Consider the following 133,729-nt stretch of genomic DNA (forward strand, 5'->3'; position numbering starts at 1 on the left):
AAAGATTAACTATTTCTGGTTAAGGATTCTGATGACGTCTCATATTCTGTTTTGAACAATTTGTATGTACATATACGCACAAAGAGAGAATGTTAATTAAAGTTGTTATTTTTTCAACTTCTTTTTTTTAAATTTTTTTGGCTCCTTTGGGTCTTTGTTGCTGAGTACGTGCTTTCTCTAGTTGTAGCCAGCAGGGGCCACTTCTCGTTGCGGTGCACGGGCTTCTAATTGTGAGGGCTTCTCGTTGCAGAGCACAGGATCTAGGCACACAGGCTTCAGTAGTTGTGGCTCATGTGCTCTGGAGCACAGGCTCAGTAGTTGTGGCACACAGGCTTAGTTGCTCCGTGGCATGTGGGATCTTCCCGGACCAGGGCTCGAACCCATGTCCCCTGCATTGGCAGGCGGATTCTTAACCACTGCGCCACCAGGGAAGTCTCTATTTACTTAGCATTTAAAAAGTTACCTTCTTACCTTTTTTACTTAAATGTATTTTAAAAGAAACTACATAACCACCAAAAATGGAAGCCCACAACCACATGTCATAATTAGAAAATAACTGTAAAAAGAAACACCTAACTAAAACTTTGAGTCCACCTGTGCATTATCTATGACAACTTTGTCTATTAAGAGTCATAGGTGTTTAGGCTTCCCTGGTGGTCCAGTGGTTAAGACTCCGCGCTTCCACTGCATGGGGCGCGAGTTAGATCCCTGGTTGGGGAAGTTCTGCGTGCCTCAACATGCGGCCAAAAAAAAAAAACAGTCATAGGTGTTTACACTTGGGGAAAAAACAAAAAACAGTTGCTCACGAGCCAAACACTGTGCCAGGAGCTTTGCATACATGGGAGACGGCCTCATTGTAATTACCTGGGAGTTAAAGAAAATATTGCTTCCTGGCTCCCTCTCCCTGATTCTGATTTCACTGGTCTGGGGTATAGCTTGGGCACTGGGACTTTGAAACATGATTTGAGCTTGCAGTGAAGTTTGAGAATTGCATTTATGAAAGATGGTCACAGCAAGAGTTCCCACCCCACATGCTCTCCTTACAGTATGCCCTTGACCTCCCCTCCATCAAATGGGAGACACGGGACTATGTCTCTTCCTTCTGAACGTGGGAGGACTTCTACAACCATGTCTTCTTGACTGACAGAGGACAGCGGAAGTGGTGCTTTCATGAAACACCATGCGCTTCTATCTTGCTCCCGGTGGTTCTTGGACCCCAGCCACCCTGCTGTGAGGAAGTCCAAGATAAGCACACATGAAAGATGATATAGAAAGGTCACATATTGTTGTTGTTCTGGCCTTCGGTCCAACTGAAGTCCCAGCTGAAAGCCATCCCCAACCGCCAGACACGTGAGTGAAGGGAGCCTGCAGATGGGTCCAGCCCCAGCCGTCAAGTCACCTCCAGCAACTGAATCTTCCCAGATGAGGCCTGAGATATTGTGCAGCAGAGACAAGCCACCTCCAATTCCCAACCTGCAGAAACTGGGAGCATAACTAAATGGTTGTTTCACACCATTATGTTTGGGGATGGTTTGTTACACAGCCACAGTGACTGGACCAGCCTTAGAGTCCCCCAGACCCATGTCCAGATCCGGCCTGCAAACTTGGCTGTGACCTGGGACAAGTTATTGTTTACCCTGCATCTTAATTTCCTCATCTGTAAACACTCACCTCCCAGAATGGTGTTTTATTGTTGTTGCTGCTGTTGTCTGTTTTTTGGTTTTTCTGCGGCTTGCAGGATCTTAGTTCCCTGACCAGGGATTGAACCTGGGCCCGGGCCCTCGGCAGTGAAAGCAGCAAAAGCCTGGAGTCCTAACCACTGGACCGCCAGGGAATTCGCACCTCCCGGAATGGTTTTGAGAATGCAAGGAAACTGTGTTTTTCAAGCACTGAGCAGGGTACCCGAAAAAAACCTTAAAAGGGCGGCACAGTGGCAGCAGAAAGCGTGGGCTCCGGGCCCAGACTCCATGGGTTCAAGTCCCAGCTCTCTTACCGTCTCTGTCTGACCTTGGGCTAGTTACCTGACCTTTCTATGCAACCGTTTCCCCTGGTGTAAAATAGGAGTGCCAATAACATTCAATATAGGATTGTTGCTGTGATTGGGTTAATGCTGTGAAATGCATAGGAAGCATCATGTGAGTGCGCTATTAAAACAAGCAGACAGAAACATAGGCCAGGTGTGCAAGAAATGTGATCTGTCTGTTGTTTAATTGAATTGATATTTCCTGTTCCTTTTCTGCTGGTGGCAGGTGTTTGAAGGGGTCAGTTTGTGTTTTTCTCTCTCCTTTTCCCAGGGCTCCCAGTAGCAGAGTCGAGAAGGGGCATGGATCCTCTTGGCCTTGACCTCCTCTGTACACTGGCATCTGCCAAGACGTCCCCCCTTCTGCCTTCCTGTCCTTTCTGTCTGTTTTTTTTTTTTCTTGGCTACGTTGGGTTTTCATTGCTGCGCGCGGGCTTTCTCTAGTTGGGGTGAGCGGGGGCTGCTCTTCATTGCGGTGCGCGGGCTTCTCATTGTGGTGGCTTCTTTTGTTGCACGGGGCACGGGCTCTAGAGCTCAGGCTCAGTAGTTGTGGCACACGGGCTTAGTTGCTCCACAGCATGTGGGATCTTCCTGGACCAGGACTCGAACCCGTGTCCCCTGCATTGGCGGGCGGACTCTTTACCACTGCACCACCAGGGAAGCCCCCTTTCTGTCTGTTCTTTACTGTCAGCCCACACAGCCCCTCCTCTTGGTCTGTGTGCTCTGGGCCGCCTCACACAGCCTTTGTGTCACACTGGGGTGTAGAGGCACTGCTGGGGTCTGTTCACCTGGAAAACGGGGTACAGTTCCTTCCATCCTCAGATCTCACCAAACTCTTCAGGACAGGCAGGACACAGGCACCCTTTCTTAAAGACACATCTGTTCTAAGATCTCTCTGTGTCCTTTCCAAATTCCTCCTTCCTCCTTGACTTGGGGAGTATTTTAAAATTTGCCCACTCCCCACCCCATCCACCTTGCTCTTGTGTCCTCGTGATTCTCTGTGCCTTGAGTCCCCTAAGGCTGTTGAACTAAAAAGGAAACTTCAGTGACATCATTTTACTGTAGCCATGAATGTCCTCCCTCAGTAATGGGATGAGTGTAAAGGAAGAGGGGGAAAACTCCACCTTGATTTGTAGATTAAAATATTAGGGCTTCCCTGGTGGTGCAGTGGTTGAGAGTCTGCCTGCCGATGCAGGTGACATGGGTTCGTGTCCCGGTCCGGGAAGATCCCACGTGCTGCGGAGCGGCTGGGCCCGTGAGCCATGGCCGCTGAGCCTGCGCGTCCGGAGCCTGTGCTCCACAACGGGAGAGGCCACAACAGTGAGAGGCCCGCGTACCGCAAAGAAAAAATAAATAAATAAATAAATAAAAAATATATATATTATATAGCCACAATGACTTTTATTATCACACTGAATATTTACCAAAGCCCTGTGGAAGGGAAAAGACTTGGGTCATGGGTTCACCACCTGTCACAGGCTGAGCCAGGAGTAGACCAGGTGTGCTGACAACCACACCCAAGCTTTCTAGAGTTCTGTGGTCTTCAGGGAGTCTGGGGGGAGCAAGAAAAGAAGCATGAGCACCTCACCACCCGCCCCCACCGATCCCCTGAGCAAGCAGCCAGCCTTGGCAAAGGAGACCATTCCCCAGAGGCTGGACTCGGAACCCAGATCTCTGCACCTTCTTTTCTTTGTAAAACAAGTTCTCTTTGCTTTTCTGATTACAAAAGCAGCTGATGCTATGGAACAGAAGATAACCCCTAACCTCTTGTTCCGTCCTCTTGACCAAACATGTTCTCCTTCCAACTTTGGCAAAACACTTAAGTTATAAAATTAATCACTTTGTGGAATGTTTGCACCAGCTCTGTGCAACCTTATCCTGTTCTCTCTTTTCAGGACAATAGTTTGGAGAGTTGTCATTTTAACTGTTTAAGGAAAGAATCATTTATTCATTCGACAAATATTTCTTGAGCCAGAGAATATTCTAAAAGCTATGGATACCCTGGTAAGTGAGCTCTTTTCTCATGAAATTTACATTGTAGTGGGGACAGACAAACGATCACAAGTGAACAAACAAAAACAAGAATTTCGTCCGGCTTGTGCAATTTAAAACGCCTTGGTTGGGCTTCCCTGGTGGCGCAGTGGTTAAGAATCCGCCTGCCAATGCAGGGGACACGGGTTCGAGCCCTGGTCCAGGAAGATCCCAAATGCCGCGGAGCAACTAAGCCCGTGCGCCACAACTACTGAGCCTGCGCTCTAGAGCCCATGAGCCACAACTACTGAAGCCTGTGTGCCTAGAGCCCGTGCTCTGCAACAAGAGAAACCACCGCAATGAGAAGCCTGTGCACCGCAACAGAGAGTAGCCCCCGCTCGCTGCAACTAGAGGAAGCCTGCGCGCAGCAACAAAGACCCAACGCAGCCAAAAATAAATAAATAAAAATAACAAACAAACAAAACGCCTTGGTTAAGGAAAGCCTCACGGAGAAGGTGGCATTGAAGCAAAGACCAGAAAGAAGTTAGGGAGTGATTCATGCTAAAATTCCTGTTTATTTCCTTCAGAGCACGTAGTACCATCTGACATACTGTATATTTACTGATTAATTTATTGTTTAGAGTTAGGGGAGGGGAACACTGGCAGCTAAGAAACCTGAAGCCATAGAGAACAAACTTGTGGTTGCCAAGCGGGGGGAGGCGGGAAGGAGAGGGATGGACTGGTAGTCTGGGGTTGGTAGATGTGAACTATTACATTTAGAATGGATAAACAAGGTCCTACGTATAGCACAGGGAACTATATTCAATATCCTGTGATAAACCATAATGGAAAAGAATGTATGTCTGTGTATAACTGAGTCACTTTGCTGTACAGCAGGGATTGGCACAGCATTGTCAATCAACTATCCTTCAATAAAAATAAATAAGTAAGAAACCGGAGGCAATGAGAAGGGCTGGAGGCTGAGTGACCACAAGCAGAGGGTGAGGGTTGGCAGGGCCCTAGGGGCCAGGCAGGTAGGCCTAAGTGTCCTCTTTTCTGCTATGTCTCACCCACCCTCCCTGCAGTCAGGAGCTGCCGCCCCACTCCGTGGAGGAGACACGCCATCTCCACCAGGAGTCTCTGTGGTCATTGTCAGAAGCCCTGTCTGTCACCATCCTTCTTACCATGGCTCCCAGCTGCCCCTTTGACCCAGTCCATATTCTTGAGTGTGGCATTCCAGGACCTCCATCACCTACCTGCGTCTTAGTGTAAGTGCCCTCTGGTTCCCCTGCTTCAGAGCTGGTACCTGGCACTAAGTAGGTGCACAATAAATATTCGCGAATCAATGCGTCAGAAATAGTCTCGCTTAGCACAGGGAACTATATTCAATATCTCGTAATAAACTATAACGGAAAAGAATCTGAAAAGGTGGGACCTCAGGGCTGGGCCTCTTGCTGTGCCTCATCTCCGGGCCTGGTTTCTGTTTTCTGGTCCCTCTTCATTCCTTTGTTTATTCATTATAGGTCATATGCACTAGGGGTTAAGAGTATGGACTCTTGTGACTATAGTTGATTACACTGTATTGTATAATTGAAATTTGCTAAGAGAGTATAACTTACATGTTCCCCTCTACACACACACACACAAAGATAAGTATGTGAGGTGATGGATGTGTTAATTAACTCGATGGGGGTAATCCTTTCACAATGTAAATGTATGTCAGATCCTCACGTTGTATGCTTTGTTATCTTTTTTCTTCCAATTTTATTGAGATACAACTGCATACAACACTGTGTAAGTTTAAGGTGTACAGCGTCATGATTTGACTTACATACATCATGAAATGATCGCCACAATAAGTTTAGTGAACATCCATCATCTTATATAGATACAAAATTAAAGAAATAGAAAAAAATTTTTTGTTGTGATGATTGTTGTACACTTTAAATAACTTATAATTTTATTTGTCAATTATAACTCAATAAAGCTGGAAGAAAAAAAAAGAGTGTGTACTCTCAAGCCATACTGTTTTGTTTCAAATTTCAGTTCTGTTACTGTCATTTAACCTCAGTTTCATCCTCTGTGAAATGGATTGTTTTGAGGATTACATATTTTATGCATGTTAAGCCTTTAGAACAGTGTCTGACATACAGAGAAGTCTCAGTAAATGCTAACTGCTATACCAGGCAGTAGAGTATAGTGGTTAAGAAAGCCAGATGGGGGCCTCCCTGGTGGCACAGTGGTTAAGAATCCACCTGCCAATGCAGGGGACACAGGTTCAAGCCATGGTCCAGGAAGATCCCACATGTCATGGAGCAACTGAGCCTGTGCTCTAGAGCTGGCGAGCTGCAACTACTGAGCCCATGAGCCACAACTACTGAAGTCCGTGTGCCTAAAGCCCATGCTTTGCAACAAGAGAAGCCACCACAATGAGAAGCCCACACACAGCAATGAAGAGTAGCCCCCGCTCACCACAACTAGAGAAAGCCTACGTGCAGCAACGAAGACCCAACACAGCCAAAAATAAATTAATTAATTTAAAAAAAAGAAGAAGAAAAGAAAGCATGGGGAATTTCCTGGTGGTCCAGTGATTAAGACTCTGCACTTTCACTGCAGGGGGGGGGTGGGTTCAATCCCTGGTCGGGGAACTAAGATCCCCACATGCCCCACGGTGTGGCCAAAAAAAAAAAAAAAAAGCCAGACATCCTGGGTTTAAATCCCAGAGCTGCCATTTACTAGCTCTGTAACCTTGGGCACAAAATCTTAACTTCTCCGGGCCTCAGTTTCCTCTTCTGCATGAAATGAACACGAATAATAATACCTACAACACAGGGTTATTGTGAGAATTAAATGAGCCAATAGTTGAAAAGTGTCTGGCCTATATAAGCATTTGATTAAATTTTGATTACAATTTTATTCCATTTAGTGTAAGCTCCATGAAGCCAGAACTTTCAGTCGGCTTCATTCACTGCGTATCTCTAATGCCTAGAACAATGCCTGGGATATGCTGAGCTGCGCAGTAAATATTGACCAAAAGCAGCTACGCTGTTTTCACTCTGTTCTTCTCCCTGAAGTGCTCTCTCCACTGGATCTGACACAGTGCTCTTTCTACTACATAATACTATTTGACTCTGTCATGATTTTTAAAATCTAGTCTGTGATTTTTGACATTGGAAATCAACAGTGAAGGTAGATCCAGGCAGGAGAGGGGACATAGGCTACGAGTGGCAGAAACACAATTCAAAATAGCTGAAGCAAAAAAGAGGATTGGCTCGTGAAACTGAACATTTCAGAATTAATTGCTTCAGGAGTGTCTGGATCCAGGAGCTCAAAGTAAGTCATCATCAAGACTGTCAGCTCCTTCTGCAGCTCTCAGCTCTACTTTCCCATGCATTGACTCCAGTCTGAGGCAGCATCTTCCCTCATGGCAGACTCAGCTTCACAACCTTCCAGTTTAGTCATCTCCGCCAAGAGAAAGCCTCTTTCCTGACAGTAAGTCCAGCAAGTGCCTCTCAGTGTGTTGTGTACCCATCCTCGAATCCTTCATTGTAGTGAGAGGCGTGGGGTACCCTGACTGGCTGGGCCTGCGTCATGTGCCCACCACGAGGGTTAGGGCTGTCAGCCTCAGGGAGAGAGGATGGATAATTCCCCAAAGGAAAATCCAGATACTTTATTATATTTTTTAATTTAAAAAGAAAGAATAAAAAATAATTAATTTTTTTTTTAAATAAAAGAATGGTGGACAGGTGGAAACGACAGACGTCAACTGCATCCCGAGCGAGGCTTTTCTCTCCTTATCCTCGTACCCAGTCGCCAGTTGACAATCTTTGCTTTATGAGCTCTTAATATATATATATATATGGCCGTGCAGCCTGTGTGACTTTAGTTCCCAGACCAGGGATTGAACCCATGTCCCGGCTGTGGAAGCGTGGAGTCCTAACCACTGGACCGCCAGGGAATTCCCAATGAGCTCTCAATATTAATAGCACTTTCCAGTTTCATGAGCACCAGAGCACATGTTCATGTGTCCTCTTTCTCTGGGAGAAAGGTATTGCTATGCCCACTCTCCAGGTGAAGAAATGAAGGCCAAAGAGTGGTTGCCAGTGTCTCCCAGTAAGTTACAAAGTGCTCTGCTTTATCGTGCCCTCTCTGGTTTCACATCAGGTCAGTCTGCTGGGCTAGGCAGCTGCCTCTGTGGGCAAGGACCAGGGTTCCCACACCTTAACATTCAACCCTAATTCTGTCTTCCCCTCTCCAACCTCAGAGCAGAAGTATGGAAGGAGTGGACGTTGTTCAGACCAACACTGCCAACAGGACCCAGACGGCTGATAAGCTGGGTGGATGCTCAATGTCTGGAGAAGACTCTAGGAGTTCGGGAAGGGCCTGGAATATGTAGAAAAATTGAAAGGCTAAGAGACTAACATCTATATCTTCGGGTTGTAACAGGGTCTTAGTGTAGGTGGGAATGAGATTGGACAGTTCTCAGAGACATAGAATGAAGGCGGCATTTATGAGATGTTGAGACCTGAAGGAGGGACGAGGAGCCAGTTATTTGGAGAGCTGAGGGAAAAGTATTCTAGGCAGAGGGAACAGCAGGTACAAAGGCCCTGAGGTAGACATGTGCCTGGTGTGTTTGTGGGGCAGCCAGGAGAACAGAAGAGGTCAATGGGAGGGATCACGGTGACACTGTAAGCCACTGGAAGGGCTTTTGCTTTCACTCAGGGTGAAATGAGGAGCCATGGGAATCAGTGAATCAGTTGTGCAGTTAGCCTGTTGGGACCCAGGATCAAAACTGAGGTAGAAGGAAGAAAAGTGGGTGAGCAGAAACATATATGTTGTATACATTCTTTTGCTCAGATCAGATGGTACATAAAAATATAAGCTGTGAGTGTGTTCCATTCCTGGGGAGTGAACTGGGGGGCTCAAACGCAGGGTTCAGGATAAGCAAGGGACACAGCAGTCAGGGGTGGCTGAGACCCCAAGGAGGCTGCCAGGTGAGGGCCCCCGGATTGGGTGGGGCCCAGTGTCAGCCTCAGAGCTTAGGGCTGCTGGAGGACCTGGTGTCTGCCCGGGGCCTGCCTGCCTCTCTCAGACACCTGTCAGGGCCTGGCCTGGGGCTCAGCCCGGAGCCTGTCTCCATTCCAAGTCCTCTCCATAGGGAGGCTTGATGAAGCCCCACCCAACTTAGGAAATGAGTCCCAACCAATGGTCCTGAGAGCTGAGGCTGTCCACACTGTGGCCCAGGGCCTAATTGGCTTTTTCCCTGAGGCGTCTGCTTCTGGCCGGAACTCTGCTCTGATGCATGTCTCTGGGTTACCAGGTGCCTTCTGCCTGGGGTCCCCCACCTGCACCCTGTACCTATCCGAACTTCCTAAGCTCTAACTGTAGCCTCTTCTTTACCCTCTTCCTCCAACACTCCTTTGGCTTTTCTTTGCCCATTGATGACAACCATCCCAAGTATTTATTAATGACAACTAGCATTTCTTGAGAGCTTCCTTGTGGGTCAGGCCTTATACTAATACCAATAGCTAAAACCTACGGTCTTACCACGTGCCAGCCCCTGTTCCAAGCACTTTATAAACAATAGCTCATTGAATCCTCTGAACAGTCTTATGAGTTTGGATTATTTTTCTCATGTTATAGATGATGAACCTAGGCACAGAGAGGTTAATTAACTTGTGTAAGATCACACAGCCACTCAGTGGCAGTGCCAGTCATTTATACGCATAATCATCACAGCTGTGCTATCTGGCTGGTAAGAGTAGTGTCCCCCGCCGGGTAGAGGAGCCAAGCACAGGGAGGTTTCCTGCCTTGACCAAGGTCACCCTGGGAAGTGCTGGAGCTGTGAAAGGTCTGTCTGACTCCCCAGTGGGGCCCTGACCCTTCAAGCCCTGTACCTTCCCAATTTTGCCTTCACATCTGGGCTGAGAGGTGGGCAGGGCTGGGATCGCGGGCCTCATTTTCCAGATGGGGAAACTGAAGCCCAGTGTGCTCAGGCAGAGCAGAGCCGGGACTTGCACCGGGACTTTTCACCCCCAGGCTGGTGTTTTTTTTCTCTGCAGCCCTGCCTCAGGAACTCTCTTCCTGGCACTCAACAGACCTGGCTTCCCACCTTCTCCTCACACCCTGCAAAGCTCAGTCTTCCTGCCCCTGCATTCCTGTGTCATTTACATAGAACACCCAGCGATGAACATCTAGTCCCTGGCAAGGTGCCCCCTGCACTCCCTTTCTCTCAGCCCTCCGCGCACTGCACGTGCCTGCCTGGGTTTGAGAGTGCGGGGGGGGGGGGGGGGGGGCGTAGGAAAAAAGAGGTGGGACCGAGTGTGAGAAACCCTTTTCCCCTTCCAGGCTCCTCCCGCCCTGCCCCTGCAACCCCAGGGTCAGTAGTCCCATAAGAGACGCTGTATTTAGAGGCGGCCCCCAAGCTGGGTGGAAGGGGGTGGGGCACCCAAGCTGCCTTGCTGCCGCCTTGCGTGCGCGCTGCAGAATAAACCCTAGGTGTGGTGTGCAGCAGGGCGCATGCGTACAATGGGTCCAGTGATTAGGGCTGGGACACGGGGCTTTATTCACCTCTGCTCTCCTGGGAGCGGGTGGGAGCTGTGCCTAGCCTCAGGGACCTCATCACTCGTGTTTGGGAGACTCAGAGGTGTGGCCCCAGCTCCAGCCTGGCCTCACCTCCCCCCAGCCTTCCCACCTTCACTGAAGCCCATCTTAGTTTCACCGAGGGGTTAGATCTGGAAGCTGAGATCATGGGGCCCAGGGATTCCCCTTGCCAGCCCAAGCTGAAAATGAGGGACTGGAGTTCCAGTCTTCATTCTGTCACTGATCTGCTGTGTGACCTTGAACAAGACTTCCCCTCCCTGATTCCATCCTGATGTCACATCTGAGGCTCCTAACTTCTGCTTCCTGAACTCAGGATTCCCATGCAACCCCATGGAGTGCCCCACACGGCCAGAGCTGTAACAGGGCTTGGAAAATAATCAGAAAAATTGGTGGATGGTTCCTCTCTCTGTCTCTTTTTAATCATCTGGGTTTTAATTTCTCTATGTAATAATAGTGGCAGCATTTGAAAATTGTGATCACTTTCCGATGAGGAAACTGAGGTCCAGAGTAGGCTAGTGACTCACGTGAGGTCACCAGAAGGGTTAGCTGCACACCGGAGTCTACAGCCCTTTTCAGGCTGTTCTCACCCCTCACCACATCCCTTCCATTTCCTGCTGGCCCCAACCCAAGCCTCAGCCTACTAGCCAAGATCCACTTGTGGAAACAGGCCCGGGGGGGCAGAGATGGGCCAGGCCCATCCTCTAAGGATATGGACAGAGGCTGGCACTGCCCTCACTGACCCTCTGGCTTTTTGCCAAGGATCTAAGATCGTCAACCCACAGCCATGCAAAGCAGCCCAGGTGCCTCCTTACCCCCCTCAGCCCCTGACTGAAGCCTTGGACAGACTGGGAGAAAGCTGACTGTGAGACTTCAGGACTCTGGCTGCTCCCAGACCCGCTGCTCCATGCAGGCAATTTACAGCTCACCAGCCATGAGCAGAACCTGGATGAGACACTTGTGGCAGAAGATAGATTTGTTCAATGATTTATTGAGAACCTGCTGTTGTTAGCTACTGGGGATACATCAGCTCACAGAACAGGCAAAAATTCCCATCTTTGTGGAACGCATATTCTAGTGCATGGAGACAGACCAAAAAAAAAAAAAAGAGAGAGAGAGAGAGAGAAAGAAAATGTTCAATATCTAAAAATGTTTGATATCTAAAATGCTATGTAGAAAAAAATAATGCAGGGAAGGGGATAGAGAGTTCCAGGGGCAGGGCTGCCCTTTTTCAGGGTAGTCAGTGAAGACCCCATTTATAAAGGAGATATTTGAGCAGAGTAATAAGGAGAGAGTGAGCTTTGCAGATATGAAGAAGAGTGTCCTAGGCAGAAGAAACAGCAAGAGCAAAGGCCCTGAGGCAGGAGCATGAATGGAATGTTCTAGGAGCAAGGAGAAGGCCAATATGGCTGGAGAGGTATGAGTGAGGATAGAGTAGGCAAGATAAAGAAATGTGAAATGTCCATTGGAGACAAGATTTATGGCAGGAAGGGATGAGCCACTCAGGGGAGAAAGCCCATGCCAAGGGGTCTGGACACAGAGAAGGCTGGGGAAAGAGAACTCTGGAGAAAGCAGTGAGGGCATTCTAGGCAGGGAGACCAGCTTGTGCAAAGGCAAACAAGCAGTTGGTGGAGCAGGGAGAGGGCTGAGGCACGAGGCTGGAGGAGTCAGCTGCAGCCAGACTGAGAAGGGCTGAGAAGCAGCAAAGGCTGGGAGGTCTCTGAGAAGGTTGGGAAGGCCAGGAGGTTGTAGTCAGAGAGTGGGAGATGGGGTTCAAAGTTTGAAAGGTAAAGCAGTTCTGGATGATGGCAAAGAGTCAGGAGCGGCTATGGTCGGAGGGGTGAGTGGGTGGCCATGCCTCCTGGACAATGGCAGGACTTGGGGATGTGAGGAAGACCAGCCAGGGCCTCTGCCTGTCCTCACCATCAGTCTGAGGATGGATGGGACCCCCCCCATTGAGGAGCACCAGCTGCATGGCATGTGGGGGAATGGGATGCCGCCACTGGGGGGCACTGTAACGGAAACTGGTCTGGGCTAGGCAGGTGCCAGCCGCTCTTCCTTTTCCCTCTCCTCCTGCAGCCCTCTGGGATTGCTCCCCCGCTGGTGCTGGTACTTCCCTGGCAGTTGGTCCCAGGCGGCCCTGCCCAGGCACGGCTGAGGAGGTAGGGTATAGGAAGGGGAAGCCCCCTTGGTTTCTGTCTCACGGCAGGGACCCAGCAGGGAAACCCCATGGGTCCTAAAAGGAAAGTGGCAGCAGTGGGCTTGGGGGAAGACCAAGAAACCCCCATCTTCTCCCTGAAGATGGGAAATCTAGGGTGGGGCTGAGGGCGAGGCTGTGCTGGAAGGAAGATCTGTAACCGGCCCTGACGGCCCCTGACAGCCGTCTACAGAGCAGAAACACCAGAACTATTCTGGGACCTGGCTGAGCCCTGATCCTGACCTCACAGAAGCCCAACCTGGCCACAGACTGAGCCCTGACCCTGGTCATCAACTGAGCTCTCATCGCAGCCCAAGCCTGAGTCCTGACCTGAGTCACAGGCTCAGTCGGAACCTTGGCCGCAGACTGAGGTCTGGGCCCCATTTGGCTTGAGCTCTAAGCCCAATCCTAACTGGCCCCTTGCAGAGCCCCCAGGTCATTGATAGCTCTGACCCCAAACACAGGCAGAGGCAGGATGTTGGTCCCAGACAAAGCTCTGAGTCCAGCCCTAGACCAAGTCCTGATCATAGTTATAGACTGAACGCTAATCCTAGATCTGCCTCTGGCTGAAGTCTGAGCTTGGCCCTGAATGAACGTGTTCTCATCCAGCCCTGACCCTGACTATAGACTGAACTCTGACTCTGCCGAGACTGAGACCCCACGGCCTCACACAAAACCCCATCCCAGCTACCCACTGAGCCCTGACTTCCCTGGCACTCCCTCCCTCAGCCATCTGGTAAACCAGAAGAGAGTAAGGATGACTCAAAACCCCAAGTCCCCTCTAATGGGCAATCCCCTTACCTGGCCATCCGTCTTTTGAAGGACAGTGAGCTGGTGATGGCACTAGGATGATGATGACAAAGAAGAGAAACAGGAGGGGGTTAGAGTCTCTGGGATCTAGCAGCAAGCAGAGCAGGGTGGCTCACCCAAGAGTGGGGAAGTGAGGGCAGGGCTGGACCTGGTAGAGCAGCAGGGAGTCAGGAGCTGCGATTGACCGAAACCCCAGCTTCCCACCACCCTCACTGCACCTCCCACCCCCTCTGGGAAGGGAAATTACATTTCCCCATTTTAGCAAGGGGTGGTGAGAGGGAAGACTGAGTGAACACAAAGCCGAAAGTACAAGCAGGACGGAAAGTGAAACCGGGCGCAGCCCCCAGTATAAGACTCCCCCTGCCCGGGAGATGGCTGTCCAAAGAGGCTGGCCCCACCATGGGCCAGACGGCAGGCGACATTGGCTGGCGTGAGTTTGAGGCCAGGGCTGGGGCAGAGGGGTGGGGGGCCTGGCTGAGACTGGGCAGAGGATGGGTGAACTTGCCTGCTGTGGATGGGCGCCAAGGGCTGAGGTGCTACTATGTGGGCAAGACTAAGGATACAGGATACAGCTGACTGGAGGATGGGAGTGAGACAGGCATAAACTGGGGAGAGGGGATGGGGCAGAGGGGTAGTGATCAAGCCAGGGCTGGGCAGAGGATGGGGCAGGGCAGGTTGGCTGGCATGAACGGGGGGACAGCGTTCTGCAGAAGGGTGGAAGTTTGGTGAGGGCTGGGCTGAGGATGGGAAGAGTTGACTGGCATGAATGGGGAGAGTCGGGCAGGCGCTCTGACCAGGACCAGGAGCATAGATGAAGCGTTTATTTGGGGTGGATGAGCAGGGGCCAATCAGCTTGGCTGAGAACTGGGTCTGGCTAGAGGAAAAACAGTCGGAGCAGGGGGCTGGGGCCAAGGAGTCGGCAGCCTAACTGGGTCAAGGGTCTGCAGTTTGAAGCTTGGGAGGAGGTCCAAGCTACAGATGGTGGCTGAAGAGCTCAGAGGCTGGAAAGAGAGCTCTAGACAGAGGAGCCGATGGTAGGGTCGGGGTAGGGACCAAGGGCTGAAAGACGGGGACAGAACCTTCAAAGGCCGGGCGAAAGCCCCAGGATTGGCTGCAGAGGGGAAGGAGAAACCAAGGGAAGGGTCTGGGGGCTCCAGAGCTCAGGCAGAAAGCAGGGGGTCAGTAAGAGACGGCACAGCTCAGTTCTGGGTGGGCAATATCCACCAGGGCCTCGGGGTGCCCACCCATAGAGCTAGGAAGAACCCCAGTCTGCCTTAAGTCTCCAGGGTGCCACAGCGGACCCCAAGCCAGGGAGCCTGAATGCTAGATTGCAGGCATGACCCACCACCTGTGTTAAGTCCATGGGCGTAGTGGAAGCGCCCAGAATCTCCCCTTAGTCTTTACTGAGAGTACATTTCGAGGAGCAGAGCCCAGGGCTTAGAGATCAAGGATGGATAGGAAAGAGGCATGGAGAGAAGGGGGGGCAGGAACAGACTTCAACTTAGTGACCAGTTTTGGTTTGGGTTTCGAGAAGAATTGTGTAACTCCCTAGTGATTGCTAGATTTCCTCTCCCTGAAGAAGACACAGCCCTCTTCCCAGAGCTCCAGCCCCACTGCCCCTCTTCCCTCTTTCCAGGAAATGCAGGGCAGGAAGCACTTTCAGAAATCAGCCAGTCTGACTCCCCCATTTTACAGATGGGAGCCTGAGGCACAGAGATAAGACGTGACTTGTTCAAGGGAAGAACCCAAATGAGAAACAGGTTCAGCCTCCCATTCCAGACCCTCCTCCCTCTCCTGGCACCCCGTGTTCCTCCCAGCCTGCAGAGTGATCTACCTGCCTTGGGGGAGGCTGGACCAATCTGTCCTTCTGACTCCCCGGGATAGAGCCTCAGCATCATCAGCCCACCCCTGGGGCCCTGGTTCAGGTCATCAGAGCCGCCTGGCTGAGCCCGGGGAATCCTTGGCAGAACAGACCGTGCCCACGCCAGGGGAGGTGGCGGTCTCCTCTGAGTTCCCTGGGGGAAGCATGCAGGCTCTGCATTTGGGCAGATCTGGAATCCAGTCCTGGTCCCCTCACCCTCTGGCTATGTACCCTTGGGCAAGTCAACCTTACTGAGCCTCACTTTCCCCATCTGCAAAATAGGGAGAATAATAGCACCCAGGCTGCCACATACCCTCGTGCAGTTTGTTCACTGAGAAAGACACTTGGCCGAGGGAGATAGTGGGGTTCAAGATGCAGCCCGAGATCCGCTTGCAAAGGCGGGCACTCTGTGCAAGACTGTGTCTGCCTGGGGGAAGGGGCACTTTCCTTTCACTGTACAGAGATGCCATATGGTGTCTCAACAGCTTGTTAGTGGTTTTGAGGGGTCAGTGAGATGACACACAGAGCGTGCCTGTAGTCCCTTCCCTTTCCTGAGTTCTTTTCCAGCTCTTCCCCTCATCTTGCCCGCCCCCTCCTCATTGCTCCAGGGGTCAGCCTTTTGCTACTCTCCTTGCTCCTGGCTCGAGCTGGTGTCTGGGGATTCCCGAGGCCCCCAGGGAGGCCCCTCCGGAGCCTGCAGGAGTTGCAGAGGGAGTTCAAGGTCAGCCTGCATCTCTCCAGGAAGCTGCTCTCCGAGGTTCGGGTCCAGGCCCGTGACTTTGTGAGTCTCCCTAATGCAGCTGGCTCTGGGGATGGGAAGATCCCCAATCCCCTCGGGCCCCCACTAAAAGACCTTGCCCCATAGGCTGAATCTCACCTGCCAGGAGTGAACCTGGACCTTCTGCCCCTGGGAGAGCAGCTCCCCAACGTTTCCCTGACCTTCCAGGCCTGGCGTGGCCTCTCTGTGAGTGGCGGACTGGCGGGGTGGGACAGGCAAACTGGCAATAAGGCTGGGCTGGGGGGATGGAGATAAAGTTGGGGATTGAATTGAAGATGGATTTGGGGATAAATTGAGGGAGAGAATCTGGATGAGGCTGGGTAGGTCACTGAATATAAAGATGAGGCTGGAATAAAGAAATGGCGTTAGGAAGAAGGTAAGAATGAAGCTGAGCAAGGAAAGATGTGGGGATGGGAACAGAATGGGGTTGGGGTTAGAGGTTAGTATGGAGGAGGCGTGGAGCTGGTGTTACGAGTGAGAATGGTAAGAGGTTAGGGATGGGAAGAAGATTGGGGATGAGAGTGAAAATGAAGTGGGGGATAGAGAAAGAATGGGGATCGCTGGTGAGGATGGGAATGGAATGGGGTTGGGTAGAGTTGGAGATGGGATGGAGAGATGGTGACATTGAGGCTGGACACAAGAAAGAGGGATGGAATTGGGATAAGCATGGGAACAAGGATGGGAAAGAAGTTGAAGACAGAATGAAAACAAGTGAGGAGATGGAGATGGGGCGGGGCGGTAGAGAAGGGAATGGAATGGGGTTGTGGGTAGAGAGTGACAGAAGGATGGAGATGGGGTTGGGGGTTGGAGATGAGCTCGGGTGTGACTGAAAATGAGGTTGGAAAAGGAGATAGGATAGAGATCAGACACAGTGGAGATGGGAATGGTGATGAACATAGGAAGGGAGTAGAGATGGAGATGTGGTTAAGGATGAGAATAGATATGGGGACGGAATGGGGATTGGAGTTCATGCTGGGAATGGGACCCAAATACAGAAGAGGTTGGGTTTGAAGTGGGTCATCCTTGGCCTGCAGGCCTTTCCTGATGCCTTCCCTCCCCTTCCACAGGCCCCAGAAAGACTCCGCTTCCTCTCCATGACACTTCACCCCTTCCATACCCTGTTGGGAGGGCTGGGGAGCCAGGGGTTCTGGACCAGTTCAGAGAGGTTGCAGCTGTGGGCCATGAGGCTGGATCTCCGAGATCTGCAGCAGCATCTCCGCTTCCAGGTAGAGTGCCCACCCACCCTCCTCGACCCCCAGAGATGAACACTCAAAATTGAGGCTCATTGGTTCCCTTTGAAAACACCCCCTGCCCAGAGGTAGGATAAGTCTGGAAGGAGATGCTCCAGGTCCTCTGAGTGTGTGTGTGTGTGTGTGTGTGTGTGTGTGTGTGTAGGTGTACCAGGTCCTACCTCTGCCCCCTGAACCTCTGCCTTCTCTTGGGGTCTTGGTCTTAAATGAGAGAAGCCAGGACAGCATCTGGCATCAGCAGGCCCTACAGCAAACAAAGCACGTTCCCTTCTCCCTCATCCTCTGACATCACCAGATTCTCCTGAACATTTCAAAGGGAAACAGGAATTTTACCCTTAATAAAAGAATCGAAAATGAAAACAGCATAAAAACTAACCATATCACCTTTCTGCCCATTTCTGATCTTAAGACGACGTTTAAGAGAGGAACTTCCAGTTCCCTGGTGGCCTAGTGGTTAGGACTCCAGGCTTTCATTGCCAGGGACCAGGTTCTATCCCTGGTAGGGGAACATCCCGAAAGCCCCATGGCACAGCAAAAAAAAAAAAAAAAAAAAAAAAGAGAGAGAGAAAGAGAGGACCTTCCAGAGTCCCCAGCCCCCCGGGCAATCCTGGATGAGTGAGAGCCAGCTCCATGAGCACCATCTTGCTCTGTGACTTCCATTTATTTGAACCAAAAACAAAATCAGGCAGTTCACATGAAACGATGACATAATGGAGGATGCGAAGTAGGGGTTGTCCAGGGAAACCATGCCCTTGTGGTCTCTGATGTCATTCTGCACCACTGGGCACATAAAGGAACAAGGATTCATTCAGGGTCTCAGGCGGGCCATTCTCTGACCCATGGGTCTCTCCCCACAGGTGCTGGCTGCAGGATTCAACCTCCCTGAGGAGGAGGAGAATGAGGAGGGGGAGGGGCTGCTCCCAGGGGCTCTGGGCGGCCCCTTGCAGATGTCAGCCCAGGTGTCCTGGCCCCGGCTCCTCTACACCTACCAGTCGCTACACTCCTTGGAAATTGTCTTGTCTCGGGCGGTGAGGGACCTGCTGCTGCTCTCCCAGGCCGGGAACCCAGCCCAGGCCTTGGAGTTCCCCACACCCAGCTCCCAGCCCTGATGGAGGGTGACTTCTTAGCCCCTTCCCTCCACCCATCAGGACTTGAGGACTGGAGTCTGGGCCGGCAGACAGGCTCCGGCTCATCTGCCTTAGACAAGGCACGACTCCACTGTTCTCCTGCCCCAGACCCTATCCAATAACTTAAGGCCCCTCCAGTCCTTGCCAGATATTTATTTCTTAGATATTTATTTATTGTTTAGAAAAATGGTTTATTTATTGTTTCGGGGACCTGCTAGTCATCCTCAGACTAGGCTGCCACGCTGGGTGCCTAATAAAGCACTCTCACCCTCTCTCTGCCTCGGCTTCTTTTCAGAGAAGGGGTCCCGACACGCAAAGGGGCCCTGGAACAGAGTCTGAGGCTTCTGTTTACCCTGGACTCCTCTCTGATCTTACATTTTTGGGGTTCCTGGCCCACCTTCCCCCACTCTGGCTTGTTCAGCTGGTGGCTGCCGTAGTAACTAGCAGAGTTCTGAGACCGAGCTCCCACTTTGGAAGCTCAAGGCAGCTGGTCTGCTTCTCTTTGGTTGCAAATGGAGCACCACCGGCCCTCCTGACCTCTTCCTCCAGGCCGGCTTCAACCTCAGAGGTTTGCATTAGTCCTACACAGCTCTCCAGGGCCTGATGGGGGGTTGAGAACCCGGGGTGGGGGTCAAGGAGTGGGCGCAGTAGAGGGGGAAGGCTGTGGGGAGAACTGTCTCTGTCCTCGCTCAGTCCTCCAAGCAGCTGAGACAGGTTGGGGAGGTAGGCAAGGCAGGTCATCAGAGAGAGATGACCCCAGCGGGGCAGTGGTCCACCAGCCACATTGGACAGTCAGACTCCTTAAGTTCATGGTTCTCGCAGACATCTGGCTCTGTCTGCTCCGTGAATGACACACCAAGAAACTAAGGCCCAGAGGGTGGAAAGGATGCGTCCAAAGCGGCAGAGGGAGTCAGGCTGAGCAGGGTTCAACCCAGCCTTCTGAGCCTCACGTCCCAGTCACTGGGGCTTTGGCTGGCCCAGCCTGGCTCGCAGCTCCTGCATCATGCCAGGGTGTGCCAGGCCAAACCTGCAGACGGAAGACAGGCCGTGGGAGCTGGTGTCCAGATGCCGTCAGCCTCCTCCCCATCCCAGGCCGGTCACCTCCCCCTGGGCTTACCTCTGTCCCAGGGGCCTTCTGGCTGGCAATGGAGTCCCTTCAGGGCTGGAGGAGCTTGGCTCCGGGGCGTGCTCTGGCTCGAGAAGTCTCTGTTCGGGGGCTACCAGCTCTTCCTCCGGTGGGGGGCTGGGAGGCTCCTGCGGTTGCTCAGGGGCGGGGTTCCGTCGGAAAGAGGGCCGGGAGCGGCGCTGTGAGGAGCTGCGGGAGAGGAGGGCTCGGCTCCTCGGGACAGAGACGTCCAGGCGAGCCCCGGGGAGCAGGGCCTACGGGGAAGAGGGCACGGGGTACCACGGGGCCGGCTTCAGCTTCGAGATTCTGCTCTGCCCAGCCCAGGACCCTACCTGGAGCCCTCACCTCACTCCAGCTGCTGTGAGCCTCTCCGCATGGTCCAGGCTTAGCCTCTGCAGGGTCCTGGTTGGTTGACGGGTCCTCTTGGCCCTGGATGCCCTCCAGTCCTTCTGGGTCAATCTCCTCAGCCTCTGCCTTTTGGTCTCCAGTCACCTCGATATCCTCCACCGCAAGGGGCCTTTGTGCCTCTCCCTCGGGGTGCGTGTCCCCGTGCTGCCCCTCACCGCTTTGCCCCTGCTCTGTCCCTTGCCATCCTCCAGCCTCTTCTTCCCACAGTGTGTGCCCTCCTGGGAGGCCCTCTACCCTCACCACCTGGGAGCCCGAGGTAACGCCATCCATCCCCCAGCTTCCTTCTGCTACTGCGGATTCCTCCACCTCAGCCTGCTGTCCCCCGGGCTCACCCTCCCGAGGGGCCTCAGAAGCCTCTGCTTGGCCACCTCTGCCAGGCGCCTCCTCCTCTGCTGAGCCCTCCAGGCCAAACTCCTGCCCACCTGTTTTCTCCCCCTCTGCAGCCACTACCAGGTCCTCACCTCCGCCGGCTTCCTCTCTCCCTTCTGAATCCCAGTCTCTCCCGAATGCTTCCTCAGCCTCTCTGCCGGGCCTGTCCCCAGTCCCAGGAGCCCTTCCATCCAGAGCTGCCTTATCCTCCACCGTCTCGGTAGCCAAAGAATTTGTCTCCAGTTCGTTGCTGTCCTGGAGACTCAGAGCCTCCGCCTCCAGCCTCCAGCCTCTCCTGGATGTTCTGTCTGCCCCCCAGGGCACGGTGGCCTCCACCTCCTCCTCCTTGGTCTCTGTGGCGTCTGACTCTCCCAATGACTGGACGGTCCCTGCTTCTGCTCCCTGCCTTCCACCCAGCTCCTGGTTCTCTGCTCCAGGGGTCTCCCCCTCCTCTGCTCCACGCCAGGCTTCCTTTGCTTTCATCCATTCCCCACCTGCCTCTGGGACCTCTGGTCGTGCAGACTCTCGGCCTCCTTCAGCCTCCGCCACTGGTGCCTGGCCTCCTGTAGCCTCCTCCTTCCCCTCTTCAGCATCTGCTTTTTCCTCCTGGGTGTTCCCTCTCTCCACATCCCTTCTTCTGTCTTCCCAGGCTTCCGCCACAGAGCTGTTAGGTTCTACATACCCCACGTTCCTGGGATATTCCTCCAGGCTCCTCTCTGTCTCCTCCCTGCTCAGGGCTGGAATGCTGCAGAGCTCTTCCTTACATGCCTGCCCTTCCTCAAGTTGCTCTATGGGGGTCTGGGGGCCTCCCACCAGCTCAGGTTCTTGGCCTTCAGTGACCCTGTGCTCAAGGCCACCCCACCCCACCTCCAGTGCTTCTCCCCTGGCCTGAGCCTCTTCCTCACCCCTCTCCCTGCTGAACTCCTTCTTGGGCCTGGCCTCTGGCATTGCCTCCAAGTCAACATCACCTTCAGCCTCATTTGCTGCTTTGTCCTGGAGCAGCTCAGCCTCTGCAGCCCAGCAACTCCTCTGCTGTTGCTCGGCCTCCTCTGCCTGCACCACCTCCTTGAGACTGGTTTGAGCAGCCCTGATCTCTGAGTCTTGCCTCTCCACAGCCTCTCCCTCAGCCTGATCTGCCTGGCCCTCAAAGCCCTCCCCTCCCTCCGCCTCTGACTCCTGACCTTCCTCAGCTTCCCTCCCTGCTGCCTGGTCCTCGGCCGCTTCTTCCACTCTCTCGGTTCCCAGGGCCTGGGTCTGTTTGGGGAAGAGGCTCACTTCAACCTCTCTATTCTCATCTACCTCCTCCTCCTCCTGGCCTCCCTTGGAGGTCTCCTCTAGGGCCCAGACTCTCCCAGTACCCTCTGGGATCCTTTCTCCTGGGACTGCCCCATGTTCAGTCTCCCCAACCCCTGGGAGGTCAGCCTGCTCCCAGCCTGAGGTTTCCCTGTCCTCAGATTCTGCCCCTGGCTCCTGTGTCCCCTGTGCCCTTGTGCTTCGGCCACTCCTTACCACTACCACCTCTTCTTCCCTCCCAGCCCCTTTGGCCCCAGGCCCCTGGATCTCCTCTGCAGCTGTCTCATCAACCCCCTGCTCTGATTCCTTTCTGTCCTCTGCTACCTTTTGCCCATCAACACTCGCTGTCCGCTCAAGCTCCTTGTGCCAGGTCCCCTCTGACTCCGCCCCTCCAGCCACCCCTGGCTCTGTTGCCCTGACCTCCTCCTCCTCCTCCTCCCGTTCCCAGGTTCTCAGTGTCTCCTCTCTCTTCACTTCCTGCTCATCGGGCTGCTGACTCTCCTGGGCTTGGCTACTCCTGTCTCGACCAGCCTCAGACCCTGCCTCAGATTTCCTTCTGGGCTCCAGGGGGATACTTGAATGCTGGCATCTCATGGCCGTGGCTGCCTCCCAGGCCCCAGTGTCCTGCCTATCTGCTTGAGACCCATGGGAGCTGCCTTGTCTGCCACCCCAGGTCTGTTCTGTAGCTGAGCTTTCCTCCTGGCACCTTCCAGCCTCTCCAGGCCCTCTCAGCCCTCCATCCCCCTTGCTTTGGCTGCCTCCAAGGCCCTCCACGGCCTCCTGGGCTTCCTCCTCTACCTTCCCCCCGAGGCTTCTTGCAGCCACCTCCCCCAGTTCCTCAGCTGCACACGCCTCCCTCCTCTCTGCACTGGGGACATCATCTCCCATAAGGTAGGAGACAAAGGTGCTGAAAGACTCCTAGAAGAAAAGAGGGATAGGGACAAAGGTATTAAGAGGAAGCCCAGACCTCTCCCTCGGGGCCCTGGGCCAGAGGGACTCGGGAGAAGGAAGAGGGGTTCTAGGATCTAGGAGGAGGAGGGGGACAGAATCTGCAGAAGGAGCAGGAAACGGCCTAGATTAGAGGTGTGTGGATGTGTTTGTGGAGATGAGGGGATTGAAATCCAGAGAAGATCGGGCTAGCAGGCTGCCTGATTGTGGGGAAGGAATCTTGAGTCTGAGGAGAAGCTCAAAGGGAGAAGGGAAGGTGAGGCCCCAGGGAGCAGGGTGAAAATCTCTGGCCTCTCTTTGCCCCTCTCACCAGTGCCCCCCTCAAGGCCTGATGCAGCCCAGGGAGATGTAGCTGGAGGAAATCCATCCTGTCTGTCTCTGTCTGTGTGTCCAGAAAGCTGACAATGATTGTCCCCACCCACCAAGCCAGTCTTCCCCAGGACCCAAGACACTTCCTCTTCCCCTGTCTCTCCCTGACGCATCCCCACCCCGAGCCCTGCCCACCTTCTGCAATGCCCACAGCTGCTTCCAGCCCAGGCTGGGAAGTGGGTGTATATCACACAGGGGACTCAGGTGGTGTACATTCGGAGCTAAAGGGCAAGGGAGGAGGACCGAAAGGAAAGAGCGGGAGCAGGAGACCTCAGAATTGGGGAGGGGGGAGGGGCATGTGGCAACTGCAGCTCAAGTGACTCAGGTCTTGTATTTACACCTCAGCCGTTTCCGTCTCCCCCCAAAGCCACAGCCTCTCTGTGAGAGGAAGCTGGGGTTTGTGGTTCCTGTTTTGCCTGGGGACAAGGAGTAGGAATGAGGAGGGGGCTGGTAAGAGCTCTGGCTTCTCATTTCAGGGTCATTAATGCTTCCCCAAGAGGAAGAAGGGGCTGGATTGGTGGCTCCAATGCCCATTCCCTCACCTGTAGTCATTCTTGCGAAACGAAACTTGGCTAAACTTTGTACTGTGGTTATTCACGTCTACCTCCCAGCCTCCTTTGAGTTCCTTGAAGGTGGAGGCCATGTATGACACGTTGCTGAATTTCTAGAGCCCGGCATGGGTAGTAGGATCCCATTTTTCATTGGTTGAGTGATCTGGGAAGCAGACCAAAGGGGGTACATTTCAAACAGCAGTCTGAGGGCCTGGTGGTGAGAAAGAGCTGGGAGAGGTGGGCACTGACTGTTGGAAGCCCACAAGAGAGATTAGCAGGGGAAAGACGTGATGAAGAAAATTCAGGATGTTGCTTTACCACCTAGAGGAAGGTAAGAGAATAATCGCTCCTTATCTGGGACTTTGTGAAGTGACCTTAATCGACACCTTTTCCTTGGGTCCCCTCCCTGAGCCTCACTTTCCAAATTTCCAATTAGAGGAACTAGATGAGATCACAGAATCAGAATCTTGGGCCTTAGAATCATCTGGTCTAAGCACCCTTAATGCAGGCAGGAATCCTGCAGCAGCCAGCACCCCTGCCTCTGGTGCTCTATTTCTTTTTTTGTTTGTTTGTTTGTTTGTTTTTTGCGTTACGCAGGCCTCTCACTGCTGCGGCCTCTCCCGTTGCGGAGCAGAGGCTCCGGACGCGTAGGCCCAGCGGCCATGGCCCACGGTCCCAGCCGCTCCGCGGCATGCGGGATCCTCCCGGACCGCACAAACCCGCGTCCCCTGCATCGGCAGGCGGACTCCCAACCACTGTGCCACCAGGGAAGCCCTGGTGCTCTATTTCTTATTGCCGAGTGTCTAAGGTCACCTTTAGGTCTAACGTTGTATGTTCATCAGTAAATTTCCTTTTTTGTTTTCTCATCTGTAAAACCAGGGTTGAACTACTACTTTGGTTCTAAGATAATTTGAAAAAGGGGCTCTGTTAACCACCTTGGATACTGCCAACAGACAATTCATGAAATCTTTTTAGGTGGGTGTTATCTTTATGTGCAGTTTCTAAAGCAATCTAAAGGCAACAACAGATAGAAATAAGAATGACCTGAAGCTGGCTGCCTTTGTTGTCAGCCAGAAACAGTACCGGCTAGGCAGGTGGCCATATTTATTTCTGGCAGTTGCAGAGGAGCTGAAGCCATTTGCAGCCATGATTAGTGCTGGTACGGTAGATCACGGCCTTGGGCGTCCCCAACTAACGTCATGGTTCTTCTTGCTGATCCTACCTATCCCAGTTTTAAACCGGTGGTTCCAGGGTTCTTCCAGCCTCTCTCAGTCCCCCGCCCCGAAACTGGGTAGGTCTAAAGAGAAGATCAAGAAAAGACCCGGAAGTGGTGAGGACCTTCAAGCACGTGATGAGGGACAGACAGGTGCTGTCACGTGATCCGTCATTCCTGAGTGCGGAATGTTTAGGTGCTCTTAAAGGTACAGGCTGCAGGGCCCCCTGCTTTAGAGGGGGCGGGGGCAGAGTCCGACGGGTGGGGCGTGGTGGGGCGTACGAGGGCGCAAGATGGAGGCTGGGGTTAGGGCCGTGGCTCTTAGAGGCGCCAGTGCAGCGGAGAAGCCGGAGCTGGGACCGGCAATGGGACGTTGATCCCTCTCACCTGTCGTAGACCCTCATCCGCCTCATCGGAGCCAACTCTGAACTCTCGCTGACTCTGGACCCCTCGGGGGACCTGAACTTGATGCCATGGGAGGCTGTGCGGGGCGGCGCCTTTCGGATTCGGAGGGTGAGTATTTCTGCCCACCCTCACGGGATTGACTTCCTCGGTCCCGGGAGAACGCCCGTTGGCCCATCGTGCACCTGAGGGGGGGGGGGGTCAGGCCCTCTTCTTTTCCCCCTTCCAGGAGAGGAGGCCAATCCGGCACTTAGGCCCCCGCCGCAGGACCGTCAGGGGACCCATTGGAAGAACGCGGTGGGCTTCTGGTGAGTGGCCTGAATAGGGTGGGAAGAGGGGTGAGAAAAGAGAGTTGAGCTTCCAAAAAGGAGCTGAATCCACAAAATATTTACTGAACCGCTTGGTTTGCCCTGAGGCCGTGTGTAAATTTCCCAAATTTCGCTCATCCCCTTATCACCTTCCCCTTTGGGCCAGCTTCTCATATAACCTGCAGGGATCTTTTCTTCATGTTTTTACTCCAACCAACTCAGCCTTTATTTTATTTTTTCATGAAAATAATATCTATTCAAATTCAGAATTCGTGTCTCTGAAATTTTCAGTGTGACCGTTTCTGAGATGAATATCGGTAACAAATCATTTAATTTCTAGACAAATCTCAATGTCATCGGTTATCTCCTTGATTTTAGTTTCTCTGAATTTTCGTTTCCTCCGCTGTAAAATGGGCTGATAGCAGGCGCCTTGCCATGTTTGAGGATTTTATTTTATTTTATTAATTTTTATTGGAGTATGGTTGCTTTACTATGTGGTGTTAGCCTCCACTGCACAACAAAATGAATCAGACATACACATACAGATATCCCCTCCCTTTCGGACTTCCCTCCTATTTAGGTTACCACAGTGCATTAGGTAGAGTTCCCTGTGCTATACAGTATGTTCCCATCTGTTGTCCATTTGTACATAGTATCAATAATGTATATGTGTCAATCCCAGTCTCCCAGTTCCTGCCTCCCCACCCCTTTCCCCCTTGGTATCCATACATCTGTTCTCTACGTCTATGTCTCCATTTCTGCTTTGCAAATAAGATCACCTATACCATTTTTCTAGATCCCATATACATGCGTTATTATATGATACTTGCTTTTCTCTTTCTGACTTAACTTCACTCTGTATGACACTTTCTAGGTCTATCCACATCTCTACAGATGACCCAATTTCGTTCCTTTTTATGGCTGAGTAATATTCCATTGTAATTATGTACCACATTTTCTTTATCCATTCCTCCATTGATGAACATTTAGGTAGCTTCCATGTCCTGGCTATTGTAAATAGTGCTGCTATGAACATTGGGGTGCATGTGTTTTTTTGAATTATGGTCTTTTCTGGGTATATGCCCAGTAGAGGGATTGCTGGGTCATATGGTAGTTCCATTTTTAGTTTTTTAAGGAACCTCCATACTGTTTTACATAGTGGCTGTATCAATTTACACTCCCACCAACAGGGTATGAGGGTTCCCTTTTCTCCACACCCTCTCCAGCATTTACTGTTGGTAGATTTTTTGATGACGGCCATTCTGACCGGTGTGAGGTTATACCTCACTGTAGTTTTGATTTGCATTTCTCTAATAATTAGTGATGTTGAGCATTGTTTCATGTGTTTGGGCCATCTGTATGTCTTCTTTGGAGAAATGTCTATTTAGGTCTTCTGCCCATTTTTCGACTGGGTTGTTTGTTTATTTGATATTGAGCTGTATGAGCTGCTTGTATATTTTGGAGATCCAACTCAGCCTTTAAATTTGTAAATACATGTACTTTTTAAAAGAAAACTGTAAATCACTACTCTGGACGGAAAGCCAGTATTTTCCTAATGCACATTTAAATAAATGCATCACTACCTTTTAAAAGTCATCCATCTACCTCCTAAAATAATTCGAATACTGAGCTTTGGGAAATACTTCTAGCGCTAACCTAAACCTAAACACAGGACTTGGGTAACAGATTGGGTTGGAAGTGAGGCTCTCTCTCTGAGCCTCAGTTTCCCAGCAGTAATATGGGAAGAGCAGCAGTACCACTTCAGAGGCTTGTGAAAAGGACACATGATACCCTGGGGCTGGGTCCTGTTCCCTTCCCATCACTGATGGCAGCTCTGGGAGATGAGAATAAGTGAACCAGGTCCTTCATAGATCATGTAGGGTATTATCTTGTTTTGATCTCTACAGCACTCTGTGAGATAGTCAGGAGAGAAGTTTGAATCGTCATTGTACACATGAGTAGACTGAGGCCACTCAAGTAGGAAGTGGCGGGCTTGGGACCTGAACATAGTCCTTTGGATTTCAAGCCCCCAGCATCTTTCTACCATACCACAGTCAGAGACAGTGGATCAGTGGATGAGAAATGCCCCGGGAACTGAATCATGGTGGGAGCTTGGAGGAGAGAGTCATCAAGGATAACTTCCTTCTCTTCCTGGGAGAGGTCTCAGAGATTAGATATGAACCTAAGTTTGTTGTCCCAAAGCCTGTATTTCTAACCTTCTCACTAAATGGGGATGGGGTCTGGCGACAGAGAAAAAAGAAGGCACAGGAAAGGGGGAGGTTTGGTGCTAGGACTGTGGATAGATTGTATATAATTATATGTCTGTTCTTCTATGTCAATTATATCTCAATAAAACTGGGGGGTGGGGGATCTGTCCTGCTCACTCCAGGCTCCTGGGCCTCTGCAACAACTTCTCTTACGTGGTGATGCTCAGTGCTGCCCACGACATCCTCAGTCACCAGAGAGCACCTGGGAACCAGAGCCATGTAAGTGACCCTCTCTACCACCACCACCATGTTTAGTCCCTATGGGAAGATGAGGGACTCACCCTTGGGCAGAAACCCACTTGAAAAGTTCATGGAATGAGGTGGCTAAGGGGTGGGGCGAGATGGCTAAAGTTCCCAGACCTGAGAACAGGAAGCGTCTTTAAGAATCAATTTGTTCTTGTAAAGCAATTGCAAACTCAAACGTTGGCTGGGTGGGACTATAGTCTAAGGCATGGTTTTTTGTTTCTTTTTTTAATTAATTAATTAATTAATTTATGGCTGCGTTGGGTCCTCGTTGCTGTGCACGGGCTTCTCATTGCAGCGGCTTCTGTTGTTGCGGAGCACAGGCTCTAGGTGCGCGGGCTTCAGCAGCTGTGGCTTGAAGGCTCCAGGGCACAGACTCAGTAGTTGTGGCGCACGGGCTCAGCTGCTCCGTGGGATGTGGGATCCTCCCGGACCAGGGCTCGAACCCGTGTCCCCTGCACTGGCAGGAGGACTCTTAACCACTGCGCCACCAGGGAAGCCCTGAGGCATGGTTTTTTAACTCCAGCACTGTTGATGTTTTGGGCTGGATAATTCTTTGTTGTGTGACTTTCCTGTGCATTGTAGGATGTTTAGCAGCATCTCTGGCCTCTGCCCACTGGATGACAATAGCATATTCCTCAGCCTCCAGTTGTGACAACCAAGAATGTCTCCAGACATTGCCAAATGTTCCCTGAAGGGTATAATCATCTCTGATTGAGAACCTCTTGTCTATGATGAGCTGGAGGATGCAGGCCCAAGGGGAACAGCTACCACCTTGCAGGTCCAACAGGGAATTTGGTCCAAGAATAGATTTTTCTGGAAACCCAAATTTTTTAAATGAAAGTTCCCGAGTGTGTTACCCAAATAAAGTCACTTACAAGGCCATCTTTGGTGTGTGGACCATTAGTTTGAGACTTCTATGGAAACCTCCCCTTCCCCCTTGTGCACATAGAGGAACTGAGGTCTTAAGAAGCCAGTGCTAACCCAAGGCCATCCTTCAAGTTAGAGCAGAGCTGGGAATGGAGCCCGGCCCTGTTTGTCTGCCCTCCTGCCTCCCTGGGTGAAAGACTTTCTTGTCTCCCATCAGGTGGACCCAGACCCAACACCCACCTCCCATAATAGCTCATCTCGATTTGACTGCAATTCTGTCTCCACAGCTGTGAGTACCCATCTGGTCCTCCCTTTACCCTTACTCTGGGCCTGTAGACCCCACCCACACCCCCTCAGCACCCAGCTGGTACTATCATGACTCCACTAATTAAGACGGCCATTTACTGAGCCCTTTCTGTGTGCAGCGTATATTAGCTTATTGAATCCATACAACAGTACTGAGTTAGGCTCTGTAATCATCCCCGTTTTCCGAATAAGGAGACTGAAGCTCAGAGAATGTGAATACCTTGACCCACAGCTAAGGAGAGGCAGACCTGGGACTGGAACTCAGATCTGTGTGACTTCAGAACCTGTGTTTGTAGCAGTCTAATGGGCTGGTTTCTATCTTTCCTTGGCCACTTGGTTGGGAGGGTTGTCCCTGGGAAAGTCTGGGGTCTCACTCTGTTCTCCTGTCCCAGGCGGTGCTCCTGGCAGACATCCTTCCCACCCTCGTCATCAAATTGCTGGCTCCTCTTGGCCTTCATCTGCTGCCCTACAGGTCTGGGTGGAGGTGGCGGGAGGAAAGGCAGGTGGGATCTGACAGTGGGGAGGCTGGGAGGGCAGAGGAGGTGGCGAGAGGGCTGGGGAGCTGAGAATGGCAGCTGACCATCCCCCCCGGCCCATATCTCCCTTCAGCCCCCGGGTGCTCACCAGTGGGGTTTGTGCTGCTGGAAGCTTCATCCTGGTTGCCTTTTCTCATTCGGTGGGAATCAGCCTGTGTGGTGAGTGTGAGGTTTTGTGTCAGGTGGGGGGGTTCAAAGGAACTACAACAGAGCATTGGTGGGGGTAATCTCCTCAGCTTCCCAGAGGAGAAGGATTATTTTTGTAACCCCCGAGAAGCATGCTAAGACTGTCACAATAGGGAACGGGAGATGAGGTCGATTTGGAGGGGTAGGCGGTGGGGAAGATGGGAGGAAATGGACGGATTAGATGGAGATCAAGATGAGTAGTCACCAGGCGTCTGTGATGGAGGTGGAGGAGGCATCAAGGATGCCTCCCCGGCGGTCCAGTGGTTAGAACTCGCTGCTTTCACTGCCATGGCCTGGGGTCAACCTCTGGTCGAGGAACTAAGATCCCGCAAGCCTTGCAGTGCGGCCAAAAAAAAGAATGAATTCTTACTCCTGATTTGATAATTGGGCGGATGGAGGTACCATTCCCTATGAGAGGACATGCAGAGGAAGGGGTTGGTTCTACTTCACATCTGGAGCCCAGCCTATCCAAGGGATCTGTTTTTAGCCCCTCTGTGCAGATGCAGAGGAGGCTGTGGCCACACCCCTTAGGGAATTGAGGCTATTGGGGAAAGGCTAGGTAGGTATGGCCATGTTTGTCCTTCTCCAGGTGTGGTCTTGGCTAGCATCTCTTCAGGTCTGGGGGAGGTCACCTTCCTCTCACTCACCGCCTTCTACCCCAGGTAAGCAGGCAGAGCAGGGAGTGAGGGGAGGGGTTCCCACTGCTGGCTTTGGTCCTTCTTAGTGCTACTGTGTTCTCCTTCTCAGGGCTGTGATCTCCTGGTGGTCCTCAGGTACTGGCGGAGCAGGGCTGCTGGGGGCACTGTCCTACCTGGGCCTCACCCAGGCTGGCCTCTCTCCCCAGCACACCCTGCTGTCCATGCTGGGTATACCCGCACTGCTGCTGGCCAGGTAAGCGGCCTGGGCTGGGAGGAAGAGGGATTCGAGGAGAGAGAACTTGCACGATCCCAATCTTCAGATCCCTACAGCCATGTGGGGGGATGTGGGTTCTGGACTCCAATAGGCCCGAGTCTGAGTTCTGGGCTGCCACTTGTTAACTGTGTTGTATGGGACGAGTTACTTTACGTCTCTGACCCTCAGTTTTCCCATATTTCAAATGATGGTGGCTTTCCTTGCTTCCCCGTGCGGTGACATGCGTGAAGCATTCATTACAGTGTGGTTCCTACAATGAGGGGGCAAGGATAGACTCTGTTCATTTTGTGTGTATTTTCATGTGAATTAGGAAAAGTTTCAATTGGTCGACCAAACCTGTGATTTCACAGATTATCGCTTAGGATAAGGCCGTGTAGAAAAAGTGAATCAATTGAAAGGGAAATATTAAATAAAAAATATTATACACAGAGGGAATGTGGATATGGCAAATGTCATGAAGGCAAAACATAAGTGACCAAATTTTGGAAACTTCTGGCCTAGCACAAAATGAACACATGATAAATGGTAGCTAGAGCGATTATTAGAAAAACAACAACAAGAAAACAGGGCTGACACGCTTGGCGTGAGCCAGGAATCAAAACGAGGGCCCATGGATTAGAAACAACAAGGAGATACATTTCAGTTCCAGAGAAAGAAGCATTTTTGCGCAGTTGGAGTTCTCTGGCCAAGGATGGAGGGCCTTGGCGGAGAGGAGGAATGAGGGGGGCTGCCCTGGGAAGAAGTGGCCTTTCCAGCCTGACAGAGGCTCTTCAATCTTCTTTTCATTCTTCCCTCTTCCAGCTATTTCTTGTTGCTCACGTCTCCTGGGCCCCAGGACCCTGGAGGGGAAGGGGAGGCAGACACGGCAGCCCGGCAGCCCCTGATAAACAGCGAGGCCCCAGAGTGGAAGCCAGGTAGGAGACACAGTGACCGTCAGAGCGGTCACTTTCTCTGAGTTTCAGCCTTTTCCTCTCTACTGTGGGCAGTCAGAAGAGGGAGTGGATAGGTGTGCTGGTTATGGTGAGAGCCGATCACATTCATCTACTCAGGAAATACTCACTGAGTACTGACTATGTGTTATACCATTCATAAACAAATAACAGAATCTGAAGCACGTTGTTTTCACCCGTTGATAAGTACTAGAAGAACATAACAGAGTGATGTGCTTAGAAATGACAGATGGGGGGACTTGCCTGGTGGTCCAGTGGTTAGGACTCTGAGCTTCCACTGCAGGGGGCACGGGTTTGATCCCTGGTTGGGGAACTAAGATCCCACATGCCGTGCAGTGTGGCCAAAAAAAAAAAAAAAAAGCAAGAAATGACAGATGGGGGGAGGAAAGGGGTTCTATTTAGAGAAGGTGGTCAGTGAAGGCCTTTTTGAGGACATCTCATTGGGCTGAAATATGAATGACAAGGAGTCAGCCCTGTGCACATCCAGGTGAACAGGTTTCAGGTAGAGGGAAGAGCAAGTGCTAAGGCCCTGTGGTGGGAATGAGCTTGGGTGTTCAAAACCAGAAAGAAGGGCCCACTGTGGCTGGGTAGGGGTGTACCGCCATCAGGCTGTACAAGAACCATGAAGAAGTCTCATCTAGTTACCTTTTTTTTTTAATCATGGTAAAGTATCCATACCATGAAGTTTACCAATTTAACCATTTTTAATTGTACAGTCCAGTGGCGTATGTGCTTTCACACTCCTGTGTTGGCTGGCTGATTCTTGCACACCAGCACCCCTTTTCTGAGTCAGTGTGCCGACCTCACCTGCCCTTCTCTCCCTGCCCCCCTGCAGGCTCCAGCTCACACCTGTCCCTTCAGGAAAGGTGGACCGTGTTTAAGGTACGGACGGTGGCTCTGGCGTGTCCCCTGCGGCCAGTGTTCATCTCCCAGCCTCCCGCTTATGTCTCCTGACCCTTCCAGGGCCTGCTGCGCTACATCGTCCCCTTGGTGCTGGTTTACTTTGCTGAGTATTTCATCAACCAGGGACTTGTGAGTGAGGGCTGCCGGGAGGGGTGTGGAAATAGTGATGAGGGTGGGGACCCACACATCCCCGTCCATCTCCCCCATCTGGTCCTTGCTGCAGTTTGAACTCCTCTTCTTCCGGAACACGTTCCTGAGTCACGCTCAGCAATACCGCTGGTGAGAAGACTGAGGGTGGGTGGCAGCACGGCAGTGGGCTGGGGGGCGGGCCTTTGATGGTAAGGACTGGGGTTGGGAGGGGCTGCCCTGCCGAGTAGGCACCAGAGGGGCTTCCTCTTACTCGCCGCCCCCTTGAAGGTACCAGATGCTGTACCAGGCCGGCGTCTTTGCCTCCCGCTCTTCTCTCCGCTGCTGTCACATCCGCCACACATGGGCCCTGGCCTTGCTACAGGTACTGAGCCCCTGGCCCTCGCTCTTCACCTGCCTTGGCTCCCAGCTTCCCTAGGCCCTGATGCTTCCCTCCCTCAGCAGGGGTTATTGATTGCATACCGTCATGTTCTAAGCACGGGGAACAGAGGCCAGCAGGGATCTGTGTAAAATGAGTGGCCTCAGGAGCCAGGCAAACCTGGATGCAGATCCCAGCTTCTGTACTCGGTAGCTGTGTGATTTAGGGCAGGTCCCGGAACTCATCTGAGCCTCAGTTTCCTCATGTATAAATCAGGCATGGTTGTAAGAAATAGAAATGCGAAGAATGAAAGAACAAGAATCTGTATTGTGTCTTAATCAGCTAGAAGCACTTATTTAATGATTATTTGCCCAAGCCTCATGCAGAGAGGCAGGCTTTCAAATAATGTTTCCAACGATAAGAAAATGTTCAGTTCTTTTATTCTGGATGGTTAATTACAATAGAATCAGTGACATTGGAGTCAACAGGTTATTTATCTCAAGGCTGGTGAGCAAATTCATGGCAAAGGTCATGTAAGTGATTAAGCTTTAAATGAACGAAAATACCTACAACAGTCTAACAAAAGGAGTTTTACTTAACCAGCATTCATGTTTCATTGTCACATGTCTACGGCCACTGAAGGTAACTATTAAAAAAACTTCAACTCTTTTTTTTTTTTTTTTTTTGGAAAGAGAACATGATTTTAAACATTCACGTCTTCTTACTTGTTTCTAAATGTCAGAGTTCTCGGTGGTCAGACTTGAAAACACTTTAAAACAAGTCATTGGCAACCTCCAAATTATTCTCGGTGACTCTAATATCCCTCTGGGCCATAATCTTGGGACCAGACGGGCATATAAAAAATCGCCTTTAAAATAAAGCTTCAACTCTTACAGGAAAGTTTTTTGCCCTTTTCAATAATTCAATTCTGTGATAACAATATAGAGAATTATGGTAGATGACACTTTAATGTTATGTCAACAGCAGGCAGATATCCTCTAACTTCCTTCCTTATTTGCCTGAGCAGGACTGCCACCCCAGGGCTTTGTACCCGCCAAGTCCCAGATTGTATCAACAATTCTTTTTTTTTTTTGACCGCACCACACGGCATTTGGGATCTTAGTCCCCCGACCAGGGATCGAACCCATGCCCCCTGCAGTGGAAGCACGGAGTCTTAACCACTAGACCGCCAGGGAAGTCCCTGTATCAACAATTCTTAACTCAGGGTTCTACATTAGATGCCACTGAAATGTGTGGCTTATGATTTTAGCTATAATTTTAACCAAGGTTGCTTCATAGAATTAGCAGCTTATAATCATTTAATTCCATTACAGAAAGTGTCTGGCCTAATGCTCCAGATGAAAGCATCTGCAGTGTTTCTAGGGTCATATTAGTATTACCAGGGTGTGTTCTTTTAAATGCAGATCTCTGAGCCCACCTCACTCTTCCTGAATTAGAACCTCTGAGGGCAAGGCCTGTGTAGGTAACAAGATCCGCAAGTGATCTGTGTGTACATTAAGCATGTGAACCACTGGGGTGGCCTACACACTGGGGAGGCAACCCTGTGCACTGAGGACCGGGACAGTGGGATCCCCTGAAGGACTGGGGCCCAGAGAAAGGGACCTACACCCTTGGGTGGGGTCAGCGAGCCTTCTTAGAAGACGTGGGGACATCTAAGCCACGGTTTCTCAACCTTGGTGTTATTGCATTCCGGGCTGGATCCTTCTTTGCTGTGACGCTGTCCTGTGAGCTGTGGGATGTTGAGCAGCGTCCCTGGCCTCTGCCCACTGCATGCCCGTAACACCCTCCCTTCCCGGTTGTAACAACCAGGAACATCTCCAGATGTTGCCAAATGTCCCCTAGGCAGCAAAGTCACGCCTAGTTGAGAACCTCTGGTCTCACCATAGCCTCAGTTTGATAAAATAGAGGGGAACCTCTCCATTCAGGAAGACTCTGGGAGGAGGAATGAGATCATAGGAGTGAGAGTGACCCTGATCCAAGCTGAGCTGTGAACGGTGGTGACGAGGGGCGCCCAAGTGGGGGAAGGTGGGATAGCATCACAGGCAGAAGGAGTGACACGGGCAAAGGGAGGAGGGGAGGAGACCCCCAAGGTCTAGGATGCTGGGATGCAGTAGGGAGAAGGCCTACCCCAGATCCCAGGATCTGGTAGGCCAGCTGGGTGTTGGGATTTGATCCAGGCCTGTCAGCCCTCATCCTCATCAGCATCTCTCAGAACCGGGGCCCGCTGGACGGGATGTCACCTCCCTTCCTGCCCACCTCTGGTCCCAGGCTCAGCCCTCCCCTCCACCTGCACCCACAGTGCCTCAACCTGGCCTTCCTGCTGGCGGACGTGTGGCTGAGCTTCCTGCCGAGCATCTACCTCGTCTTCCTGATCATTCTGTATGAGGGACTCCTGGGGGGCGCGGCCTATGTGAACACCTTTCACAACATTGCCCTGGAGGTCAGCACCAGTCGGTCGAGGGCTGTGGGTGGGTGGCCTCTCTGGGAAAGTGCCAGGCAGAGGTAGCTAGGACTGAAGCCTCACCCCTGCTCCCCACCCTCCCCAGACCAGCAGTGAGCACCGGGAGTTTGCCATGGCAACCACCTGTATCTCGGACACCTTGGGGATCTCGCTGTCAGGGCTCCTGGCCCTGCCTCTGCACGACTTCCTCTGCCAGCTCTCCTGACACTCTGACTCCTTGGAGCATAGGACACAGTGACCTGGGCCCACACTGACAGGCGGGCAGGTCGGACCGACCCCAGGCCCACGGCCCAGAGCCCACCCGTGAGCTCTGCCCCCAGCCATCCCTACGCGGCTGGGATGTAGAAAAGTGCTGAGGTCCTGTTCCCCTTTGCTGGAGGGGCAGCGGTTTTCTTCCACTCCCAAGCTGCTTTCGGGGAATTTCTTTGCATTATGCCTTCAGAATAAATGCCTATTTTATCAATTGACTCTTGTGCCTTTTTTCTCTCTGGAAAAACATTTTCTTCTATTATAAAAGCAGGAAGCTCACTTTGGAATATATACAGGAGCGTGTAAAGAAAGTCTTTCAGCAAATTGTCTAGTCTTTGAGGCTTTGCTTATTTGTTAATTCCTTTATTCCATTACTCATTCATTCACTGTGTGGGACAATCTGTATGCATTTTTTCCCCAACACGTAAGTTACCAAACTTACAGAGAAGTTGAAAGAACTTACACAATGATTATTGATGTAGGTACCACCTGGGTTCTACAATGAATGTTTTGTTCAACTTTTTTATTTTTTATTTTTATTTTTTATTTGGCGGTACGCGGGCCTCTCACTGCTGTGGCCTCTTCCGCTGCGGAGCACAGGCTCTGGACGTGCAGGCTCAGCCGCCATGGCTCACGGGCCCAGCCGCTCCACGGCACGTGGGATCCTCCCAGACGGGGGCACGAACCCGTGTCCCGTGCATCGGCAGGCAGACTCCCAACCAGTGTGCCACCAGGGAAGCCCAGTTCAACTTATTTTTGTGATGCATTTCAAAGTAGGAGGTTGACTGCAATACACCTCCCTCTAAATGCTCAAGCATGCACATTTTTACCTAGAATCCAGTCTATTTTACAAGTCCCTTTTTTAAAAAATTTATTTATTTTTGGCTGCGTTGGGTCTTCGTTGCTGCACGCGCAGGCTTTCTCTAATTGTGGCGAGCGGGGGCTACTCTTCGTTGTGGTGCGAGGGCTTCTCATTGTGGCTTCTCTTGTTGCGGAGCATGGGCTGTAGGCGCTCGGGCTTCAGTAGTTGCAGCACACGGGCTCAGCAGTAGTTGCGGCTCGTGGGCTCTAGGGCGTGCGGGCTTCAGTAGTTGTGGCGCACAGGCTTAGCTGCTCCATGGCATGTGGGAAGTCCCAACAGTACCTTAAAAAAGGACTTGTAGAGGGACTTCCCTGGTGGCACAGGGGTTAAGAGTCCACCTGCCAATGCAGGGGACACGGGTTCGAGCCCTGATCCAGAAAGATCCCACGTGCCGCAGAGCAACTACACCCGTGCGCCACAACTACTGAGCCTGCGCTCTAGTGCCCGTGAGCCACAACTACTGAGCCCACGTGCCACAACTACTGAAGCCCACGTGCCTAGAGCCTGTGCTCTGCAACAAGAGAAGCCACCGCAATGAGAAGCCCACGCACTGCAGCGAAGAGTAGCCCCTGCTCTCCACAACTAGAGAAAGCCCGCATGCAGCAACGAAGACCCAACACAGCCAAAAATAAATTAATTAATTAATTAAAAAAATAAGGTACTATTTATATACAGCAAAATACACAAATCGTTATATATTTTTAAAGTAACTGAGGTTGGCTTAGCAGTATTTCCCATACTTCACTGTTAACCGTCTCTACCATATTTGCGATATCTGTGCATAACAGTACATTTATTAAGATTTTTTGGGAATTCCCTTGGCGGTCCAGTGGTTAGGACTCTGTGCTTCCACGGCAGGGGGCACAGGTTCCGTCGGGGAATTAAGATCCCATGTGGTGCAGCTAAAAAAAAAATTTTTTTTTCATTAAAGGGAATTTCCTGGTGGTCCAGTGGTTAGGACTTAGCACTCTCACTGCTGAGGGCCTGGGTTTAATCCCTGGTCAGGAAACTAAGTTCTCACAAGCCTCACAGCATGGCCAAATAAATACTTTTCATTAACGCAACTAATTTTTAATAAAATTCACTCATTTTAAAGGGAAACGATGTTACTATTGAAATCATGAGTTTGGAATGCTAGTTATATATATTTTTTCTATGACACAATAAAATAAATACATAGGACTTCCCTGGTGGTCCAGTGGTTAACACTCTGAGCTCCCAACGCAGGGGGTCCGGGCTAGATCCCTGATCAGGGAACTAGATCCTGCAGGCCACAACTAAGACCTGGCGCAACCAAATAAATAAATATTTTTAAAAAATACATAGCTGTTGGAGGGTAAAATGAACATTCAGGTACTACCGCCTGAGGCCACCTCATCTCTACCAGTAATGCTTGTGGCCCACACTCAGGGGAAGTGCTGACACAGTGCTTGATAGCAGGGGCTTTGGCAGTGGAGAAACCTGGTTTTGGGGTCCCAACTCTGCTATTCAGTAGCTCTATGATCTTAGGCAAGTCTCTCCATCTCTCTGCACCTTAATTTCTTGACGTGTCACATGGGAATAACAATAGTATCAACACAGCATAAGGTGGTTGTGGAAATTACATGAGCTCCTGGGAAACCATAGCACTCAGTATATGTTAGCTTAGATCATGCTATGGTTTGAATCCTGCCTTTACATTTTACATTGCCTTATGCCAGTGGTTCTCAAACTTTAGTGTGCACCAGAGGGCTTGTTAAAGCACAGATTGCTGGACTTCCCTGGTGGTGCAGTGGTTGAGAATCCGCCTGCCAATGCAGGGGACATGGGTTCGATCCCTGGTCCAGGAAGATCCCACATGCTGCGGAGCAACTAAACCCATGCGCCACAACTGCTGAGGCTGGACGCCACAAATACTGAGCCCGCGCACCTAGAGCCCGTGCTCTGCAAGAAGAGAAGCAACCGCAGTGAGAAGGCCGTGCACCACAATGAAGAGTAGCCCCTACTCACTGCAACTAGAGAAAGCCCACGTGCAGCAATGAAGACCCAGTGCAGCCAAAAATAAACTAATAAAATAAATAAATAAATAAAAAAGTACAGATTGCTGGGTTCATATCCAAAATATATAAAGAAATCATACAATCCAATAGCAAAAAAAAGGAAATAATCCAATTTAAAAATGGGCAAAGGAACTGCATAGATGTTTCTCCAAAGAAATACGAAAGGCCAACAGGCCAACAGGTACTTGAAAAGATGTTCAACAGCACTATTCATGGGAGTTCCTTGGTGGCCTAGTGGTTAGGATTCGGGGCTTTCACTGCCATGCCTGGGTTCAATCCCTGGTCGGGGAACTGATATCCCGCAAGCTGAGTGGCACGGCCAACTAGTCATTAGGGAAATGCAAATCAAAACCACAATGAGATGTCACCTCACACCTCTTAGATTAGCCATCATCAAAAAGACCAGAGGTAACAAATGCTGGCATGGTTGTACAGAAAAGGGAACACTTGGGCACTGTTGGTGGGATTGTAAATTTGCACAGCCACTATGGAAAACAGTATAGAAGATCCTCAAAAAATTAAAAGAACTACCATATGATGCAGACATTCCACTTCTGCAAATATATCCAAAGGAAACAAAAACACTAATTTGAAAAGATATCTGCACCCCTATGTACGTAGCGGCATTATTTACAATAGCCAAGACATGGAAACAACCTAAGTGTCCATTGATGGATGAATGATGAAGAAGTTGTGGAATATACATATATATATTTATGTATATATATACAATGGAATATTATTCAGCCGTTAAAAATGAGGAAATTCTACCATTTGCAACTACATGGATGAAGCTTAAAGGCATTATAGTAAGTGAAATAAGTCAGATAGATAAGGACAAATACTGTATGATTTCACTTACATGTGGAATAAAAAAAGAACAAAACTTTTTTTTTTTGGCTACACCACTCAGCTTGTGGGATCTTAGTTCCCCATCCAGGGCTTGAACATAGGCCACAGCAGTGAATGCACTAATTTATGATCCATGAACATAGGATGTCTTTCTGCTTATTTAGATCTTTATTTTCTTTCAACAATGCTTTGTAGTTTTCATCGTATATATTTGCACCTCTTTTGTTAAATTTATACCTAAGTATTTTATTCTTTTTGTTGCTTTTGTACATGGAATTACTTTCCTAATTTCCTTTTTGGATTCTTCATTACAAGTGTCTAGAAATACAATTGATTTTTTTTTAAATACAATTGATTTTTGTCTATTGATCTTTTTTTTTTTTTGCTGTACGCGGGCCTCTCACCGCTGTGGTCTCTTTCGTTGCGGAGCACAGGCTTCGGACGCGCAGGCCCAGCGGCCATGGCCCACGGGCCCAGCTGCTCCACGGCATGCGGGATCCTCCCAGACCAGGGCACGAACCCGTGTCCCCTGCATCGGCAGGTAGACTCTCAACCACTGCGCCACCAGGTAAGCCCTGTCTATTGATCTTTTATGCTCCAACTCTGCTGAACTTGTTATTAGTTCAAATAGGTTTTTGTAGATTCCTTAGGATTTTCTATATACAAGATTATGTCCTCTGCAAACCTTTCTAATCTGGATGCTTTTTATTTCACCTTCTGGCCTAATTGCCTTGACTAGAGCCTCCATTACAACATTAAATAGAAGTGGCAACATTCTTCAACATTCAAATAGAAGTAGACATTCTTGTCTTGTTCCTGATATTAGGGAAAAAGCTTTTAGTCTTTCATCATTAAGTATGATATTAGCTGTGGATTTTTTGTGGATGCCCTTTATCATATGGAGGAAGTTCCCTTCTATTCCTAGTTTGTTAGGTGTTTTGATCATGAAGGGGTTTTCAATATTGTCAACTGCTTTTTTTTTCATCTATTGAGATGATCGTGTGTTTTTTGTCCTTTATTCTACTGATATGGTGTATTAGCGAATTAATATTCATTTTCATATGTAAAGCTGACTTTGCATTTCTGATAAATACCACTTGGTCATGGTCTATGTATTAGATTTTCTAGTATTTTGCTGAGGATTTTTATGCCTCTATTCGTAAGAGAAATTGGTCTGAAATTTTCTTTTCTCGTGTCATTTTTGTCTGGTTTTGATATCCAGGCAATGCAGGCCTCAGAGAATGAGTTGGGAAGTGTTCCCTCTACTATTTTTTGGGATGAGTTTGTGAAGAACTGGTGTTAATTCTTTAAATATTTGAGGAATTAACTAGTGAAACGATCTGGATCTGGGCTTTTCTCTGTGGGTACTTTTTGCTATGTGTGGTTTTTAAGCAGTTGAAATGTGGTTAGTATGCCTGAGAAACTGAACTTTTAATTTCATTTAATATTAATTAATTAGGTTAAATATAATAAGCCACAGATGGTTGTTTTTACAGAACAGGTCTTGAACAGTGGTACTCAATGGGGTGGTATTGCCCTCTATCGTCATTCTGGAAGTTTGTGGGATTTTGAATCTCACTGTAAATGGAGCAGAGCCCTTTAGAAGGTGAGGGCCTAGCCATCCTGCCATGCACAACACGGTCCTTTGTGAAGAGTAATTTTCCTACGCCTGAGAGGCTTTTCACTGTCTCCCCGCAACCCAGACATCTAATTCCATTTTACATGTGAACCCAAAGTATATCTTGCTTGGTTTTAATATATGTGAATTTTCCAGGATTTCAACTATCATGTTCATTGAAGGAAGACTGTACTTCATTTTGTTTGAACATTTACCAAGAGCTTTTTGCTGTATTTGGAAAATCCCCTCACTAAAGGCAACACCCAGTGTCTCATTCACTGTGATTCTAAGTACACATAAAAATGCTAAGTATATACACACATACTTATTTCAAAATATCAAATATGAAGAAAAAAAGTCAACGTTTGTTCATATGATAATCGTCATTTCATAAATCCAAACTATGTCATTGCAAATAGCTGCAAATCTCTATTTCTTTATATCTTCTACGGAAATCATGTCTCAACATTTACATATTTAAATGCATATTTTCAATAAAATTTTTTTCCTATTTTTCCTTTATAAATATACTTAGAGCACAGCAGTATTTACTGAAGCTCAATATACACTTACTCAGTGACTCAGCTATCCCACCCAAGAGGATAAGTATTTATGTCCACAAAAAGACTTGTATCAAGATGTTGATAAAAGCTTTATTCACAATAGCCCAAGACTGGAAAGAGCCCAGATCAACAGGAGAATTAATACATTGTGACATAGTCATGCAATTGAAGACTATGCAGCAATCAAAAAAGAAGGAACTTTCAGTTCATGTAACAACATGGATGAATCTTATAGGCTTCTGAAAGTAGCCAAGCACTAAAGAGGACATACCTCATAATTCTACTTTTTACATGAAACTCAAGAAAAGGCAAAACTAATAGATTACGGTAGAAGTCAAAACAGTTGGTGCACTCAGCTGTATATGTCTTCAATATTTATTATTATTATTGTCTTTCAATAATAATAATGAAAAGAACACAATATTGAACACATACTATGGGAAATGCACTGAAGGGGCTACTAAGACATACAAGATACTATCCTTGTCTTCAAGGAGCTTGGTGGCTATTTGGGAAAATAAAACACACACAAAGTAAAATAAAATAGTGTGTGTCAGAAGTTTATATTATCTATTAATTTCATAAAATGTTTCAAGATATTTGTTTTAAAAGTGGGGCATTGGGTCTGCCCGAGCTGAGGCCTCAGTGGCTGGAGTTGAGTAAGAGAGCATGGTACCCAGGATTTAGTCCCAACGAGGAGTCAACACCACCTCCTTCCCTTCCCCGTGCTCTGTTCTCTGCCTCCTCTCAGTCCACTCACCTTCCAAATTATGATTTATTCCACTGTGGTCAGTATTAGAAAATAAAATTATACATTCAGAAGAGTCTTCTGTGGCTTCTAAATCAGAGGACCTCACTCTGTCACTAGCTTAACCATTTCCTGCTCTTTCAGAGTTTTAGTTTTCTCATTTGTAAAATGAGGTTAGTAATAGCTGCTTTTCCTGCCTACCTACAAGTTTGTTATGAGTTTGACATGCCTTTATGCATTTGAAATTGCTATTCAATTGCCAGTAATGATTATCACCTTTCTGCTTGCTGGTTACATTATTACAGGCACTGGAGAGAAGCAATTTGCTTAGGTCCATGTGACGCCCACAATGAACCGGAGATGCCAGACTGATCAAAACTTCCTCCAGGGTGTGCTTCTTGCTCTGGAACCATTAAGGACCTCATTAAAATCTAGGCATTAACAAAATTCATCCGTTAAAAACACCCACGTTCTGCTTGGCTCCAGTTACAGAACCTAGTTATACTCACAAAGGAAGACATCCTCGGGGTTTTTTTTACTTTGCTGTCCTCACTCCCATCCATCTTCTTCATAAGACCAAGTTGTGGCAACTCAAACATTGTTAGCGTCTAGCTCTAAAGCAGCAAATCTCCCAATAATTCAGATGGCTGTGAAATAATATTTGGGTTAAAATACAGGCTAGCAGTGTGATCCTGCGCAAGTCACTTGGCCTCTTAGGAGGGCCAAGGAATTCCCTGGCAGTCCAGTGGTTAAAGCTCCATGCTTCCACTGCAGGGGGCCTGGGTTCCATCCCTGGTCAGGGAACTAAGATCCCACAAGCTGTGACATATGGCAAAAAAAAAAAAAAAAAAAAAAGGGTTGGGACAATAATACCCGCCTTACAGGGTTGTTGTGAAGATTTAAAAGAGGTATTCATCAATAGGAACACATTTTATATTTCATGATATATAATGATATGATAGTCTGCCATTAAAAAGAATGAGCAGGGAAGAGGGATAAATTTGGAATTTGGAATTAATAGATACACACTACTGTGTATAAAATAGATAATCAACAAGGACCTAGTGTATAGCACAGGGGACTATATTCAATGTCTTGTAATAACCTATAGTGGAAAGGAGTCTGAAAAAGAATACCTATTTAGATATACATGTATAACTAAATCACTTTGCTGTATACCTGAAACATTGTAAATCAACTGTACTTCAATTAAAAATAAAATTTAGAAAAAGAATGAGAGGGCTTCCCTGGTGGCGCAGTGGTTAAGAATCCGCCTGCCAATGCAGGGGACACGGGTTTGAGCCCTGATCCAGGAAGATTCCACATGCCGCGGAGCAACTAAGACTGTGGGCCACAACTACTGAGCCTGTGCTCTAGAGCCCATGAGCCACAACTACTAAGCCTGAGTGCCACAACTACTGAAGCCCACGGGCCTAGAGCCCGTGCTAAGCAACAAGAGAAGGCACCCAATGAGAAGCCTGCGCACCACAACGAAGACCCAATGCAGCCAAAAATAAAAATAAAAAAATAAATTTATTAAAAAAAAAGAATGAGAGATCCATAAGCATTAAAAAAAATGAGCTGCAAGATATATGAATAATGAAATAAGATGTAGAAGAGCACATAAAATATGACATGATTTGTGTAAGAAATCATGCCATCCCATCTCTCTCTCTAGGTAGACATAAAGATGGTTATAGATAGACAGATAAATAGTTATCAATAGATCTGTCGACCTGTCTTTCTGTATACATAGATATAGGTATATAAAAGGATATAAATATATGTATGTATGTTCATGTATAAGGATTATATAGATAAGGATATATAGACAGAGATTGATATCCAATATCACACGTAGACATCCAAGAGATAGATAGATCTTTATACAATTCTTACACGTATACATACACCCACATATCTATATCCTTTTATGTATCCATATCTAAATACAGAGAGAGACATCTGGAAAATTATGCTATAAACTGATCATTATATTTGCCCCTAGGGAGAGAAGCTAAGGAACTGGAGATTGGGGTGGAAAGGAGATTTTTTTTCCTCTGTATATTTTTTTGTATCATTTGTATTTTTAATCATGTACAAGTATTATTTTCAAATAAAGAGAGATGATCACATGAAAGGGCCTGGAACATGGTAGGTGCTTTAAAGCTATTTGTGGATGTCCAGTGAACCTTGTTCATTTAACTAGGATGTCCCAAATGTATTTAAGTTTTTTCTTTAAAACAAAAATTGAGGGCTTCCCTGGTGGCGCAGTGGTTGAGAGTCCGCCTGCCGATGCAGGGGACGCAGGTTCGTGCCCTGGTCCGGGAAGATCCCACATGCCGTGGAGCAGCTGGGCCCGTGAGCCATGGCCGCTGAGCCTGCGTGTCTGGAGCCTGTGCTCCGCAACGGGAGAGGCCACAACAGTGAGAGGCCCGCGTACCGAAAAAAAAAAAAAAAAAAAAAAGAACCACAGCAGAAAGTGGTATGTGGTATCACATGAAGTTTTGACAATGCTTCACGGATTGTCGGTACATAGGTGTTCATTAAAATAGTGTTTATTCTTGTCTCTATGTTTGAAATATTTCACGATAAAAAAATTTAAGAAGCCTGCTGGGTAGTGACAGGATTGGGATACAAGAGGGGAGTTTGGGTGGGGTTCTGGTCATGTTGTGTTTCTTGATATGGGCATACAGATGTGCTCATTTCGTGGAAACTCATCAAGCTGTGCACTTATGATCTGTCACTTACCTGAATCTATGTTACAGTTCAATAAAAATTTTACTAAAAAAGCCCCCTCCCTGTTAAATCGAAAAATTTCATAATGACTTAGTAAAGGATTAGTAAAAAATAAACAGTTTGGATATGATTTTTCCTTTGCAAATGATCAGGGTCTTGGGAGTAACTAGAAACCACTCTAAAATCAGTAGCTTTACTTTAGTCTGAATTTGCATTTCTTCATCTTCAGTGACAATGATCTTCAAATCACTCAACCTCCCTTACCCTTTACTCAAGCTTCCTTGGCCATTTCAGTGCATTCCCTTTCTGTTTTGGGAAGTGAAGAGGTTGACTTCAGCATCAGGTGGATCTGTGGGGAGAGAAGGAGGAAGAGAGAAAAGGAGAGAGAAAGAGAAACAGAGAGGAAAAGGGGGAAAAGTGGAGAAAGAGGGGTGACAGGCCAGGATGTGTGGAAAGGCCTTGCCACATTCTAACCCCAATATAACAGCTGTTGAACTTGCCCTGAACTTTCCTGTCTCTAGGATTTTGTTCAGACTGTTTCCTCTACCTAAAGTGGCCTCCTTCTTTCCCATGATCTGCTAAGTCCCAGTTTTCTTTCAGGGGAGCATTGTACCCCCAGTGCTAAACAGTACCAGACATGCAGCAAGTGCTGAATGAATGAAACCACCTTAAAAAATGTAAAACAGTCACATAAGCATTTGTGGAATAGGGAATGAATACTAGCTAATATTTATTATATGCTTATGTTGTGCAAGGCATTGTCCTAAATGCTTCACATATACTAAGCCACTTAATTCTCATAACACCCTATGAAGTAGGTCCTATTATGGTCCTAACCTGGGGAGACTGAATCACAGAGAGGTTAGGAAATCTGACTAGGTTCACACACTAGTAAGTGATGGAGCTGGGATTCGAATACAAAGTCCGATCCGAAGTTTGCTCTAAGCCTGGCTCCAAAACCTTGCAGCTCATCAGCATCGCGTGGGCGCTTTAAGAAAGTAAACTCCTGGCCCTGAAATTCTGATTGCACAGGTGAGGTGTGTGGTTGGTTGGCTGGCTGTGAGCAATAACACCCGAGGGCAAAGCGCAGTCGCATCCACGAATCACGAGACCGCCTCCTCCCTGCCAAGTTTACTGCAGGCCTGACCCTGCCCCCTGCGAGGCGCGAGGGCTACTGGGAGTTGTAGTCGCACGGTACAGTTCGTCGGCGTCTCCCAGAAGTGACGCAAAGATCCCGCCTTCTCCTCGCCGCGTTTCCGCTGCTTCGGGTAAGCGGTGTGATTCTCCCGGAAGTGACGCAAAAGTCCCGCCTTCTCCTCACCGCATTTCCGCTGTTTCGGCTAAGCGGTGTGATTCCGGAGGTCGGGTGGTAAGTACTTCTTTGGCCTTTTGCTTCGGAGGGGGGGACCCGGGTTGGGATACGTGCGGAGACTGTGAGGATGGGGGTCAGGAGGTGGCGGCCCGGGCCCCTTCTCGTGGCCCGTGACTTTCGGGCTTTACCGTAGGTCTGGACGCGCCCGCGGCAGCCGCTCCGCGCCGTCGCCATGTCGCGGTTTTTTACCACCGGTTCGGACAGCGAGTCCGAGTCGTCCCTGTCCGGGGAGGAGCTCGTCACCAAACCTGTCGGGGGTAACTACGGCAAACAGTGAGTGAGGGCCTGGGCCATGGGGACGACTCGGTGGGGTGAGGGGTTCGGCAGGCTGTGGAAGGCCGCGTATATGGGAGGGGAATGGAAATGGGGGCGGTGAGAGCGGGTTCTAAGGATGTTGAGAGTTTAAGGGACCGGAGCAGTGTTGGAGGGACAACCGTAACGCTAAGGGTGCTGTGAATTGTGGGAATCCACCCGCCAGGCAAAGGATAGAGTCACAGAGAAAAGGTTTTCCACTGGCTGGGTGTGTTGCATCAGCAAGAAACCCCCAATACTCGCTTGATACCTGGGAGTTCCTTGATCTGGCTCTGAGGTTGTTAAACATCTATTAGTATTTTCCTGTTGTTTATCTCCATTTAAATACTCTTCACCCATCTCTGCAAATTAAAATTCTTTTCTCCCTTTGGAACGTTGTAATGTTTCTCAAACTTCTGTCATACACATGCCACCTTCATTATTTCTGTCACATACCTGTACTTAAGAATATATATACATACCACTTCAAAGTCTTGTTTCAGCATAAAACTCTTTTTTTGTTTGTTTGTTTGCGGTACGCGGGCCTCTCACTGTTGTGGCCTATCCCGTTGCGGAGCACAGGCTCCGGACGCGCAGGCTCAGCGGCCATGGCTCACGGGCCTAGCCGCTCCGCAGCATGTGGGATCTTCCCGGACCGGGGCACGAACCCGTGTCCCCTGCATCGGCAGGCGGACTCTCAACCACTGAGCCACCAGGGAAGCCCTAAAACTCATTTTTAAAAGTGAAAAATAGAATCTGTGTATACCCACATGAATATGATATCATATCTGTGTTACAAGTGGAAAATCAACATCACTTGCTATAAAATAGGAAATAATTGGAAAAGCTAATAAGATGGAAAGAAAAGAGATATTGTTGCCAGCTGAATGCTGTCTGTGGTCTGGTTTTTAATTATTAAGTAAAAATATCTAGTAATGGAGGTGTCAAAGCCGTTGAGACTCTTTCCTTGCCCTCGGCCTGTCACACTCTGGGAAATACTGCTTTCTAGGACCTAGTTCAAGTACCACCTTTTCCATTCATTCTAGGTAAAGTACCTCTTATCTCAACTTCTTTTAGTAATTCTTAGTGACTTGTGTCTTCACATAATTAATTTTTTGACACAGTAAATAAGCACTTTCGTTTGTTTATGTTTGAGAGGCTGGAGACTGTCATTCTTTTAATGTGTTACAACATTTGATAAAAGGCTTTACTTGAAGTAAGCTTAAAAGATTGAGTTCTATATGATGAGGCCGTGAAGAGGAAGAATAAAACAAGATGAGTGTGGTAGGAATGGGCTACCTGCCCCATCGGAGAAGAAAAAGAGACATCATTTGGAAAGACTGGAGCTAGGAACAGAGGTTAATGGTCTCTGTTCCTTCTAAATAGGCCATTGTTGCTGAGTGAGGATGAAGAAGATACCAAGAGAGTTGTCAGAAGCGCCAAGGATAAGAGGTGAGGCCTTGGGGAGGCGGGGTGATGGGGAGTTTCTGGAGCAGTGGTGGGTTTTCTGGTTGGTGATGGTGGGCATGTGCAATGTGGTATTGGGGTCTCAAACCAGGTTTGAGGAACTGACCAACCTTATCCGGACCATCCGTAATGCCATGAAGATTCGGGATGTCACCAAGTGCCTGGAAGAGTTTGAGCTCCTAGGAAAAGCATATGGGAAGGCTAAGAGCATTGTGGACAAGGAAGGTGTCCCCCGGTTCTATATCCGAATCCTGGCTGACCTGGAGGACTATCTTAATGAGGTGTGATTCCTGTGGGTGCAGGGGGATCTAGAAGGGGATTGTGGGCCTGGAGCTTTCTCCTGACCCACACCCAGGGATCATGTCTCCTCTGAGTTGTTTGCCAGATATTCAGTATTTCCCAGAACATAAGAAATACGTTCTTATAAACATAAAGAGAGGGACTTTTTTATGTTAAGAATTTTAATTGTATATATTTTTATATTACCTCTTATTTGTGGTTTTGTACTTTTGATACATAAATAAAGCATTGGTAAACAATAAGAGGTATAGTTTTTAAGTAGTATAGTTGTTTGTAGATAGCAAGACCCAAAAGTTGTGAAGCCTGAAGTTTAGGGAATACTACTTAATCTCAGATCCCTGTTCTCCCTTTCTTCCCTATTCTTTCCTTCAGCTATGGGAAGATAAGGAAGGGAAGAAGAAGATGAACAAGAATAATGCCAAGGCCCTGAGCACCCTGCGCCAGAAGATCCGAAAATACAACCGAGATTTTGAGTCCCATATTACAAATTACAAGCAGGTGAGGGTGCTAGAGGGAGACTTTCTGAACTTTGGGGGCAGTGACCCCACGACTGAGACAAAAAAGTATTTGCAAATGGGAGGTGTGTGACTGGAGAAGGAATCATGAGAAAGCTCTGTGGGGTGGAGGAGGTGGGATGGGGTAGTTGGCAGGCATCCTTAATTATTCTCTCATTTCCTTCTGTCAAGAACCCTGAGCAGTCTGCAGATGAAGATGCTGAGAAGAATGAGGAGGATTCAGAAGGTGAGTGAGGAAAACCCTTAATTGCAAATGGTTAGGAGCTCTAAAATTAAGGGTTTCCTTGGCTTTTTTCTTGGTTGCCATTCATCTCTTCACTATTCTAACTCTTTTTTTCTCTCCCCTTTCCCACCAGGCTCTTCAGATGAGGATGAGGATGATGAAGGAGTCAGTGCTTCCACTTTCCTAAAGAAGAAATCAGAAGCTCCTTCTAGCGAGAGTCGGAAGTTCCTCAAAAAGATGGAGGTAAGAGCCAGGGTTACACTGAGGGGTGGTTTGTCTGCTGTGGACCATTCTTGGGTCTCTGGGGAGAAGAAAAGACTCACAGAGCCTTAGGGTTGGGAGGGGTGGGATTTAGCAGAGTCTGGTCTGGGGACAGATTTCCTCTTCGATTAGAGCACTGAGTGACTTGGAATCTGGAGAGCTAGATTCTGGGCCCAGCTCTGCCCCAGGGGAGCTGTGTGTCCCTGGAGCAAGTTAGCACTTCTCTTTGGGTCTTGGTGGTCCAGTCCAGCTCTTAAGATCCTGATTCAACCACTCTTCTGCTGCTCCGGAGAGTCTCTGAAACGTGTCAGCAGGGAGAGCAGAGACACGAGTCAGTCTTCCCATCTTGTTTCTTCTGATCATCTTTTTTTTCTCTAAGGATGAAGATGAGGACTCAGAAGATTCAGAAGATGATGAAGATTGGGACACAGGTTCCACATCTTCTGATTCAGATTCAGAGGAGGAGGAAGGGAAACAGACAGTGCTGGCGTCGAGATTCCTTAAAAAGTAAGAAAAGTAATGGTACTTCGGGCTACAGTGGGAGGGGTAGGAAGCTTTTAATCATCTTGAAAGTTGTTGCTCCTGTGGAGTTCTTTTATTTATTTATTTATTTATTTTTCCCATTTCAGTTTTAATTTTTATTTGTCTTTTATTTTTATTTATTTTTACATTAAAAAGTTTTTTTATTGAAGTATAGTTGCTTTATAATACTATGTAAATTAGGGGTGTACAGTATAGTGATCCATAACTTTTTAAACTTATTTTTTATATTATTTATTTGGCTGTGTTGGGTCTTAGTTGTGGCATGTGGGATCTTCTCTGCAGCATGCGGGATCTTTTGTTGCGGCGCAGAGGCTCTTCATTGAGGCATGGGCTTCTCTCTAGTTGTGGCTTGCGGGCTCAGTAGTTGCGGCACGCGGGCTTAGTTGCCCCACAGCATGTGGGATCTTAGTTCCCCGACCAGGGGTTGAACCCACGTCCCCTGCATCGGAAGGTGTATTCTTAACCACTGGACCACCAGGGAAGTCCCTAGTGATCCATAATTTTTAAAAGTTATACTCCATTAGTTCCTGGTGTTGTACAGTATATCCTTGTAGCTCATTTTATTCCTAGTGGTTTGTACCTCTTAATCCCCTACTCCTACATTGCTCCTCCCCCAATGGAGTCCTTTTAGGTTGTACAGGCCAACAGGGATCTCAGAGTCAAGTATGTTAGTTGGCTAAGATAAAGCTAATGTGTCCTGCAGATGAGATTTGAAGTTTCCAGTGTCCAGATATTTAACCATGACATTACTTGCTGCATGTGGACTGAGTGTTTATCTCTCTTTGGTGCTGATTAGCTGTGTGATATTGGATAAGCTCCTTAACTTTTCCAGTCTTCAGTTTTATCTTTTGTAAAATGGAGTGGTACTTGACCCTGTCTCAAGGATACCTGCAAAAATATAGGGAGGTGATACGCCTGGCTCAGCCTGGGACTGGCATGTGGTGTGCCCTCAGTGACAGTAGCTTCTCTTCTCACTCTTCCTGAGAACCTAGCATACAGCATATAGACTGCAGCAAGCCTTCCTGAACTTTACTAGTATCGTCATGGTATGGGGGAGGATTCTGATTTGGATTCTGGTCACAACCCTTACTACTTCAGTATCTGTCAACTTGGGTGAGTTACTTAGCCTTCTTAGGTCCTAGTTTCCTCCTTTGAAGTCAAGGTGACACCTATCCCTTTGTGTTCTACAGAAGTCGAGTATCAAGCTCAGTGATAACTGGCAGAAATACTGATGCTCTAAGGGTTGCTTTCCTGCTTTCAAAAGTTGGGGTTATGCAGCTTCAGGAGTTAGTGAGTTCCCTCACACTAGAGGGATCAGACACAGCCATTTTATTGAGAAGCGTTTTTCTTTGTGTGCTCCAGGGAACACTGGTCAAATGCAGGGGGAGTATTGTGTATCTGATGTCTTTTTATTCACAACACTTCTGACACCATATGTGTTTTTTTCTCATACCAGCTAGTTCTCCAACTCTCTGGACACCAACTGGGTGTTCAACACTAAGTCAGTTCTGACACTACCCAAAGTTAGCATAGACCCCATGAGACTGCCACCACCTTAGAGGCCAGTTGTAAGTTCCAAGTGTGGCTCCCGTACTTCTGACCAACCGGCTCTAAATTCAGAGAGTTACTACAGTCCCCTCCTCAGATTCGATAATTTGCTAGATTGACCCACAGAACTCAGGAAAGCTCTTTACTTACTATTACCAGCGTATTATAAAGGATACAACTCAGGAACCGCCAAATGGAAGAGATGCATAGGGCAGGGTATGGGAGAAGGGGCATGGAGCTTCAGTGTACTCTCTGAGTTCACCATCCTCCTAGCACTTCAGTGGTTCATCAACCAGGAAGCTCTCCAAATTATCATTTAAGGATTTTTATGGAGGCTTCATTACATAGCCATGATTGGTTAAATCGTTGGCTGTTGATGATGGGCTCCATTTCCAGTCCCTCTTATCCTCCCCGGTGGTCAGAGGGTGGAGCTATCAGTTCCACCCCTCTAATCATGCTTTGGTCTTTCTGGCAACCAGCCCCCATCCTGAAAGCTTTCTAGAGGCCTGTGAAGGCCTCATTAGAATGAAAGATGCTCCTATTGCTCAGGAAATTCCAAGGGATTTAGGAGCTCTGTGTCAGGAACTGAGGACAAAGACCACAGAATTATTTCTTATTACGCCACAGTATCATATTCCCTTCTTGGAGAGTTTACAACCATGTATCAGTTAAGCAAAATAGATCTGTTTAACTTTGTTTCATTAGCTATTTCTTAAATTTGCTTTACTGTGAAACTCATATTTTAAGCCTACTGACATCCTATAGAACTATCAACCTTATTATTGGTTCATATCTTTTATATCTTCTTTGTGTTTTTGTCTTTTCAATAATTGTGTATTGAAGTCTCCATTATTTGGACCAGTGTGTGTAGTGTACACTGCACATGTGCATTGCACAAAGGCTCCTATCTGAGGGAACAAGTGGGGACTAAGGTTAAACTTAGGACATCATGAGAAAAGAAAACAACAGACCAATATCTTTTATGAATTTAGATTCAAAAATCCTCAGCAAAAACCAGTCCAGCAGGGCTTCCCTGGTGGCGCAGTGGTTGAGAGTCCACCTGCCGATGCAGGGGACACGGGTTTGTGCCCCAGTCCAGGAAGATCCCACATGCCATGGAGTGGCTGGGCCTGTGAGCCATGGCCGCTGAGCCTGCACGTCCGGAGCCTGTGCTCCGCAGTGGGAGAGGCCACAACAGTGAGAGGCCCGCGTACCGCAAAAAAAAAAAAAAAAAAAAAAAAAACCACTCAGCGAAGTAGGAATAGAAGGGGGCTTCCTCTGCTTGATTATAGGGCATCTTTGAGAACACACATACAGTTGACCCTGGAACAGCATTGGTTTGAACTGCACAGGTCCACTTATACGCAGACGTTTTTCAGTAAATGCATGCTGTAGTACCACACGGTCCATGGTTGGTTGAATCTTCAGATGCAGAGGACCAACTGTAGAGTCACATGTGGATTTTTGACGGGGGATTGCCACCCCATCCCCATGTCGTATCCCACGTCGATCATGGGTCAACTGTATATCTTCTCCTGTCCTTTTATTTTGTACTTTACCATGGTGTATGTTTAGGGATGTCTCTTACAAACCCAGCTCGGTTTTTTTTCTTTTTCATCTTATGATCATTGCTGTTTTTTTTCTGTTTTCAATTGTGCCACTCATAAAATTTACTGTTAATCATTTTTTAAGTGTCCAATTCAGTGTCATTGAGTGCATTCACTCGGTTGTGCAACCACCACCACTGTCTCCAAAACTTGATCTCTGCTTTTTAATCTATGCAGGTTAATTTACATTTATTGTGATTATAAATGTATTTTGTCTTGTTCTTGCTCTCTTATTAATGTGCTTTCTATTTATCCTCTTCCTATTTTTAACTTCCTTTTTTTAACATAAATTTATTTATTTATTTTTGCGTTGGGTCTTCGTTGCTGCGCATGGGCTGTCTCTAGTAGCAGCAAGCGGGGGCTGTTCGTTGCCGTGCATGGGCTCTCATTGTGGTGCCTTCTCTTTTTTTTTAATTTAATTTTTTTTTTTATACAACAGGTTCTTATTAGTTATCTATTTTATACATATTGCTGTATATATTGTCAATTCCAATCTTCTGTGTTGGTGTCTCTAGTTTCAGAGCATGGGCTCTAGGCATATGGGCTTCAGTAGTTGTGGCACGTGGGCTCAGTAGTTGTGGCTCGCGGGCTCTAGAGTGCAGGCTCAGTAGTTGTGGCCCACGGGCTCAGTTGTTCCGCGGCACATGGGATCTTCCCAGACAAGGGCTCAAACCCGTATCCTTTGCATTGGTAGGTGGGTTCTTAACCAGTGCGCCACCAGGGAAGCCCACCGCACATATTTAAAGTTAGCAATTTGATAAGTTACATGTTTATACTCATGAAACCATCACTACAATCAGAGTAAATAAAATCCATCACTCCTAAAAATTGCTTTATGCCCCTTTGTAAACCTTCTCTCCTGCCCCACTTCTCTTTGCCCTTTCTGTGGTCAACTGCTGATTTGCTTTCTATCACTAGATAAGTTGGCAGTTTTTAGAGTTTTATAGAAATGGATTCATACAGTATATAATTTGGTTGGGAGAGATTTGGTTTTCAGAATAATTATTTTAAGATTAATCCTATCTTTATTATTTTTACTATAGAGATTACCCTTGATAATCTAAAATTAGATTTAGTTAAAATGTCAAGTGTCAGAGGTTGGGTTAACCATGGGATCCTCAAAGGCCTTATTGACATTAAGCGTTTGTGGCTTTGTAGTGTCAAAGAATAATTCAGAGACACTATTGTACTTGTATAACAAGGTAGACCAACTTTTAAGATCGATTTCCAACCAAGACAAAAAAGAATTTGATAAGAGAAAGGAATAAAGAGAGAGGGAAAAACCACAGGCAGTGGTGGGAACGTTGAATTTTGTTTGCACATTTTTGTGTGTGTAAACTCATTAGCTATCTAAGCTAGCCAAGGTTAGTTTCAGTTGTTAATGGATTATCTAGAAACATGACAGGCTGTCCCTATAATGTCTGCCAGCATCCTTTTTCAGCATCTCCATATTAAACCAGTCTATACCCTTCCTCTCGTCAGAATTTCTCAGCTTTCATCTTTTGGTCAAAACAAGCACGTAACGGAACACATTTAATCTCAAGAGCTTCAATTTCTTTGATGTGGGATAATAAGGTTGTCTAGCAACATTTAAGCACCTGGATATTAGATAGTGGGTTTGGGCAGAAAATATGAGGATAGTCACAGATACAGTAAGAAACATTTAGGACCTTTATTTAATTTTCTAATCAGGCTAAGCCTATCTAGGAGAATGTCTTTAAGAATCACTTTAGTGAACTTTTAATCAAGTGGCTTTTTTCTTAATTGATTGGTTTTTTCCAAAGTATTCATCCAGGTTCAATAAGATGTTATTTATTGCACATCTTTATTTATTAGCCTTGACTGACCAGTATTTGAGATCAGTTTTATTTAGGGTTGATTCTTTTTTTAATTTTTAGCTGAGCCACGTGGCTTATGGAATCTTTGTTCCCTGGTCAGGGATTAAACCTGTGCCCTCGGCAGTGAAAGCTTAGAGTCCTAACCACTGGACTGTCAGGGAATTCCCTATTTAAGGTTAATTCTTAGCTAAGGAATTTGTTAGTTTGGGGCTAAAATGTTTAAATTATTTGTTATTTTGGACCATACTAGAGGTAAATTACAGATCACATATTCGTGTTTCTGAATTTGTAGTTGGGGTAGGAATTCTTAAGTACAAACTGATGAAATCTAGTATCTTGGACCCCTTCTCATAAGTTACCATGTTGGAGTCTTAATCAAATGTGGATATTGGTTTGCAACCGTGGGAGCTCCCTGGTAAAATCTGAAACTATCCCCATGCACAGAGGACAAGGAAAGACGGAAGAAAGAGGCAGACCACTCCAGATTGGTAGGTGGCAGGTGTAATAAGCAAGGGAACTTAAATACAGGGTTTATCTTTGGCGGCCTGAAGATGAGTAGATCTCTGCACCTGTCTTCCAGAATCTTAAGAGTTTATGTAGAGGCTATAATAGAGCTCAGTCACACATTCAGATCAGATGGTCTCAACACATTGCTCTCAAGGCTGCATCCTAAGCCTCTCAAGGCTCCTAAGGTGGGAACCGTGAGCAGAACGTACATTCCAAGGACAGAGGAGGGAGTAAGGAGCCTCCAGTACCCTGGGTCCAGTTCTTGGGTCAACCCATGGTCACATCCTGTCAATGACCTCTCCCAATAGTGAGCAACCAAGATTTTTACTGTGAAACTTGGATAATGATGAACTAATACAGAAGAAGTTAAAAGAGGAGGAATACACAGAAAACGTTTGTTGTCTCAATTATGAATCCTAATCTGAAGGGTTTTGGAGGACGTTGTCTACATCTGATATGGTTGCCCTGTGGAATCTCTCCGAGATGCTATCTGCTTCTAAGAGCTACCTGGCTTCTGGAGTCCTTTTTAAAAGTGAACCTCAGGATAGATCTCTGGTGGGACTGGATCTCCAAGTTGTTAGGATCCTAAGGAAGAGTGTATGTCTAGGGCCTCTAGATCATAGTTGTGGTTAAGAGCGTGTGGAATGGTCCTTTTCAGTGTAGTTTTAGGACTAACTTCTATTGGTGTCTCTTAATGTCTTCAGCTTCTTAGCTGTGTAAAGGTGGAGGTGTATTTGGTGATGTCCCTCTAGCTGAGAGCATAAATGTCAGTTTTCTGATCGATTCTAACAAGATGTGAATATACCAAGGTATAATCTGTCATAGGGGAGAGATCAAGTCAAGTTTTAGGTCTTTCAGTTAGAATTTCATAGGGTGAGAGTTTGTGTTTTTGAGGTGTGAATCACAATATCCTGAGGGCTTCGAGTAAAACTTCAGGCCAAGGATAATTAAGTTCTTTTGAAGTTTAGACAGCATTGATTTTTAAATAGCATGAAGTCCTGTGATCTCAGAGCTTTGGGGCTGGATGATGCAGACCAAGCAGTTTCAGCTTAATGAACATACTTCACGTATTTGCAAAGGATTTTACCTATGAAATGAGTTTTTATCATTACAGAATATTGCATTAGTACAGGAGGAAAAACCATTAAGCTTCTATTGAGTTATGGCATAGGGAGTTCCCTGGTGATCTAGTGGTTGGGATTCGGCACTGCCATCGCCCGGGTTCCATTCCTGGTTGGAGAACTGAGATCCCACAAGTATCCCACAAGACACGTGGCATGGCCGCCCCCCCAAAAAAAATTATGGCATAAATCTTTTGGCAAGGGCAAGTTTTAATCCAACTGGCAAATTTATAAACTATTACTAAAGCATATTCAAACCTTTTAAGCAGTTAAAATGAAATTTATTTATAAACGTTTAAATGATGTTTTAATTATAGATAACTTGAATGTTTGTTCAAGTCTTTCTGGAGAGACTTTTTCCTCAGTATCTTTATAAAGTTTGAAATAATTTTTCCCTGTCATTTGGTTTATATTTCATTATATAAATATTAAAGTCTGGAAATGGTTTCAGACATCAAATAGCTTAAGTCCACTTTGAGGTAGCCAGTGATCTTCTTCTTTTTTGTTGGGGACATTTCGTTGTATTGAACAGTTTTTTTTAATTCAGAATTTATATTAATAATTTTCATAAGAGGGGAAAGAAAGGCAGGGAAAAGCAGCCAGTCTGGGAACCGCAAAAATTTTTTTGCTTTTTTTTTTCTAAGCACTGATTTTAAACTGATAAATCAGTTGGTGATAAAAAGATTAGTCTGGGGACTTCCCTGGTGGTACAGTGGTCAAGAATCTCCCTACCAATGCAGGGACACGGGTTCAAACCCTGGTCCAGGAAGATCCCACATGCCGTGGAGCAACTAAGCGTGTGCACCACAACTACTGAGCCTGCGCTCTAGAGCCTGGAGCCACAACGCCTGGAGCCCGTGCTCCTCAACAAGAGAAGCCACCGCAGTGAGAAGATGGCGCACTGCAACAAAGAGTAGCCCCCACTAGCCGCAGCTAGAGAGGACCCATGCACAACAACAAAGACCCAACGCAGCCCTAACTAACTAACTAACTAAATAAATAGATTTATTTATTAAAAAAAAAGATTAGTCTGGACAGAGCAACTAGTACCAAAGGACAACTGTGTTGCTTATGGATTCTTTGGAAAACCTTAGAGCTTAGTTGTGGAGCAACATGACAGGCTGATTTCTGTGTCTGTAGCGGCCTGGTTAGCACCCCCGTCTTATTAAACTAGGCCATACTCTTTCCTTCATATGAGTTGCTTAGTGTAATATGGTAACAGACTTTGGTAAGTGGTCTGGCAGATTCAAATGCTTAGTGGTCCTTGCTTTGGTTATGGTTACAGTTATCCATAGGTCATTCTTGTAGAGTGTAACTTGGACCCAGGAATAGAAAAAGAGGAATTTTGTTGGGGGAAGAATCCTCAAGGTGGAGAGGGGGCTGATCCTTCATCTTCTCCTGTGTCTCTTGGCAGGGCCCCCACCACAGAGGAGGACAAGAAGGCAGCTGAGAAGAAACGGGAGGACAAAGCCAAGAAGAAGCACGATAGGAAATCCAAGCGCCTGGATGAGGAGGAGGAAGACAATGAAGGCGGAGAGTGGGAAAGGGTCCGGGGTGGAGTGCCCCTGGTTAAGGTGAGGATTTTAGAACGAAAAGGAATTGGGAAACAGTTCGGGAGAGCATGCAGGTACCCTCCTGGTCGAATTCGGGAGAACAATTAAGGCAAGAATAGGTTTCTGTCGGCCTGCATATAACTTGTGTGTTACCTAGGAGAAGCCAAAAATGTTTGCCAAGGGAACTGAGATCACCCACGCTGTTGTCATCAAGAAACTGAATGAGATCCTACAGGCACGAGGCAAGAAGGGAACTGATCGGTAAGATTCGTGGGCCTGGGCTGTGTCATTACAGGGTGAAAGCTCATTTTCTCTTAAGACACGGGGTGGAGGTTGGTAGGGAAAGTGGTATTTTGGGAAGATCTGTGTGTGGCTACGGTAGAAGGAATGATGTACTTGGACTACACCAGTCTATTTTTTGCTGTTTACATTCTGTTTGACCTTAGATCAATCACTTAACCTTTGGGGGCTGTTTTCCCATCTGTAAAATGGGAATGATACTCTTCTTTAGTTATTCAGTGACTAAAGAGGATGTTAGATTGTTAGCATTATTGCTGTTTCTGTTTGGAATTTATGAGAGAGAAGCAAGTATACAGGCGGTGAGGCTAGGGGTGGGTATTGAGAATGAGGCTGCCTTTCTTGTCTGAAGAGGGTGTGCTGTATGACAGCATAAGACTTTTTTATTTGTTTCCTGTGCCTCACCCAATTCTATACCCCTCCAGTGCAGCCCAGATTGAGCTGCTACAGCTGCTGGTTCAGATTGCTTCTGAAAACAACCTGGGAGAGGGTGTCATCGTCAAGATCAAGTTCAATATCATCGCCTCTCTTTATGACTACAACCCCAACCTGGCCACATACATGAAGGTGAGAACAATAACGAGCATCCCACGGCGGAGCTGGTGGGTCATGGGAAGGTGGCTAGTGACTCAAGACTCAAGGACTGTTGGAGCAGTCTTGGTGGTTGAAGGCCCGTGGATTCCTGGTGTAGGGCTCTTGGGAGGCATCTCCTTGTTCCACCTTCACACCTCTGACTGCTGTCTGATCTCTTGGCAGCCTGAGATGTGGCAGAAGTGTCTGGACTGCATCAATGAGCTGATGGATATCCTGTTTGCAAACCCCAACATCTTTGTTGGAGAGAACATTCTGGAAGAGAGTGAGAACCTGCAAAACGCTGACCAGGTAAAGGGGATTTGGCAGGCTATTTGGAAGTGTGTGTTGTCTGCTTTGGGAAGCCTTGTTGGAGACAGAAGGGTTGAAGTCTAGGACTGGAATCTGGGCTAATTTATTTCCTCCTTTGCCTTCTGTTCAGCCGCTGCGTGTCCGTGGCTGTATCCTAACTCTGGTGGAACGAATGGATGAAGAATTTACCAAGATAATGCAAAACACTGATCCTCACTCCCAAGGTGAGCCCGAGCAAGCATGGGCATCAGTGAGAGGAAAAGTGCAGGGATTAAAATGAAGGATTATACTAAGTGAGAATGTTCGGAAAGCCAGCCCTTCCTCACCCCAGCATTCATACCACAGGGCCTCTTTAAGATACTGGACCCCACTCCCGTAGCTTCTGATTCAATAGGTCTGGGTGAGATCTCACACTTTGCATTTCTAACATGTTCCTAAGTGATGGTGCTGTCTGCTACTTTGAGAACTGTTGGGGTATAATGATCTCTGTCCACTTGGCTTGTTTAGCTTGTACGCCTTAAGCATTAGAATGGGGAAATGCAGGACATTTACACAGTAAAATGTGAGTGTCCACATGTGTCCACCAAGTCAAAGGTATATTGATGAACAAGACAGCTTGGGGCCTTCATGCTCATGGAGGTTACATTTCGGTGCTGAAGCAAGGCAGCTCTACAAAAAAATGAGCGAGTCAGTTGTAGATAATGTAAAGTGTGAATTAGAAATTCAGATCGGGACGTGTGACAGGATGTCTGGAGTGGTGGCTGCTTTAGGTAATGGTTGAAGAAGCATCTGTAGGTAGGGCACATTTGAGGTGAGAGCCGAATGAGAAGGAGGAGGAGGAGTTAATTGGGAGGAATTAGCAGAAGAGAGTGCCTGACAGCAGTGGAGAGTGAGCTTGACATGTCCCAGGAGAGGATGGTATTTTTAGGGCACAGTGGGTTAGACTTTTCTGATGGGTACAGAAAACACATGCAGAGGTAATTGGATTGATGAGGGACATATGATTGGGAAAGCCTGGGTGCCTGGCTAAGCTGAGGGTGGGTGCTCTCCCTGCCAGAGTACGTGGAGCACCTGAAGGACGAGGCACAGGTGTGCACCATCATTGAGCGTGTGCAGCGCTACCTGGAGGAGAAGGGCACCACTGATGAGATCTGTCGCATCTACTTGAGGCGCATCCTCCACACCTACTACAAGTTTGATTACAAGGCCCATCAGCGGCAGCTTACCCCCCCTGAGGGCTCCTCAAAGGTAAGTGCTTGGCCACCATGTCAGAGGGGAGAGGGGTGTGTCCATTGGTTCTGCATGTCTTTCAGGACTTCAGGGCAGATCTTCTATTCCCTGGGGACTGTCTGTGGTGGAGCAGAGGGACTAGGAAGAGGCTGGATGGCGTCTCGTCTTTGGTTGCTGAAGGCTGAGCCATTTACAACCATTGTCCTTGACATATTTCCTCCTCCAACAATATCTCCCCCTACCCCCTACCCCTCCAGTCGGAGCAAGACCAGGCTGAAAATGAGGGCGAGGACTCAGCTGTGCTAATGGAGAGACTGTGCAAGTACATCTATGCCAAGGACCGCACAGACCGAATCCGCACATGCGCCATCCTCTGCCATATCTATCATCATGCTCTGCACTCCCGCTGGTACCAGGCCCGTGACCTCATGCTCATGAGCCACCTACAAGACAACATTCAGCACGCGGACCCGCCAGTACAGGTAGGATGGGAAGGAGGCGCTGTGGCCCTGGTGGCAAAGGGAAGACCAGGCCAGGCCCCCTGTCCACTCTGTTCAGGCAAAGTGGCTCAGGCAGATTAGCCACGTGTCTGGCTAATGCAGATACAGGGAGACACTTGGTCCTTCCCGAGTGCGAGCATTCTTTGATTCTCCTACATGTTAACATAGAGTTCTCTGGGATAGGATTTGGGTTCAACTAACATTTATTATAACTACTGTGTGTCTGGTTTGGAACAAACATTAGGAGATCATCTTACTTAAAAAGATGAAAAAGCGTTTAAGCAGTTAAACTGAGAAGGACAAGGACCCAAATACAGTGTGATGTGTGAAACATAAAATTTTGTGTGTGGCAGCATTGTGAGGACATTTTCATGTAGGAGTATTATAATTGTGTCTAGGTATAGATCCTATAAATGTGTGTTTAGAACAATTGTGAGGTATTTATGTGTAAAACATGTGGTAAGCTTGTCTGGTGGTGCTTTTTGAATAGCACACCTATTTTTTATTCCATTGTATGAATTTATCACAGGTTCTTGATATTTCTCTTGATACCTGATCAACCAGTTTGGGGTATTATAAATGAAGCTCTTGTGATTTATGTATAAGTTTGTGTGGATGTATGGTTTCTCTCGGGTAAATACTTAAGAGTGGAATTGCTGCATCATAGTGTAGGTGTATGTCCAGTTTTATAAGAAGCTCAAAAATGGGACTTCCCTGGTTGTTCAGTGGTTAAGAATCTGCCTGCCAATGCAGGGGACACGGGTTCAAGCCCTGGTCCGGGAAGATCCCACATGCCGCAGAGCAACTAGCCCACAACTACTGAGCCTGTGCTCTAGATCTAGAGCCTGCAAGCCACAGCTTCTGAACCCCCGCTCAGTACTGAGTACTCTGCTCAACAAAGAGTAGCCCCAGCTCGCTGCAACTAGAGAAAGCTTGTGCGCATCAGTGAAGACCCAAGGCAGCCAAAAGTAAATAAATAAATAAATTTATAAAAAAAAAAAAGAAACTCAGAAATGGTTGTACCATTTTACACTTCTACTTTGTCAATATTTAGTGTTGTTGGTCTTCTTAATTTTGGCCATCATGGTTGTTGTCTAATGGTATCTCAATGTGGGGTTAGTTTGTATTTCCCTGATAACTATTGAAATTGACTACTTTTTAAATGTTTATTGGCCCTTTATATATCTTCTTTTGTGAGATGTCTGGTCAACTTTTGCCCCCCCCCCCTTTTTTAAAGATTGGATTATTCATCTTTTTATTATTGAGTTGTAGGAAATCTTTATATATCCTGGATACCAGTCCTTTGTCAGATAAAAGCTTTACAATTTTTTTCCAGTGTGTGGTTTGCCTATTCATTTTCTTAACCATGTGTTTTGATGTATATTCTAATATATCAGTTTTATCTCTTTTGGTTATTTTCTGGGTCCTATCTAAAGAAACTTTTTCCTACTTGCAATTCATAAAGATATTCTTTTTGTATTTTTAGTTTTTGGAAGTTCTTGTGGTTTTAGCTTTCACATTTAGGTCTATGTTTTCTGCATATGGTGTGAAGTCAGGGTCAGAGACGTTCTTTCCCCATTATATTGCTTTGGTGCCTTTGTGGAAAACCACATGAAAAACCAACCACATGACCCTATAAATGTATTTCTGGGCTCTCTATTCTATTCCATTCATTCATCTTTTTGTCCTTCCTTACGCCAGTTCCACACTGTCTCGATAGCTGTGCCTTTAGGGTTAAGTCTTTTTTTTTAATTAATTAATTTATTTATTTATGGCTGCGTTGGGTCTTCGTTGCTTCGCCCAGGCTTTCTCTAGTTGCGGCAAGCAGGGGCTGCTCTTCGTTGCGGTGCGTGGGTTTCTCATTGCAGTGGCTTCTCTTGTTGCGGAGCGTGGGCTCTAAGCACACAGGCTTCAGTACTTGTGGTACTCGGGCTCAGTAGTTGTGGCTTGCAGGCTCTAGAGCGCAGGCTCAGTAGTTGTAGCGTATGGGCTTAGTTGCTCCACGGCATGTAGGATCTTCCCGGACCAGGGCTCGAACCCATGTCTCTTGCATTGGCAGGCGGATTCTTAACCACTGCGCCACAGGGAAGTCCCTAGGGTAAGTCTTGAAGTCAGGTAGTATGACTCCTCCAACTTTGTTGTTTTTTAAGAATAGTTGGAATGTTCTGTGACATTTGCATTTCCACATAAATTCCAAAATCAGCTTGTCAGTTTGTGCAAAAATGCCTGCTGGGATTATATTGAATCTGTAAATCAGTTTTGGGAGAACTGACACCTTAACAACTTTGAACCTGTTGATCTTATGTGTTATTCTTCGTTTAATTTCTTCAGTTTCTCTCTGCAGAGGTAATATACATCTTTTAAAAAATTATTCCTGAGAATTATACGATTTTTGATGCTATCGTAAATGCAATTTTTTAATTTAATTTAATTTTTTATTTTGTCCACATGGCTGGTGGAATCTCAATTCCTCAACCAAGGGTTGAACCTGGGCCACGGCAGAGAAAAAGCACTGAATCCTAACCACTAGACCACCAGGGAACTCCTGTTAATTTCATTTTTAAATTGTTAACTGCTAGTATCTAAAAATAGAGTTAATTTTCTTACATTGGCCTTGGATCCTGCCATTTTGCTAAATTCAGTTTTAGTCTGGCCTTCTGTCCTGTGTATTTGCGGATTCAACCAAGTGCAGATTGAAGATATTTGGGGGGAGGGGGAGGGATTCCAGAAAGTTCCCCCAAAAAACCAAAATTTGCCTTGTTTGGTAACTATTTACATAGCACTTACATTGTATTAGGTGTTACAAGTAATCTACAGATGATTTAAATTACATGGGAGGACGTACCGTAAGTTACATTCAAATACTATTCCATTTCATGTAAGAGACTTGAGCATCTGCAGATTTTGGTTTCCATGGAGGGTCCAGGAACCAATCCCCCATGGGTACTGAGGGACAGCTGTATTGGGTCTCTGAAACTTTTCTTTCTTTTTTGTTTTTTGCCATATTGTAATGACTCAAATCTCTAATACTTAGTGCTGAATAGAAGTGAGAGCAGACATCTTGCCTCCTTCCCAGTATCAGCAGGGAAGCAGTGAACATTTCACCATTAAGAAGAATGTTACCTATTTTTATAGATAGTATTTTTGTAGATAGACTTTCTCAGATTGATGGAGTTCTCTTCTGATCCTAGTTGGCTGGGAATTTTTGTCCTTAATAGGTGTTGAATTTTGTCAAAATCTTTTTCTGCATCTATTGAAATAATGCACAGTTATTTCTCCACTATTCTCTTTATATCGTGAATAACCGTGATTTTAGATTTTTATATCAGGCTTTCATTCCTGTGATATATCCTACTTGGTCATGGTATATTATCTTTTATGTATTGCTGGATTTTGCTTGCTGGTATTTTTTTAAGGCTCTTTGTATCTAAGTTCATGACCGGTATTGACCTCTATATTTTTGTTGTCAGTAAAGACTTGGTCTTTCCCCCCCACGAAAATCCGTACTACCTACAATCTTCCCTATCTTAATTATTGACAAGTCCATCTTTTCAGTTGCCTAGGCCCAGAAGCCTTGAATTCATCTTTGATTCTTGTTTTTCTCTCACATTGATTCCCCACCCATTTGTGTTGAAAATCCCTGTCTGACCACTTATTATCACTTCCACCGCCACCCTCTGGTCTAAGCCACCATCATGTTCCCTGTCTCTCTCTCTCTCTCTCTGCTTCTGCCCTTATATCCCTTCAGGCTGTTCTTTCTTTTTCTTTTTTTTTTAATGTTTATTCCTTTTACTTTTTTAATTTATTTTTGGCTGCATTGGGTCTCCATTGCTGCACTCGGGCTTTCTCTAGTTGCGGCGAGTGGGGGCTGCTCTTCATTGCAGTGCGCAGGCTTCTCATTGCAGTGGCCTCTCTTTGTTACGGAGCACGGGCTCTAGGGTGCACAGGCTTTAGTAGTTGCGGCGCGTGGGCTTAGTTGCTCCACGGCATGTGGGATCTTTCCGGACCAGGGATCAAACCCATGTCCTCTGCATTGGCAGGTGGATTCTTAACCACTGTGCCACCAGGGAAGCCCCTTCAGGCTTTTCTTAATGCAGCAGCCAGAATAACCCTGTTAATAAAGTCAAATTATGTCACTTATTTGCTCAAAAGCTTCCTGTGGTTTCCCATCTTTATATCTTTTTTTTTTTTTTTTTTTTGCGGTACGCGGGCCTCTCACTGTTGTGGCCTCTCCTGTTGCGGAGCGCAGGCTCAGTGGCCATGGCTCACGGGCCTTGCCGCTCCGCAGCATGTGGGATCTTCCCGGACCAGGGCACGAACCCGTGTCCCCTGCATCGGCAGGCGGACTCTCAACCACTGCGCCACCAGGGAAGCCCATCTTAAAATCTTTAACATGGTTTACAACGCCCTGTGCTTGCCCAGCCTCCAGTTTCTGATCACATCTTTTACCAGCTCTAGCCATAGTGCATTCCTTGTCCTTGAATACATCTGGCATAGGGCCTTTGCACTTACTTTTCATTTTTCCTAGAATATTGTTCTTCTTGCAGAGATCTGCATGACTTGCTCTTTCTTTTTCTGTTAGGTCTTTATTAATTTTTTTAAAAATTCAATTTATTTATTTTTGGCTGCATTGGGTTTTCGTTGTGGTGCGTGGGCTTCTCACTGCAGTGGCTTCTCTTGTTGCAGAGCTCAGGCTCTAAGCCCATGGGCTTCAGTAGTTGTGGCCCGCGGGGTCTGGAGTACAGGCTCAGTAGTTGTGGTGCACAGGCTTAGTTGCCCCACAGCATGTGGGATCTCCCCGGACCAGGGATCGAACCCGTGTCCCCTGCATTGGCAGGCGGATTCTTAACCACTGCGCCACCAGGGAAGCCCAGGTCTTTATGTTTTAAACATCCCCTTCAAAATGAGCCCTTCCCTAGTTATCCTACATAAAATTGCGAGTTCCCACCACTTCTGCCACCGCTCAGACTCCCTTCTTAACTCCCTCGTCTACTTTATTTTTCTCCTTAGCTTGGTTCACCACCTGCATATTATGCTTATTTTGTCCTCCACACCCCTGTCCCTAGAGTGTAAGCTCCATGGAAGGGGAGGAACTGGTCTATTTTGTTCTCTGTCCTAACCCTGTGAAAGACTTGCCTTGTGGCTATCACCTCTGAGTTCATTGCCCTTCGCTCTTAGATCCTGTACAACCGCACCATGGTGCAGCTGGGCATCTGTGCCTTCCGCCAAGGCCTGACCAAGGATGCTCACAACGCCCTGCTGGACATCCAGTCAAGCGGCCGGGCCAAGGAGCTTCTGGGCCAGGGCCTGCTGCTGCGCAGCCTGCAAGAGCGCAACCAGGAGCAGGAGAAGGTGGAGCGGCGCCGGCAGGTGCCCTTCCACCTGCACATAAATCTGGAGCTGCTGGAGTGTGTTTACCTGGTGTCGGCCATGCTCCTGGAGATCCCCTACATGGCCGCCCATGAGAGTGACGCCCGCCGACGCATGATCAGCAAGCAGTTCCATCACCAGCTGCGGGTGGGCGAGCGGCAGCCCTTGCTGGGTGAGTGTGCGGCTCTGTAGTGCAGCAGACTTTGCTTGTAATCAAAGGATTAAGAGAAGATAAAGGGAGTAAACTTTCCCACAAGATGATTCCATTTGACTTAATGGCATCTCCGTGTATGGCCTAAAAGCATCATTTTTACTAAGTAGTCTCCATGGTCTCTTACCATAGGACACGTTGTCTTAGCTTACAAATTAAGCTCCCTGCTTTCTGTCATTTTCCCCTTCAGTCTTTTTTTGTCAGTAGTATCTTTCTACCAAGTGTATGATGTTATACACCCCCAGCACCTTCAGAAGTTCTTCATTGCCTGTAGAATAAAGTCCAGCCGCCTCAGTCACTAAGTTAAAAGTCTCCATGACCTGATTCCAACGATATTTTTAATTTAGGATAAACTTACATAGTACTTTTTTCTGCCTGGCCCGAAGTGTTTTATAAATAATAATAATTCATTTATTCTTCATTAGTCATAACCCTATGAAGATACTATTATGACCCCCTTTTTCCTGATTAAGAAACTGAGGCACAAAAGTTAAGTGACTTTACCCAGGGATAACACAGCTGGTATGTGTCTCTCTGACCTTTTTCTCTTTTTCCCTTTCATCCATATTATTTTTTAGCTAACTAACTGGACCCTTGGCATTCAGGAATCTAACATTGGCTTCTTTGAGCACTTTTAGAGATCTGATCATTCATTCCAGAGGTTGAGTGAGTTGTGATTTCACTGGGAAAGGAATTTGAATTGCACCCTTCCTGTAAGGCTGGTGCATGGAAGAACTTGGCAACTGAGCCAAGCTTACTGTCCACAGCCACGTCCCTCTACAGATTTGTCCTCTACTGGTTGTGTGTATGGTCATATTAAGTGCAGGCGCACTTCAGGCAAATTATGTTTGGGCTATGTAGTGATGCTTTACTTTGTTTTGTTTTAATTGGAAAATTGCCAGTGAAAATCTGTATGTCCAGCATCTCTTAGGGCTTCTTGGTTCACATTCCCCGCCTCTCTACTACTGCCTGCAGTGGATGTTAGACATTTTTTTTAGGTCAGTGAACCTTGTAAGAATCTGATAAAAGCTGTGGACCCTTTCCTAGGAGAATGTGCGTAAGAGTACACCCAGCAATTTGTCAGCATTTTCAAGGAGTTCACCAATCCCCTGAGGCACATCATAGACTAAGTCTAAATGTAAATACAGTTATTTTGATATTAAGTGACTTATACAGTCACATGGCTACTTAATGGAGAGCTGGGAGAGTCTCAGTCCAGTTGTTTGCTCTCCTAGCCTGGGTTCCTCCTTAAATAGTGCTTGTTGGGGAAGGAGCCCTCATCCCAAGTTTCCCTAGGCCCTCCCTCATTCCCAACCTTTCAGGTCCCCCCGAGTCAATGAGGGAACACGTGGTCGCTGCCTCCAAGGCCATGAAGATGGGTGACTGGAAGACCTGCCACAGTTTTATCATCAACGAGAAGATGAATGGCAAAGTGTGGGACCTTTTCCCGGAGGCTGACAAAGTCCGAAGCATGCTGGTTAGGTGAGCAGAGAACAAGACCCTAGTGGGTGGGGAAGAAAAGACTTGGTCTCCTTCACTGAAGATCTGCCCCTTTTCTCCCTTCTCCCCACAGGAAGATCCAGGAAGAGTCACTGCGGACCTACCTCTTCACCTACAGCAGTGTCTATGACTCCATCAGGTAGGATGGGCCCTGAGGAGGCACAGGAGCCCCAGCTTTGTGGTCGAGGGTCCTAATTGCTCCCCGCTCTTGGCCTTTGTCCCCAGCATGGAGACACTGTCTGACATGTTTGAACTGGACCTGCCCACTGTGCACTCCATCATCAGCAAGATGATCATTAACGAGGAGTTGATGGTAAGGGCCATCAACATGGGCACATGGGCAGGTGGAGTCATGGAGAGATTGGAGTACAGGAGACTCATCTGTCCCTTCCTCGGCCTCACTTCTGTCAGGCCTCCCTGGACCAGCCGACACAGACAGTGGTGATGCACCGCACTGAGCCCACTGCCCAGCAGAACCTGGCACTGCAGCTCGCTGAGAAGCTGGGCAGCCTGGTGGAAAACAATGAGCGGGTGTTTGACCACAAGCAGGGTACCTATGGTGGCTACTTCCGAGGTGAGTGCTTCCATCCCCTCTGCGCTCCCAGGGTCCTGGCCCCCTTACTGCCTCTCCCTTGGCATTCACCCCCCGCCCCTCCCCATCTCTCTCCTGCAGACCAGAAGGATGGCTACCGCAAAAATGAGGGCTACATGCGCCGGGGTGGCTACCGCCAGCAGCAGTCTCAGCCGGCCTACTGATTGCTTGACTTCAGTCCCCAGTGCCCTAAACCATTCAGCGTTTAGGTCCAGCCACACCCCAGTCATTAAAGGTCTATTTAGAGTTGCTGCAGTTCTGCCTGTCTGTGTGTCGCCAGAGGTGTGTTGGACACATTTATTTCCTAATTATATTTCTAAGCTTCTGTCCCATGACAGGCACAAGGCTCAGGATGCAGGGATGACTTGCACGTATCCCTGACTTCAGAGAGCTTGCTGCTCTTTGACATTTGACCGGAAAATTGTAATAACATGTGATAAGTTATAACAGGCATTTTTTTAAAACGTGGTGGGCATATTGAATAGGATGTGATTATGGGGCATAAATGTCAGGGAAAGCATAATGGAGGCAGTGGTGATGGACGTTGTGAGTGGATGGGTGGTGGTTCACCAGGCAGGGAAAAGGGAGAGTTAGTCTAGACCCGTGTGAAGTGTAGTCCTCAGACCAGTGTGGATGCACAGTTAGCCTGTCCATGACAAAACAGGCACCATAATTAAGAGTAAGCACTGAGAAGCTTTGCCATTGCTGTGATATCTAAGCATGTGATCGATTTTCTAATTTGTGTGTATAGTGTTTTCGAAAGTATTTACCCACAGTAGGCTGGAAATTTTTTTAATGGCCCTTCACCACATTTGAAAAGCATTGATGTAGGCAAAGGAAAAAGCACTTAAACAGGATGAGAGGAGCAAAAGAATAGTGTGGTTGGTATAAAGTGTTTGTGGAGTATGTGCAGAAGATCAACTAGAGGCTTAATCCGGGGGCCACCTCATGAAGGCTAAATGCTTTGGACTTGTGGAAACAAAATAGAATGGATCCATCTTTAAGAAGGGAAATGGAGCAGTACTGTGGAGTATAGAGTTGGAGGCAGAGAGCCTACCAGAGTAAAAAGCATCTAAAGCCAGGGTGGGGCTTCCCTGGTGGCACAGTGGTTGGGAATCCGCCTGCCAATGCAGGGGACACAGGTTCGAGCCCTGGTCCAGGAGGATACCACATGCCGCGGAGCAGCTAGGCCCGTGCGCCACAACTACTGAGCCTGTGCTCTAGAGCCCATGCTCCGCAACAAGAGAAGCCACCGCAATGAGAAGCCCGTGCACCGCAACTAGAGAAAGCCTGCGCGAAGCAGTGAAACCCAACACAGTCTAAATAAATAAATAAATTTTAAAAATAAATAAATAAAGCCAGGATTGGGTTGGGGTTAGAGGTGAGGGAATGATAGAAGAGGGATGTATGTGTCAAGCTGTGGGGTTCTGTGACAGGTTGAATCTGAGAGTAGTAAAAGCGACAGATATCTCAAGGGATAAATTGACAATAGGGATGTTATCAAGAAATTGTTGGGCTAGTCTGTGTGTACAGAAATACAAGAAGAGCAGGGGTGCAGAGTGGGTTTGATAATGAGGTTGGTTTTACGAATGTTGAGTTTGAGGTTCCTCTGGGACATAAGCAAGGCAGTTGGAGGTTAAGGTTTGGGATGCATATTAATTAGACTATTAAGCTGCTCTAACAAACGGACTCCAAAGCAATGATTCACACAAAATAGTTTAGTTCTCATGTGACAGTCCAGAGGTAGGTGAGTGGCCCTGGCTTGGAGTCAAACAACTATATTACAGGATCATCTGGGGACTCAGGGTCCTACTGTCTTAATGCTTCACCATCCCCTAAGTGGTGGTTCTCATCTGTATGGTTGAAGCTAGTGCACCAGCCCCACATCATTGTTCAGGCCCATAGGAAGGGGAAGAGAAAATAGAGGGCCTGGAAATTACCCTGATCCCATGGGCTAGAACCTAGTCTCAAATTCTTACCATCCTGTGGAGAAGGCGAAAATGCCTCTATCTGGATGGTTGTGTGTTCATTTAAACTTGGGGGTTATATTATTAAAAGAAGAGAGTGGACCATGGGGGCACAATTATTAGTCTGTCGCAGAAGGAAAAGAACAAAAGATACCGGATTGAGTGGCTTATAAATGGTTGTCAAAAGTACAGTAGTGCGTAACATTTATCAGAGCCAGATTATTGACTGCTCACATGCTGGGTGCTTTACATGCCTTACTTCATTTAATCCTTCTAGAATAACCCTGTTATCTCTATTTTATAGTTGGGAAAACTGACGTTAAGTGATTTGCCTGAGATCACATAACTAGGAAGCGCGGTAGATAGATGGCACAATAAGGCAGCCTGACTCTATGATCCTAGCTCTTAACCGTTGTACTTAGTGATAATTATAGTTCAGGAATGGTCAGCATAGAGGAGGAGGCGGCTAATGACTGAACTCTCAACATGTGAGTGGTAGGTGAAAGGGAAGCCAAAGAAAGGAGTGGCCACGGAGGCAGTAGAACCAGGGAGGAGAGGTGATGGAAAGGCTGAAGAATCTGCATCTCTAGACTAGGCTTCCCCGTACTAAATTTGGCCCGTTTAGCATCCTTTGGCAGAAGGTAGAGTCATTGTGTTGCCCACTTCCAAGAAGCCCCTTTCCATTTTCCAGTCTAGAACTGGTAACCACTGAACAGTGTTGTCAGAGCCTTTTCTGTCTGGGGCGAGATATTAAATACTTTAAGCTTTGTAGGCCACATGTGATCTGTCACATACACCTTTTTTCTTTTGAACAACTCTTTAAACATGTAAAATCCAGTCTTGGCTAACTGATTGTACAGAAACAATCCACGGACCAGATTTGCCCCAATCCCTGCCCTAGATACAGACAGAGTGATTGGTGCCACCTGGAATTGTACCGCATGGCATTATTTTTTATTTTATTTTTTTTGCGGTACGCGGGCTTCTCACTGTTGTGGCCTCTCCCGTTGCGGAGCACAGCTCCGGACGCGCAGGCTCAGCGGTCATGGCTCACGGGCCCAGCTGCTCCGTGGCATGTGGGATCTTCCCGGACCGGGGCATGAACCCGTGTGCCCTGCATCTGCAGGCGGACTCTCAACCACTGCTCCACGAGGGAAGCCCCACATGGCATTATTGACGGAGGCCTAGAATACGTTCAACATGATTCTGCCTCAGCCTGGCCTTATGGAGGGAGGCAAAATATGACCTCTGCCAATGCACGACCTTCAGGGTTTTTTTTTTAAAGATTATTTATTTATTTATTTTGGCTGTGTCAGGTTTTAGTTGCGGCACTCTGGCTCTTTGTTGTGGCTTGCTGGCTTCTCTCCAGTTGTGGCGTGTGGGTTTTCTCTTCTCTAGTTGTGGCGTGCAGGCTCCAGAGCACGTGGGCTCTGTAGTTTGCGGCATGCAGGCACACTAGCTGAGGCACGCGAGTTCAGTAGTTGTGGCGCATAGACTTAGTTGCCCCACGGCATGTGGGATCTTAGTTCCCTGACCAGGGTTCTAAGTCCCGTCCCCTGCATTGGAAGGCAGATTCTTTACCACTGGACCACCAGAGAAGTCCCACGCCGTTCAGTTTTTGTGAAAAGCTCAACTTCACAAGTTTTTCTCAAAATTCTCAAGAGTTCACAGAATTTCTCAGTTGTACAAATCTAGCTGAAACAATAGTCTTTTATGAAAATAAGGTCAGATTCAAAAGTTTTCAAGACTTCAGCAGGAGTTTGAGCAAACCTAGAGGATAAAAAACACTTTTTGTTAAAAGAAACTCCAATCAAAATGTCTCAAAAGTATGTTCAAGCAAATTTGGATGAAATAAGAATGAAACAGTTTTTGTGAAAGCTAAGCTTAGATTCATAAATTTTCCTGTTATGAATTTGAGAAAATGTAGCTAAGACATTTTTGTGAAAGCAAGCTCAAATTCACAGTTCTCAGATGCAACTTCCTAGCATCAGTTTATGCAAGTGTAGATGGAAAGCAACAGTATTGGCTCTTGTGAAATTGTGTGAAAGCACAGATCATGAGTTCTCAGAAGTTGCTTCCCAACTTCTGGTGCTGGTCAAGATTTAAGCCCACTACAGCCTATCTCCAACTGATTATAACCAAAAATTGGAAAAAATACAAAAAGTTACCTGAGGATTCTGAAAAATAAGTCAGATTAGGGAGGGGGAGTCAAAACTTATGCAGTCCCTACAGGGCTGAGTTTCCTGGTGTTTTTCCTTCTTCATGGCTTTCACCTCTGAGGTCAGGCTGCAAAACCCCCAAAAGAACCCAGCTTAGCTTTGGCCAGAGGACCGGGAAAAGGGACCCTGTGAGCTGGAGAATATAATAATTTCTTTTTTTCCTCTGCTGGCCCCCAAGAGCAGGCAAAAGTTGCAAGGCTGCAGCACTTTAGCTCTAGCAGCTAAAACTATTATTGTCTGGGCAGAGGAACCAGGAAAAGGGGACACTTGTCTAAAGAAGGGGAATCACCATTCTGTTTCTCTTCCTATTTTGGCCCAAGTATGGCCCCGTCATAGAGCTAGAGCTGTAGTGGTGGCACAGGCAGCTAAAACGTCTAAGGAACCCTATCTTTCTGACAGGTTAAATTGCCTGCCGAAACAAAAATATTCTTGAGGGGATTTAGACAGAATCTGGAGTCTCACAACATAATATTCAAAATGTCCAAGATATCTTCCAGAATTACCATGTGACCAATTCTCAAGCGAAAAGTCCATTGACATGCCAACTCATATCAAAACCTATAAAGCGGGGCTTCCCTGGTGGTGCAGTGGTTGAGAATCTGCCTGCCAATGCAGGGGACACGGGTTCGAGCCTGGGTCTGGGAAGATCCCACATGCCACGGAGCAACTGGGCCCATGAGCCACAACTACTGAGCCTGCATGTCTGGATTCTGTGCTCCGCCACGAGAGGCTGCGACAGTAAGAGGCCCGCGCACCGCGATGAAGAGTGGCCCCCGCTCGCCACAACTAGAGAAAGCCCTCGCACAGAAAAGAAGACCCAACACAGCCAAAAATAAATTAATTAATTTAAAGAAAAACAAACCTCTAAAGCAGCTGTTAAATCTACTGCATGAAATTAATATAAACACACTTAAGTGGATGGAAAGATAGAAGTTCTTAGCAGATTCTCAACAAAATACAAGCAAACTAAATTCAACAGCATATTAGAAGGATTATATGCCATGACCAAAAGGGTTTATTGCAGAAATGCAAGGGTGGTTCAATGTAAGAAAATCAGTCAGTGTAATACACCACATTAATAGGACAAAGAAAAACCCATATGAGCATCTCAGTTGATGCAGAAAAGGCATTTGACAAAACGCAATGCCCTTCCATGATAAAACAATAGAAAACTAGGAATAGAAGGGAATGAATGTTCTTTACATCAGGGGTCCCCAACTCCCAGAGCCCAATCCACGGCCTGTTAGGAACCAGGCCGCACAGCAGGAGGTGAGCGGCAGGCGGGCGAGAGAGTGAAGCATCATCTGTCTCTCCCCATCGCTTGCATTACCACCTGAACCATTCCCCCGCAAACCAGTGGAAAAATTGTCTTCCATGAAACCAGTCCCTGGTTCCAAAAAGGTTGGGGACCCCTGCGTTACGTGATAAAGGGTATTTATGAAAAACTGATAGCCAACATTCTCTGGTGAAAGACTGAAAGCTTTTCTCCCAAGATCAGGAACAAAACAAGGACACATGTTACCACCATTGCTGTTCAACATAATACTAGAAGTTTGAGCCAAGCCAATTAGACAGGAAAAAGAAAAGGCATCCAAACTGGAAAGGAAAAAGTAAAATACTCACAGATGAGATGATCCTATATAGAGAAAATTCCAAAGAATCCATAAGAAAGCTACTCGATCAGCAAAATTACAGGGTACACAACACAAAAGTCAGTTGCATCAAAGGACACTACCAACAGTGAAAAGGCAACCCACAGAATGGGAGAAATTTGTAAATCATACATCTGATGAGTTATTCAGAATATACAAAGAACTCTTAAAAACAACAACAAAAAGATTTTTAAATGAGCAAAGGACTTGAAGATATTTCTCCAGAAAAGATAAACAAATGGCCAATAAGCACATGAAAAGATGTTCAACATTACTAATTTTTAGGGAAATGCAAATCAAAACCACAAGATACCCCTTCACACCCATTAGGATGGCTGCTATCACATAGAAGATGAGTGTTGGTGAGGATGAGGAGAAATTGAAACTCTCATATGTTGCTAGTAGGAATGTAAAATAGTGAGGCTAGGGCTTCCCTGGTGGCGCAGTGGTTGAGAGTCTGCCTGCCGATGCAGGGGACACGGGTTCGTGCCCTGGTCCGGGAAGATCCCACATGCCACGGAGCGGCTGGGCCCGTGAGCCATGGCCGCTGAGCCTGCGTGTCCGGAGCCTGTTGCTCCGCAACGGGAGAGGCCACAACAGTGAGAGGCCCGCGTACCGCAAAAAAAAGGCTACTACAGAAGACAGTTTGGTGGTTCCTCCAAAAGCTAAACAGAATTACTGTATGACCAAGCAGTTCCACTCCTAGGTATATACCCAGAAGAACTGGAAATAGGAACTCAAAGTGATGCCTGTACAGCAGTGTTCATTGCAGCATTACTCACAGTAGCTAAAAGATGGAATCAACCCAAATACCACCCGCAGAGAAATGGATAAAATGTAGTATATACATGAAGTGAATAATTGTTAGCCTTAAAGAGGAATAAAGTTCGGATACATGCTACAGCCTTGAAAAAATTATGCTAAGTGAAATAAGCCAGACGCAAAGGACAAATATTCTGATAGTCCATTTATATGAGGAATCTAGAATGGGCAACTTCATAGAGGCAAAAAGTAGAATAGAGGTTTTCAGGGGCTGGGGCGGGGGAATGGGGAATTACTGCTAATAGCTAAAGAGTTTCTATTTTGGGTGATGAAAAAGTTTTGGAAATAGATTGTAGTGATTACTATTACACACCTATTAAAATGACCAAATTCCAGAACACTGACAACACCAAATGCTGGCAAGGTTGTGGAGCAACAGGAAATTTTATTCATTGCTGGTGGGAAAGCAAAATGAATGGTACAGCCACTTTGGAAGACAATTTTGGCAATTATCTACAAAACAAAATATGTTCTTACTATACCATCCACCAGTCATGCTCCTTGGTATTTACCAAAGGAGTTGAAAACCTAACGTCTACACAAAAACCTGCACGTGGGTACTTAGAGCAACTTTACTTATAATTGCCAAAACCTGGAAACAGCCAAGATGTCCTTCAGTAAGTGAATGGGTAAGTAAACTGTGGTACATCCAGATGATGGAGTATTTTTCAGCACTAAAAAGAAATGAACTGGGACTTCCCTGGTGGCGCAGTGGTTAAGAATCTGCCTGCCAATGCAAGGGACACGGGTTCGATCTCTGGTCTGGGAAGAGCCTACATGCCACGGAGCAACTAAGCCCACAAGCCACAACTACTGAGCCTGAGTGCTGCAACTACTAAATCCCGTGTGCCTAGAGCCTGTGCTGCACAATAAGAGAAACCACCGCAGTGAGAAGCCCACGCACTACAACGATGAGTAGCCCCCACTCACCACAACTAGAGGAAGCCTGCGCACAGCATGAAGACCCAACGCAACCAAAAAAAAAAAAAAGCCATGAAAAGATGTGGAGGACATTTAAAATGCATTCCGAAGAAGAAAAGTTTACATATTGTATGATTCCAACTATGTGACATTCTGTAAAAGGCCCAACTATGGAGACTGAAAAAATCAGTGGTTGCCAGGGATTGGGGGAGAGGGAGGGAAGAATAAGTGAGGCACAAAGGATTTTTAGGGCAGTGAAACTACTGGGTGTGATACTATAATGATGGATACATGTAATTAAACATTCCTCCAGACCCATAGAATGTATAACACCAAGAGTGAACCCTAATGTAAATTATGTACCTTGGGTGATGATGTGTCAATGTAGGTTTGTTGATTGTAGCAAATGTACAGGGGGTGGGGGGACGTTGATGATAAGGGAGGTTGTACATGTGTGGGAGCAGGGGGTATATGGGAAATTTCTGTACCTTCTGCACAATTTTGCTGTGAACCTAAGATTGCTCTTAATGGGAATTTCCTGGCGGTCCAGTGGTTAGGACTCTGCTCTCTCACTGCTGAGGGCCCAGGGTCAATCCCTCATTGAGGAACCTAAGATCCCAGAAGCTGCAGGGTGCAGCCAGAAAGAAAAAAAAAAAACTCTTAAAAATAGTGTCTTTTTTTTTTAATGATAAACTTCATCTTATGTACCACAATAAAACAAAAATGGATCAAAGGTCTAAATGTAAAACTTAAAACTATAAAACTGTTAGAAGAAAACATTGGTCGGAAATCTTTGTTACCATGAGTTAAGCAAAGATGTATTAGATGTAATACCAAAAGCATGCTTCAAAGAAGAAAAAAAAAAGATAAATTGGACCATCAAAATTGAGAACTTCTGTTCTTCAAAAGTCACTGATAAGAGAATGAAAAGACAAGCTAGGACTGGGAGAAATTTACAGATCATGTATCTGACAAAGGACTTGTATCCAGAATATATAAGGAACTCTCGAAACTCAGAAAGTAACACGACCCAATTTAAAGATGGGTAAAAGATTTGAACAGACACTTTACCAGATATATCAATGGCCAATAAGCATATTAGAAGGAGGCTTAACATCATTGGTTATTAGGGAAATAAAAATTAAAGCCATGAGATACCGCTATATACCTATGAGAATGTCTAAAATTAAGCAGACTGACAGTACTAAGTGTTGGGGGCGGGATGTAGAGGAACTGGAACTCATACACGGTTGGTGGGAATGTAAAATGGCATAACCATTCTGGAAAACAGTTTGGCATTTTCTTAAAGCTACAGCTGCCATATGGACAGAGGTCTCAAGAGGTTTAGAGCATTGAGGACACCCATATGTAATGCTCTCCATGGCTTGCTTGCCTTTCCTGGGCTGGTGACAACCTTGTGGATAGGAAGGACAGAGTGAAGTGGGAGATGCAGGGCCAGAACCTGGTTTTGGTTCCTCTGCCACCACTTCTGTGTAGGTGTGATCTGGGGCAGATTTCTCTCAACCTCTCTGAGCTTCCATTTCTCCATGGCTACATCACTGGCACACTAAGATTTAACAAGATCTGTGATAGCATAATTGTAAAAAGCTGTTTAAGCATGCAATGTGTTATGTTGTCATAAACATCAGGGAGTTTTAATTGCTTGAGGTCATACAGCTTTTAAATATAAAAGAAATATATGATGCTAGTACTTGAAAGGACTTTCAGGTGTTGTAGTCAACATTTGCCAGATGAGGAAATTAAAATACAAGGAAAGTTATTTTCCCGAGGTCGTTTGCATCCCTCTGTGACTGTCACGAATTCTCACTCCATGACTCTCTCCACCTTAGTGTAGGAAAGAAACTCAGGCCCCAAGTTGTTATCTTCCTGCTACAAGTTATGGATGCCTCTCCTGGAATCTCTGCCACAATTCCTGGGCTGGCCTCCCCAAGAAAACAGGACAAGATTTCCTAGCCCTTGTCTTGGCACATCTCAGTCTAAGAAACAAATTCTGGAGTCTGAAAACAAGCGGCAGCCTTCTTTGGGGTAGAAAGTGGCTGCACAGCCCAAACCTTTACTCTAAAGACCACATGGTGTGTCTAAGTCAGGCAGAGAGAAAGGCTATGGCCAATGAAAAGCTAAGGGCATTGCTAACGGATGTCAAGCCCCCACTTGGGTTCAGTCCAGGCGCTGGGGCTATGGGAGGTATGGAATGTGGTAGGAAGGGGCATGTAGTCGAGAGGTGTGGCAGACCCACCAATAACTCATACGTGCAACCTCAGTGATATTTCAAAGAAAAAAAAATTGTTTCTGACTATAAAGTCACCCTTCTTGTAGAACACTTGGAAAATACTAGAAAGTGTAAAACCGATAAAATCACCTGTATTTTTAAATAAACACTTTTAACATTTTGGTGCCTTTGGTTTTTGTTCTGGCATGTGTATATTAGTTTACTACTAATTGGGATCATCCTATATAACTCTCCAGCGGGTGGGGTGAACCAGCAGGAGGGGCTTGGTACATACATGATGGGTGTGTTTTCTTGGCCTCTGGGGAGCAGCCACTGGATCTTTCCAGGGGAATATCTGACCTGGCTACTGGGATTTCTGCTCTGAGTCACGTTCTTTTTAACAGGAAAACTTGTTTCCTTTTGACCTGGGTAACCACTTTTGGGAATAATGTTTCACTTCCCAGTGTCTTATTGGGGGTCAGGAGAGAGACACCCCTTTGTTCTAGTCTAGGGATCACAAGACAATGCCTACAGGAGGCAGCCATGAGTAAATAATGCAGTGAAGCAAGATAAATGAGAAAGGCAACAGGGGATGTGGAAATGTGACAAACTGGAGAGCTTTGCCCTATTTCAGGAGGCAGCCTCTCAGAATATGGGCCCAGTGTTGCCAGAGCTGATTTTTCAAGAGAAGCAGAAATTTGGATTTTATTGTGAAATCTCCTGATCTTGGTAGTTTGGATTTTTTTTAATTTATTTATTTAATTTATTTATTTTGGCTGCGTTGGGTCTTCGTTGCTGCGCGCGGGCTTTCTCTAGTTGTGGTGAGCAAGGGCTACTCTGTTGCGGTGCGCGGGCTTCTCATTGCAGTGGCTTCTCTTGTTGCGGAGCACAGGCTCTAGGCTCACGGGCTTCAGTAGTTGTGGCACATGGCTTCAGTAGTTGTGGCTCGCAGGCTCAGCAGCTGTGGCGCACGGGCTTAGTTGCTCCGCAGCATGTGGGATCTTCCTGGACCAGGGCTCGAACCCGTGTCCCCTGCATTGGCAGGCGGATTCTTAACCACTGTGTCACCAGGGAAGCCCGGTATGTTGGGTTTTTATAAAACACTTTACTGATCAGTACTTTGTAGGACAAACATAATATTTGCTGGCTAGGTTCAGCCCCAGGGCTCTCAGTTTGTTGAATTCTGCTCTCATCATGCTGTTAGTAAGAATTAATTAAGCATTCGGCCAAAATTTAGAGGCTTTCATGCAGGGCTTCGAGGAAGGCACTGGGGTGAGATTCAGTGAATGTCATTCATTTAAAGTCATTTTGGTTCACCTTTTCTGTGCTAGCCCCTGATCTGGGCCCCATGGCTACATATGAACAAGGCCTCACTCTCAAGAGAAAGAGGGGAACGAAGTGCCACCCCTGTGCTCTGGAGAACAGATCTGCAGTCAGAAGAGATGAGAAAGAGATTGTCAGGACAGTCCAGACAGTTGTCACAAAGCAAGCCTTTGGTCCCCTCTTCAGGACCCAGGATGCCCTCAGATCGAACCATCAGGCCCCAGATTCCTCAAGTTTGAGTGTAGAAGAGTCTAGTATTTTGCTGCCTTTCAGTCCTCTGACATCCTTGACCTAGTGTCTGTCTTCACCCTCCGCACTACCTTTATTTCCCCAGGGGGCGCTATTCCCTCACAAAACACAGCCCAAGGCCCGCTCTGTATATCATAGAAGATACAATGCAAAAGAAAGCTGAAGTGTTTATACTAATATCAGGCAAAATAAACTTAAAGAAAAAAATGTTTTTAGAGACAGAGAGGACATTTTATAATGATAAAAGCATACCATTGTGAAGATACAATAATTAGAAACATATAAGCACCTAACATTAGAACCCCATGAAGCAAAAACTGACAGAATTGAAGAGAGATTACAGTTCAACAATAATAGTTGACGACTCCAGTACCTCACTTTCAGTAACGTATACAATAAGTAGGCAGAAGATTAACAGAAATAGAAGACTCGAACGATGCATAACCAACTAGACCTAACAAGCATCTATAGAACACTGTACCCAACAACAGAATAAACATTCTTTTCAAGTATACTTGGAATATTCTTCTTGATAGAACATATATTAGGCCATGAAACAAACTTCAGTACATTTAAAAAGACTGAAATCACACAAAGTGTGTTCTCCACGCATAAAGGGATTAAATTAGAGATCAAGAACAGAAGGAATACATACATACAATGGAATATTATTCAGCCAGAAAAATGAATAGAATTCTCATAGAAGCTGCAATATGGATGAACGTTGAGAACATTGTGCTAAGTGAAATAAGCCAATCATAAAAAGATAAATATGATTTCAGTTACACCTAGAGTAGTCAAATTAATAAACAAATAGAATGATGGTTGCCAGGGGCTGGAGGGAGAAGATAATGGGGACTTTCTTTTTTTGCGGTATGCGGGCCTCTCACTGTTGTGGTCTCTCCCGTCGCGGAGCACAGGCTCCGGACGCACAGTCTCAGCCGCTTCGCGGCATGTGGGATCTTCCCAGACCAGGGCACGAACCCATGTCCTCTGCATTGGCAGGCGGACTCTCAACCCCTGCGCCACCAGGGAAGCCCAGGACTTATTTTTTAATGGGTACAGAGTTTCAATTTTTCAGGATGAAAGGAGTTCTTGAGACAGTGATGATAGTTGATTGCAGTAACCAAAGAAATGTGTTCAGAGAAAATAGACTTGTTTAGACTATTAGTCATTAGGTGAGAATAGTTGCTCAAAAGAGATGAAGAAATTGGGAGCAACATGAATGACAATTAAAAAACAAGGTGAGGGCTTCCCTGGTGGCACAGTGGTTGAGAGTCCACCTGCCGATGCAGGGGACACGGGTTCGTGCCCCATTCCGGGAAGATCCTACATGCGGTGGAGCGGCTGGGCCTGTGAGCCATGGCCGCTGAGCCTGCGCGTCCGGAGCCAGTGCTCTGCAACTGGAGGGGCCACAACAGTGAGAGGCCCGCATACCGCAAAAAAAATAAATAAACCAAGGTGAATGGGAATTCCCTTGTCCAGTGGTTAGGATTCCATGCTCTCACTGCCGAGGGCCTGGGTTCAATCCCTGGTTGGGGAACTAAGATCCCACAAGTCGCATGGACAAAACAAAACAAGGGAATGCTTTCAAGTGGTTTTTCTTGGCTCTTGATGATTTAACAGATGTTACCAATACTGTTTAGTTAGTGTGTTTATTTGAGGAATCAATGTTTGAAGTAACTCAAGAATTAGCCTCTATGAATAGTCTGTGAAATAAGTACAGGTAAGAACATGTTTAAAGAAATTGAGAAAACACTAATTCAGTACAAACTGAAGTGGAATCTGCTAAGATATGTTACAACTGATGTTGGTAAAAATATATGTGGAGTAGAAAAAGCCTTAGTTGGACAAATTTACAAAGCTTGTGAAAATGTGAGGTATTTAAAGCCTATAATTATTAATTGTATTATTCATCAGTAGGTACTTTGCAGAAATTATTTGAATCTATTATATGATATGAAACTAGTACTGTCAATTGTGAACTTCATTTGCTCTTGTGGACTTAACCATCATAAGTTTTTGTTAGAAATGGAAGCTGAATATCCTGTCTTACCCTACCCCATAGCAGTTTGATGTCTTAGCAGTGCTAAAGCTTTATTGTGGTTTTTTGAATTCACAACTTAGATTAAAATTTTTTCTGAATGAAAAGAATCAAACTCAACCACTACTATCCAACACTGAATGGCTTTGGTAACTAGCTTTTGTTGCAGACTTGACAATGTTTATTAATGAATTAAACCTAAAATTACAAGGCAAAATAGCATTTATATACATAAATTATGATGCTGTAAAGTAATTTCAATGACAACATTGTCTGAATCACAAGTAATGACAAGCTGCATTATACACATGATGTCAAAAGTTAAAACAAGAAGCAAGATCTCCATTCCCCCACAAATTTGTAATAGCTATTATTTTCCAAGCTCAAACTACTACAGTTCCAGCAGCATTTTTTAGGATTTTAATACAGGCAGTACAAAGGAAATTTCCATATTTCAGAATCCATTTAACAGTGTGATTGAGGCTATTCCACATAACCTTCAATTGGAAGTGATCAATCTGCAATGTCGTGACATGCTGAAAAGTAAATATCAAGAAAAAAATCTAATAGAATTCTTTAAATGCCTTTCCAAATGATGAATATGCTCAAGTAAAATAAAATGCTTGGGACTTCCCTGGTGGTCCAGTGGTTAAGAATCCTCCTGCCAATGCAGGGACACAGGTTCAATCCCTGGTCTGGGAAGATCCCACATGCTGCAGAGCAGCTAAGCCCATGCACCACAACTACTGAAGCCCACGCGCCCTAGAGCCCACACACTGCAACTACTGAGCCCCTGTGCTGCAACTACTGAAGCCCGCATGCCTAGAACCTGTGCTCTGCAACAAAAGAAGCCACCACAATGAGGAGCCTGTGCACCACAACGAAGAGTAGCCCCCGCTCGCCACAACTAGAGAAAGCCCGCATGCAGCAATGAAGACCCAGTGCAGCCAAAAATAAATAAATAAAAAATTTTAAAAAGATTTAAAAAAATAAGCATCCTATTAAAAAACAATCAAATGCTTGTGGATTGATACCTGTATTTTGCAGTACCTGTCTGTGTGAAAGACACAGATTAAAAATATTACAAATCTGAATTAACATATAAACATTTGTGATAGATTTTGATGATAGGGAACACTCACTTTGAACCCCAATTACGCAAAATGTTATACAAAAAAATTCCATTATTTTCATTAGTAGACTTATATTACAAAAATTGTACTCATTGTTATTATATATATATATATTTTTTTTTTTTTCGGTATGCGGGCCTCTCACTGTTGTGGCCTCTCCCGTTGCGGAGCACAGGCTCCGGACGCGCAGGCTCAGTGGCCATGGCTCACGGGCCTAGCCGCTCCGCGGCATATGGGATCTTCCCGGACCGGGGCACGAACCCGTGTCTCCTGCATCGGCAGGCGGACTCTCAACCACTGCGCCACCAGGGAAGCCCTGTTATTATATTTTTAATCTGGCAAAAAATTGTTTTCTCTCTCGTTATACAAGTACCTATAGTATCCTCATTTTTGCCTCTTGTCCCACAACACCTATAATATTTACTGTTTGGTCCTTTACAGAAAATGTTTGCCAACTCCTGCTCTAGAAAACGCGGGCAATCTGTAGTGACATAAAGCAGATCAGTGGTTGCTTGGGTATGGGGGGCCTGGAGAGGGTCAGGTGGGAGACATTACAAAGGGTCACAAAGAAACATTTGAGGTGATGGATATGTTTACTATTGTGATTGTGGTGATGGTTTCATGGTTGTATACATATGTCAAAACATACCAAATTTTGCACTTTAAATTTGTACAATTTATTGTATTTTAATTATACCTCAATTTAAGCTGGTTTAAAAATGAATTCTATGAGTTGATGAATTACATATGAATAGTTACATTCACAGTCTCACAAGTTTCTTATATGTAATTCTGGACACTGGTTGGGAAAGATTGGGATCCTGAAACTTGGAATAGGGATGTCTTATATTGAACCATGATGAAACTGATAATCTTGAATACACAAGTTTTCTGGGCCTCCCTTGCCAGTAGAACTATCTTGCCTTCTGACGTCTAAGGACACTAGTGTTCCTTGCTTGAAAACTCTGTGATAACCTCACCTGGGACGGATTCCTTGGAAGGGGATATTCATCCTCCTTAAAACCACCTGTTGCCATTAGATCCATAACAAGGGTCAAATCTTGGTGGGCTCCAGAGGATTTAGGTGCACACTATAACCCAGGAGGAAATAATTTATACAGCAAAAGAACTGCAAGACTTTGCTAATATATATCAGCAGAAACCTGGGGAATTTGTGCAGAAGGGGATCCTAAGAGTGTTAGACCAAGTAGAGCGAAGTATAGCCCTGGGTTGGGTTGAATTCATTGATATGGGTGTACTTGCTAGAGACTCTGGATTTAATGTGTTGGCTCATATAGCTGCAGGTCGCTCTTTAACAGTTTACATAGTAAGTTGACTGCAATGTGAACTTAACAGTGGCCTACCTTCAGTGAAGTTGAGATGCCAGAACTTTCCTGCCATGATGTAGAGCAGGGAATAGAGATAGGAATTTTGGAGTAGATTTATCACATGCAATTAAAATATTCACCACCTAATTACATTTCATGAGAAGGCCTATAAGATATTTCCTTCACAAAGGCATTGAGTAATACATTAGTGAGGAAAACACCTGCATTTTTTTTTTTTTGGCCACGCCAAGTGGCATGTGGGATCTTAGTTCCCCAACCAAGGATTGAACCCACGCCCCCTTCCATGGAAGTACGGAGTCTTAACCACTGAACCGCCAGAGAAGTCCCAACACCTCATTATTGAAAGCTCCGTTTTGCTGTGTGTTTGTGTAAGCCAGGTACTACCATGGAGGATGCCACTGCTGAGATGGGCTCTCTGATTTCAATGGGGATAATGGGAACCTGAGGTAGCAGAGGCCAAATGACAGTATATTACTACCAAAGACAAGATGGATGCATCTGCTGTAAAGGGCAGCAGGATATACCATTAATTGGAATGCCTTGGTCCACAGCAATCTTTGGCAGTGGCTAATTGGTTACCATGTTCCTAAGAACAAATAGATGAGAAGCCTACTAAAAATTTGCTTGGTCTATATAACAGGGGGAAAAAAGCCTGCTCTGGTAGCCAAAAACCTAACTTGAGTCACCACAGTGGAGAGCCCTGGCTTCTCTCCCAGTTTCCAGACCTAAGTCAGCATAGATCCAGAATCCTTTGATTGAAGGGGAGGTTGGGCGTCCTCAAGAAAGGAACTGTGGCCCATTTACTAGAGTGACTGTACATTAGGGAGAAGGAAATACCCAGACCTTCTGAGGATTACTAGATACTGGCTCTGTATTGTTGATAACTCCTGGGGATACAAATGCTACTGTGGCTCACCAATCAAAGTGGGGGCTTAAGGTGGTCAGGTAATAGATGGAGTCTTAGCCCAACTCACAGAGGGCTCAGCTGATCCACAGTCCCACCCTGCGGTTATTTCTAAGTTCCTGAGAGTGTAACTAGAATAGACCTTGATAGCAAATGGAAGGATCCCCACAATGGCTCCCCAGTCCATGGAGTGAGAACATTATGGCAAGAAGGGCTAACTATAAGGGCTAAGGGCTAATTATGGCATCACTTGGGCGGCCACACCCTGAAAGGATGGCGCTCTCTTTTACAGCATGGAGTGTATACTTTAGTTAGAGACCGTTATATGATGCTGTTTCCCCTAAAGCCAGAATACATGGGTCTGAGAATCAATGGGTGGAAATGAACCTTGCTCTTCTCATTATTATACTTCATAACCCACTTGTAGAATTTTTGCTTCTCATCTTGGCAACTTTGAGCTCTGCTGATTTGGAGGACTTAGTCCTCAAGGGAGGAATTCTTCCACTAGGGCACACAAGGATGATTCCATTGAATTGGAAGATGGGACTTCCGCTGGGCTATTTTGGACTTTCATGCCACTGAACCAATCAGCAAAAAATGGGAGTTACTCTACTGGCTGGAGTAACTGATACTTATGACCAGGGGAGACTGGGTTGCTGCTACACAGTAGGGGTGAGAATGGTGTGTCTGAAACCCAGGGGTTCTCTGGGGTGCCTCTGGGCACTACTTCCATGCCCAGTTACAAAGGTTAATGGAGAGCTACCACAACTAAAAGAAGGCAGGACAATTGAGGACCCTTAAGGAATGAAGCTTTGCATCACTCCACCAGGTAGAAATCCCAACTATCTGAGATTCTGGCTGAGTGCCAAGGAAAGATGGCTTGGATACTTGAAGAAGGAACTATAGTTATTAATTACAGCCTCATGACCACTTACAGAAATGGCAACTGTAGAAGCTAGGAATATTTTCTCTTCCCTTAATATAGTCACGTGTTTATTTGTATATGCTAACCAATTTCTTTTTCTCTCTCCTCATTTTTATTTTTATACAAGTTGTTGGGGGTTAACTTTACAATTAGTGCTTAGGTAGTAGAATATTCTGTAGGACTGTGACTGAATTTGAGGAGTAATTCATATAACCAGCAGTTTATACAATGATGGTTCCCTCATTTTAGGGAACAGGAAAGAACTTCACTTGTATGAAGGGTAGCTGTATCTTATAAGGTGGGAACACAGTGGCATGGGTGTTCTAATGTGTAAAAAAATGGGTGCATACAAAAGCTGAATAGCCAAAGAGATGGCTGCGATGACGGTTATCAATTTATTGCCTCTCAGCTTCAAATCCACCCTTCATTGCTAGGGTTGTGCTGGGCACATAATAGACGCTCCGTTAATGCTGATGCGTAAGTGAATGAATGAGTGAGAGAACGGGATGATGAGAAGGTTACTTCTAGAAATAAGAAATCGTTTTGGAAAGCAGAAGTCAGGAGAAAGGGACATGGGTATGAAATGAATCCAACTAAAAGAGAATTGGAAAGGTTGAAGGAGGAGAGAAGGTATAACTTGCCAGAGAACTGGAAAGAGGAACCAAAGAAAAGAGAACAAAGGGCACCTGGGGAAGTGAATGAAAAAGTAACTCAGTGTGTGGCATTTTAGGCATGAGAGACAGGGGGGCACTGGGGAAATGAATACAGGTCTGAAAGGCAGAAGAGGGTGTTCATGGAGAAAAGTCTGGGCTTGGTTCAGGCTTGGTCTGGGGTTGGACAAGGAAAGTTCTTGAATGTGGACGCATCCATCCAACATCACGAAGAGGCTACGTGGTCAGAGATTTGGAGGGTACTCAGGAGAGGGATCATTTCTAAAGGATTTGAACACTGAGCTATGGGAAGGTCTTTCTCCTTGGAACAAGTGAGAAAGTTTCCAGGGCGAAGAGTCTGCTCCAGAGGTCTCAGGAAACTGACTCTACTTTTTTCCTTCCTCCATGGTCAGGAGACTGGCAGTGGCAACAGGGTTTTCAAGGTGATGATGAGCCCTAGGAATATCATCCTGACCGTTCTGATGAGCAGCACTGCCCTGGCTGTGTGATTTTCTACATCTAAAGAAGCACAGAAGGGCTTCCCTGGTGGCGCAGTGGTTGAGAGTCTGCCTGCCGTTGCAGGGGACACGGGTTCGTGCCCCGGTCCGGGAGGGTCCCACATGCTGCGGAGCGGCTGGGCCCGTGAGCTGTGGCTGCTGGGCCTGGGCGTCTGGAGCCTGTGCTCCGCAACGGGAGAGGCCACAGCAGTGAGAGGCCCGCGTACCGCAAAAAAAAAAAAAAAAAAAAAATTAAAGAAGCACAGAAGTATCTGGGGGTAGAGAAGGAACAACGTGAAGACCCTAGAGTGAGACAAGAAATAAAAGTTGGGGACATGGTGACATGGCTAGGAGGGGCAGGGCAGCTTGAGAAGGGCAGGAACTTCGCTGCCTTTCTTGTGGAAATCCTGGGATTCTGGACAGGGAGAGGAGAAAATTAAACCATTGATTCTTTGGAAGGAGAAACTACTCTAGCATCCTTATGTATTCCCAGTCTTCAAGATCTGAAAAGCAGCAGATGGAGGGGACAGGGAAGAGGTGCCACAGAGAACTGGGTTCGTGTCCTTGAGGTAGACTTGGAAGCATAGTCCCTATGATCAAGTGGGCTGGAGCTCCCAGGAGGCAGGAGTGCTAGACCCCACTGTTCTCTGGATTACTGGAAGGTGGGGGAGAGATGAAAACATGATATGTAAATACTGAAATACAAAGCCCAGGAAAGTGCAAAGGGATTGGGGGCCAGACACTAGCAAGAGAGAAAGATGGTTTTTGAAGAATGGAGAGGTTCCTGGAAGGAGATGGAAGGAGTTAGCTTGAATGTGTGAGAGAAAATGAGCTCAATCTTTGAGTCTATGTTCAGGAGGACAGAGATAAACATGAGAGACTGGTCAGGGGGGACAAATGAGAGAGCCAGGTCCTAGAAGCAGTGTGAAGAAATGTTTGATGAGCAGGTGCCAAAAGAAGGTGATGGAACTTCTGAGACACCTAAGGAAGATAGAGAAACCCAGTGAATCCAGTGGGAAAATGTGGGTAGAGCATCTGTTAATGTGTCATCGCTCTTGCCCTTACTTTCCTCCTGAAGGATGCAGTCATGGAGATCTGGGCCTAGTGGTCCATTGGGAGGGAAATGAGAAATCCAGAGTCTTCTTTTGGAAAGGAAGTGCAAGATATGCTCAGAAAGGGAGCTTATTCTCCAAACTGATTGCAAAGGCATAGTAAGGTGTGCCTACCTTCTTCTGATGAAGGCTGAAGCAGGCCTTCATACCATATTTGGATAGCATGAGCGGCATTGGAAAGACTTTGGTGAAGGAGGACAGCAGACACTGGGGTTCATCCAACCTGATGGCTGCACGCTGTGGCTTGCACACATACATTGTTTGGCACACAAAATATTTCCCCCGAAAAAGAAGAGAAAAATTGGGAGATTTCTATTTTTAAAAATCCAAACTCTGGCTGCTGCTTCTTTTTTTTTTTTTAAATCAAGATCTCTGGCAACACTGGGACACATCCCTGCCTGGCATTCGTTGGTTGGAGCTGAGAAGCAGGCACCCCTTTTAGATAGGGCACATGCTCTCCAGTTTCACGGTGCCTCTTTGTTTCACCCTATTTTATTACCCGTCTCATGCAGGAATTTGAGTATGGGATCCTTCCTCTAATCCAGCCCCTCCTTTTACAGATTCAGACTGGGGCCCCAGAAGTCCAATCACTTGCCCTCGTCGGTAGAGCTAATAAGAGACAAAGGCAGAGCTAGAGTTCTCGTCTCCCGGGACAGACTCTCTATTCTTTCTGCTACCGTGCAGGCCTTTGTGAAGGAAAACTGCCCCTGTGGGATATCGGTCGGGGACATGTCGTAGAGCTGGGCTTCATCATAACGAATGTCTCTTGCTGTTCCAGCCACTCTCTCTTAACATGTCTTAAGTGAGGAATGTGGCCTCTTTGTATCAATGGAGTCTAGTAACACCTGAACCTCAAAGTGGGATTACTTTGCAGTGAACACTGGGGTACTGCCTAAGGGTACTCTCAAGAGCTAAAAACTCTTCACCTAATTTATCAACGAGTTTATGAGTGTTTAGTAAATATAATTAGGTGGTTTATTCCTTTCCTTAACTTTAGAGGTGTCAAATAATTTTAACTTATTTAATTACATGTTAATTCCTTATTTTAAAAAAATAATTTCAGGGAATTCCCTGGTGGTCCAGTGGTTAGGACTCGGTGCTCTCACTGCCGAGGGCCGGGGTTCAATCCCTGGCTGGGGAACTAAGATCTCACAAACTGAGTGTCAAAAAAAAAAATTTTTTTTTTAAATTTCAAATTTACAGGTAAGTTGAAAGGCTACTACCTAGAACTATAGTATAACATTTACCAAGATTCACAAACAACTAATATTTTGCCAATTTGCTTCATCATTTTCTCTGTGGGTGTATAAAGAATATATGTAACTTGAACTATTTAATAGTAGGCTGCATATATCATGTTCCTTTGCCCCATAATACTTTGGTGTATAATTACTAAGAATATACTCCTACACATCTACAGAGTTAGCACATTCAAGAAATTTATCATGGATGTAATACTTCATAGTCTATATTCCAAATTCATCAAGTTTCCCACAATGTCTTTTATAGCAATTTTGTTCTGCATTTAGGCCAGGATCAAGCATTTCATCTAGTTGTTAGTCACTTTTAGCCTCCTTTAATCTGGAGCAGTTCCTCAACCTTTCTTTGCCTTTCATGCCATGGACATTTTTGAAAAACACAGTCATTTCTACGTTTCTTCTTTTTAGCAGTGTATGCACTATTTATTTATTTAATTTTACTTTTGGCTGCATTGGATCTTCGTTGCTGCAAGCGGGCTTTCTCTAGCTGCAGCGAGCGGGGGCTACTCTGTTGTGGAGTGTGGGCTCTAGGGCACGTGGGCTTCAGTAGCTGTGGCACGTGGGCTCAGTAGTTGTGGCTAGCGGGCTCTAGAGTGCAGGCTTATTAATTGTGTTGCACGGGCTTAGTTGGTCCATGGCATGTGGGCTTTTGCCAGACCACGGATCGAACCCGTGTCCCCTGCAATGGCAGGCGGATTCTTAACCACTGTGCCACCAGGCAAGTCCTGCATGTATGTTTATATCTGTTAACAGTATGGATGCATGGATTCTTTTATTCAATGAGCTATAATCACTCACTATCCTGATTTGTTTCAATGCTCAAATTGTGCCAGATTTGGCCACCTCAAGATGGCTCCAGTGGCTCTTTGATGCGCTTATAAATGTTTTTAGTATTTATTTTCTGGCACAACAAAATGTTCCAAGCTCATCTGGTACCTTCCTCGCGCCTGTCCAGGCTGGAATCAGCCATTTCTTCAAGGAGCCCTGGTTTCTTTCAGTGGAATATTTAGTAAACAAGATCTGGGAACTTGTGTAAATATCAGTCTGTCTATCCACCTAATTTTTTCCCATAAATTTTATACTGGAGCTTCCCTGGTGGCGCAGTGGTTAAGAATCTGCCTGCCAATGCAGGGGACATGGGTTCGAGCTCTGGTCCGGGAAGATCCCACATGCCGCGGAGCAACTAAGCCTGTGCACCACAACTACTGAGCCCGCGTGCTACAGCTACTGAAGCCCGCATGCCTAGAGCCCGTGCTCTGCAATGAGAAGCTACCGCAATGAGAAGCCCATGCACCGCAACAAAGAGTAGCCCCCGCTCACCCCAACTAGAGAAAAAGCCCGTGCACAGCAACGATGACCCAACGCAGCCAAAAATAAAAATAAATAAAAATGAATAAATTAAAAAAAATTTATACTGATGCTTCCCATTCCAATCCCCACAGTTTTTGCTCACTTCTCTCACTCCACATTTGCTTCTCCCTACTTCCTCAGTGAGAACGCTCCCAACCAGTCTGCATATTTACTCATGTGCTCAATCCTACCATACACCCAAAATAATTTCCGAATTGCCATGCCCTTACTACTAGAGCAAACTGACTTAAGAAGAATTCAAGGTTTGCAGATATTTTTTTTCTTTAGCAGAAGGTGCTTAAAAGTTACTTGAATTAGTTCTATTTTTTTGCCCTTCAGGGTATTTTTTTAAATAAATTTATTTGTTTTTTATTTTTGCCTGCGTTGGCTCTTCGTTGCTGCAGGTGGGCTTTCTCTAGTTGCGGCGAGCAGGGGCTACTCTTCGTTGGCGGTGCGCAGGCTTCTCATTGTCGTGGCTTCTCTTGTTGTGGAGCACAGGCTCTAGGTGCGCAGGCTTCAGTAGTTGTGGCATGCAGGTTTCAGTAGTTGTGGCTCACGGGCTCTATAGTGCAGGCTCAGTAGTTGTGGTGCACAGGTTGAGGTGCTCTGCGACATGTGGGATCTTCCTGGACCAGGGCGCGAACCCATGTCCCCTGCATTGGCAGGCGGATTCTTAACCACTGCGCCACCAGGGAAGCCCAAGGGTGTTATTTTTACTTATCTAAAATAGTGTTGGGTTCATTTATTTATGTCTGTATTCAGATTTTACGTACTCTGTTTCTGTTGATTTAATTTTTTAAATATGTTGACCATTATTTGAAAAGTCAAAACTATATGAGAAGGCTCAAAGAAGTGTCTCCCTTTCCCCATTCAGGGCACTGTTGTTTCCCTCAAAAAGAGGGATGTAACCCAACAACCAAGGAACCCTCATCTTCTCCCACCCCTCATGGGTGCCCAATTTTATTAGTTTTTGGTTTACCCTTCTTGTGTTTTTCTTTGGAAGAATTTGCAGATATATTTGTTTTCTTATTTCCCCTTCTTCCTTGCACACAGGAAGCATAGTTTATACTCTTTGCTTTCTTCACTTAACAGTGTACCCTGGAGATCACTCCAGAGCAAATCACAGTGATATAATCTCTAAACTGCAGGTAATAAGACATTTCATTCATTTATCAATTTATTGAATGACTGTGTGCGAGCCACTGAGCTAGACAGGAAGTATAGAGAAATGAGTAAAATACAGTCCCTGACCTTAATGACCTTAGGCTCCAATGGAAAGGGGAGCCAAAAAAAAAAAAAGAAAATCACAGTGTTCTGGGAACCTGGAGGAGGGAGTCAATAACAAGATGTTCGAAAGGACTGACACCTGAGCTTGAAGAATGAGAAGTAGGTGAAGAAACAGCACATGTACAGGCAGAGCTGAATAAGGGCAAGGCATGTTGCGGAAATGGGAGTTTAACAGGCTGAGACAAAACAGAGTGTGGGAGCAGAATGTGGGTGGGGAGACAGGAGTGCCCATAACGAGGCCGGGGAGGTGGCATAATGCCAGGAAAGAACTAGACAGTTATTCAGACAACCAGGAGACATGGTCCTCAAAATACCTCTTGGATCCATCCACTTCATAGGTGTTTAATTGACTGCCTGCATTGTGCCAGGTGTCACAGAAGGAGCAGCAAGAATAAGATCCCAGCCATGAGGGCGCTGATACCAGCAGGAAAACAGAACGAAAGGGAGCTCACAGAATACAGTGGAGAAAATTGCTGGCCAAACACAGAGGGAGGGAACCTAACACTCTAAAAAGCTAGGAGAGAGGTGGGGCGAAGGAATAGTTCCCAAAGAGTAAGGTAGACTTTTAGCTAAGTGTGTGCATGTTCAGGGGAGAGTTGGGAGCTGGAGGAGTTCCAATGCTAATGCCTGAGTGAAGAGAGGATGACATGTTGAAAGTTTTGCCAGGATTAAGACCACAGACCCATCACTCCACTCCACTCTCCACTTTGCAAAGAAACAGTAATCCTTTAACAATGCAAATATGTTCTCTTCATTTTCTGTAAAAGGCTCCCCACTGCTTTGAGGATGATGTCCACGTCTCTTTTTTAAAAATAATTAATTAATTAATTAATTTTGGGGGGTTGGGTCTTCATTGCTGTGCGCGGGCTTTCTCTAGTTGCTCTAGTTTCGGCAAGCAGGGCCTACTCTTCGTTGCGGTGCACGGGTTTCTCATTGTGGTGGCTTCTCTTGTTGTGGAGCTCGAGCTCTAGGCATGTGGGCTTCAGTTGTTGTGGCACGCAGGCTCAGTAGTTGTGGCACACAGGCTTAGTTGCTCTGCGGCATGTGGGATCTTCCCAGACCAGGGCTCAAACCCGTGTCCCCTGCATCGGCAGGCAGATTCTTAACCACTGTGCCACCAGGGAAGTGCCTTTTATTTATTTTAAAAAATATTTATTTATTTGGCTGCAGCACGTATTTGCTGTGGACCACAGATCTTCGTTGCCACGTGCAGGATCTTCGTTGTGGCATACTGGATCTTTAGTTGTGGAGTGTGGGATCCAGTTCCCTGACTAGGGATCGAACCCGGGCCCCCTGCATTGGGAGAGTGGAGTCTTAGCCACTAGACCACCAGGGAAGTCCCTCCACATCTCTTTTAAACTCTGGTCCTTGGTTACTTACCTTTCCAGTTTTGTGTTTTTGTTTTTTTTTTTAAATTCCTCCCTCTTATCTTATACTCGACATAATGAAGTTTTCTTACCTTGTCATATCCTATTTCCCCTGCCTAGAAATCCATCACCCAAAGCTGAATTAGCTGTACTATCATAGTGCCCTGTGCTTCACCTAATAGATCTCATCTAATTCTCTGAATCTACCATTAGTTTGAACTCCTTGAGAGCAAGAAGTGGTTTAATTAGTTACATCCGAGGCACCTAGCCTAATGTCCTAATGCCCAACTAATTTGAATGAATGAAGGCTGCCTTCATTGCGGAGTTGGGTGGAGGATTTTGAACTAGACCCTAGGAACTATGGCCTTCAGTCTCTGTTACTATAGTTTAAGGGTTCATCCTAGGGCATGGAGAAACCATTTGGTTGAAAATCATTAAAATAATTTAGAATTAGGCATAGATTTATCCCCAACGATCAGCATACTCAAACTGATAACTTTAATGCCTATCAGTCTTTTATGTAAAGCAGATAAGGGCCCCATGCAACGTACCACAAGCCTAGGATAAGTCCCTGGTCTAGTCGCGGGATTTCTTTTTGCACTCAAGACTCCGCCCATGGGCCCCCAAATGGCGGAAGAACTGTACCCTTCGTCGTGACTTCTCACACGACTGCGGAGGTATCCCGACGCTACGCCGGCGGCCTAGGCGGGGCGGCCGGCTCTTCCTTCCTCTCTGCTTCTTCGGCTCCACCCCCAGCGCTTCAGACGCTCATTGTGAAGCGACAGCGGTTGGCAGCCTTTCGGGCTCCTTGAGACCTAGAGACCATAAGTCCTTGGCGCGCGTGAGCGCCCGCGCTGCTCTTTCCCAACTCCAAAGGCGAGGGGCGCGAGATTCACCTTTTTTTATTCTCGCCTCTCCCGCCCGGAGCTAAACGCCCCGGTGCGCGGGGACAGCTCGCGCCGCCGCTCCCTCCTCTCCCCCCCCTTCGGGAGCTCCCGCCCGGGCGCTCTTCCCCCTCCCCTTTCCCCGGCGACGCGCACGCGCGCCAAGCCGGCTCGCGCCCTCTTGCTTTCCTCCGGCCCGCGAGACCCCCTCCCCTTCCGCCTCGCGGCGCTTCCTCGCAGCGCGATCTTCTCTCTCCACCCCCGACACCGCGGGGCTCGCCCCCGCCCGCCAACGGCGGGTCCCCAGCTTCCCAGTCCCCGTCGTTTCCCGCGCTCTCCGGCGGGGGCCCAGCCCCGGCTTCCTCTCTCCCTCCCTTCCCCCTAATTCCCCTTCCGGACGCTGCCATCATGTTGAAGCCTCAGCCGCCACAACAGACCTCCCAGCCCCAGCAGCCGCCCCCCACGCAACAGGCCGTGGCCCGCCGGCCTCCCGGGGGCACCAGCCCTCCCAACGGCGGCCTCCCGGGGCCCCTGGCCTCCACCTCGGCTCCCCCAGGGCCTCCCGCCGCTGCTTCCCCCTGCTTGGGGCCTGCAGCCGCTGCCGGGAGCGGGCTCCGCCGGGGAGCTGAGAGCATCTTGGCGCCGCCGCCGCCGCAGCAACAACATCAGGAGAGGCCAGGGGCAGCGGCCATCGGCAGCGCCAGGTGAGGATGGGTGGGTTTCCGGGCGCTGGAGCCGAGGTGGCTGAGACACCGCGCGAGGCGGACTTCCAGCCTGGCCACCTTTGAGGGGCGCCAGGGGGAGTGGGGAAACCCCGGGAAGCTGGGGTTGGGCTCCTCAGGTCCAAACAGGTCGGAGGAAAAGGGCCCCCGGATGGCCACCGGGGCATTTAGGGGCCGTGTTCACCTCTGCGAGCCTAGTCAGGGCTCGGGACCTGGGCTTTAAGGGCAGGCAGGGCGCATCCCGCCAGCGGCGTCGGAACGAGGAGTTTGGGGGGGGGGTGAAGAGGTGATCGGGGTCCCCGGCTCCATTACCACGAAGGGTCTGGCGGTCCCCGGCTTCAGCCAATGGGGAGTCAGCTGCGGGAAGGGGTCCCTGGCCGTAGCCAATGGAGGGGGGCGCGCGGCCCACAGTTTGGCCAATGGGGAGGGAGGGACTTGGGAGCGAGTTGCTACCTCCCCCTTCCCAGTCTGGCCAGTAGGAGGGGAGCAGGGTGGGCGGGGGGACGGAAGGAGGGACGAAGCTGGGAGGACTGCGGGTCGGGAACCTCCAGCGCGCGCGCGCGCTCTTCCCCTACGTGTGCGCGGATGCTGTGTCTTATGACCCGGCCATTCTCCAGCCCCGGGTAACATATAGGGCAGCTGCTGGGAGTGTGCGTGGACGGGATCGCCTGGTGTTGTTGGATGAGTGGTGGACACCCCACTCGGTTTCTTCTTGTGTGGGTGTATGGAATTGAGAGTGGAGGTACACGCAGGCGCAATGGGTTCTGATCGCGTGAGGGGGGGGGTTGGAAGAGGCCCGTGGGCTTTAGTGCGCAGGCGCAGACCGGGCGAGGCTTCCCGGTGGATAGGTTTTGCGGCTGCGCTGTCCCCCAGCCCCGCCAACGGCCCCCGATCGCCCTCTTCAACCGCTGGTTACATCACCCAGCGAGGAGCAGGGTTACCGGGCGATAGGTGACCCCTCCCAGAGTGGGTAACAGGCTGAATGAGTAAAGAAGTCGAGAAGGGTGGATTATAGAGGGAGTACCCCCATCCTCCAGGGTTTAGGACGTAAAAATGATGGTCTTTTCTGTTTCAGAAGTAATATGCCTGAGCTAGGTAGTTCCAAATCTGCACTCTGTGAGTTTCCACCTTTACATCGGGGGTGGGTTATTTGTTGTCGAATATTGTAGCATTTGTCTTTTGGAAGCATGCAGCCCTGGCCCTCTTGCAGAAAGTGAGACGGTTGTGTTGAATTGGCTTCTTAAAGCAATTGACAACTGTTGATGATTGACTGGCATTTGGAGAAAATGGCTTTTAATGCCTGTGTTTCTCTCTCTATAAAGTGAGAATTTGAAAATCTTATTGATTAATTGGTTTGTACCCTAAATGATCATCTTCACATGGCATCTGGCTCTAGCATACCAAGTTCTTTGAAATCAGTTGTATAAGAGGGATTGAACATATTTAAATAACTAGTTTCTCATTTCTTTCTCTTACAGGGGACAAAGCACAGGAAAGGGACCCCCACAGTCACCGGTGAGTGCCTTTTCCCCCCTGCCTAAGGTACAGAGACCTAAAAGATGTATATGTGGGGGTATAGGGCAGATTAGGTGCAGAAATAGTCAGATGGGTTCAGAAGCGCAAGGGGCACAGCACATACAAGGTGGGTGTGCATGGAATGTGGACATTTTGAAGGAAGGTGAGATGGTGACTGGCTGTTCCTTTATTTGTCCCTCTCCTGTGTTACTGACAGGTGTTTGAGGGTGTCTACAACAATTCCAGGATGCTGCATTTCCTTACAGCTGTTGTGGTAAGTGGGTACCTAACCCCTAGGTTGAGGAATGTAATGCATCAGTTTGCTAAAGGCACTCTTCTTACCCCCCGCCCCCCTTTCAGGGCTCCACTTGTGATGTAAAGGTAAAGAATGGTACCACCTATGAAGGTATCTTCAAGACCCTGAGCTCAAAGGTCAGTGTATTCAAATTAGCTTAGCTTTGGAGTTACATGGGAGGAAGAGGGGGAGAATGAAATAGGCTCAGTTGCAGATATAAATTGAGTGGTGTTGGTCAGCATTGTGGCTGTACTCATTTTTGTAGGCCTGTGCCGGAATAGTGCTGCATGCACTTAAAAGATATGGGTTTGAGATTTGAGGGCTCAGTACTATGATGTTAAAATGCTCAACTTTAAAGATGTGAATTTTTAAGTTTGGGACTTTGGCTAAGTCCTGTGGCTGGTGTTGAGAAGACAGTGCACATGAGAATGTGGTGTTGGGGAAAGTTTAGAAAGGGTAAAACAAAAGTAGTCATAGTTTTGTCTTCACATTTCTTGATCCTGACCCTTGGGTGTTGGGAAATGGGACTTTTGTAGTTTGAACTGGCAGTAGATGCTGTGCACCGGAAAGCATCGGAGCCAGCAGGTGGTCCTCGTCGGGAAGACATTGTGGACACCATGGTGTTTAAGCCAAGTGATGTCATGCTTGTCCACTTCCGAAATGTTGACTTCAATTATGCTACTAAAGGTATATTTTTGGGCCAGGGTGTTATGTCAGACCCGCTTCTTGAGTAGAGGGCAGAGAACGTGATGACTTGTTTCTCCTCCTCCCTCCCCCTCTTTACCATCTTCCTTTATCTCTGAGGAAGATGGCTAGATTTTTCTTCTTGAGAATATGTCTTAGTGTCTGAGATGCAGGGGAAGGAGTTCCAGCCTGTGTTGTGGTTCTTCATAGTTTCCTTGCTTTGTTTCCAACTCCTTGCTCCTTCTGAACTCTTAGAATGAGGCTTTTTATGCCGTACCCCCCTTTGCCCCCACCCCCCAGACTCTGGCACACAGAAACTTTTCTTTACTCCCGTGGTGGGAGGGGTGTTGGAAAGAAGGCTGTGAAATATCACCTGACTCCTGATCTTCAATCTGCTCTCACAGACAAGTTCACTGATTCAGCCATTGCCATGAACTCGAAGGTGAATGGGGAGCACAAGGAGAAGGTGCTTCAGCGCTGGGAGGGGGGCGACAGCAACAGCGATGACTACGACCTGGAGTCTGACATGGTACAGTCTCCTTTCCTGAGAATCTGAGAGCTGGGGAGCTCTGCTCCCAGAATGTGGGTTGTTGACACTGCATAATTCTTGGAACCGAGCGTTGCTGGGGTGGGCGGGGGGGACCACTTTTACTATTGCTTGTTGATGGCAGTTAGAGTCCAATGGAAAATACAGAAAATAACAAAACAGAAATACCTGTTCTTCCATCATCTGTGATTGACAGCTGTTAACCTTTGCTTCAAGTCAGTTTCTTTCCAGCCTGGAAAAAAAAAAATTTATAGATGAGATTGAGTACTGTGTAGGCCCATTTTCCTTTATCAGAACAACTACTGTGAACATTTAAAGTTGCTCATTAGTGAGCGCATTGTTATTTCACTGCATTAATTTGTCTAAAATTTACTTTTCTTATAGATTTTGAATTTTTCATGTTGGTCTGTGGATCTAGTCATTGCTCTTAACTGTTGTGTAGTGTCCTATTTATGTACATGTACATGTATGTATATACAACAAATTGTATTTATCCCTTTCCTTACTGATTGGTGTTTCTTTGGGCATTATTTTGGTATTGAAAATAGCGCCTTAGTGAATTGTTAGAACATGTATCCCCATGTACGTATGCCAGAATTTCCCTGGGATATAAACCTGGAAACGGATGTTAGGTCTTAAAGACTTCTCTTTTGCTAGATATTGCCGGTTTGTACTACAGTCCGTAGTACTAGTTGACATTCCCACCAGCTGTGTTCCTTTTTTCACTCTTGATTTGGTCAGATTTTTAATCTTTCAACCTGATGGATGACAAAGACAGGTTATTGTTGCTTTCCTTCCTGGGTTTTAAAACATTCTCCCTTTTCCTTTAGTCCAATGGATGGGACCCCAATGAAATGTTCAAGTTCAATGAGGAGAACTACGGCATAAAGACCACCTATGACAGCAGTCTCTCTTCTTACACGTGAGTGTCTTTTGGTACTTCTCATGTGGTACAGCTTGAGGTGTGGGGTCATCAAGAGAGGAGGGTGGGTCTCTAGGTGGAACATAGCTTTTGTACATGCTTTTCTGGGTGCTGGGTTGCCCACTCTCCACTCCTGATCTGCCTGTGAACTGCTCCCGCAGAGGTTTTCTCTTTTAACCTTGATTCCATGAGTAGAATTAACTGCTTTCTTGTCGATACTTTTCCTCGAAAACCTTAACAGATTTATATATGTGTCTAAGTGTCCCTCAGATTCAGAGATAGGCCTTGCTGCTCTGCCTGGGACCCTCCTAAATGCCAGTTCAATACATGCTGAGTTGTTGAAGGGTTTAAGCACCTACATATCTGAGCTGGTGATGGGACTGATAGAAATGTCTTCCCTTTTTCCCCTCTTGTCCTGTGGCACTGGGATGGTCGTGGTCCTCTCAGGGTGCCCTTAGAGAAGGACAACTCGGAAGAATTTCGTCAGCGGGAGCTGCGTGCAGCCCAGTTGGCTCGAGAGATTGAATCGAGCCCTCAGTACCGCCTGCGGATCGCCATGGAGAATGATGACGGGCGCACCGAGGAGGAGAAGCACAGTGCAGTTCAGCGACAGGGTTCAGGGCGAGAGAGCCCCAGCTTGGCATCTAGGTGATTACTAGGGGTGGCTGGCCCATGTGGGGCTCACCGTTTGGGCCAGGGCTTGGGCCAAGAGCTCGGTATACTCCTGTTGAAGCCTCACAGCCATATAGGTTTATACATAGTTATTCCCAGTTCTTAGGTTTAGGAGACTGAAGTCTAGAATCATTAGGTAATTTGCCCAAGGTAACAAGGCTAAAGCTTATGGATTAAGGACAGGTTTTTTTCAGCTTTTTGATACATGTTCTTTTCCTCTGCATATTCATTCATATGTTTTTCTACTCTTCCCTTTATGAAAATGAAACCAAAGTGTATAGTGTCTTATAAAAGCTGCACCTTAAACCACAGTGTGAAACTACCTTTCTTGTAGGCCAGGAGGGTTAGGATTGTGGAGTACTGGCTGCTTTGTTCTGGTCAGGGGTTGATGCAACATAAGGGCATAATCCTGGAGTCACAGAACACATAACCAGGACAGTTCGTCGAGTGCAAGAGTGCAGACAGCCGAAACCAGGCATAGTTGCGTGTGTGTGTTGAGGCAGGAGGTAGACTTTAGGAGGAGGGCTTCATCTTTGTAAAATGTGTTTTGTGGCTACTTAATGTTATTTGAACTCTCTCCCCAGGGAGGGAAAGTATATCCCTCTACCCCAACGAGTTCGGGAAGGTCCCCGGGGAGGAGTTCGATGCAGTAGTTCTCGGGGTGGCCGGCCTGGCCTTAGCTCTTTGCCACCTCGTGGCCCTCACCATCTTGACAATAGCAGCCCTGGCCCAGGTTCTGAGACACGCGGTATCAATGGAGGTGAGTTATGAAGCAGACTTGCTGGGGGCAGGGAACAGGAAGGTAAGGAGGTGGGGAAGACAATTAAAAGGATTTAGATGGGTTAGAAGGAAGGTGTGTTGATGGTAATGTAATAGCAAGAACTCTGCCTCTTTTTTCCCATCTTTAAAAAAAAAAAAAAAAAAAAATTAGGCCCTTCCCGCATGTCCCCTAAGGCACAGCGGCCTCTGAGAGGTGCCAAGACTCTGTCTTCCCCCAGCAGCAGGCCTTCTGGAGAAGCTTCTGTTCCACCTCCTCCTGCAGGTAAGATTCCAGTGGTGCTACATGAAGAAATGGATAGAAATTTGTGAAGGGATGTAAGCATGTCAGTTGTTAGAATGCTGGGATGGGAGACAGTTTCGAGATGTGATGAAAGGTGTTTTGGAGGCTTGGATTTATGCTTTTTAGGAAATAATTTTTCAGTTTCCCTCGTGCAGAAATCCCAGCGTGGCAATCCATGGGTTGTGTCTGGCCAGCAGATGTCTTTTGTTTAAATTAGTTGCCAACATTTTAAGACAGGAGAAAACATAGAAAATTTCTAATTTCTTTTGAAATACAGAAAGTTCTGCCAACACTGAATCTGTCTTGCTGCATAGCTCTGGTTGGCTGGAACTGAGTCATGCCTGTCCCTTTCAGCATTCCAGTCTTTCATGGTAGCCATGAAGCCATTTTACCTGCTTACCCTATCTGCCTTGCCCTTCTAAGTATTTAGGTTTGTGACCTTGTGGATAAACTTTTCTTGGTGTTTCTGGTGAGTCCCCGGTACCCATTGCTCATTGACCAGCAGTAACTATCACGTCGCTCTCCCTTTTCTTCCAGTAGGCCGGATGTACCCCCCACGCTCTCCCAAGTCAGCTGCCCCTGCCCCAATCTCAGCTTCCTGTCCTGAGCCTCCCATCGGCTCAGCAGTACCGACCTCTTCAGCTTCCATCCCCGTGACATCATCAGTTGGGGATCCTGGAGTAGGCTCCATTTCCCCAGCTTCTCCAAAGATCTCACTGGCACCCACAGATGGTAAGAGCCACCTGCTTGAGGGCCGTGGACAGTGGGAAGTGTGGTTCTGGAGAGAAGGGCCTTCATGCATCTCTCCTTTCTTGTTCAGTAAAAGAACTCCCAGCCAAGGAACCTGGGAGAACGCTGGAGTCCCAGGAGCTGTCCCGGATAGCAGGGAAAGGTGAGGATTTTTTTTTTTTTTTTTTTTTTTCCTCCCAGAGTCTATTATCCCTTGGATTAGGACAGACTTTCAGTTAGGAAAGTTGTTGGGATTCAGAAGAAGACAACGTGTATCAGCCCTCTGATCCTAACTTAAAGGGCTCTAAAGAGCTCTTTCTTCTTGTTTTCCGTGGTTTCTTTGTCCTTTGGCGTGCTGTGTAGCCACCTTCGAGAAAAGAAACGTATATTTTTTCCTTTTTTGGTATTTCTCATAGTCCCTGGCCTTCAGAACGAGCAGAAACGCTTTCAACTGGAAGAACTGAGAAAATTTGGGGCCCAGTTTAAGGTGAGAAAAGTGTGGGAATGAGCTAGGATGTTAGGATGGAGATGAAGGGGGTTATGGAATAGGCACTGGTGGCACCAAGAGGTGAGAGCAAGCAAAGATGAAGGAAGGAAGGTGGGCTTGGGGTCTGGACTGGACAGTACTCTGTACGTTGTGTATGTGTTTCTCTCCTTCCAGCTTCAGCCCAGTAGCTCCCCTGAGACCAGCCTGGATCCTTTTCCTCCCCGGATCCTAAAGGAGGAGGCCAAAGGGAAGGAGAAGGAGGTTGATGGTCTTTTGGCTTCAGAGCCCATGGGGTCCCCTGTTTCCTCCAAGACAGAATCCATATCGGATAAGGAGGACAAACCACCCCTGCCACCAGCAGGAGGCGCCGAAGGGCCGGATCAGCCCCCACCGCCTTGCCCAAGCCAAACCAGTAGCCCCCCAGTGGGCCTGATCAAGGGAGATGACAAGGATGAGGGCCCTGTTGCTGAGTGAGTGGGGTGGGGAGCTGGGTGGGTATCGGGTGATGAGGGGAAACCGTGAGCATTTACTTTATTTTTCTCTCATAGACAAGTGAAGAAGTCAACATTGAACCCTAATGCCAAGGAGTTCAATCCCACTAAGCCGCTGCTGTCTGTGGTGAGATGGGCTGGGGGCATGTGGGCTTCGGGTTCCGTGAGGGAGACTTGGGAGCAGGTGCTAGAGCAGTGCGGGGCGGGGGCACCTGACTGTCAGGCAGCGAGAGGTGACAGAGTCTGGTAGTTAGGACACGGGCCCACTGACTCCGCGTGATCCTCTGTGCCTGCAGGCTTTGTGATCTCAGGCCACTTAACCTCTCTGTCTCAGGTTCCTCACCTGTAATTTGAGAAAGCTCATCTCATAGGGTTTGACGTGAGGCTTAACCAAGAAAAAGCATAGGATGTGTTGGGCGCACAGCACTCCGTGGATGCTGTTGACTGGGGGTGGGGTACGAAAGTCATTAAGATATCTTACACGTGTCCTCCTTTGTCTCTCACAGAATAAATCCACCAGTACTCCAACTTCTCCTGGGCCCCGGACTCATTCAACTCCCTCCATCCCGGTGCTGACAGCAGGCCAGAGTGGGCTATATAGCCCCCAGTACATTTCCTACATACCTCAGATCCACATGGGACCCGCTGTTCAGGTGAGAGAAGAGACTGGGTGGCCCAGGGTAAGAGGTTTGGCTGGGCTACCTGAGGGACCGAGTCACACCTGTTCTGAGCATTGATAAGCAAGTCGTTCAGTCTCACCTGTGTTCTTGTCCCTAGGCACCTCAGATGTATCCATATCCTGTGTCCAACTCAGTGCCTGGACAGCAGGGCAAGTACCGGGGAGCAAAAGGTGAGCAGGGTCAGGAGGGGCAGGCGGTGGCACTGCCTGGTGCCTGCTGGCAGATGGAGCTTGAGCTCTGCACTATTTTCCCCCCACCGGCAGGCTCCCTGCCCCCACAGCGCTCGGACCAACACCAGCCAGCCTCAGCCCCTCCGATGATGCAGGCCGCCGCCGCTGCTGGCCCCCCTCTGGTGGCTGCCACACCTTATTCTTCCTACATCCCCTACAATCCACAGCAGTTCCCAGGCCAGCCCGCCATGATGCAGCCCATGGCCCACTACCCCTCGCAGGTGACTGAGACGCGGGAGGAGAGAGGGGTGCAGAGCCCCCGCTTCTTAGGAATCCCGTCTTCTCCATCTCCCAGACTCCGGGAGCTGGCGAGGGAGGCAGGCAGAGTTCTGGGTGGTGGTGTCCCACTTGGGCTTCAGTCCTGGCTCTGGTAAGACCTGTGCAAGGCAGTGGATCCCTGGGCCTTAGTAGTGCTACACTTTATAGGGAAAAAGACTTGGTAGGGTTATTGTGAACAGGAAGCAGGGTGGTCGTGATGAGACCAGGGTAGCGCTGTTCCCAGGGTGCTCGGCAGCAGGCTACGCCTCCCGAGCCCTCCGCCGAGCCGACCGCTCCTCTCCTTGCTCCTCTAGCCGGTGTTTGCCCCCATGCTTCAAAGCAACCCACGCATGCTGACGTCGGGGAGCCATCCCCAGGCCATTGTGTCGTCCTCCACCCCTCAGTACCCTTCTGCAGAGCAGCCCACCCCCCAAGCCCTTTATGGTGAGTTCTGTACCCTCCCCCCTCCCGGCTGTGCTCCTCGGCCCCCTCCAGTGTGCTCAGCCCTGATTCTCTCCCCCTTTCCTGCTGTAGCTACTGTTCACCAGTCCTATCCACACCATGCCACGCAGCTCCATGCCCACCAGCCGCAGCCGGCCACCACGCCTACTGGGAGCCAGCCGCAGTCCCAGCATGCAGCCCCCAGTCCCGTCCAGGTGCCTGCCATGGGGGATCCAAGTGGGCGGGGCAGGAGTGAGTGGCTACAAGAGGGATAGGGTAGGGATCATTCCCCAGCGGGGAGGGAGGACCAGGGGTCAGCAAGTGGTAGGCCGGGGGACCGGAGAAGGAAGTGGCACTCACCCTCCACTTCTCCTTGACAGCACCAGGCGGGGCAGGCCCCACACCTGGGCAGTGGACAGCCACAGCAGAACCTGTACCACCCAGGGGCCCTGACAGGCACGCCGCCTTCTCTGCCGCCGGGACCTTCTGCGCAGTCCCCTCAGAGCAGCTTCCCCCAGCCAGCCGCTGTGTATGCTATCCATGCCCACCAGCAGCTGCCCCACGGCTTCACCAACATGGCCCATGTTACCCAGGTGAGAGCCCACGTGACCTGCTTTGCCACAAGGACCTGAACCCTCAGTGCACCTTTCACTTCAGGCTCCTGACACTGGGATTTTCAGAGCTCGTGTCTGAAAGGTGCCGCTTTTTGTTCTCTGCAGGCCCATGTCCAAACTGGAATCACAGCAGCCCCGCCCCCTCACCCTGGGGCTCCCCACCCGCCCCAGGTGATGCTGCTGCACCCACCCCAGAGCCATGGGGGCCCCCCCCAAGGCGCGGTGCCCCAGAGTGGGGTGCCTGCACTCTCAGCTTCCACACCCTCACCCTATCCCTACATCGGACACCCCCAAGGTGAGCAGCCTGGCCAGGCGCCTGGATTTCCAGGAGGAGCCGATGACAGGATTCGTGAGTTCTCGTTAGCTGGGGGAATTTGGCATGGAAGAGCTGATGGGCTGCAGGTGGGGCAGGATGCACGGGTTCTGGGTGGGGAGTGAGGGGTCTTGGAGGCAGGGCTGTCCCACAGGGCGCCTGCCGACCTGCACCTGTCTGTGAAGTATGTAGGGTGGGCAGAAGCCACAGTCGCCGCCGCCAGGGGCTTGCTCCTGGCTCTGTCCTTTGCTTCCCTCCGTCCTCGCTCAGTTGTGATCCAGCAGCCCCCCTCCCCACTGCCTCCCCAGCTCTCAGTGACCCCGACTGTCTCCTGACTTAGCCGAGGTAAGGTCAGCGCAGCAGACAGGGCCAGGCTGGGGTGTGGGGGGCTGAGCTGGGCACATGAGGAAGGGCTCTGGCTCACTGGGAAACGGCGATTGATCTGTGCTTCTGACAGCCCCATGAGACACCTTGAGGAGGCGCTCCTACCAGCACTGCCCCACACCCCGCACTGGACGGCACTGGATGCAGGGACAGCTGCTTGGGTTCTAATGCTCCTGCTCTCTTCTCTTTCCCCTCCAACCAGTTCAATCTCATCCCTCCCAGCAGCTCCCCTTCCACCCCCCGGGGAACTGAAGATTGTCCTGGCCGCGACCTGAGACCTCCATGAGTGGAGGGAAGAGTGACCTATGTCTCTTCCCCCAGCAGCTCGGACCAGTCCCAGCCCCCCAATCCCCCTTTCCCCCCGGGGGCGGGGGGAGCTGGGGAATTCCTGCCAAGCACCTTGAATGGGAAGGGGGGCCTCAAAGTGGGCAGGGCCGGGGTCCAGCGGGGGTGGGGGGTTCCTGCTCTGCCCCTGCCCATCCCCACCCCATCTTGCCCTTCCATCCTCTCATCTATCCCCCCCCACTGGAGACGAAGATCTTTTATTTTCTATTATTTATAACCTCAGACTTGGGCCCCCTGTTCTTTCTTCCCCATTAACTTGAATGACCTGCGTGAGAGACACAGATGCCCCACAAAGGATGGTTGGACAAGGACTTTTACTTTTTATTACATAAAAATATTTAAAAAAAATTAAAAAAAATAAAATTTTAAACTAACTTAACCCGCTTATAGTTTCCTCTTTGGAGAATAGTGAGATCGCAGCTCCGTTTTACGTGGTTCCCAAGGTGGGGCAGTGTAACAGTACAGCCCAAAGATGCCTTTCTGGCTCTGTAAGTGCTGCACAGGTCACCCAGTCTCTGTGGCTGTTTTCTCCCCTCAAAGTTGGCCTCATAGGTGTGGTTTGAGGTTTTCATTTCTGATATAAGTACTTCGTGAGTTATGTCTACCTCTTTACACTGAAAAGTACATTTAGTGTTTTGGGCCACTGGAAATAAGGGCCTGACTGGTACACAGCTGAGAGGTCTTGGGTGTGGGTGAGAGCTGTAAGATGAAGCTGCTGGTGAAAGTGGGGAGAGGGCTGAACTGAGCCAGGCTGAGGGGAGCAGGAGCTAAATGAGGAAGAGGGGAGGCAAGTATGGGATGGAGAAATAACAGGCTGCAGAAGAGGGGGTTCTTTCAGAGACGGAATTCTTACTATAGGACCTGGCCTTGGTTTCTTGTCTATAAAGTGAAGATTCACCCTTAGAGGTTAGAGGATGGGACTGGTGTTCAGTTATAGGCAGAGAAAATTGGCTGAGACCAGGGCAGGAAGAATGAAGTTAGATATTGGGGGAGAATTCCCAAGTGTGAGTATCTGAAACCTGGTATTTGGCAGGCATGGCACTGGGGAAGACAGGCGAGGTGTTTAAAGAGGCGAGGAGAGAAAGGGGTTATCTGTAGCAGCTAACTGGCTGTTAGAAACGGGCTGGTGTGGGGTTCCAAGTGACTGGAGCTGTCCTGGGGCCATCCGTTGGGGTTGGGAGGCAGCCCATGATGGAAGAAACAGGAGCAGGAAAGCCTTCAATTGGGCTCCTGATGTTTGCAGTGCAGATGGAGACAGGTTTCTGTAGTCCTGGGAGAGGTGTAATTGCAGGCATTCCTGAGTAGCCCTTCTGATGATAATTTATTCCTAAGAGCAGAAGTCTTGAAGTTGGAAGGGAACTAAGCCTCCCCCTCCGTCAGGAATCCTGAGAAACCCTTCAGCCTCACCTTGGACACTGAAGAGGGTAAAACAAGTAACCTCGCTTTACTGTTGGACAGTACTTTTCATGAAGTTCCTTTGTCCTCTCAAGTTTGCCTCGTTCTGGAATCACCGATCAGGCTTTTTCAAAACAGCTCTCAGGTTGGGCCCAAGACCACCCTCCCTTCTGAGCTGCTTGTGAACAGGTTGTCGGTCCTGAATATACTCATTTGTCAGGATCCAAGTTTGAAAGGGTGCCCATTAATCCCTGCTGAATGTTACCTTTTTTGTTGGGGGTCAGCATCTGACCGGTAATTTCAAGTTTTTATAAGTCGCAGCACTTTTTTCTTTTGGGCCGTGCCATGCAGCTTGTGGTATCTCAGTTCCCCGACCAGGGATTGAACCCTGGCCCTGGGCAGTGAAAGCAGAGTCCTAACCACTGGACTGCCGCGGAATTCCCCCAAATCTCAGCATTTTACTCCCTGTGTATTTGATAAACAGACCTTATTAATGTTAAATATAAGTAAATGTTGAAAATGAAACTTTCATGCTATAATTTTTTTTTTAACTTGGACAAAATATTTTATTCACTTTCAGTAACCATAACTTCAGTTATGATTGATTGTTCCCAGCAGGATATGCTATAGTTTCTCACTCCTGTTTGGAATTAGTGATATGGTGGTGGTAACCCATCAAGCAAATTATGTATTTACCAAGTGTATTTTATGTGCTGGGTAAGATGCAGTTCCCAGTATCAAGCTTAAATAAAGGCAGCTAGACATTAACAGCCTAACTACTCAGAGGAAACCAGGTGGGTGTGGCACCTGAACTGGGCCCAAGCTACAACCACTTTCCCGGTATCTCCCAGTAGGATATCCAAAATATAGCCTATTATATGTAGCGTTTTGCTAGGCAATCAGACAAAGCTCACAGAATAGCTTCCAATCCTAATTCAGCTTCTCTGCCTTTTCTCAAGTTGTCACGGCAGTGGTGACAGCTTTAAGACAGGAGCTTTTCCACCCTGTACCATAGATAAACTCTTGAGGCTAGAGAGGTGATCTCAGTTCAAATGGCTCAGGGATCTCCCAAGCTATGTGTCCAGCTCCATTTTTTTTTTTTTTTTTTTCTTTTTTGCGGTTCGCAGGCCTCTCGCTGCTGCGGCCTCTCCCGTTGCGGAGCACAGGCTCCGGACGCGCAGGCTCAGCGGCCATGGCACACGGGCCTAGCTGCTCCGCGGCACGTGGGATCTTCCCGGACCGGGGCACGAACCCGCGTCCTCTGCATCGGCAGGCGGACTCTCACCCACTGCACCACCAGGGAAGCTCCAGCTCCATTTTTATATTCCTCATCCTCACCAGTGTGTACAAACGACACAAGGCAAACAAACTAGCTTTCTATTCACAGAACAGTTTATTGACCTACCTCACCTGGCCGGCCACGTGGCCCTCTGGCCAGGGGAAGTGTCAGTCTAGCCGCAACTCGGCTGGGCTGCAGGCTCTGCCCTGAGAAGGGGGCACGAGAGGCAGGAAAGAACACTGGCCAGGGCAGCCACACAAGACAGCCCCAGCAGAGGTCCAGACTCAGCTCCACTTGATGTTCTTGTCCGCCTCAGTCATGGCTGGCGTGTCAGTGACGAGGCCAGTGCCGATGGTCCGGTTGCCATCTCGCAGGGTGAAACGGTGGCCTTTTTCTAAGATCATTGGCTGCCGCAGGATTAGGGTGAGCTTCAGGTCCTCCCCGGGCATGGCAAGCTCCTGGAGGGCAGAGACAAGGACCACTCATGTTCTTCAGGGTGCCTCCATTCCCTATTTGCTACCAACGAGGTTAAAGGTATGGGAAAATGAAGCAGGGTGACGATTCCTTCTGGGGATACCTTCATCCCAGCCGTTAGGCACATGCAAACAGCATACGCAAAGGCAGGAAAGGACTGGTGATTAGTGTTGCTAACATTTTTCTTGAGAAAAAAATGTTTAGGGAATTTTGGGTTATACAAGTTTCTTAGTTACAGGGCTTCTCTGAGCCCTTATGTAAAATACACTGGAACTCTCAACCACAGGAACTTTTCTGGGAAATCTTTGTGGGTAAATGCTACCAAAGCTAAGGAATACTGGATGAGGACTCATTCCCCCTAAATCCACTGATCCAGGCCCTTCCGTCACCAGTTCCACCTGCATCATCAGCCAGCTTCTCTTTAGGAGGGAAAAGTCCCCCACGCCGTCATATACATCGTACCTTCCCTGGAGGCAGGACAACCCGACAGGCCATGTCCCAAGTCAGGGAGAACATGACAGGCATGAAGTGGGATACAAAGGGCTTGTGGCGGCCACCCTCCTCCTTACTGAGAATGTACACCTGTGAGAGAAAACGACGGTGGAGCTGGGCGTGGCTGGAAGCACCGAGCCTCTCCACAGTGCCTGCCCACCATCGCAGGGAGCCCTCACCTGTGCCTCCACCTTCTGGTGGGGCTGGATGGAACCTGGCTTGGCCATGACCAGGCCACGCCTCAGGTCCTCCCGCTTCAAGCCGCGGACCAGGGCCCCAAGGTTGTCGCCTGCCTCTGCCCTCTCCAGGCTCTTGTGGAACATCTCGATTCCTAGGAGGGAGGAGGGTGTGGGGCAGAGGGAAGGCACAAGGGGTCTGCGAGGGGAGGGGTAATCCTGGAGCCCCTGTGTCCCAAGGCTTCCTTCTGTACCTGTCACCACACTGCGAATATTCTTGCTATGTCCCAGGAACTCACACTCATCTCCCCTCTTCAAAATGCCACGCTCTAGTGTGCCTGTCACCACCGTGCCCCGGCCTGGGAGAAACAGGACAGGATATCAGGGATCCCGGGTGAAGCTTCTGTGAGGGGAAGGGAGTGCAAATGAGCAGGGTCCTCACCGGGGATAGAGTACACTGACTCTACAGGCAGCAGGAAAGGCTTCTCCAGGTCCCGGGTGGGCACTGTGATGTGAGTGTCCACAGCATCCAGCAGCTTCTGCACAGACTTCAGGCCTAGCTCAGGGTCACGTTGCTATGAGCGGGAGGTGACAGGACGCTGAAACTTCCATTCTGCTCCTCTTACTTGCCAAGAGCCAGTCTCCAGACTCAGAGTAGAGCTCTGACACCCATCCAGCCCCATCCCCAGCCAGCAGCAGCTCCTGCCCGACCCCGCCCTCACCTCAAGGGCACAGAGGGCAGAGCCAACGATGATCGGAGTCTCCTCCCCTTTGTAGCCCAACTCAGTGAGCAGTTCCCTGATCTCCAGCTCCACCAGCTCCACCATCTCAGAGTCCTGCACAGCATCCGCCTTGTTCACATACACCACCACATGCTCTACTCCTATCTGTAGGTGGGGAAAGACATAGAGATGGTGTCCCGAGTGGCCCAACGCCGCGCCCCCTTCCTCCTTCCACCCGTACCCAGGCTCTGGGTACCTGTTTGGCCAGTAATAAGTGTTCTCGGGTCTGGGGCATGGGGCCATCGTTGGCTGCCACCACCAGGATGCAGCCGTCGAGGGGGGCTGTGCCTGTAATCATATTCTAGGGAGAGGAGAGGAGAGGAGAGGAAACACTCAGTGTAGGTCAGTGACCTCCTCAGCTCCCCAGCCACCTCCTTACCACCTGCTGTGACTGGCCAGGCCCACAGATCCATGATCTCAAAACCATACATCTCAAGTATCTTAACCTCCTCCCCACAAGCCTAACATTTTTCCCGAGGCGGGGGCAGTTCCAGGCCCTGTCCCCAGCAGCTCCCACCTTAACGTAGTCTGCATGACCGGGACAGTCAGTGTGGGCGTAGTGGCGCGCAGCGGTGCTGTACTCCACATGGGCGGCATTGATTGTGATACCTCGGGCTCGCTCCTCCGGGGCGTTGTCAATCTCCTCGTATTTCTTAAATTTGGCCCCACCTCCCTCGGCTAAAACTAACGGAAGGGAGGGAACACACATTTCAGCTAAAGTTCCACAGGTAGAGGAGGGGCTCAGGCCACACCCCTGGGCCCCTCCTACCTATACAAAGGACAGTCTGGGAGAAGCAGGCTTCCGAGACGCCCTCCTTCAACTCCTGGAGCAGAGGTAACTTCAGGTCAGAAAGAAAGGTTATAGGGCCTCAAGGGCCATCCCTGTGACTTCTCTAGGGTAACACCTCTGCTTACACGGCAGTCCCCAGGGCTGGAGGTAGGCCATTCGGGGTCCCCCAATTTATGCATCACAAACTTCTTCATGTCTACGGGAAATCTGTTTCCTGCATGCTGCAACCTACTGTCCGCCCGAGTTCCGGCGCCTGGGGTCACACTAAACACCTCTAGCAGCCTCTCCGCGGGTCCCACCTCCCTGGCTCCAGGTCCCGCCAGCAGAGCAGGCGCTGCCGGAAGCCTCCACCCCAACCCTGCTTACTTTTCGTGATGGCCGCGGTCAGTGTGGTCTTGCCGTGGTCTACATGGCCAATGGTACCCACGTTTACATGGGGCTTGTCGCGCACATAGATCTTCTTGGCCTCCACAGCCAGGCCGCGGCACAAGAGGGGCAATGCCGGGCCCTTCAGCGGCCGCAAAAGGCCCTTCAGCAGTGGGGTCGGGCCGGCGCCGAGACCTGCCGGGGCAGAGGCTTGGAGTCAGGGCGCTGGTCTGAGCCCGGCCGCTCCCGAAGAACCCACGTGAACCCGGGCCGCAATCGCCCCCCCCGCCCCCTCACCGCTGAAGAGGGGCGTCGCGCGCAGCACCGTCGAGGCCGCCATTGTGGTCGTACTGATGCCCGGACTAGTGTGTACCGGGCACTGGCGGCGGCGCATGCAGTAAGCAAAGGACAACTGTGGATGGAAGTCGCTTCCGGCGGAAGTGAGGGCCGAGAGGGCAAGTCTGGGAGTTTCTAGCCCCCAGTCTCTATGGCCCCGTCAACTTCCGGGCGCGGGACGTAAGACGTCCAGGAAGGTACTGATGGCTCTCGGCTGGGTGAGGGTAGAGAAGGTTTCCAAGGCGCCCTCGGGCCTCGCGGGCTCAGGGCCCACGCAGTTCTCTCTGGTGGCACCGGGGGGCGATGTGGAGCGTCCCACAGCGCACCTGCGCCCCGGAGGCTCATGGGCGTTGTAGTTCCCAGGGCGGCGAGCTGTGCTGGCACTTAGCGTGGGAGGGCGAGGCCAGGTCTGGAGGCGCGGTCCCGTCGTCCTTGAGGCAGAAGCGGTTGTCCCGGCGTGGATGATTCCGGAGCGTCCTGGCCCCGAACCCCGTGGAGTGCGACCCACTGCGCGGGTTTGGCGACAGATCTGGCGGCCGTGTGTCGCAGCTGGAGGTAGGACCAGGCCCTGCGGCCTGGCTGAGGAAGACCGTCCTGGGAATCTTTCGGAGGTGGGGCTCTAGTATGACCCATCTCTCCGCTAAGCCTTTGTTTTCTTATCTGTAAAATGGGAATAGTAGTATCTACTTCATAAGGAGATGCTGACATCTGGCTCTGAGAGGAAATGAGCTGGGCAAGAGACAGAAAAGGGCTCCAGAAGCCTCCAGGTCCCACAGTCTTTGACCCTCAAATACCCTCGCTCCTGGCTCACAGCCTGAGGCGACAAAGTTTGCCGTCCACCCTTGTGGACCCTCAGCAGCCCAGAGAGTAATTCCCTCGATCGTCTTTCCACCCACCCGATTTTATAGATGACCAGGTGAGAGACAAACTTCTAGTGCCTTTAAGGGCAGCCTGAGTCTTTCTTGTTCCCGCTGCGTCCCTGGCTCCTACCACGGGGCGGGGCACTCAGTGAGTACTCAATAAATGTCTGTTGACTGAATGAATGAGTGCAAGGATGACCTTTAACTTTCACATCCATCATCTCATCACCCTGGGATGATAATAGCAGCTGCTTAACCTTGATTGATGTTTCCGAAACGCATCAGAGCCTAAGGCTCAATTGACGGTGTCTGTTTCAAATAGATTCCTTAATTCCTCCCTTGGAGATTATGATTCAGTAGTGTCTGGGCATAGGCAAGGAAACTATATTTTTAACACACACAAACACCCTTGTTAAACTCAGAGGAGTTTGGGAAACTCAGAATTAGAGACTTTTATGGAACAGACGTTGTGGAAATGCTTCATATTGGTTCACATTCAATGCTCCCAGTGTTATCGTGTGTAATAGGAGCCATTATTTACCTCATTTTAACAATGAGAAAACTGAACATAGGGTGACCAAGGAGCCCAACACAGCTAACCTCCAAAAGAGTGTGCACTTAGCCACTGCACTGTACTATAATTTAACTGTCATTTTACAATGAGAAACTTGCTAAGAATTCTGTCCTCCTGGCCCTCCAAACCCATCAGCTCTGCTTACGAAGGGTTGGTACAGTATAAAAGGGTTCTCTTTGTCCCCAGCCTGTACCTCAGTCACTCCTGGGAATTTCCTAAGACACTATTGTCTGCCACCAGGATGTGAGATTTTGGGGGTTGGTACTTGAACTGATGCTTACTATTTTAGTGGTGCTGTATTTATTTTAATGTGTATTAGTTTGACAGAAAGACTGGCATTGTAAATATTGAGTTGAAAAAATGAATCAATTTGAAAAACAATACTTGGTAGGTAAAATGGGTGGTATGAATATATGGCAAATTTGGGGAGAGGTGAACATGAATGATTGAAATTTGCAAAACACAGTGCCCGGAAAAGAGTCCAAAGGGAGAGAATTTCTTGTAGAGCTATTGAGTGTAGCATCCTCTGTAATAGTCAGGAGTCTTGATTTACAGATAACAGAATTTACAGGGGCTGGTTTGAGAAGAAAGGGATTTGTTTAAAAGTGGTAGGCAGCTTGGGACTTCCCTGGTGGTCCAGTGGTTAAGAATCTGCCTTCCAGTGCAGGGGACGCAGGTTTGATCCCTTGTGAGGGAACTAATATCACACATGCTACGGGGCAACTAAGCCCGCGTGCCACAACTACTGAGCCCACGCACCACAACTAGAGAGAAGCCCGTGTGCCGCAGTGAAGAGCCCACTTGCCACAACAAAAGATCCCTCATGCTGCGACTAAAGGCCGATGCAGCCAAATAAACAAATCAATAAATAACAAAAAAAAGTGGTAGGCAGCTTATAGACTTGTGGGGCAGGCTGCAGAAATGGCTCCTAAGCCATAGAACTGATCTGATAAGAAAACCGCTGCTACTGCCACTGCCACCAAACACTAAATGCCAGAACTTAGACTTACCTGTAACAGTGACGGCTTATGGCACTGAAGCCGCTTTTGCATCAAGAAAGTGACCTTCTCTCTGGGCTTCCCTGGTGGCACAGTGGTTGAGAGTCTGCCTGCTCATGCAGGGGACATGGGTTCGTGCCCCGGTCTGGGAAGATCCCACATGCCACGGAGCGGCTGGGCCCGTGAGCCATGGCTGCTGAGCCTGCACGTCCGGAGCCTGTGCTCCGCAACGGGAGAGGCCACGACAGTGAGAGGCCCCCGTACCGCAAAAAAAAAAAGAAAGAAAGTGACCTTCTCTCCTCCCCCCAAAGCCAGGCAAATTCAAAGGCTCACGTGGATGTGTCTGGAGAAGTTTAGATCATCATATTCCAGTGTTCTTGTATCAGAGGAGGCTGAGGGATGTATTTTTCTAACTTTGTTGTAAGAACAAGACTGATAGCAGGGAATTTCTCCAGATGTCCAGCCATGCTTATGACCAATACCACAGTGAAAGAGCAGAATGAATACAAATACCCAGTACGTGGATACAGTAGCATAAATTTTGGCCTAGCCACTAGATGAAATGTTGGGCTCAGGGTTGCAGAGACAAGAGCCAGCCACCTGTGAAAATGCCTGTGAGCAGTGTTAAATGAAAGAAGTTTGGCCCCTATAAAAAAAAATAGTACGTGTACAAGGTGGGAGTGGGGACAAAGTGGAAAACAATTCTGATTTTAGGAGGCTGTAATTTGCTTGGAGAAGGAGAGATTTTTCTTGCAAACATTTCTTTTATGTGATTACAGTTAAAGAAGTTTTTTGTGCAGAATCTTGAACTCTTTAAAAAAGATGCTCTTGAAATCAAACGACCTTCTTGGTCTCCCCAGCAGTGCATTCATTCTGCTCTATGACAGACACTTTGAGCTCCCGCTTAACAACTATTTTTTCCATCTTCCTGCAGTCAGGACCCTGATTTTGTTCAGGTGGCCCTTTCCCCAGTTCCAGGAATAAATCCTGACAGGGCTAGCCCACTTCTGCTGGTCTTATTCTCCTTGCCAGGGGGTTTGTTTAGGGTTACGTGTGTGATTCCTTTGGGGCTAGTGATTGGTAAGAGGATATCTACCTTGGGGAGGGCTTCTAGGAGAGGATCCCTCACTTTTAAGGAGACACTGGTGAGATGGACATCCTTCAGATTCTGGAAGTTGTTGGGTCTGGATGGGAAGCCTGGAACTACTGTGCCCATCGTGCTCCCAGTCCATGATGAAGCCAAAATCCAGAAGAGGGCGAAGCGAAGAGGATCTTAGAAGTCTGGACTCCTCATGGTGTGAGATAACAAATGTCTTTATTGTTTAAGCCAGACTGTGTCAGAGTTGTCTCTTACTTGCAGCCAAATACACCCTAACAGATAAGTCTGCCTTACAGCACTTGGTACCCTGAGACATATTTCTTGGTTTCACTTGTCTGAGACTGAGTGACTTGAGTAGGGCAAGGACTGGGCTTCCTTTATCTCCGTATACTCTGTGCCTGGCCACAGTAGGCCTCTGTGCATGTTTACACTTGAACTGTATTAATGAGCCTTCCAAACCGAAGGGTGCTACCACTGTGATGCTATGAACCTAACATATCCAAAACCGGACTCTCTGTATTCTCCCACAGTCTCCCTACACATCCGAATAAATGACACCACCTTTCTCCTTTCCCCTTATCTGACATCTATCCGTTACCCAGTCCCACTTGTTCTGTCTCCAAAATAAGGCTCAGTGTGGCCACTTCTATCTCCACTGTCAATACTGTGGTTCAAACCGGGATCACCTCTCCCCTAGGTTACCTCATGACCTCTCCAGTGGGTTTCCCAGCTTCTGTCCTTATTCTCAATACCTGTCAAATCCATCCTCCACACAGCAGCCAGATCAATCTTTAAATGTGATTCAGAAATGAATCCTCCCTCAGTGACTCCTTATTACACTTAGAATAAAATCCAAACTCCTGCTTTAAAATGGCTGAACTGTATGGCAGGTGAATTATATCTCAATAAACCTACTATTAAAAAAAAAAACCCAGAGTCCTCCCTGTGGCCCACAAGATGCATGATCTGGCTTCTGCCCACCTCTTTGACTCCCATCTCAGTACTATTTTCCTCTCACTCTCTCCCAGCCACACTGGCCATCCTTCTGTTCCACAAACATCCACCATTGCTTCTACCTCAGGGTCTTTGCAAATGTTCTTCCCTCTCCCTGGAATGCTCTTCCCTGGAGATTTCCCCACAGCTTGTTCCTTCTCATCTTCCCACCTCAGATGTCACCTCTTCTGTCACTCTCTTATCAATGGTCCTCTTTGATTTTCTTCATAGCATCTAAATATCCAAAATTATCTCAGTAGTTTGCTTGTTTTGGGGGTTTGGTTTTTTGATTTTTTTTTTTTTCTGTCTCATCAGCTGCTGACAGTAAGAACTTATTTTTCACTCTAGGAACAGTGCCTAATGCTTAGGTGAAGAAGTATTTGTTGAAAGAAGAATTTGTTGAATAATTTCAGTTGAGCGTTCAGTTAAGCACTGTGTTGGGCTTAAGTTTCTCGATGTCTTCGATGGAAGGCAAATTCTGTATTCACGTTCATTTAAAAAATAAAGGTGAGTCACTGGAACTTCTGGGGCTTCTGCTTTATTATCTGTAAAGTGGGGATGAGTGAAGAGGTTAAACCTGATGATCTCTAAGACCTTTTGTAGCTCTAACTTCTAAAAGGAGATGGGGTCTGCTATAATTGAAATAGGTTCTGGGGTGACCCACAATTTAGTGGCAAATTGGGGACTAGGACCCAGAGCCTTGTTGTTGGTGTCACTCAACAAACTTATTGGAAGCTCAAGGGCATCCTTCACTCTTCCCCACCAGCCAGCCTGGCAGTGTCTCCTCAGAAATCTTTCTGGACGTTCTCCTTGGAACTAACCGCACTGCACTGCCTTGGCCAGGTCAGCCTCAGCCCTCTCCTGGACCACTGCCCCCGTCTCCTCTCTGCATCCAGTCCTAGCCCTCCCATACTGGCCCTGGATGCCCTTCCAAACGCAGAACGCTTATCACACTCATGTCACTCAGATGTGACTGGAGACATTCCAGTTGGAAACACTTTGTGAATGTCACACAAAAACTCCTAAGTAAAAGGCACTTGAGTGGCAACCTAGGTGTGTTAGTCATGCATGGCTTCCTAGAGGAGGCTACACTTTGAAGCCTGAAACCAGAGGGAGGAAGATTGGCAGAATTAGGGGAAATGGTGCGTGCAGTAGCAGAGGCAGAACCTGAGTAAAGGTGGAGTTCTTCAGCTGTCAGAATGTCCTGATTGAGCAAAGCATGATTTGCTTGGAGGGTAGGAGGTTCTGGTCAAAGCACCAAGGTTGAATTTGACATCCCAGAAAATAGGACAAAATAAGAGAAATTTCCATCTCTTGGGGTGGGGGAGGGTCAAGATGACCTCCAGAAGAAGCCCACAAGCAACCACTTCCCCTTCAGTCAGAGACTCCAGTTTTCCTTTGAAGAGCCAGCCTCCGCCATGCTCAGTCCATGGAGTTTGATTGGAGCTGAGCCCATCCCAACCTCAGGTGATAGGTCCGTGATCCAGTGTTTACCAGTCAGCATAATCTATTTCTCATAGTCACAAGTGTCTGTTCAGCGTTAGTATTCTGTTTCAACCCTCACTGGTGTACTGAAGTGCAGTTCTGGCACTGACTGCCCAGAGTTAGCACAGGCCCTGCAAGTTAAGGGCTCACTCCTTCACAAGACCGCACCCACTTCAGATGCCACCTGCAAGTGGGGTCCCCCAGCCATCTCTACTTCTGGTCAACTGCCTACGGATCTGGGAGTTTCCCATGACCCCCGTCAGGTTTGATAATTTACTAGAACAACTCAGAATGCAGGAAGGCACTATACTTACGATTACAATTATGATTACATTTTATAATAAAGGATACAAGTCAGGAACAGCTAAATGAAGAGCTACGTAGGGAGAGGTCCAGGAGGGTCCACAGAGACATAGAATCTGGGCACATCACCCCCACCCCCCCGACACGTCAGTGTATTCACCCACCAGGAAGCCCCACTGAGCTTCAGTGTCCAAAGTTTTTATTAGGGGTTTCATTACTTAGGCATGATTGATTAAATCACTGTCATGTGACTGAACTCAATCTCCAAGTCCCCTCCCCTCCCTGGAGGTCAAACTGGCTCAAAATCCCAACCGTCTAATCACAAAGTTGGTGTTTCTGGTGACCCCATCCTGAAGCTATGAGGGGCTTGCCATTAGTCAGCTTGTCAGCAGAAACTCGGGTGTGACCTGAGGGGCTCACGAATAACAGGCACATCTGTCACTGAGGAAATTCCAAGTATTTTAAAAGCTCTGTGCCAGGAACATGGGACAAAGACCAAATTCTTTATTATACGATAGATAGGCATTGGGTGACCTAAGCTGAGATGATGAGACACAACCCTATTGCACTCGCTGGAATTACTGGGAAAGCTATGATCTTCTTCTGCTAGGATTATGAAGCTGGTAGAGTGTAAGCTTGGAATTCTGGTGGCCATCTTGCTATCTATGAGGGGAAAACCTGCCTGAGGAGGAAGACAGTCCAGAGGAAAGCAGAGCTAAGAGACAGAGAGCAAGTTCAGATGGACATCGTTTGAGCCTGTGGCTGGCTCCAGCCATGCCTAACATCATTCTACCTCTGGTTTTTAAATTCTGTAAACCAATAAACTCCCCCTCTTTTCATGTTTAAACTACTTAAACGGGGTGGGGGGGTGTTCCTATTACTTGTAACTGAAAGAATCCTGAGTATTACATCCCCTGTTCGTAAGGAGGAAGAAGTGTTTTCCCTTTCATATTAATACCTTGGCTTAACCTGGGCCCTGGATCCATCCTTCCCACCTTCCCCAAACTTCACTCCTTCAATTACCATCCTTTCTACTGGCTCCTTTCCCCTAGGACTTCAGACATAATCAGGTTTCCCTCAGGATTGAAACAAACAAGCAAACCTTTCCACCCTCTAAAATTGCAGCCCTCCGTATCTCTCTCCTTCCCTTTTTGGCCAAATTGTAGGGCAGCTCTAAGCATTCCTCCTCCCACGTGTTCACCTTCCATTCATTCCTCAGTCCACTACCATTGGCTTCTGCTTCCTTTTCACTTCCCTAAAGATACTCTCAACAAAGTGACCAAGGAATCTAAGTCAGTGTATTCTATAGGAGACAATGACAGTGCCCAGTACCATGGATCCCTCTTTTGTCATTTGTGTGTGAAGTGTTTGCCCAATCCCCCCCCACACACACACACTGTATTCCCACACCCCCTGGTCTTTGGTGTGTGGTTTTTCTTCCAAATAATTAGACCTTCCAGATTTTTTTTTTTTTTTGAGTACTGTCCTCAGGCTACTGGAGTCTTTGCTTTGACGAAGTGCCTGAGAATTGACATCTCCCAGGGGAAGCCCTAGTCTACAGCTGAGGGATGTTGGTATATGAAAGGCCCAGCTCCCTTGTTTCTGGATAAATCTGAGGGACAACTTACATCCAGGGCTCCCTTGAGGGAGGAATCAAGCTGAACTACTCTCTTCCTGAGATCACATGTTTGCTTGGTTTCCTCTCCTGCTTCTCCCACTCCTTTACTAGTTTCTCCTGGTAGCACTTTTTAAATAAATCACTTGCACAAAAATTCTCATCGCAGAGTATGCTTCTGGAAAATCTTACCCAAGACAACATCTCAGCACTTTGTACTTCTCTTTCTTTGCCTGCCTGTTACATGTGGCTTTCCCCCCAGAATTAGATTTCAGGCTCTCTTCTCTCTACATATATTACTGGGATGATCTCATTCGTGTCCATGGCTTTAACCACTCCTCATGTCTGATCACGACCACACTACCTTGTGCAGCTGAGGCTGTAGAGCCATCTCTGCTGGACAGCTCCACCTAGTTGCCTACAGGCACCTCTTACACCAATACAGTAGTCATTAGGCACATGTGGCTATTTTAATTAATTAAAATGAAAACTTCGGTTCCGGGAATTCCCTGGCGGTCCAGTGGCTAGGAGTTGACGCTTTCACTGCCATGGCCCAGGTTCAATCCCTGGTCAGGGAGCTAAGATCCTGCAAGCCGTGCAGCATGGCACAAAAAAAAAGAAAAAGAAAAGAAAACTTCAGTTCCTTAGTCACATTAGCCACATTTCAAGTGCTTAAAAGCTACATGTGGCTAGTGCCTACCAAACTAGGCAGTACTAATACAGAACATTTCAGTCATTGCAGAAAGTTTTATTGGACAGCTTAGACACATTTCCAAACCAAACCCATCATCACCAGCCCCTTACCTTTCTGTATTCCTCACCTTTTCTCTCTCCTGGACAAGGATGGGCCAACTACAGAGAAAGGGTATTAAGAGTATCAGGGAGGAGTGGGGGGTGATCACGGAACTAGAGGCCTTTCCATTGACATCTTTTTCTGAACTGGAAGATGGAATTGACAAAGACGGTGATGAAGACCTTAACAAAGGCCATCTGGGAGCTGATGTTAATTTGGTTAGATCTGGGGTAGAGATGGGGACAAAGGCTGGTTAGGCCAGAACTTGCCCTTCCACAATGATTTTTTCCAACTCCATACAGTAGCCTCAGCCTCAAACATCCTTGTGTGAGTCAGGGCATTTATCCATCTCCAATCTCGTGGGTCACGAGGCCTTTGGGTTTCAGGATAAGCACATGATCCAAGCCAATCAGCTAAAGTCAGTTCTGGAAATTTTACTGCAAATCTCAGAGAAAAAGACATGCTCCTACGAGAGTTGCTAAGCTACTGGGACTTAAGTTTGGAGCTATGGAAATCCATTTTGCCACTAAGAGAGGCATGGGGAGAGCTCAGCCTAGAGGTGAAGCACAGGTTCCCAATATCTTTTGGCCCTTTTATTTAGCTGTTCCTGAAGAAGCTTGATCCATTCTTTTCAATGGCTTGAGCCAAAAGACTCCCTTATTGCTTAGGCCAGTTGGAGCTGGGTCAGTGAGAGGCCTGATCGATTAGGATCTCATCGTGCTCATGATTTCGACTGCCCTCTACTACACCTTAATGAGTCTCAATTTCTGTATCTGGCCTTGATGTCTCTCCTCAGCTCCAGACTGTATGTCCACCTGCCTCCTGACGTCCCACAGACATGCACCAAACTGACCTCATTATTCCTGCCCCCACAACCTTTATTTCCCAGTTCAGAGCTGGAACCTCCTAGAACCTCCAGTACTTTCCTCAGAGAAGCCAAGGTCGTAAGTTCAGGCTCCGCCTCCTCGCAGGGCCTCATCAAGGTCACCCGCATCTTCCCTCCCCCAGCTCTTTGGGGGCGGTGTCCTCGAACCCGTCTGCAGCCCGGCTGGGCGCTCTAGGCTACAGCAGGCCCTTCAAAAAGCCTTCTCAACTCGCTGGTTTCCGGTACCGGTGGCTCCTCTAGCCTTCATCAGGGCCTCGGGATTCTATTCCCCTAAGGTGCCTTCTCTATGGTTGACTGCTCCCTACTGTCCCGACTTTCCTCTGGGAGGACGCTCTGGTGGGACCCAACCCCGTCCTATGGCTGCTTCTGCGGTCCCTTTTAGGCGCAACTGGAGAAGTCACTGAGCACTCCGAGACTCCCACCTTCTCAACTCTGGAAGGGTGGCACGGAATGGGAGGATGGCGGAAGTGAGTGTGAACGTGCCCTTCCTTCTCCTCGGTCTTCTCTATGGTCACTTCCTTCGGTGACGGGAAAAAGGGGGTCCCGGCGCCTGCGCAGAACCGGGCTGGGAGCTAGTCGCGGAGGCGGGGGGTGGGGCAGGGAGCGGGAGCTGCCGCCGCCGCCGGAGCTAACCGCGGGGACCGAGATGCAGGTGGGACCGGAACCGGAACCCCCCTCTTCAAGTCCCTCTTCCCTCTCCGCGACCCGGCGCCTGCGAGGAGCCTTGGGTGGGGGCGGGCGTGGGGGGCTAGAGGCAGGAGGGGCGCCCGGCCCCGGAGAGTGCAGCAGAGCGGGCTGCTTCCCTGGAGGCTGCGGCCCCGGGGAATGGGCGGGTAGAGGGTGTCCAGGGAGGAGGGTCGGGTCGGAGTGGGTTGACCACCGGGTCCGGAGGGTCCGAGCCAGGAGCGGAGCCTGCACGCTCCACCACCCGCCCTTCGGGAAATATCAGAACTGAGCCGAGAGGCAGGTGCACTGGGAAAAGGTGCCTGAGTCCTACTTGGCAGAAGAGAAATTGAGTCACCAGCTCAGGAGCCGCAGGGTCAGCGGGCCTGAAGGGGGCTGGGTCTGCCTGTGGTGCAGCGGGTTGGGTCGGCCGGTGTGAGCTGAGGTGGCCTCTGCTTGGAGATTGGTCTCTCTGCTGTGTCTGCACCTCTTGGCTCGGTTCCCCCGTGCTCCATGACTCTTTCATCTCCTGGCGTCTTCTCGTTGGTTTGGAATTGTCCCTATGGTTGGAGCCATCTGAGTGTGTAGGGTCTAGGTCAAGGAGAAAGGGGAGGGGGCGCTGACCGCGGGTCTGAGCAGGAGTCTGGGGTTTGGGGAGATTTGCCTGAACTGCTTTCACCCCATTCTTGGTGCCAGTCATCTCCCAGTATAATATGGGGGAGGAACACTAACAGAAGAGCCATGGGTTGTAAATTCCATGCCCAGCTCTGCCACTTGCTAGTTGTAAGACGTTGGGAAGGCTCTTCCTTTCGCTGATTTCTCTTTGAGAAAATTGGAACCCATAAAGATAGTAATAACGGCAAGTCATTTATTGTGTGCTTACTTTGTGTCAAGCAGGGACATGTTCTGTTTAATTCTCCCAACAATTTTAGGGGTTAGAGATCATTAGCTCTGTTTTATAGATACGAAAACTGAAGCTCGGAGAGGACATGCAATTTGTTCACGATCACACAGCTAATAGGTGGCAGAGATGGAATTTCATCCTAAGCCTAACTCCAGAACCTGTGGCCTTAACCATCAGGCTAACCAGCCTTTAGGGCACGCTCCCCTGTGAGAGAAGAGGGAGGTGAAAAATCCAAGGCCCCAGCTTCCTGTTATATTTTATTTACTTTGGGGCCAGCAGAGACTTGCCCGGACCCAACCCACAGTCTGTCCTCACCTGGTGCTGCTGCCTCTGGGCCCCCGCCTGGAGGGGCACCAAAGAAGTGGGCTCTGGGCATTCCAAGCCTCCTTGACAACAGTGCTTGGGTGCTGGGCCCTGGGGTCGGCTTTCAAGACAGTTGTTTGAATCGGTCATCCATCCATCCTCCTTAATGAGCAGCCTCCCTCCTCAGAGATGGACCTCGGGAGTGCATGAGGCAGGGTCTCTAAGCTCTGCAGGCCTAGCTCCCCTGAGAGCTGGGGCAGTGAGGGGCGGTGACTGAGGCTGGTGCAGTCAGGACTGTGCGGTGGGAAGAACAGTAGACTTGGAGTTCTGAAACTTTTTCTGAGCTTCGGGTTCCTCATCTATTACAGAGGTTGTTAAAACCTCTCGCGGGGAAAGGTAAGAACGGCACATGGGAGGCACGTAATAAATATTGAAGGATGGTTTTAGAGAAGGGAGGTGACGTGGACGAGTACCTTTTAGAGGAAGGTGCTGCACAGCCGTCCACCACACCTGGAGCTGAAGCCAGGGAGAGTGGACTGGGGAGGCAGCAGAGTGGGTGCAGGCTAGACCTGGGAGTGGTGGGGCACGAGGATCTGGGGAAGGGAAGGGTGGCAGCGTGGTGTTCAGCCCCGTTGCTCTCTTGAGGAGTCTAGACCAGAGGAGGGAGTCTGGCTCGGGGTGGGGCTCTGGCCCCGGTCCCACCTCAGCAGTGACTCGATGTATGTGCCTCTTCCTTCTGCAGCTGCTGCCGCTCACCCTGTGTCTTCTGGCTGCTTCCCTCTTTGCTGCCCCTCCCCACAGGCTCCCCCTCTCCACCTCCTGGGGGCCATCATGAATGGTGCCCCTTCCCCGGAGGATGGGACCTCGCCCTCCCCTCCCCCCTTGCCCCCACCCCCTCCCCCGAGTTGGCGGGAGTTCTGCGAGTCCCACGCCCGGGCGGCTGCCCTGGATTTTGCCCGCCGTTTTCGCCTCTACCTGGCCTCCCACCCCCAATACGCAGGGCCTGGGGCCGAGGCTGCCTTCTCCCGCCGTTTTGCTGAGCTCTTCCTGCAGCACTTTGAAGCCGAGGTGGCCCGGGCCTCCGGCTCCCTCTCGCCACCCATCCTGGCTCCTCTGAGTCCTGGTGTGGAGATCCCGCCACAGGACCTGTCCCTTGAGAGCTGCAGGGTGGGCGGGCCCCTGGCTGTGCTGGGCCCTTCTCGATCATCTGAGGACCTGGCCGGCCCCCTCCCTTCCTCAGTCTCTTCCTCTTCTACAACCTCCTCGAAGCCGAAGCTAAAGAAACGCTTCTCCCTCCGCTCAGTGGGTCGCTCGGTCCGTGGTTCAGTCCGCGGCATCCTGCAGTGGCGGGGGACTGGTGACCCTCCCTCCCCAGCGGGGCCCCTAGAGACCTCATCGGGCCCCCCAGTATTAGGTGGAAACAGCAATTCCAACTCCTCTGGCGGGGCTGGGACCATTGGTAGGGGACTGGTTAGCGATGGAACATCCCCTGGGGACAGATGGACTCACCGTTTTGAGAGGCTGAGACTCAGTCGGGGAGGGGGGACCTTGAAGGATGGAGGAGGCGTGGTGCAGAGGGAAGAGCTGCTGAGTTTCATGGGGGCTGAAGAGGCAGCCCCTGACCCAGCTGGAGTGGGCCGGGGAGGAGGGGCAGCGGGGCCTACCTCAGGGGGAGGAGGGCAACCTCAGTGGCAGAAGTGTCGCTTGCTGCTTCGAAGTGAAGGAGAAGGAGGAGGAGGAAGCCGTCTGGAGTTCTTTGTACCACCCAAGGTGAGGGCCAGAGGAGGAGGGTGGGTGACCGGGAGTGAGGGATTGAGCGCTGGGGACGTGGCCCACATGCCTAGCTTTGCTTACTTGGATTTTTAAAGCTAGCTCCTGACTCTGGGTTCCTAGTGTGGGCAGGACAGAGAAAGTAGTGCTATTTGTCTAACTCCCTTGGGGTGTGGAGGGAAAGATGAATCTCGAGGGAAAGGAAAGCTGGTCTCTGCACACCAAAAGTCTGGATCTTGTTCTCCCCCGACGTAGGCGTCTCGGCCTCGACTTAGCATTCCCTGCTCTGCGATCACCGACGTGCGGACAACCACAGCCCTGGAGATGCCTGACCGGGAGAACACGTTTGTGGTTAAGGTAGGAGCCCTGGGCTCCCCTGTCCACTTGGAGCACTCTTAGCACATTGAGGCAAGGGATACTGATGCAAGGAGGGGCACATATGCCAGGTACCTTGACCGTGTGTCCCTGGGGCGGCAGCTTTTCTGGGACGAGGGGTGAGAGGGAGGGTGTGCTTGTTCCTGTTGGGGGTGAATTAAGGCCTCGAGACCTGGAAGTGGCCTGTGGGCCTCCTCTTGTCCCCATAGGTGGAAGGCCCCTCGGAGTATATCCTGGAGACAGCTGATGCTCTACACGTGAAGGCCTGGGTGTCTGACATCCAAGAATGCCTGAGCCCAGGGTGAGGAGCCCGTCTTCTGTCACTGAGGGGACCAGGGGGTGAGGGTGGTGAGCAGCCTTTTGCCTCTCACCTGGTGACTTTCCTCCCAGCACCGTTTTCCCTGTCTCTGCAGACCCTGCCCTGCTACCAGTCCCCGCCCCATGACCCTCCCCCTGGCCCCTGGGACCTCATTCCTGACAAGGGAGAACACGGACAGCCTGGAGCTGCCCTGCCTGAATCACTCGGAGAGTCTGCCCAGCCAGGGGCTGCTGCTGGGGCCCAGCGAGAGCAGTGACCGCCTTTCGCAGGGTAAGGGTGGAGCCTTAGAGAGCTGTGAACCTCGGGACCCGCCACGCAAGAGCCCTGGCCATCAGGCCCAGCCCCTCTCTCCAGGCTCTGCTGTGCACCCCATGCCTGCTCCTCAGCTGCCACGACCAAATGTCTGACTTTTGTCCCCGAACGTGCCTGACCACAGTTTACAGTTTAGAACCATCACCATCACCAGCCCCACACGAACCCCAGGCCAGCTCCTCTCCAGCCTTCTATGCCCGGCCTTGTCCCCTTTTCTGGAAGCCTTATGCCAGCCACCACTCTGGCTAGAGGTAATGGTTCTCTTCTCCAGAGCTTCCAGAACGCTTTGTACATATCTTTGTTTTGTTCCTACTCTGCATCTCTGTGCACATGTTGACAGTACTAGATTTTCTTTTGACTCCCTACTTTTAAACACACGTGTATGCTGCCCACGTACATAAACACACAAAGATGTGTCTACCTGGCCCCAGCTCACCTTTCTAGACTCCACTACACCCTTTTTTTCGGATCCTCCATTCCGAGCTTCAGTTTCACTGTCCTAGCACACAGGCTGTATGCAATGAGTAAACAAATGAATTAAAGACTCTTAAGAGCCAGAACGGACCTTACAGGTCGTCCATTCCAATCTCCTCGTTTCTCAGGCAGCTAAGAGCAGAGAGGAGAAATGGCATTTCTGAGGGCATCTGAGAGTCACTGACAAAGACAGCGGCTATGCCAGCTTGTTGCCTGAACCATGGCACTCTGCACTCCGCATATTCCCATCCTTGGAGCACTGATTATGTACGACGTGCCTGTAGGCTCACGCCTGCCGCTCAGCAGACATTGAGGAGCGCCCCAGTACATCCTCGACCCTCTGTTAGGCTCTGGGGCAGGATGAGGAGCTCAGAGCTGCCCTGTGGGCTCACAGTCTAGCGGAGTTGGCAAGACATCACTCCCTCTAAAAAGCAGGACTCCCAAAAGGAGACCCTGTGCTTAGTGTCCTTTGAGCGGCACCAGCAGGAAGCCTCGGGAGCTCAGAGGAGGAAGAGAATCATGGGAGGTGGGATAGATGGGGAATTCTACACAGGCGAGGTGAGAAAAGAACGTGGCTTGGAGAAGCTAGGAGAGCAGAGACCTGAGATAGGGAGAGCCCCGGAGAGCTGGAAAAATTAGACGGGATAATTGGGTTAAAGCGGAGGACACGAGAATACAAGTTAATCTGAAGATCAGGTTGGTTAGGTTGGGAGGATTCACAGAAGGAGAATCTTTGATGCCTCTCAGAGTTGGGGGTTTTGTCCTGCAGGCAAAAAAAGGACCCCTTTTTAATGTGAAAATATTTGAGGGATTCTACCCACCCCCATCCCCACCTCTGCAACTATAGCTGTAATTTCAGCTGTTGATTCAGAAGAGATGTAGGCACATTAGGATTCTAGGACCTTGTTGGAATAACTGCAGTCCTTCAGCAATGCGTGAAGCATAAGTTAGGAGTCATTGATAACAATCAGGGCTCAGTGCCTGAAGAAAGATTCAGCATTTCAGCCAGCTGACCACCAGTGTACCCAGGGTAACCTGGCTGGTGGGGAAGTGGGCCAAGCAGACCAATCCTCCCAAAGAGTAGCTTCTCGAGCTCAATTTTGCCCTCCTCTTTTTTTTTTTTTTCCCAGGGGCATATGGGGGCCTCTCAGACCGCCCCTCGGCGTCCATCTCCCCCAGTTCCGCCTCCATTGCCGCCTCCCATTTTGACTCAATGGAACTGCTTCCCCCAGAGTTGCCCCCCCGTATCCCCATTGAAGAGGGACCCCCGGCAGGGACAGTTCATCCCCTCTCGGCCCCCTACCCACCCCTGGACACTCCGGAAACAGCCACAGGTACCAGAGGTGTGAGTGTGTGTCTGCCTCCAAGCCTGGTTGACCACCTGCCTGAAACTCTTGTCTTGGGATCCTGAGGGATCTGACCTGGGGGGCTGGTGGGGGAACAGATGGGGAGTGACATATGAGGGGAAAGCAAGGCTTGTCATTTCCCAGGATGAGGGAGGCTTCCCTGACACCTCAGTCTCCTTCCCTCTCTCTTTCCTGAAGGGTCGTTACTGTTCCAGGGAGAGCCAGAGGGAGGTGAGGGGGATCAGCCCCTCTCAGGGTATCCTTGGTTCCACGGGATGCTCTCTCGACTCAAGGCCGCCCAGTTAGTGCTGGCTGGAGGTACCGGCTCCCATGGCGTTTTCCTGGTACGTCAGAGTGAAACGAGACGGGGTGAATATGTCCTCACTTTCAACTTCCAGGGCAAGGCCAAGGTGAGTGAGGAGAAGGCTCCGCTGTAGGCAGTGGGCCTGCGGGTAGAGTGGGGAGCGCTGCCATCAGGGGAGAAGGGTTCTGTGACTGGCGGGGTTCGGGCTCCTGCTTTACCCCACTCATCCTGCCCTCAGCACCTGCGTCTCTCGCTGAATGAGGAAGGTCAGTGCCGGGTTCAGCACCTGTGGTTCCAGTCCATTTTTGATATGCTCGAGCATTTCCGGATGCACCCCATCCCTCTGGAGTCCGGAGGCTCCAGTGACGTTGTCCTTGTCAGCTATGTCGTGTCCTCCCAGCGACAGCAGGGTGAGCAGAGCAGGTCTGCAGGGGAGGAGGTGCCCGTGCACCCAAGAAGTGAGGAGGTGTGTGTGCCAGAAAGACGGGGCGGGGGGCTTGAGGAGGAGAGGCTTTGTCAGGGAGAGAGGGGTAGAGAAGCTTCCTGTGTGCTGGGTTTCTTGGGGAAAGGAGTACACGGGGATGTAGGAAGGCAGGGCGCTCCGTGCTGGAGCCGGGAGGAAGTGGAGAGCTGGGTTGGCGCATTCCCATTCCATCGGACCGTCTGTTCCATCGTTTGTCTGTCTCCTAGATCCATCCTCCCTGGCCTTGTCTTTGCCTTTCATCACAACCTTGCCTTGGGCCTGCCCTTCTTGGGGGTGCTCGGTCTGATCCCCCTCCCTCCTCCCTTGATGTCTGATGTCCCTGTCTGATCTCTCCCTTTTCCCCACCCCAACGTCCCATCTGTCCCCACGTTGCCCCTCCCCCCCCCCCAGGCCGGGAGCAGGCCGGGAGCCATGCAGGGGTGTGCGAGGGAGATCGATGCTACCCCGATGCCTCCTCCACCCTCATGCCCTTCGGAGCGAGTGACTGTGTGTAAGTGTGGTCCTCCTCTCACCGCCGCCCATGATCCATCTTCCATGGATGGGGGTTGCTCAGGAGATGGGATACGGGGGAGACAGCACATGGCTCCTGGGGGGATGAGTGAAGGGGGGGCTGCTACAAGAGCTCGCCTCCCTCCACAATCAGTCTGTCTTCTTACCATTCCTATCCAGAACCGAGCACCTCCCATGACCCACCCCAGCCCCCTGAACCCCCTTCATGGACAGATCCCCCACATCCTGGGGCAGAAGAGGCGTCGGGGGCGCCAGAAGTGGCGGCAGCAACAGCCGCAGCAGCCAAAGAGAGGCAAGAGAAAGAGAAAGCGGGCAGTGGAGGGGTCCAGGAAGAGCTGGTCCCCGTGGTTGAGCTGGTCCCCGTGGTTGAAATGGAAGAGGCCATAGCACCAGGCACGGAGGCCCAGGGAGGCGCTGGATCTAGTGGGGCCCCCGGGGTAACCCTGATGCTGCAGCTCCAGCAGTTACCACTAGGGGGCGATGGAGAAGAAGGGGGCCATCCCAGAGCCATAAATAACCAGTACTCCTTCGTGTGAGATACCCTACCCCACCCTTTCTCCACTCTTCTTGCTCCCCAGCCCTCAGTTCGTGGGATTGGGGCTGGGCAGGGACATAGAGGAGCAGTGGGAATCCCCTCCCCACATGCTTCGTGACCCTTGACGGCTAAGGGCATACATGTTGGTACAAAAAGGTTCAAGAGCCCTGCTAACTCCCCAGTTCATACACTACAGGTGCCCCGTCCCCTGGGCAGGGGATTCAGGCTCCATTACCTCCCCAAGGGGCTCTTATGGTCAGCCCCATCCCTGGGGGCCATTTCCCCATTAACCACTCCTCAGCCCAAGGAAGGGTGAGGGGGAAGGGCTGTCAGTTATATTAAGGTGGTTGTTCTTGTTGTTTTAAACAAAATGGAGAAGCATAAATAAATAAAAGGGTTTATCTCAGTTCCATCGTGATGGCTCTGACCAGTTTTTGCAGTGGGGACTGGGACAGGTGGGTCAGGAAGGCAGCCCACTCAGTGTTGCGAGCACCAGAGCTGAGAGACTGGAGGGCTGGGTCAGGTTGAGTCCCTGTTGCTCTCCAGACCTGTGCTTTCGGCCCATCACTCCTCGGGTGGCTGTCCTGTTTCTTGAGCGGTAAGTGCAGAGCCAAACGGTGCTTCTCGGGGTCTCCAGCCAGGTTCTCTTAATGGGACAGGACAGTGAACGGCAGGATTGATGACCTCCAAGGAGCCTTCCTGCTCTGAATTCTTCAGTTAAGAAGTTAAGGCTTCCTACCCTCGGGAGAAAGCAGGCCGAGAGAGATTGTAGGGGGGCTGGGCTGGGGGCACAGTGGCTGTGTTGGGAGAGATTTAATGTGGCAGCCAGAGGGACCCAAGGGCAGGCTGACTGCCCCCCTTCTCAGAGCCAAGCTGGGAAGCTGCCAGATAGTTGATAAAGAGTGCTGGCTTCCACTCCTGCCTTTGCTTCTCGTTTGCTGTGTGGCCTGGGCAAGGTATAGCCTCTCCAGGCCTCAATACCCTTATCTGTAAAATGGGAAGTTTCATCTAGGTTGGATGAAACTGTTTCATCTAGGTTGGAGCTGCTGACATGATTTGCTTGGCGTGGACAATGTTTCCATTGGAATTTCACATAAAAGTTCAGATTACTGGTTTCTCTTGAAAATTAGAAGATCCAGCCTCACGTGGTATCCACCTTCCACATCTGCTCCATCCCCACCAGCCCACTTCACTCACATGATGTGCCTAGCTAGGCCTGTGAGCATTTGAGTTTGCAACATCTCCTCACCCTGCGCCCCCCTCCCCCACCATTAAACCCAGGCTCTCCTCTCTGGACTGAATTGCGGCTGTGCCCTCCTCCAACCGAGGGCACCCCTGGGCTTCCCAGCTCTGTGGGTGCCAACAAGGAGGGGCCGGGTTCTGAAGAATCCCACCTGTCTTGTTGGCCCTCTCCCTTCCCCACCTCCATCCAGCTCCGCCTCTTAACCATTCTGCCTCACTTTCCTTCCCGGGCAGTGTGGAGTCTACACTTCCACGCCCCTCAGCCTCTGCCCCCACCTCCAGGAGGCCCTATGACCGCGCGTATGACCTTGCTATTCTGGGCCTTGCGTCCTATTGGGAGATGGACAGGAGACAGCTGGGCTCACAGGCCACCCATCCTGGGGGCTAGATGGGGGAAGCCTGCTGTCTCTCCTGGTTTTGTCTAATCCCTGGGGCTACCCCAAACCTTGGCCTCAGGAGACTGGGGATAGGATTGGCCTTGCAGAGGGAGGGGGATGGTTCGTGGACCTGGATGCTGTGTTCTCAAAGTGAGATGGCGAGTGAAGGCTGTGGCGCCCCAGGGTAAGCAGGACCTGATCCTCTCCTAATCTAGCAGCAACTGGTGCTGCGAGGCTCCCCCCTCCCCCTAAATCCTGCCAGCCCTCAGGGACTTGCCTTCTGAAGATGTGCGGGGGGGGGGGGGGGGAGGGCACAAGAGCCTCCTCACCGCCCCCGCCCGAACCCCCAAGATTTGCATGTCTTGGCTGGAGGAGCCTAAGACACTTTCCCTCTAAGCCCGTCTATGGATGGTTCAGCTGAAGTTCGGAACTGGTCGGGGATTGAGCAGGCTCTGTCTCTGTGTCCTTCAGAACTACGCCTCTCCCATTCTCGGCTTCAGTGCTCAGGAGGGGATGAAGACCTTGCACCTCTGGGCCTGGAGACCCTAGGTGAGGGCTCCAAGACAGCACGCGCCTGCGTCCCGGTTCACGCCCAGCCTCCCTGACGGTGATCCCTGGCAGCTCTCGGCTGGTGGCTTTCCCTCTCTGGCTCGCTTCCCCTCTGGGAAGCTGGGGGAGGCAGAGATGAATAACCTTACAGGGCCCTGTTGGCAGCAGTGCCCTGTAAAGCCTGCCTCCTTTCCTCGGCCTCATGCTCTCCAGTCCCTTGAAGACGAGATCTGTCCAGTCTTCTCCCCCTTCTCCGTGTTGGGCACTCCTGCTCCTTTAAGACAGTGCCCCTGGCACTCCTCTAGGTGGTGGCGGGGAGAAGCCAGCCGGCACCAAAAGGCTTGGCTAGATGCTGAGCCTGACTCTGGCCTGAGAAGGTGGGTGCTGGGCCAGGTGGAGGGTGTGACCCCCAACACCTCACGCCATGGTCTGAGCCCTCACACCCGCACATCGCAGCAGGATTCTGCTTCAGGGAGGGGTTTGTTGGACCCATGAAAAGGGAGAGGGAAGGAGCGCCGTGTCCTCAACTCACCCGAGAGGCTGCCCTCCCCCAGGTCCAGGCAGAGGAAAGGATGGGTATGGGGGGCTAAATCCTTCAGTGCCATCCATCCCTGCTGGCCTACCCACCCCTCAAAAGTGGGGCTTCCCTTTCCTTTGCCCCGCTGTCTCCTGTGCCATTGTCTGCTTAGGAACTTGAGTGCCAGACAGCGAAGCGACCTTGAGAACACTTTCAGTAGCCTATACCCCTCACTGTTCATTTCAGGAAACTGAGGCCTAGATGGAGGAAGGACTTGAGGCCAAGGCCATAAGCCTGCTTCCCCTCACTGACCTCTCACCATTCTCTCATTCAGCCTTTCTCCTCTCTGCCCTTCTT

The 133,729-nt window shown here is 48.6% G+C and overlaps 7 protein-coding genes across 18 annotated transcripts; 5 read left to right on the forward strand and 2 right to left on the reverse strand.

Moving 5' to 3' along the window:
* Positions 1-13,908: 13,908 nt before the first annotated feature.
* On the forward strand, positions 13,909-19,001 carry IL27 (interleukin 27). The gene is made up of 5 exons (XM_030871662.3): positions 13,909-14,028; positions 16,068-16,240; positions 16,325-16,423; positions 17,305-17,463; positions 18,345-19,001. The coding sequence occupies exons 1-5, from the start codon at positions 13,998-14,000 to the stop codon at positions 18,594-18,596; spliced, it is 714 nt and encodes a 237-aa protein (XP_030727522.1). The 5' UTR covers positions 13,909-13,997; the 3' UTR covers positions 18,597-19,001.
* On the reverse strand, positions 18,220-23,156 carry APOBR (apolipoprotein B receptor). Its single transcript, XM_030871659.2, has 4 exons — positions 23,069-23,156; positions 20,086-22,728; positions 19,732-19,994; positions 18,220-19,641 (listed from the first exon to the last, which is right to left on the reverse strand). Exons 1-4 carry the CDS (start codon positions 23,123-23,125, stop codon positions 19,572-19,574), a joined length of 3,033 nt encoding a protein of 1,010 aa, XP_030727519.1. The 5' UTR covers positions 23,126-23,156; the 3' UTR covers positions 18,220-19,571.
* A 1,594-nt stretch (positions 23,157-24,750) lies between these two features.
* CLN3 (CLN3 lysosomal/endosomal transmembrane protein, battenin) lies at positions 24,751-36,228 on the forward strand. The gene is made up of 16 exons (XM_030871660.3): positions 24,751-25,099; positions 25,288-25,404; positions 25,523-25,601; positions 27,991-28,087; positions 29,199-29,270; positions 29,680-29,759; positions 29,897-29,982; positions 30,599-30,671; positions 30,757-30,900; positions 31,723-31,835; positions 32,707-32,753; positions 32,835-32,903; positions 32,998-33,053; positions 33,192-33,285; positions 35,600-35,740; positions 35,847-36,228. Exons 2-16 carry the CDS (start codon positions 25,365-25,367, stop codon positions 35,964-35,966), a joined length of 1,311 nt encoding a protein of 436 aa, XP_030727520.1. The 5' UTR covers positions 24,751-25,099; positions 25,288-25,364; the 3' UTR covers positions 35,967-36,228.
* Positions 36,229-46,707: 10,479 nt separating this feature from the next.
* Positions 46,708-69,410, forward strand: LOC115861152 (eukaryotic translation initiation factor 3 subunit C). Its single transcript, XM_030871657.2, has 21 exons — positions 46,708-46,800; positions 46,937-47,076; positions 48,481-48,546; positions 48,653-48,842; positions 49,234-49,359; positions 49,548-49,602; positions 49,733-49,842; positions 50,240-50,367; positions 58,439-58,598; positions 58,735-58,838; positions 59,300-59,441; positions 59,631-59,756; positions 59,887-59,980; positions 60,814-61,004; positions 61,244-61,468; positions 66,665-67,028; positions 68,390-68,549; positions 68,641-68,706; positions 68,793-68,880; positions 68,979-69,141; positions 69,241-69,410. The coding sequence occupies exons 2-21, from the start codon at positions 46,976-46,978 to the stop codon at positions 69,321-69,323; spliced, it is 2,742 nt and encodes a 913-aa protein (XP_030727517.1). The 5' UTR covers positions 46,708-46,800; positions 46,937-46,975; the 3' UTR covers positions 69,324-69,410.
* Positions 69,411-95,329: 25,919 nt separating this feature from the next.
* Positions 95,330-106,736, forward strand: ATXN2L (ataxin 2 like). Of its 8 annotated transcripts, none has more exons than XR_004042699.3 (23): positions 95,330-96,007; positions 97,504-97,540; positions 97,758-97,814; positions 97,901-97,972; positions 98,372-98,522; positions 98,924-99,048; positions 99,897-99,988; positions 100,436-100,636; positions 101,245-101,420; positions 101,592-101,702; positions 102,258-102,452; positions 102,541-102,612; positions 102,866-102,936; positions 103,111-103,406; positions 103,485-103,554; positions 103,934-104,080; positions 104,205-104,277; positions 104,371-104,558; positions 104,910-105,039; positions 105,130-105,251; positions 105,417-105,629; positions 105,756-106,308; positions 106,421-106,622. XR_004042699.3 is itself a non-coding variant. In XM_030871648.3 (23 exons), the coding sequence occupies exons 1-23, from the start codon at positions 95,712-95,714 to the stop codon at positions 106,597-106,599; spliced, it is 3,135 nt and encodes a 1,044-aa protein (XP_030727508.1). In that variant the 5' UTR covers positions 95,466-95,711; the 3' UTR covers positions 106,600-106,736. The 8 variants fall into 8 exon arrangements, 3 of the variants coding, with proteins under 3 accessions (XP_030727508.1, XP_030727516.1, XP_030727511.1); XR_011376714.1 differs by having other exon boundaries at positions 95,466-96,007; positions 102,261-102,452; XM_030871648.3 differs by having other exon boundaries at positions 95,466-96,007; positions 105,756-105,945; positions 106,550-106,736.
* A 2,705-nt stretch (positions 106,737-109,441) lies between these two features.
* TUFM (Tu translation elongation factor, mitochondrial) lies at positions 109,442-112,900 on the reverse strand. Its single transcript, XM_030871641.3, has 10 exons — positions 112,744-112,900; positions 112,447-112,641; positions 111,808-111,974; positions 111,487-111,591; positions 111,231-111,395; positions 110,951-111,083; positions 110,763-110,867; positions 110,512-110,663; positions 110,303-110,422; positions 109,442-109,824 (listed from the first exon to the last, which is right to left on the reverse strand). The coding sequence occupies exons 1-10, from the start codon at positions 112,838-112,840 to the stop codon at positions 109,651-109,653; spliced, it is 1,413 nt and encodes a 470-aa protein (XP_030727501.1). The 5' UTR covers positions 112,841-112,900; the 3' UTR covers positions 109,442-109,650.
* A 10,049-nt stretch (positions 112,901-122,949) lies between these two features.
* SH2B1 (SH2B adaptor protein 1) lies at positions 122,950-131,093 on the forward strand. 5 transcript variants are annotated; one of them, XM_060284340.2, is made up of 11 exons: positions 122,967-123,040; positions 124,627-124,654; positions 125,001-126,028; positions 126,284-126,385; positions 126,613-126,704; positions 126,817-126,992; positions 128,639-128,842; positions 129,053-129,264; positions 129,397-129,624; positions 130,033-130,132; positions 130,312-130,451. In XM_060284340.2, coding segments are annotated over exons 1-11 (2,178 nt in total). In that variant the 5' UTR covers positions 122,967-123,034; the 3' UTR covers positions 130,314-130,451. The 5 variants fall into 5 exon arrangements, with proteins under 5 accessions (XP_060140321.1, XP_060140323.2, XP_060140324.2 ...); XM_060284341.2 differs by having other exon boundaries at positions 122,968-123,040; positions 129,397-129,568; positions 130,312-130,476; XM_060284336.2 differs by lacking the exon at positions 130,033-130,132 and having other exon boundaries at positions 122,968-123,040; positions 130,312-130,672.
* Positions 131,094-133,729: the final 2,636 nt, after the last annotated feature.

The sequence above is a fragment of the Globicephala melas genome, chromosome 15 (genome assembly GCF_963455315.2).
Source record: "Globicephala melas chromosome 15, mGloMel1.2, whole genome shotgun sequence".
Taxonomy (NCBI): domain Eukaryota; kingdom Metazoa; phylum Chordata; class Mammalia; order Artiodactyla; family Delphinidae; genus Globicephala; species Globicephala melas.

What these genes read in the sequence shown, in the direction of transcription:
- IL27 (XM_030871662.3), top strand. Translation starts at nt 13,998, where the DNA reads ATGGGCCAGACGGCAGGCGACATTGGCTGGC. An exon ending in GGCAGGCGACATTGGCTGGC is followed by an intron (nt 14,029 to 16,067) that starts GTGAGTTTGAGG and finishes TCATTGCTCCAG; the next exon opens with GGGTCAGCCTTTTGCTACTC. An exon ending in AGCAGCATCTCCGCTTCCAG is followed by an intron (nt 17,464 to 18,344) that starts GTAGAGTGCCCA and finishes CTCTCCCCACAG; the next exon opens with GTGCTGGCTGCAGGATTCAA.
- APOBR (XM_030871659.2), bottom strand. Translation starts at nt 23,125, where the DNA reads ATGGATTTCCTCCAGCTACATCTCCCTGGGCTGCATCAGGCCTTGAGG. An exon ending in AGGCCTTGAGGGGGGCACTG is followed by an intron (nt 22,729 to 23,068) that starts GTGAGAGGGGCA and finishes CTTTTCTTCTAG; the next exon opens with GAGTCTTTCAGCACCTTTGT. An exon ending in AGAAGGCCCCTGGGACAGAG is followed by an intron (nt 19,642 to 19,731) that starts GTAAGCCCAGGG and finishes TTCCGTCTGCAG; the next exon opens with GTTTGGCCTGGCACACCCTG.
- CLN3 (XM_030871660.3), top strand. Translation starts at nt 25,365, where the DNA reads ATGGGAGGCTGTGCGGGGCGGCGCCTTTCGGATTCGGAGG. An exon ending in AAGAACGCGGTGGGCTTCTG is followed by an intron (nt 25,602 to 27,990) that starts GTGAGTGGCCTG and finishes TGCTCACTCCAG; the next exon opens with GCTCCTGGGCCTCTGCAACA. An exon ending in CCCGCACTGCTGCTGGCCAG is followed by an intron (nt 30,901 to 31,722) that starts GTAAGCGGCCTG and finishes TCCCTCTTCCAG; the next exon opens with CTATTTCTTGTTGCTCACGT.
- LOC115861152 (XM_030871657.2), top strand. Translation starts at nt 46,976, where the DNA reads ATGTCGCGGTTTTTTACCACCGGTTCGGACAGCGAGTCCGAGTCGTCC. An exon ending in GGGGGTAACTACGGCAAACA is followed by an intron (nt 47,077 to 48,480) that starts GTGAGTGAGGGC and finishes CCTTCTAAATAG; the next exon opens with GCCATTGTTGCTGAGTGAGG. An exon ending in ACGCGGACCCGCCAGTACAG is followed by an intron (nt 61,469 to 66,664) that starts GTAGGATGGGAA and finishes CTTCGCTCTTAG; the next exon opens with ATCCTGTACAACCGCACCAT.
- ATXN2L (XM_030871656.3), top strand. Translation starts at nt 95,712, where the DNA reads ATGTTGAAGCCTCAGCCGCCACAACAGACCTCCCAGCCCCAGCAGCCG. An exon ending in TGTTCCACCTCCTCCTGCAG is followed by an intron (nt 101,703 to 102,257) that starts GTAAGATTCCAG and finishes CTTTTCTTCCAG; the next exon opens with TAGGCCGGATGTACCCCCCA. An exon ending in CTAAGCCGCTGCTGTCTGTG is followed by an intron (nt 103,555 to 103,933) that starts GTGAGATGGGCT and finishes TGTCTCTCACAG; the next exon opens with AATAAATCCACCAGTACTCC.
- TUFM (XM_030871641.3), bottom strand. Translation starts at nt 112,840, where the DNA reads ATGCGCCGCCGCCAGTGCCCGGTACACACTAGTCCGGGCATCAGTACG. An exon ending in CGCGACGCCCCTCTTCAGCG is followed by an intron (nt 112,642 to 112,743) that starts GTGAGGGGGCGG and finishes CTGCCCCGGCAG; the next exon opens with GTCTCGGCGCCGGCCCGACC. An exon ending in ACCAGAAGGTGGAGGCACAG is followed by an intron (nt 110,423 to 110,511) that starts GTGAGGGCTCCC and finishes TTTCTCTCACAG; the next exon opens with GTGTACATTCTCAGTAAGGA.
- SH2B1 (XM_070043545.1), top strand. An exon ending in AAAACCTCTCGCGGGGAAAG is followed by an intron (nt 124,655 to 125,000) that starts GTAAGAACGGCA and finishes TTCCTTCTGCAG; the next exon opens with CTGCTGCCGCTCACCCTGTG. An exon ending in AGAACACGTTTGTGGTTAAG is followed by an intron (nt 126,386 to 126,612) that starts GTAGGAGCCCTG and finishes TTGTCCCCATAG; the next exon opens with GTGGAAGGCCCCTCGGAGTA.